The sequence below is a fragment of the Peromyscus leucopus genome, chromosome 22 (genome assembly GCF_004664715.2).
Source record: "Peromyscus leucopus breed LL Stock chromosome 22, UCI_PerLeu_2.1, whole genome shotgun sequence".
Classification (NCBI taxonomy): domain Eukaryota; kingdom Metazoa; phylum Chordata; class Mammalia; order Rodentia; family Cricetidae; genus Peromyscus; species Peromyscus leucopus.
In genome coordinates, this window is record NC_051081.1 from 16,636,166 (window position 1) to 16,738,700 (window position 102,535).

The following is a 102,535-nucleotide window of genomic DNA, read 5'->3' on the forward strand; positions in this document are numbered from 1 at the left end:
CTGTACTCTTCGCCTGCCAACAGGTGACTGACTCTCAGCACACACATCTTGACCTCTTTCTCAAGCGAGACTGAACCAGTCACAGCAAACCATGGAAGTAGGGCGTCTCTTTTCCTGGAAAGACACCAAATCCCAGAATGGAGGCTTGAGTTGGATTGGCTAGGGTGTGTGGGAAGAGGACACTCCAGGCCCTAAGGTGGTTTGGAGTATTTAGGAGAGGTGGGAAATAATGCAATGGAGTGTGAAGCATGATATCATGAAGGTTTTTTTTTTTTTTTTTTTTTTTTTTTTGGTTTTTTTCGAGACAGGGTTTCTCTGTGTAGCTTTGCGCCTTTCCTGGAGCTCACTTGGTAGCCCAGGCTGGCCTCGAACTCACAAAGATCCGCCTGCCTCTGCCTCCCGAGTGCTGGGATTAAAGGCATGCGCCACCACGGCCCGACAAAAAGCAGAGCATTTTGATTCGAATGGATTCCCATCGATTTTTGTATTCCCCAGGATGGACACTCAGTGGGGCACCCAGTGAATCCCTGTGGACTCAGAATGTCAGTCGAAAATACTGGTTTAGTGGTCAGCAAGATGGACTGCCCGGGAAGAGAACTTGTGTATTAGGAGGGATGGTGAACATCTCAACCTGAGTGGTGGGCCGCCAGGTGAGAGGAAGCTGGGAACTCTGGGGGAGCAGCTCCCTGAATTCACACAGCAGTGGGATTCCTCTTAAAACACTTTCCTGACGTAGTCTTTGTGGCCTCGGAACACCTGGTAAAATGGAAAAGATATTCAGGTAGTCACCAGGATCCAGGGAGGGAGCAGATCGCCAGAGAGGACACAGGTGTGTCTGATGCCACATGGTTGGGCACACTGGGGATGCCATTCTCTAGTAAGATTTCTAAGTGTGTTTATACTTAAGAGTATAACACAAACAACAGAAACAAACAGAAGGAGTGCCCCTCACCTCCCCATTTCCCCTCACTACCATCCCAGGAATGGCCAAGATCTGAGGTCTGTTTTGCGTGAGAGCCCAGAGCATAGGGAGTAAAATCCTGGTAACTTTGGCAGACAAGAGCTGGTCCACCTTCTGGTAAGGAGGTGAGGGGAGTGGAGAGCAAGAAGGGCAGAGGAGACGGAGAAAGAAGGGAAGGAAAAAAGGATGCAAAGCCTGGAGTTTGATTGCTAGCACCATGGTGTGTGTGTGTGTGTGTATGTGTGTGTGTGTGTGTGCGTGTGCGTGTGCGTGTGCGTGTGCGTGTTCAAAGAGGCCAGAAAAGGGCATCAGATCCCCTGGAGACAGAGTTACAAGCAGTTATGAGCTTCTCAGCATGGACGCTGGGAACCAAACTCTAGTTCTCTGTCAGAGCAACATAGTGTTCTTAACCATGGAACCATCTCTCTAGTACAGAGCGCCAAATTAGATAAATGATGATAGATAGATAGATAGATAGATAGATGGATGGATGGATGGATGGATGGATGGATGGATGGATGGATAGATAGATAGATAGATAGATAGATAGATAGATAGATAGATAGATAGACAGACAGATAGATAGGTGATAGGTAGATATATAGTGACAGAAGATAGACAGATGATGATGATAGATAGATATGACAGATATAGAGAGACAGATAGATATAGATACACAGATATAGATGATGATAGATACATAGATAGATGATAGATTTTAAAAAGGTAAGTGGCTGAGTTATACCACCCCTGTGCCTTGTGTCTACCACTAGCTTCCAGGGAGGCCAGCCCATCTCAGAAATGCCATAGCTAACCGGAGAAAAGAGGCATACAGAAATCAACACACTTGCAAAAGTCACTACCTCTACAACAGCTTTCTGAGTACACCTTTTCAATTTTTCCATCTCTGAGCTAAGCAGTACGGCCTTGGTTAGTGGGGTATCTCAGCTGGGGAAAGAAATCTCATGGAAACTTTGACCCTTCTGGGGAGCAAACGGGCGGGCGTGTGATTTTCTAGAGACTGCTACAGTTCATTGAGACCTGTTTTATCTTTTAACTAGGGGTGTTCCTCCCCTCCTGAGACTCAGCATTGCTCTGGAGCTTGTCACTTTCATAAACACAGATCTCTTTCCTAACTCCAGCACCATCTCCACAGGAGTCGCTGGCAGGTTTCTTTCTGTATTCAGATCTGGCTGTAAACAGCTTAGCCTCTCCCCAGCGAAGCCACCACAGCCATGTCACCAGCTGGGACCTCGTTTTATTCCAGCTCCTTTCCCCTGCTGCACCGTAAAGAGACCCTCAGAGAACATCATTCTCACTTCTATTCAGAGCTTTCCTTTCCCTGACAGCCTTTTCATGGACCCCTGAAAACTTCCCAGGAGACCCTGAATTCAGACAGCAGTGGGATTCTGTTTTAAACACTTCTGATATTGTCTTTGTGGCCTTGGAAAACATAGTACATGGAAAAGATATTGAAGTAGTCTGTCCAACCACCAGGATTCAAAGAATTCAGGATTCAGTATCACAAGATCTTCAAAAGTTCGGTAGTAGGGCCTGAAGATAACTCAGAAACCTTAGAATTCTTCAAATCCAAGTCAGCGATAGCTATTAGGATCAATATACCTTCAAGAGGAGGATCAGGCTTAGTCTCAAATGGTTTATAAGAACATCATTCCTCTCTCAAACTTTACAACAAACAGTCTCTACTTAGATGACACAAATCATTCAGGACGGTGATAGCTTTGGGGAAATCGTATTAAAGAAGAAAGCACTTGGTACAGACATTTTATATGCATGAAACATTCTGAGCCAACCCAAGCTTGTGCTAAGTGTCCTTTTCTGAGGAAATTCAAATACATCTTGGATGGAGACTTCCTGAGCTAAAAAGCCAACGTTTTCACTGAAAATGCCAACTGAAAGCAACCATATCGATCACAACCAGTCAGTGATGGTCAGTCATGAACGTGCCCCTCCTGGTATGGCTTGGTCTACACTGACTGGTGGCTACAGTTGGTCCATGGCTCAGTGCCTAAGAAGTATCCAATGAGCATTTATTGCCTGCCTTCTATGTACACAATACCCTGCGAGTGTCGGAGGCTAAGGGGTGGTTCCTGCTTCAGGTACCTGCAGGTGTTGAGGTAGATGACATACATTAAAATACAATGCGAAAATTGCCTGTTTAACCCAACTAAAGAGGTGAGCTAAATAGCAAAGACTATGCACTGACGCATGCCTATACCACTCAGGAGACTGAGGAAGGAAGAACATGAATTCAAGGCCTAACAAGAAGGAAGAAATGGAGGGGGAGAGGTGGGTAGGCTAACGGAGAATATTTTTCAGTATTTGAGCAGGATGTGACTGACATTCTGTTGACTGGATTATGCTGTTTCTATTCTTGGGCATCCTGGGCCATCCCCCTGTACTCCCTGGTGTTTAGGAAAGCAGTGGGGTGGAGTTCAGGAATAATTAAAGCCCCTAGTAAAACCAACACTAAGGTTCCAACTGGGGCGTTGCCTTTCGGGGCCCCTCCGCTGGCAGGCTCCACCACGCTTCCTCTGCTGCGTCTTCCTAGTCTTTTCATGGAAAGTTGTTCGAACACTTTCCAGCCTTTTTCTTCCAAAGATTTGGAAGAACAGGACTCTACTCGCCAGCTAGCCTCCTAATTTGGAACTAATTACTAAACTGCTCAGAAATGTAAGGCAGAGGAATTTGCTTGCTGACAGGCTTCCTATTCATCACCACGGTGATATCTGAGAACATGGCTCTCAGCCGAGAACAGGAACTTCCTCTTCAAACGCAGAATAGACAACCCTTGTTGGCGTGGCTTGTAGCTGGAAGTTTTCCTATGTCTCTCCTGGCCCTGAGGTCCCACAGCCGCTTATAGAATAATCACTCAGAGGCTTAATTAATTACCAACTGTATGGCCTATGGCAGGCTTCTTGCTAGCTAGCTCCTTCATCTTAAATTAACCCATTTCTATAATCTATGTATTGGCACATATTCCATGGCTTTTCCTGCGTCCCATTACATGTTGCTCCTTGGACAGCAATTTAGTGTCTCCCCTCACTCTCCTTTCTCCTCTCACTATCTCTCTTAGATTTTCCCACCTGGCTCCATCCTGCCCTGCCATAGGCCAATGTAGCTTTATTTATCAACCAATCAGAACAACACATATTCCCAGGATACAGAAAGACATCCCACAGCATTTCTCCTTTTCTGTCCAATCAAAAGGGAAGGTTTTAATTTTAACATAGTAAAATTACGTATAATAAAACAATTATCAAGCAAGAATTACAGTTATAATATCTATTCTATTTATATTTGGCAAAATTAGAAAATATTCTACCATCTATCCTATTTTTGTGAGTCTAAAATTTTATACCCAATTTATCTTTTATCATGACTAAGGAAGCTATTATTATAACTATCTAGTCTTTAACTACATCAAAGACCACAGAAGGAGATAATATTACCTGAGTAAACAGGAAGTGCATTGTAAGCAACTTCCATAATTCTAGAAATGACAGAGATCTGGCTGCCTAGACAGTCATCCAACATTCCTCTGCAACATTGGGGCATCCATCTTCAGCCTACAGACCTAGAGTTTCTCAGTTGCTTTTCCCTGTGTCCTGTAGAATGTCTGGCAGTGTCCTCTGTGAAGCAGGAACCTGAAGGACCATCTCACCTTGTTTTGGCAAAATTCAGTGGTCATTTTCCTATGGTTCCTGTATGTCTGGTTTATACAACATATTATCAATCAGTCCAGGCAAGAGCAATTTCTTGCCCAAATGGCTATTTTTGCCAATAAAGAAAGTAAATTCCATATGGAGTTTCTTCAATGCCCATCATCCTCTTTGAAGTAATTGGTGCTGCCAGGGGCAGACATGTCTCACTGTCCAGAAAAGTCTAAGTTCTTAAAGTATTTTAAATGCCATATTCTGTAGATCTTTGAAGTGTTTGAAGATTACCTACCTAATTGAAATATATCTATGTATATCTAGAAAACTTAACTAATGTGACTATAAATTTGATTATCATAGATGACTAATTACTAATCTGTATTTCTTAATTATACATTACAATTTTAAATGAATTGCATAAACATAGTACCTTAAACAAGAGCAGAAATATATATATAGTATAACAAAATTAGGTTTAAATTTTTATCAATAAACTAAAAATCTATACAATGTAAAACATTTCAAATAAGTTGTTGCTCTTTAAAAGTAGATTCAATAATCTACCCTTTCATCCTATCATATCTATATCCCCTTTTCTTCTTTAGAAAGAGATTGACTATGACCAATAACAATTTGTAACCAAACCCCTAAACAAAGGCAACCATCCATAATCTATTTTTTGGGAATGTAGGCGTAGTTACCTAGGCTACTTCCTGCTGATTGGGGGCACTGGTCGTCTTATGGGGACACAAAGAAAATTTTAGGATTATGTTCAAGTTCTGACTGGATTGGTCTGTGTGAGGCTGTGTTCTCTGAGCCAGTTACACTGAAGCTGTTCTGGGTGTTGGATCATCTGGAGACCTTTCAGGGGGGTCTTCCTTGATGAAACCATATTAACCTGGAAGGGATCCACAGCTTCTCATCTTCTGTGGAAAGAAAAGCAGAACCTCTTTTCCAAGGTTCACAAATTTTGAAGTCAAGACACCTTTAAAATATACATATTGAGTTAACCGAGTAGCCTTTACAATCAAATGTCTTTCTGCAGGTAAAAATCCCAACGACAATATAATCCAGACTCTCTATGTAATTTTCATCTTTACGTGGCTTTTTTTTTTTTACTTTGTTGCCCTTTCTAAGGACTTTATTTTATTATTTTAAAACTATGTATTTTTTATGACTGTCTATATCTTCTGACCATTGCTTTAAGCTGCAGCATGGCTAAGACCAAAGCGGCAGCAGCACTAGCTGCTGGCCGCACCCCACTAGGTTTTTTAACAAGGTGCAGGTACCAATGAGTCATACTTATCTCCCCAATTCCAGGAAGCAGTGTTAAGTAGTATGCCTGTGTTTTTTAAGCCCAAGGCTGTGCTCCCAAGCAGCTGGGAGAAGCCTCTTTGTATCGAGGCCCAGCCTGTCAGAGACAGTGGGAGTCCACCATGTTGCCCGTGAAGCCCACTACGGCCAGGGGATGCATCTCTGTACTGTGACCCACCATGAGCAACATGAATTCGGAAGCTGCTCTTGGCTCCATTTTAGAACTCTTTTTTTAAAGCTTTCTCAGGTTTTTGGGTGAAAATTCTTGCTACCATGTTGGGCGCCAAAATGTAGCTACAAGTTTTCCTATGTGTCCCACCTGGCCCTGAGGTCCTGCAGTCACTTATAAAATAATCACTCAGAGGCTTAATTAATTACCAGCTGTATGGCCTATGGCAGGTTTCTTGCTAGCTAGCTCCTTCATCTTAAATTAACCCATTTCTATTAATCTATGTATTGTCACGTGTTCTGTGGCTTTTCCTGTGTCCCATTACATGTTGCTCCTTGGACAGCAGTTTGGCATCTCCCCTTACTCTCGCTTCTCCTCTCATTATCTCTCTTGGATTTCTCCACCTGGCTCCATCCTGCCCTGCCATAGGCCAATGTAGCTTTATTTATCAAGCAATCAGAGCAACACATATTCCTAGCATACAGAAAGACATCCCACAGCAGCAGCTCTTGGATGTTTTCTGAGCATCATCTACCATCGTCTATGGTTCCCTTCTTGTTAACGTTATGGAGAAATCGGAGAACTTTTAAGACCAGGAAGGGCTGAGCAGTTAAGAGAACTTGCTGCTCTTGCAGAGGCCCTTGGTTTGGTTCCCAGCATTGATATGCTTACAACCATCTACAACTCCAGTTCCAGGGAATCGGCTCTCTTCTGACCTCCATGAGCATCATGCAAGCATGTGGTACACACACATGCATGCAGACTAACATTCATGCACACAAAATCAAATAAATAATTCTTTAAAATACTATTTCTAAAGACCAGGGCCAACCTCAGAGGATAATGATGCATAAACCAGGTGTATCAATTGCACCTTTTCTGTCTGGGGATTTTTACCATGGAGAAGGCTTTCAGTCAATTGAAGAAAACTTTTGGTTGCAACTCATTCTGTCATTTTAAGCTCGTTGGTTCTGCTTGTTTTAGCTTCTTTGCAGATGCTCCTGAGTTCTTTGGTCCATTTGCTGTTTTTTAATGCAAGGGTTAAGTTACTTCTGTCTTGCAGTGACCAATACCTGGCAGAAAAACCTCAACAGAGGAAAGTTTTATTTTCACCAATGGGTTTGGAGAGATGCCAGTCCATCCCAGAAGGGAAGGCATGGCAGCAGTAATATGTGCCAGGGTTGTTCACTTCTCTGTGATCCAGGAAACAGAAAGAACAGACTGGACTGTGGAGGCCCACCCCAGTGACCCACTTCCACCAGGTAAGCCTCACACCCAAAGACTCTACAGCCTTCAAAATGGTCCACAAGATGGGCACCGAGCATCCAAAGCATGAGCCTATGAGGGACGTTTCAGATATAAACAGTGACAGGAACTTAAAAGCAGTCACGTTAACGGTCCTGTCAGTTTTATCTAACAGTGTCTTACCACCACACCAAAAGCAACAGCTCTGTCTAGAGCATGGGAACTTCCCCTTTGGATACAGAACAAACTGTGGCTCTCACATGCTCCCCCAGACATTATCTGCCAACGATGTTGCTATCTTCATGTTAAACCCCGTTTTCTATGACAATCCAATTTATCAGCACTGCATCTGACAACTTAACGGAGGGTGACGGTGACAGACGCCATGACAAGACACTCACCAATCTCCCAAGCTGCGCCTGAAGGCTCCTCTCCATGCGTCCAGCTGCTTTCAGTGTGCAGTACCTCCAGGGGGTAGGAGCCATGCAATGGACTTCACTTTCCCATTACACATTCTTGTTTCCATTTGCAATTTCTCATCACATAACTTAATTTTTATTAAAACACATATATGTGCATTAAACAAGAGCAAGAATAAGGACATTTCTAAATTATTTCTTTTTCTGCTTGGGGTACATGTGTGTGAGTATATATGAATGAGTATGTTCACAGAAACTGGAAGATGGTGTCAGACCCCCTGAAGCTGAAGCTACACGTGGTGAGCCGCCTCGTGTGGGTGCTGGGGCGAGAAGAGCAGATGCCATCTCTCCAGCCCCATGAATAACTTAAAGTGTTAGAAATTAAATCTGTATTAAGAGATGTGTGTTCTTGATCTATTTCCTAGTTTCCCAAATTTTCAACAATATGCATGTAATATATAATCAAGAAAAGGTAGGAAATGTCATTTTAATAAGTTCTCCAGAGAACAAGTTGTCTTAGTTAGGGTTTCTAATGCTATGAAGAGACACCAAGACCACGGCAACTCTTATAAAAGAAAATATTTAGTTGGGGTGGCTCACTTACAGTTTCAGAGGTTCAGTCCATTATCATCATGGCATCATGCAGGCAGACGTGGTGCTGGAGTAGTAACTGAGAGTCCTATATCTTGCAGGCCACAGGAAGTCAACTGAGACACTGGGCTGTATCCTGAGCATAGGAAACCTCAAAGCCCGCCCCAGACACAGTGACGTACTTCCTCTGACAAGGCCATTCCTGCTCCAACAAAGCCACACCTTTTACTAGTGTCATTCCCTATGAGATTATGGGGGCCAGTTACATTCAAACGACCACACAAGTCTCTATGCTATTGCCGTCTGTGGCTTTCAGTGTGTGTGCACACATCAGACACTGTCTGAGCCTCCACTGCTGAGACTGGAGTCTCATTTCTCACTGCCCCTGCCATGAGGCCTATGCAGTGAAGAGAGCATTTCGGGGAGGAGGCTGAAGTGGTACGTAGAGGGTTGCCATGAGAAGGGCGAGAGACAGTGACTGCCTGGGGTGTTAAGGAGAGACAATCTTGGGAGAACAGTAGATCTGCCAGCCCAGAGAGCACCCAGTGAGTCTGGAGGCTTCAATAGAGACCGTGTCCTTGATATGGAGTCTCATATGCTTCCTAGTCTGGCCTCAAAGGCTCCTCCACATCAGCTCCCCAGTGGTGGGACTCAAGCTCACACCATCACACCTCGCTTGAGATTTCTTGAAGATGAATTAGCTAAACTATGCTCAACTGAATCTGGCTTCACTGAAAGGAGAATTACATACCCGGGGAAAAGTTTAAAAATGAATGGACAGCACCCCAATAATACATTTTGTTAAAGGCCATTATTGGCTCCAGGGAAAACAGACTTAGGTAGGAGAGGAAAAGTCATACATTACGTGACTTGGCTATCAGGTGCATTTGAACAACCACAGGGAAGTTTATATTGAATATCGACATGATCAAAAGGCAAAGTAACCAATTTAAAGAGAAAGTATTTGTGTGGGTGTTAGGGACAGGGAGGACACAAACATCTCCCAAGTGCAAAGCCAGTGCTTAACAAGAAAAGCAACGGCAAGTAGCATGTTCTCTGGGAATACAAATACTAAACTATCAAAATTTTCCCAGGGGTCTGCCCTGAGAAGATTTCTCCCAGAGTCCTGGAGAAGACGCTACAGCCGGCGTGGGGTATCTGAGGGATAAGAATCCAAGTGCACTGGGTTCTTTCGTCCATTTACTTTATTCCTCTGAGATTAAATTCTATCTACACAGCTTTATTTCTATACTTATATATAGCTCCTCTCTGTCCCTTCTCTTTGTGTCCTCTCATAGCCCTAACTAAGCTCTTCTGCTATCGATCTCATCTTCATCCTCCGCTCCTCCATCCCCCATCTTTCCTTCCTCTCCTATTCTCTTGACCCGATTCAAATCCACCTATAATTTGCAAAACCTTCCCTTGCTCTTTCTCCTTGGGCTGAGCCTCTCTAACCCCAACCGGAGTCAGGAATTCTCCCCAGTCTTCACTACACCTGGTTATGCAAAAACCCTTTTGTTCTGAGTCAATAGCTCTGGGATGCCACTAGGTCTGTGAGAGAAAGGGATGGTCCAAGCTTCATTTGCACAAGAAACAAAGCCATGTATCTACAATCCACCTGCCTCCTAGGAGACAGGCGTTGTCTCTGTAGGGGTGCTACCTAGTACAGATCAACAGTAGGGTCTGAGAGGCTTATACTGTTTGCTGTTATGGCCTAAGAGTTATGGGCACACAAGAAATTGATCATAGGAAACAGCTGATACATTAAAAGCTAAATAACATGAAATATTCCTTGATATTTGACTTCTCCTCCAGAAGGATTCCTTGATCCTTCAAGGTATAGCTTTATCATATACAGCTGAATCTCCTCTTCATATTCTTGAGGTCTGCAGCACCACCAGTGAGTGAAAGTGTTTTTCTCTTTACGGAGTGGGAGGAGGAAGGATTAGGGGATTGGTTTTTGTTTGTTTTCCCTCAGTACCACATATGTTAGAATAGTCTGACTCAAACTGAAGCTCGTAGCTTTGATTAAAGTCTAGACAATTTGTAGGCTGGACAGAGATGGCTCATCAGTTAAAAACACATACTGTTCTTGCAGAGCACCCGAGTTCAGTTTCCAGACCCACATCATACAGCTCCTAACCACCTATGACTCCAGCTCCTGGAGACCCAACGCCTCTGGCCTCCTGCACTCATGTGCACCCTATCACGCACACCAGAGACACACATACAATTAAAAATAATAAAAAAACAGTCTTAAAAAGCCAAATACAGAGAAGTTGAGGAAAAATAGCCGCTATGTATTACTTTGTGTTTCTTGATCTGAGACAATCCCAGGACCGGATGAGAGCAAATGACAGTTCACGATTATGTCATTATTATGTCACAACTCAGCTCTCCAGGCAGTGATGTAGCTGTTTGCCCCACACACACACTGTGCAGAACCTGAGCACACACATGTTCCTTGCACTAAATGATCATAGGAATAAGACGGGTTCAGAAACCAGTGCTCACCACACTCGCTGACACTCGTAGAACTAAAGCATTCAGATGAAATAACCCAGTGTCTTAGGCTGGCCTTAAAACACTCCAAGAAAAAAAAAGTGTGTGTGCGCAGTGGGGTTGAGCAAGATTAGCTAAGTGTTTCTAATAACTGAGGGGGACCTGAATGTGTCCTCTTACATCTGGGCACACTCTGCAACTCTCAGTATTATAAGTAAGTGATGGCAGCGAAGTTAACGGCGTACGTACACTAAACTTGTCTGACAGTTGGCGAGGTCTGTATAGGACAAAATACGTATTTAAAAAAAAGTCAGGGGCTGAGAGGCGGCTCAGGGGTTAAGATCACTCGCCACTCTTGCGGAGGACCCAGGCTCAGTTCCCAGCACCCACCTGACAGCTTGCAACAGGCCGTGACTCTCGTTCCAAGTGATCCAATGCCCTCTTTTGACCTTTCCAGGCACCAGGCACACATGCAGTACATGTACATACGCGTAGGCAAAGCAGTCATACACATTAAAAAATAAAATTAAATAATGTCTTTTAAGTCAAAAGAGAAAAAAATTCATGCCACCAGCTCAGGAGACAGCGGCAGTTAAGAGCGTCTGCTGCTCTTGTAGAGGACGGGAATCCGATTCCTATCAATTGGTCTCCATCGGAAGCTCCAGCTCCAGGGAGTACTATGCCCCTGGCCTCTACAGGCACCTGCTCTCATGTGTGCACACACACATACATAATTATTAAAAATAAAACTTTTTAAAAAAGAAAAAAAATTATGTCAAAGGCGAATATTGTATCTGGCCTTTAAATATTGTATCTGGCCTTTAAATGAATCTAAGAAGCTAACTAGAAGCTTTACAGGGTTCTGAATGAAGATGTGAAAGAGGAGACTGGATAAAGTCATGGTGTTACTGAGAAATGTAATAGTTTACCTTTCAGATACACAGCACCTGGAGTGGAATGCCCCGTCCCCTGGGCTCAGGCGTGCACTCGTGACTGTGGCCAGGCTGCCCTGGCCCTCTAAGCCTTAGTTTTCTATCTGCTAGACAGAGACAGGCCGTTAAGCACACAACATCTGCTTGTGGCCCTGGAGTGGGGTGCAGGGACAGGCACTGGGAGTTTGCACTGAAACGGCATGTGTCTCGAAGAGACCAAGGGGTCCCTGCTTGAAAGGCGGTTCCCTTCTAGAGGCTGAGCTGCTGGACCGCTCAGCTAGGCTGAGTCAGGTGACTGGATGCAGTCTCGGTTCCCTTTATCACATGGTCACAGACAGACTGAGAGGTTCATGTGGGTAGGAATTTATTGACATGAATTTCCTTCAGCAATTATTCTAACAGAGAGAGGACTGCAGCGCTGCAGACATGACAGCAGACCCAGGGGCTCGAAGGGATGCGGGCTCGTCACCTCGGGGATGGGGGAGGGGAGGTGGGGGAGGGAGGGGGTGCGGGAGGGAGGGGGAGGGAGAGAATCTTTTAAAAAGAATCTGAGACGTCTTTCAATTTTCAATTATAAGAAGAAATGACAATAGAGGAAGTAATGACATCTGACGATTTAAGCATTTTATCCAGAAACATACATCTATTCCATAGATACCAAATCCATTACCATATAATGGAGTTTGAAAATATACAAAATATTTGTTGTTCTTACATACTGAAATTAAATCCTAATTTCAAAAAGTGCACAGTAAAAACAGCATAAGGAAACCTACAATATCCATGGTTATGTCTATTGTTTTCCACTGACTGTCAACATCCAATTCTGTATTTGCCTTGCTGTTTACAAAGACTTCAAATGTCTCAAGGTCACGGACAACACTGGCTAGTTTACAGGTCCCACAGCACTTCAGCTCCCAGGGGCCACCAGCACTGGCTGTGGAGTCTGGCCCCGAGACTCTGGGCAGCAGCTGCAGCCGGTCTGGAGGGAACAGTCGCGTCCAGCTCCTCGTCAACTATCGACTCCTGTTCTTCTTAGAATTTCCCTGTGCAAAGAAAAACGGCCACCATAGAGCACAAGCTTCAGAAAAGGCGTTCACGGTTTGCAAAGCAGGCTGTCTGGGGCCATGCTGTCCCAGGGACACTCTGCTTCCCATCTGGAGAACAGCTGGCAGATAACCTGCATGTCAGCCTCTATTCAGTAACCACAAAGCTGTTATTACTTCTGACCTGCCCTGCTCCCAACTTCCAGGACCCAAACCCTCTCGGGGGCATGAATAATAAATAAAGCACACAACTACCCCGTGTACCAAAATTCCTTCTCGTATGAGATCTCATGAAGCAAAATAGCTTGGTCCCAATATGGTTTTTGTTTTCTGAATAAACAGGTTTTACAGCAGTAGTGCTGTGGATATCACTCTATATAAATAAAACACTGATGGCCAGTGACCAGGCAGGAAGTATAGGCGGGACAAAGAGAGAGGAGAATTGGGGAAACAAGAAGAAGGAGGGGAGACACTGCCAGCCACCGCCATGACAAGAAGCATGTGAAGACACCGGTAAGCCACGAGCCACATGGCAAGGTATAGATTTATAAAAATGGATTAATTTAAGCTATAAGAACAGTTAGCTAATAGCCAGAACCTGGAAACAACCTAGATGCCCATCAACGGAAGAATGGATGAAAAAAATGTGGTACATATACACAATGGAGTTCTACTCAGCAGAGAAAAACAATGAAAGCATGAAATTTGCAGGCAAATGGATGGAACTAGAAAAAATCATCCTGAGTGAGGTAACCCAAACCCAGAAAGACAGTTATGGTATGTACTCACTCATTGGTGGATTCTAAATATAAAATGAACAATCAGACCACAACCCATAGAACCATAAAGGCTATATATATATAGCATGGAGGTCCCTAGGACGACTGTGGCATATAATAAATTTCAGTTTTACTCAATTATTGAAAAAAAAATAGCCAAATGAATGGAAACACATGAACTATGAACCAAAGGCTGAGGGGCTCCCAGCTGGATCAGGCCTTCTGAATAGGTGAGACAGTTGATTGGCTTGATCAGTTTGGGAGGCATCTAGGCAGTGGGACCAAGTCCTGTGCTCATTGCATGAATTGGCTGTTTGAAACCAGGAACTTATGCAGGGACACTTGGCTTAGTCAGGGAGGAAGGGACTGGACCTGCCTGGACTGAGTCTACCAAGTTGATCACAGTCCTCGGGGGAGGACTTGTCCTGGAGGAGGTGGGAATGGAGGGTGGGCTGGGGGTAAGGGGAGGGCGTGGGAGGGGGGAGAATAGGGGAACCCATGGCTGATATGTAGAACTGAATGGTATTGTAAAATAAAAAATATATATCACAAAAAAAAAAAAAAAAAAAAAAAAAAAAAAAAAAAAAAAAAAAAAAAAAAAAAAAAAAAAAAAAAAAAAAAAAAAAAAAAAAAAAAAAAGAACAGTTAGCAAGAAGCCTGCCATGGCCATACAGTTTGTAAGTGATATAAGTCTCTGTGTTTACTTGGTTGGGTCTGAGCGGCTGTGGGACTGGCTGGTGACAAAGAGTTGTCCTGACTGTGGGCAAGGCAGGAAAACTCTAGCAACACAGTGGTTCTCAACCTTCCTAATGCTGTGACCCTTTAACATGGTTCCTCATGTTGTGGGGACCCCCAACCATAAAATTATTTCATTGCTACTTCATAACTGTAAATTTGCTACTCTTACGTATTGTAATGTAAGTATGTTTTCCCCAAATGACCCCAAAGAGGTGGAGACCCACAGTTGAGAACCACTGAGAGCTTGGAGTAGTGGTACACAACGCTCTTCAACATGGTGGTTTTGCATATTCTCTTCTCTTTGGAGAGGTTCACTTCTTAGGACTACAGTCTAATTAAATGCCTAAATGGCCAGGTGGTGGTGGCGCACGCCTTTAATCCCAGCACTTAGGAGGCAGAGCCAGGCGGATCTCTGTGAGTTCGAGGGCAACCTGGTCTCCAAAGCGAGTTCCAGGAAAGGCGCAAAGCTACACAGAGAAACCCTGTCTTGAAAAACAAAAACAAAAACAAAAAACAAACAAACAAACAAACAAAATGCCTAAATGATGAAGCCCACACACCATTTCTTCCCATAAGTGGGCAACACCTGCAGATTATGGCACACACACGGTGGAGATGTTTACTCTGTATCCAGTGGAGACAAAGCTCCCTCGGTCACAAGAGGACACTAGAGCAATATAAATTACTAATAAATGGAGGAGTGTGCTGAACAGTTTTATGTCAAGTTGACACAGCTAAAGTCATCTGGGAGGAGGGAACATCAATTAAGACAAGGCCTCCATAAGATCAGGGTGCAGGCAAGCCTGTAGAGATTTTTTAAATTAGTGATTGATGGGAGAGGGCCCAGCCCATGGTGGGTGGTACCAACCCTGGGCTGGTGGTCCTGGGTTCTATAAGAAAGCAGGCTGAGCAAGCCAGTGAGCAGCTCCCCTCCATGGCCTCTGCATCAGCTCCTGCCTCCAGGTTCCTGCTCAGCTTGAGTTCCTGTCCTGACTTCCTTCCGTGATAGACAGTGATATGGACGTGTAAGCCAAACAAACTCTTTCCTCCTCAAGCTGTTTTTTGGTCACAGTGTTTCCTCACAGCCATAGTCACCCTGACTAAGACAAGGAGGAAGCCAACCCAGGGCTTGCTTACAAAATGACCGAAGAATGGTTAAGAACACCACTCTGAGCTGAAGGGAGGCCTCGTACTTGGATTTAATAATCCAGGCAATTTCAGGAATAGCCTTTAGTGCAAATTTCAGAATTTCTGAAGTAGCTCTAATCCACCTTGCTCACCTCACACGATGGACGTGCAGCTCGGGGGCTGAAACATTTCTCTGTCACTGCCTCCTGGACACCAGTGCTACAACTAGCTCTCTCGTAAATGAAGTCACAGAAAACCAAAGATGATCTCCTCAGTGCGTGTGCATTCTACTGTGACTAGAACTATAACTGAGTCACGAGAGTAAGGGGAGGTACTCACAGAGAGGACTGTACCTCCTGCCTCTAAGACCACATTTCCTGAAGCACGAGTCACTAGAGTCATAATCAGGAACATCTGGCTGGTCATTAGCACAGAGCTGGCCCAGACAAGCACAGGTAACACCTCCCCACACAGTGAGACGTTAATGAATGTCCTGAACGGTGCTGAGGAGGGTCATGTAACGCAGGCTCCAGTGTAGCCCCCCGGCATGTTCTCCAGGGGAACCTCGCCCAGCGGCGACTTTGACCACTCCGGCGTGCAAGGCTGCAACTGAACCTGTCTACTGCCTCTCCAGCTCAGGTACCGCCTGGCCATCTGAGACGACGCACAGAACGGAATGCCTGCTGCTGTGAAGCTTACATTTGTGGGAAAAAAGCTGCCTACTACCATTCACTAACAGAGACAGGGTATATGGAAATGCATGCCAACCTAAGCACATTACCAGGTATCTACTGACTGGTTTGGACAGAGGCTCTATGAGAAACAAAATCAACAGGAATCCTGGAGATAAAATGGTTAGCATTCCTAGGTCATATGGGCAGTTATGAGAATAAATAAAGGACTCTATTCCATTCTTGGGCATATACCCAAAGAAGGCCGTTTCCTAATGCGGAGATATCTGCACATCCATGTTTACTGCTGCTCTATTCACAACAGCAAGGGAATGGAACCAGCTGAGATGCCCACCAACAGATGAAGAGGTCATGAACATGTGGGAGAGATATAATATGCAATATTATTCAGCTGTCAAGAAAAATGAGATCTGCAGGAAAATGGCTAGGCTTGGGAAGTATAATATTAATAAAGGTGACTGAAAGGGAAAAAGAAAAAAGTGTATGTCCCCCTCACATATTGATCCTAGCCTCTAATGTAAACATGCATGTACGTAAACAGTTAAGTGTGGGTATGGACAACACTTAGGAAGGAAATCCCGAGAGGGTAACATGAGCGCAGGCAAGGGGCACAGGAACCACGAAAGAGGACAGTAGGCTAGTTTTGTTTTGTGGTGGTGGTGGTGGTGGTTATGGCAGTTTCAACGCTGTCTGCTCCTCCTCCTCCTGTGGTGGATAACTGAGAGTATAAACCCTAAGTGAGGCCTCTGGTCTCAGAATGTGCAGTTCACTGACAGTCGGAGCTGGGGACTGGGTAAGCGTCTCAAGGCTTCCTTAAGCTGTGTGAGGCTTTTGCCTGTGAATTAACAAGAATAAGTGACTTTACCGAATGAAACAACTTGCTGAGGGTCTGTGAATTAATAAGAGTAAATGACTTTACTGAATGAAACCAGTTGTTAAGAATTACCCACATACCATTAGGATCTTAAACAGACAGAGCATGATCCCCTCAGGCCATCTGCAAGTCCCCTCACTCTTACACAAAAGTAAAAATGTCAAAAGGCAGCAGCAGATCAGACCTCAGCTTAGACTCAGCTAAGGACATGATTTTTCTTTTAGGACAGGAAAACGAAGTGAAGGAAGCGGATTCACAAGTCCTTACTCCTAATCTTTCCTCTGGAAACACCACAGTGCAGCCTTGTCTTCCAGCTGCACTGACGTCCCCGCGTCCCTCCCCACACACCTTACTGGACATCTTCAGCGTGTCGATCTCTTCCCTCTGTTTGGACAGGGTCTCGTTCATGCTGCACAGGTGGTCGCTCATCATACTCAACTGATCCTCGTAGCTCCTCTTGGTGGTCGTCAGCTCATCCTACAGAGCAGGCGAAAAGAAGAAAGGCCACCCAGAAGCTCCTTTTACTACAAACATCTGGAAGCAGCCTATCATGAGGCCCTAGTTGAACAGTTAACACAAAGTTAAGGCACAGGCTGAATGGAAGGACAAGGTGGAAAAAAATAGGGAAAATTTAGCAGCCTTGAAAGAATGCATTCATAGTAGGGTGGTGGGGCACACGCCTTTAATCCCAGCACTCGGGAGGCAGAGTCAGGCGGATCTCTGTGAGTTCGAGGCCAGCCTGGGCTACAGAGTGAGATCCAGGACAGGCACCAAAACTACACAGAGAAACCCTGTCCCAAAAAAACAAAATGAAACACAACAAAAAGAATGCGTTCATAACTTCTTTATCTCAGTCACTGAAGTGTTTGCAAGCATGAGGCATCCCTAGGACCCACATAAAAAGAAGCTGGGCCTGGAGGTGCCCACTGGAATCGCAGCACTGGGGAGGGAGACAGATGCTGGAACTCACTGGCAAGCCAGCCAGCCTACTCGGCAAGTCTGAGACCCACGCATGCTTACACAACTGTACGATGTACAAAACATTCCCTCCTCGGTGGGTACGGGACTGTCAAAAGCCTGGGGGAACTGTTGCTTCCAAACCACCCTGGTTTTCAAACGCCCTGCACAGGCCTCGGCCTTCTGCACTTTCCCAGGAGGACACCCTGCCTCCTGCCTCATGCTCTCCTCAGCCTCCTGAAAGACTCCCGTCTCTAAGTAATCTGAGGAGCTGATCTGAAACACGGACGCTGTGTTCCTGGGTTTTCCTGTGCCTACCTCATGCTGATATCAACAGGGGCTTCCTGGAAGGCAAGGCTTGAAACTGGAACTGGATTTATTTACTTGTGTATTTAGATATATAATGAAGCAGGGTCTCACTATGTAGCCCTGGCTGTCCTGGAACTCACTCTATAGACCAGGCTGGCCTAGAACTCAGAGACCTGCCTGCCTCTGCCTCTCGAGTGCTGGGATTAAAGGCGTGCGCCACCATGCCCAGCAAAAGCAAACCTTTGAAACCCAGCAGTGAGGAAAGGGGAATGTTTTGCAGCCGCACCCTTAGGTTTATTTAGGTCAGTTTCTGAAACAAGACAGAATAATGTGTATAGAACAAGCCTACAGCCAGTCACAGTGAGTGTTTACAAGGAAGATTACAAAGAAAGATTATGGGTAAGTATAAATAAATAAATGCAGACTACAGAAGAATTTGAAATTAACCTCAAATCAGAAACAAGATGGCCATTCTTCGCCTGGTATAAGTAATAGTTACTTTCAGATGAGTTAGAAATCAAGCGATTTGAAAAAGGTGTGTTTAAAGGCCACAGAGCATCACTGGCCAAGGGAAGGCTGGCCTGGCTGCCCTCAGGTCAGTCATGGAAAAGCCGTTAGTGCTGAGGTCACACTCCGGAACTCACCTGCAGCCTGCTGCTATTCTGACTGGCTAGCTTCATCTCCTCGGTCAGGTTCTCCTTACACTTCTCCGCCAGGGCCAGCCTCTTAGAGAGCGCTCGGCACTGTAGAATCAAAACGTCAAATTTTACCCTGGGAAGGTAAGTGGGTTTAGTCACCAAAGCCAAAGGCCATCATTCATTCACGCACTCACTCACTTATTCATTCATTCCAAAACTCTCTGCTGAATACACAAGGAGGAGAATGGGACAGGACATTAGGTGGAGATAAGGACCCACGCTCTTGTTTACTAAGGTAAAAGAGGCCCACAGCCCAAGCTTATCAGTGTTCTGTTAGCTCCAGTGATCACAAAGCACGTAAGAGCGTTCTCCATTTACACGGGATCCATTTATACTTCTGATGGATAAAGGACACTGGTTGTCTCAAAAGGGATTGCGGGCTGCCAACCACAGGCCCTACCTAAGGTAGATCCCAAATCCCTTGGGGTTTAAGTTCATCGCTAGAGACCCCAGGACAGGAACCACGACATCTTTGTAATCCCACCCAAAGATTTATGCTATGTTTTCTCTAGTTTTCCTAAACCCAGATGATGTAAGACAGAGCAGATAAAAAGGAAAAGAGGAAGTTTTATATCACATTGTTCAGACAAGGAGGATTTGAAGATATTTGAATGTTGTGTGGACATCAGGATCTTCAACTATCCTTTCCGGTAAAGTCATGGGGTGGGGGGCGGGGGCATTACTTCCTGTTTATACATGAGAACTAGGACAATCTAAAAATTCTTGCATCATAACTGTGCTGAAAACATTTACTAAAATAGGCAGAGCTCATGAAATTGAGACAGCCTAAAATTCCCCTAGTTCCTCACTTGTTCTCAAGAAAACTTCAGGACAGCTTGTACAATCAAATCACCCACTTCCCTCTGCTCGGCACTGAACCCACCCGCCCTCGAGAGGGAGAGAGAGAGAGAGAGAGAGAGAGAGCATGCAGGGCACGGGCCATAGGAAGACGACAATCACATCTGGGACACCACCCGGAGAGCGGACAGGGAACCGGAAATGATGGTATCAGCTGCACACACAGTTTAAGAAACAGGAGTTCTACCTCAGCCAGCCTGTTTGCTGTACCCCACTTTCTACACCGTAACAACAGTGACCAACTGATAAAGGACGGGTGCAGCAGCTCCCTATGCCCTGGGAAAGGCCGCTTTATTTTAAAGGAAAAGGCACAAAGTCCTTTTCTACCTCTAACACCTGGCTGCCTGTCCACCTCTTCATCTCTGCAATGTGGAGACAGTCACAGATAACGCTCGGTCCCAACAGAGGGGGCCGTCTCTTCCTCTATGCTTTAACAGCTTAAGTGGTGTAACTCTGCCTGTCTCTAATTAATTCTTACTATAAAGTGTCGAATCAAAGACACACAGACCCTGCGTGCACCCACCAACCTTCTTCTTCCTCGTTCTTTAGTATCTGCACTGGTTTCATTCCCCCTCCATCTCTGTAAAGTCTACAGCGAACAGTGGGGTTTTAATACATGAACTACTGATGACGGAAGAAGAGGAGGCGACAAGGTGAGGCCTTCCAGCTCTTCCGAGTTAAACAGGTTACGGTTTTCACTCGATCCTTTAAACTCAGGCCTATGAACCTCCCACTTAGGAACGGGGGGCATGCAGGCTGGACAGACGGCTCTGTCGGCCAACTGCCGCCTGTGCACGCAGGAGGACCTCGGATCCCGCAGCCATGCAGAAAGGCCTGACACGGCAGCACGCGCCTGTCAGCCCAGAGCTGGGGAGGCAGACGCAAGAGCAGCCTGGGGTCTAGCCGGCCAGCCTATCTGACCAACAGCTCCGGGTCAGCGAGCGGCCGTGTCTGAAAGAGCAAGATGGAGGAAGGTACCCGATGCTGACCTCTGGTTCCCACAGGTGTGTGCACAGGTGTGTGCACAGGCACATCCCTACCCCACCCCCAAACACACAAACACACACATTCACATAAAGACACTGGAGAGAATTTAAAGATGGGCTGGCGAGATGACTCAGGGGATAAAGGTGCCATCGAGCCTAATGACCTGAGTTTGATCCCGGAACCCACAGGGCGGAAGAGAGACGACTCTGGGAAGCTGTTCTCTCCTGTCTACAGGTGCTGGCACTCCCACACATACACAGTAAGTAAATGTAAAACCAAGGAAGGTCTGGTGCGTTTCACTTTTCACTTTGCACATGTACGTGTCCTCTACCACTAACACAAATAATCTCTATTAATCCTTCAAAACTCACAACACGGGCTGCAGAAAGGCTGCCGGAGCGATCCTGTCATCTCTCCTGCAAGAACTTGGAAATGACACACAGTCTCACACTTACTGAAATGAATGTGCTGGAGTGGCATATGGACTAACCACCCTGAGATATGACTGATCCAGACACACGGACGGAACAGAACCGTGACCTGACCTGAAGGGTCAGGGAGAGGGAGTGGCAATCTGATGGACCCCACTCACCTCGGCGTAGAAGTGCACCGACTTACTGTCAGCCAGCTGCAGCTGAGACGTGAGCTCCGCTATCCTTGCCATGTAGTGATTCTTAATCAGGTCTTCCCAGGACTCCACATCTGGGACCTTAGAGGACCACAAAGCAGAGATGTCCGTGAGAGGGGCAATTCTAGCAAAGGAAGCAAAGACCACACTTTACACCTCACCACTAGAACCTCACAGGAGACAGCTCCCCTTCCCCTAAGGACCGCCAGGCACGGCGGGAGGACAGCCCAGGTTTCCATACCTGCCGGCCTGTGTCTCAGAGCTCCCCAGAAGAAAACAACACCACAGTGAAGTACTGGGAAGCCCCACGGGCCACATCCTTCCAGGCAGCATGGTTTTCAATCATCTGTTCATTCATTCTTGTTTTGTTTTTTGAAACAGTGTGGCCAAGCATCCAGGGCTAAACTCAAAGTCATAATCCCCCTGCATCAATCTCCCAAATCCTTCGATTACAGGTGTAAGCGATCACACACAGTTCTGACCAGTTTTTATCAGCCACAAACCTAACTTTCAAAATCTCATCTTTCGGACTAACATGGCTTCTTTAACTGGAAAAGGGCAGAGAACGGGGGAGTATTTACTGGAACCCCTGGTTTTTTAATTAACATACAGTCATTACGTATACAGTACTGGGTTTCAGTTCGTAAGTAGATAAACATTTTGCCGGTCTCTCCTCCCATGAGTCATCATCATTTCTAGATAGTTATATCTATGCTTTTCTGTACCTTTATAAAATCTAGGCCCCACAAGTGGGAGAAAACGTGGTATTTATCTTTCTGAGCCTGACTTGGTCTACTTCAGACCATCATCTCTAGTTATATCCATCTTCTTGCAAACAGTACATCATTCTTTATGGCTTCACCGAACTCCACTATGTAAACACACCACACTTTCTTCACCGTTTCTCTGCTGACGGACACCTAGATGATTGCATGGTTCTGGTACTCGGAACAATGCTGCAATAAACACCGAGTGTAAACGCCTCTGTGCTGTGCTGACTCACGGTCCTGTGGAACCTCTAAATTCAGAACAATTTTTTTTTTAATCCTTAAATTTTCTTCAGGAAAATGTAGTGCTCATAAACATACTAATAAATTAAACAAAATTGAACTGTTTGGGGCCTTTGTTCCGGATTGTTCCAGACTGGTATTTGTCCTGTTATACTTGCAATGACACCTGAGCCAAACTGTAAACTCATGAAGCTCAGTATTACCTTTGAAATAAAGAAGGAAATGACAGACCCTACAAGCCTCCTAGAACCATCACGACCACACTGAGTGACGAGCTCGGCTACTTCAGTTTTCATTTACTGGTCACTTGCAGAACCGTGATCTTCAAGTATTTCAAAATTCAAATGTGTAAGCCCAGGTGACAAGTCCCACCAGATCTGGGCTCACTCACAGCAGCACACACGGAGGCCTGAGGAACCCTGCACTGTCAGAACTGTGGAAGTGGGTCACTGACCATGGCCCCCGCTAACCCAGGCTCTAAGCTGCCCTCTACTGAGGACAGCCTGGAAGGAGTGATAAAAGCACGTGGAAGCACCCATGAGAGGAACCACTTGCCTTCCCTGTAAGAATTACCAGAAACACACACATAGCTCCACAGGACTCGTCCACAAACGTGCGCCACACATGCACTAATAGGCAACACCATGTCGAGTGCACATTACCTCACTGTCTGGAGTCCTGGTTAAAAGCCCAATCTAGAACATAAAGAAAAAACACCGTTAGAACATTTCAGACACAAAAAGTTAACAGTCTATAGCGTGTTCTCTTCTTGGTCTGCGCTGGTCCACAGACCATTGATGACGTAGGCCAGATCGCTCTGGAGGCTGAGCATGGCTTCTGCCACATTTGCCGTTGCCAAATGCTCTATCACAATGCCGATTCACCCAACAGACTATCCAGGAGCAGGAGGGTAATTGATTTTGACCCTATTACATCATTTCCCAAGCAATAACATAGATAGTCCTCTGGAGACCACAATCATTAAACATGCTGAACAGAAAACACTAATAAGCACTTTGTATAAAAACTCAAAAGGAAAAAGCATACTTTACATAATGTTATCAAAACATTAATGTAAGACGAATTGCTAAACGGTCTTATAAGTGAAACAACCAGGAGCCAGATATTGGGGTGAATGCTGAAAGATCAGAGAAGCAGAGCAGGCCGCATCCAACTTCATCTCAACAATGCCTCAGCCAATCCTGTTTCCTCAAACAGAAAGCCTGTATGTCCTCATCCAAATGGATCTCAGCTAACCTGCTGCTAAAAGCCTAAAAACTTCTAGTTCCTGGTTTTCACACCTTAAATACCTTTCTGCTTTCTGCCATCACTTCCTGGGATTAAAGGCATGTGTCACCATGCCTGGCTTTTTCCAGTGTGGCTTTGAACTCACAGAGATCCAGACAGATCTCTGCCTCTGGAATGCTAGGATTAAAGGCGTGTGTGCCACCATTTTCTGGCCTCTATGTCTAATCCAGTGGCTGTTCTGTCCTCTGACCCCAGATAAGTTTATTAAGGTGCACGATATACTGGGGAACACAATACCACCACACATTAATAAACATTGAGACTTAAAACAAATATATATATAATATATATAATTTTAGACAAATTACTGTACAACTCCATTTTTCTAAAGTTTGCTTTTATAGATTAAGACTTAAACACCAGGACTGGGGTGGCTTAGTGGTTAGAGCTCACCTCATATGAACAGGCCCTAGGTTCAACCCTGACCACTACCACCATCCCTTAAAAACAGAACGGGATGTCAAAAACAGGTATGATCGCAGAATTCAAGTTACCATCCAAGGTGGCAGGGTGGGTGGAGGGCGTTAGGACTTAAGAAAACTACCGGAGACTTTTTTCCCAATGGGATCTGCTATTCAGGGATGGGGTCCAGTGGGCAGTGTCCATATACTCTCAACCATCCTCAAGTGTATCATTCTTTTATCCCCCAGCCTCGGCCCACTATCTCTTTGGAGACAGTTTCACTATATAACCACGGCTGGCCACAAACTCATGGCAATCCTCGTGGCTTAGGCAGCCAGGGGCTAGGATCACAAGTGTGCCCTCTGTCCAGCTTCCAAGAGTGCTACTCTGAGGACTGAGAGCTGTGAATTCATGGATGTTCACCTATCTAGCTACAAAAGAGTCTGTGGTAAGAATTTTTGGTTACAGAAGAGCTGCAATTTTCTCCTCAGTGAAGCAAGAGTAGCAATTTTTCTCTTTAAGTTAAAAGCTGCTCATAACAGCCCACTGATCATTTGATTTGGCGTAATCAAATCTAACTATATTTGATGAGATAAAACGCAAAGCTATGTCTATGCCCCTTTACCTCTTCCACTCATTACTCCCAGGTTTGAAAACGGGAACCATACAGAGTCCTTCAAAGGAACAGTCTATAAATGGAAGGAATATTCTGACATGTGTTCTTTTCAATCTCTTCTCGTGTTCTACTAACTAGAGTATGATCCAATGCAATCTTATTAGAACATATTTGGCAATGAAGATCAAAAAACATAATATTCATGTCTTCTGGTTCTGCAGTTCTTTCTTAAGACTTATTTCTCTTAATTATGTATATACATGTATGTCTATGTGTGGGTATGTGCACCATGAGTTCAGTGCCCCCAAAGTTTAGATGAGGGCGTCAGATCCCTTGGAGATGGAGTTACAGGAGGCTGTGAACTACCCGACTTGGGCACAGGGAACCAAATCAGGTCCCCCCAAGATCGGAACCTGCTCTGAGCTGCTGAGCCATGTCTCCAGTTCTACTCAGTAATTCCAACCCTAACCTAAGAGTGTACCCCATGGAAATCACCTAATATGTGGAGAGAATCTTACATAAAAATTGTATGACAGTTACGACAGTGAAACATATAACCTCCGCTCAACCCCAGGGAAGCTAAGATGCGTTAGAGATGGAATTCTGTGGAGTCAGTTTCTACAGTCTGATGAAACAGTGTGCATTAACCTCATACTAAAGTCTAAAATTTTTATCAATCAGACATGAAATTTTGTAGAAAGAAATTTAGTAGTACTATTTAGTCAGGATAATGCCATTGATTTTCTTCTTTTTTAATCTCTGGTTATTTTTAGTTACCTCTAATGTACATGGATAATTTTTATATCTAACATATATTTGAAAAGCCCACTAATTTAAGCAGTGTTTTTAATTAAAACAAAATGTGAACATCTGTATTGCTCTGCATTTTTTCTTTCTTGGATTATTATTATTATTATTATTATTATTATTATTATTATTATTTTTACAATAATGAGCCGGTGGCTACATGGTTGAATTCAGGGCTGGATATTTTAATGAAAATAATTAACATTTGGCCTCTGAAACGCTACAGGGCTTCAAACAGTCAATTTATATCTGGTATTGCCTATTTGGCCTTAAAGTGACCTCTTGGGTTGAAGGCTGTGTCCCTTTCGAATCAATTGACTCTGAACCAGGCAGCTTGCGTCTCTCACCCAAGATAAAGACAGTTCAAGTTGTGCTCGCCACAGCCACAGCTACAGACTCAGTTCACTGTGTTCACCTAGGGGTGGCAGAGAGATTTAAAAAAAAAAAAAAAAAAAAAAAAAAAGGCTAGAAAGCAGAAACTGAAAAGTCAGCAAAATGGTCTCTTCCCCTCGCTGTCCACCACATGGGAGGCGGGGCCAGGCCACCGGGCAGGGATCTGCCGTGCGCAGCGGAGAATGAGAAGTGCATGAGCAGACTTTCTCATCCTCGTCTCCCGCCTTCATAAAATCCACTCACATCACCTCTCCTGTGACATCATCTTCCACCGACAGACTTTCCCTGTGACTTCACAACTCTGTGTGGAAGGCAGGGAAGCTTATACTCTACCAAAAGCAACCAAGGGTGGGCGACTATTCCACTACTGTAGTGGCGTGTGGACGTGAAGAGGAGGCACCCAGCCTTTCTCTAAGTCTGAACAGAAATAGCAGCTCACGGAGTATGCAGCCGCTCAACTCCGTTTAAATTCCAGTTAGATTTAAATCAAGAGTCAGAGAGCGGGAAGAGCAGCTGGTGGGGGAGGGACACCGGGTGACAGAGTCACGAGGAAGCCACACCGGGAAAGAACAGCTGCGAAGACAGACGAGGAAATAAATGCGAAGAAGAGTCCCAGAGAGCAGAATTCAGTTTGGTTTCCCCAAGGGAAATGGGCACAGTCTGGCTAGAAAGACAGGTAGGTATCCAAGGGCGCTGAATGCCAACCAAATGGGACTGAAACCTACAGGTGACAGGAGCCACCGAAGCCCAGGAGCAGGAGAGTGTGTTGATTCCTAACCAGACTCCAGGAAAAGCACAGAGGGCACTTGTAAGGTGGGTGGGGAAAGAGACACTGAAGAGGTGATGGCCGGAACAGAAGACAAGGCCGTGCACACACGCTAACTGAACACCCTACTCAAGCAAGAGCAACTTCCAAGTGCATCAGCCCACAGTACAGTCACCATTTGGGCCCAGTGCTGTTCGGTACTAAGAATCTTCATGTCCCTGGGCATCCTCCTTTACATGTAGGAAAAGTGTCTGCCATTCTAGGGTTTAGGAGAAAACAGGCCTTGGCTTTAGCCCTGACATGGCTGCCGATATATCAGTTTCCAACGCCATCTCCTCAGAAAACCAGGCAGCCACCGCACACAAAGACGGAGGGCGGCCTCGGGTGAGTTGTTTCTGCTTCCCCTCATCAACCAGCAATGGACAGTGCCTCAGTTTCACACCCCTACAATCCACCTGAGCACAGACGGAGAGAATACACTGCCATGTTTCCAGACCCAGGCTGGCAAATGGGCTAGTCTGGAACCATGGATACTTCCTGGCCACCACCAACTCCACAGCCAGCACAAGTGTAAGTGAAAGGAAAGAAGGGATGTAGGGGGTGGAGGAATGTCAGACGGCGGGGAACAGTCAGACGGTGGGGAACAGTCAGACGGTGGGGAACAGCCAGACGGTGGGGAACAGCCAGACGGTGGGGAACAGCCAGACGGTGGGGAACAGCCAGACGGTGGGGAACAGCCAGACGGTGGGGAACAGCCAGACGGTGGGGAACAGTCAGACGGTGGGGAACAGTCAGACGGTGGGGAACAGTCAGACGGTGGGGAACAGTCAGACGGTGGGGAACAGTCAGACGGTGGGGAACAGTCAGACGGTGGGGAACAGTCAGACGGTGGGGAACAGTCTGACGGTGGGGAACAGTCAGACAGTGGGGAACAGTCAGACGGTGGGGAACAGTCAGACGATGGGGAACAGTCAGACGGTGGGGAACAGCCAGACGGTGGGGAACAGTCAGACGGTGGGGAACAGTCGGACAGTGGAGAACAGTCAGACAGAGGGGAACAGCCAGATGGTGGGGAACAGTCGGACAGTGGAGAACAGTCAGACAGAGGGAAACAGACAATGAAGAACAGTCAGTGGATAACAGCCAGAGAGTGGAGAACAGACAGAGAGTAGGGAACAGTCAGACAGTGGAGAACAGTCAGACAGTGGAGAATTGTCAGACGGTGGGGAACAGCCAGACGGTGGAGAACAGCCAGACGGTGGGGAACAGTCAGACGGTGGGGAACAGTCAGACGGTGGGGAACAGTCAGACGGTGGGGAACAGTCAGACGGTGGGGAACAGCTAGACGGTGGGGAACAGCCAGACGGTGGGGAACAGTCAGACAGTGGAGAACAGTCAGACTGGAGAACAGTCAGACAGTGGAGAACAGTCAGACCCACTGATGAGGCTACCTCTAGAAGTGGTTCCTTCAGTAACTCAAGGGTGACTAGGGCTGCTCACAGTCAAACTATCCTTGGACAGATTTTAAACTCTGGTATCTGTTGGGTGTCTCATCCACACATCTACTATTTAATTCAGTAAAAACATGCTGCACTTACTTTACCATTTTATATGAATGTGTTTTTTTCTAAACTATTTAAAAGAAAGCTGCAGGGCCAGCAAGACGGCTCAGTGGGTAAAGGCACTTGGCACCAGGCCTGAGGACCTGACTTTGATTGCCAAGTCCCACATGGTAGAAGGTGGAAACCTCTTGTCTATGACCTCCGCTCCCCTCTTGTAGTGGGTAGCTGTTCCAGCTTTGACCTTGAAGCACTGTCCCTAGTGAAGCAGTCCATAACTGCCACGCCTACCTATGTCCTGCCCCTGGGGCGTGGCCAAGATGGGAGCCTTAAGACCTGAGATCCATACATGCTGGTCCTCTTGGCTCCTCGTGATCCTGGATGCTGGACTGTAGACCAAGTCAGAGTTCTCCAGAGAACCACGCCGGACTGCACCTCACCTCTCCCAGATCCTGTAACCGACCCCTTTACTGGCTGTAAGTTACCCCAAAATAAACCTTTAACTACTAACTATGTGGAGTCTCCTTGCTAAATCCGCACTTTACCCTCCCTCACTCTGAACAACTCCATGTGATAAATAAAATGTAATAAAAACAAACTAAGCCACTGACATTATAACACTTTATCCTAAATACTAACATTTACTAAAAAACACGAAGGTGGTCCTCTAAAGCAGCATATCTCAAACTTTGGGGGTCAGTATCAGATATTTACATTACAATTCATGAGAGTGGTTTAAAAGAACATGGCCCTCACAGACTCATAGAGAGGGGCACTATTAGGAGGTGTGACCTTGCTGGAGTAGGTGTGGCATTGTCGGATCAAGTGTGTCACTAGGGGGTGGGCTTTAAGGTCTCAGAAGAGCAAGTCATGCTGAGTGTGGCATTCTTTTCCTGCTGCCTGCAAATCAAGATGTGGGACTCTCAGCTCCTTCTCCAGCACCGTGTCTACCTGCATGCCGCCATGTTGCACCATGGTGATAATGGACTAAATCTCTGAATAGGTGAGCCACCCCAATTAAAGGTTTTCCTTTATAAGAGTTGCTGTGGTCATGGTGTCTCTTCGCAGCGATAGGAACCCTAACTCAGACAGTAGTAAAATTACAGTTATGAAGTAGCAATGAAATAACTGTCTAACTGGCAGTCACTGCAATGTAAGGAACTGTAGTAAAGGGCTGCAGCATTACGAAGGTTGAGAACCACTGCTCTGGAGTTTATAACCACACCTGTACACCTGTCACCCATAGCCACAGGCTGACACACCTGTCATGCGTGCGCTCCACTGGCTGCAGCTAAGTCTGAGACACACCAGGACAGTGGTGGCATCAGTGAGCCAGCAGCATCAGCGTGCACCTGAGCACTGCATCCTGTGGAGCATCACAGCTCTCTTCGGCTCCACACCCTGCCCGGACTGCTGACTCTGACACCTTCCCTCTCTGATTTCTCCTTTTCTTGACTTTCTATTTTCTTTTTCAATTACAGACAGAGTGTTGTAACTAGAAAACTTGATAAAATATAATCATGAATTCAGTAATGCCAAGAGGGCTGTTTCTTTACCTTCTGAGTCACAACAGTTAAAAAGAAGGCAGGGAACGTGAGGCTGTGAGACGTCTGCCTGGGGACCCCGGACAGAAGAGAGTGTGTCCGAGGGGTTATATGTTACATGCACATTCTGAGCTTTGACTTTCTGGGACACGCTATGGAATTCTTTTAAAGTGGGTTAGTGGTCATTCTAGCAAATTTAGGTACTTGTGGGGCTGGAAACTTAGCTCAGTGATAGAGCACTCACCTAGCAAGTGCAAGGCCCTGGGTTCAGTCCTCAGGGCAGAGAGGATGGGAGTGGGCTAGAAAATTCCAAACGAAGACCGAAAAACAAGGTAACTAGAAGGTTAGGTATTGGTCATTGGCTGGAAACACAACTCCACCTTGGAACTGTTTTTAAAGAGAAGCAGAATCATCCTAGATTTGACTTACCGCATCTTCTCCAGACACACAGCTCTGGCCACGTGGCCATCCAGTAAACTCTTCTGTAATTTAACGGAGTTACTTCCTGAAGGAGACAAGCCACCTCTATTTAAAGTACAGGGAACCTGACATGTGATTCAGATGGGCTTGTTTGCATCTCTCCCAAATTCGCCCGTGATGGAATTAGAAGGCCCTTGGAGATGGCCTACTGGACATTTACAAAACAGACCGGGGAGGCTGGTCCACCCCTTCTACATGGGGCAGCATGATTGGAAAGGCAGCCAGCAGTGAACCAGGAAGACACTGGCTCTTGGACTTCCCAGCCTCCGGCTCTTTCTGCCATTTGGTTATAGGAACAGGAACGGAACAGCCTGGGTCTTATCAGTTAGCACTGAAATAAACCGTGGGCTAGGGCAAGCAGGAAGACACTCACCAGACTGGCACTCTGCACGGGCTCTGACAGGGCCTTCGCTGCAGCCTCCTCCTGGCAGGGAGCAGTGGACACGGTGGCGTTCTCCTGGGCCGGCCCAAGCAGCTGCGCACTGCCTGTACTCCTCAGCCTGTCTGCATGCCGCTGGTTTTCTTTCTCCAGCTTGATTTTGGCTAACTGTGCCTCTAACATCCAATGTTCCTTTTCCTGCTCCAGTTTAGAAATCTTTTCCAAACTCTGCTGAACCTGAAAAAGTAGAAGGATTTTCCACCTTAGAGAATGACAGGGACAGAAGGTAAAAACAATGGAAATTCTTATATTGGACACCAAAGGAACAACCCTAAATTCAGAAACTGAGCCAACTATTTAAAAATCTGTATCCATCAGAGGACTTCATGGGAAGACAGCTCAGTCAGGAAGTGTGGGTCTGGGTTTGTTGCCCAGAACTCATCCTAACAAACAACCCCCACTCTGAGGTGTGGGGCCCCGGAGCTCTCCGGAGCCTACACGGTGAGTTGCCGGCCAGGCTAGCTCTCTCTTGGGGTGGGGGTGGGCAGTGCCTGAGAAACACCAGTAGCTCAAGACTCCTCTGGCCTCCATGGCCCTGCACAGAGAGTGAAAGAGACGTTCAAAGGGTGGAGAAGGTTATGAGGAGCATCCAACACAGACATGCTCCCTGAACACATGAAGGATCCTTCATGGACAGACGTGTTTCTGTGATACTCAAATCGCATACAGAATTCCTGAAATCCAGGAAAAAGACACCAAGGCAGAAAACAGCAAAAGCAGAAACCGAGAGTCAGAGAAACGCTGGACTAAACTATGGTCACAGAGGCTTGTCCCTGGAGCTAAACATTCTTTTACTTTACTAAAATTCAAAAAGCACAAAGCTGGGTGTCTGGGGGACATGGGGGCTTTCCTCATGGGCGATGAGTGCAGGTCAGGCCTGAAAGAGCATATATGCGCTACACGGTATAATTTCACTTATGAAAACTCCGTATCGGCCAACAAAACCAGTCCAGGAAAAATTAATTAGAAAAAGAGAGAAACAAAGCCAATCTGTGGTGTCAGAATGCAGACAAGGGGCAACCACGTTACAGAGGGGCCTTTGGGAAGTAATTGTTGAGGCACACCTGACACAGTGAAGCGCGTGTATACACACACACACACACACACACACACACACACACACACACAGTCTTTAGAACTTTAGGTCCTGGTTACAATAGTGTGTTTACTTGTAAAAGCTGTGGCATGCATTAGGGATCTGTCCACTTTTCTGTATGTTATACTTTTTTGAAAAAGTAGCTGTGTTGGTGGAGAGTGCCCTCATCAGTTAGGAGCACTGGCTGTTCTTGCACAGGACTGAAGTTTGGTTCCCAGCGCCCACATCAATGTCCACGAAGGCCAGAGGAGGACATCGGATCCCCTAGAACTGGAGTTACAGACAGTTGTGAGCTGCTCTGGGAATCGAACCAGGGTCCTCTGGAAAAGCAGCCAGTGTTCTTAACGACTATGCCATTTTTTCTAGTCCTATAAGGAGTGTTCCCCCAAATTAAAAATAAATCAGATGTTAAAGTTAAAGTTATTTAAATAAATCTCTGACAAAACCTAAACTGGATCAGTTTATACCAATTTTTGAAAGAAATAGTACCTTCCACGCAATCTACTTCCCCCACTCAACTGACTGCAGAAGGAAAGGAGGAGTCTCCCTCCGCCCTGTCCTTTACAGCCTCGGTGTTACTCATCATCTATACACCTCAAAACCTTCTACAGCCTCGGTGTTACTCACCGTCTATACACCTCAAAACCTTCTACAGCCTCGGTGTTACTCATCGTCTATACACCTCAAAACCTTCCACAGCCTCGGTGTGACTCATCATCTATACACCTCAAAACCCTTCTACAGCCTCGGTGTTACTCATCGTCTATACACCTCAAACCCTTCCACAGCCTCGGTGTTACTCATCGTCTATATACCTCAAAACCCGTCCACAGCCTCGGTGTTACTCATCGTCTACACACCTCAAAACCTTCTACAGCCTCGGTGTTACTCATCGTCTATACACCTCAAACCCTTCTACAGCCTCGGTGTTACCCATCGTCTATACACCTCAAAACCTTCCACAGCCTCAGTGTTACTCATCGTCTATACACCTCAAAACCTTCTACAGCCTCGGTGTTACTCATCGTCTATACACCTCAAAACCTTCTACAGCCTCGGTGTTACTCATCGTCTATACACCTCAAAACCTGTCCGCAGGGTGGACCACTTGTGCTTTTTACCAAACTCCGTGATGTTTGCGGTGCCATACCTGCTGGGCGAGGCCTTCCCGACTCTCAGTCGAGCTGAGCAGAACCCGGCGGTTCGCCACTGCTTCCCCGTAAGGCACGGACTCTGCGAGGGGCTGGGGGAAAGCGCAGGGTCATGAAAGGGTCCACACACAAAGTAAGAACGCTGAGAAGCGTGCGCCATAGACCACGCCGCTTGCCAACACAGACCGCGTCCTTCCTTACGTGTGAAAAGAAAAACGCATTTGAAAAGGAGAATGGAAACAGGACATCGTCATGGCAACTGTATACACCTCTCCAACTCTAGCTCTGTGCCCGTGTACCAGAACACAGGCGGAGGCAGGACAGGAAACAGGAGCAGATAAAGCACAGACAAACCTCCTGTGACAAACGCTGCTTCCAGCTCAGTGAAGACAGGAAGGCCTGACAGGGCCAGGGACGGTCAGAGAAAGAGCAAGGGGCTTCTTTCACATTTCATCATGACCAGTGTGAGATGAACTACTCAAAGTTAGATGAAAATATATAGCTGCATGTTTCTATAACCTTGGGGGAAGGGGCTTTGGGTGAGAATGACCAGCACAGCAGAAAAAGATCTATTGGGGAGAAAAAAGAAAGAAAATAAAGCAAAGACAAAAACCAACCAACCAAACAACCAACCAGGAAAAAGACCTGTTGAATAACATAGGACCAAAACCCGTAGGGTGGTGAATGGCTCAGCAGGCTAAGACACTTGTTATCAAGGCTGACAACCTGAGTTCGATCCCAGGACCCACGTGGTGAGGGGGAGGACTCCTCCAGGCTGTCCTCAAAGTTCCACACACATGCCACGGCACGTGCACACGGCTCCCACCTCAGCCATTCAAAGTACGGAAAACCTAAAATTCTCTATTCTAAAGAAAAAATACCATACCAAAACGGTAGAAAATATTTTCTATATAAACACGAAACATGATTAAAATTCTTAATGTAGAGTATTCAGGAGAGGTAGGGATGGATATGTCCTTGGCACATTATATATATGTAAGAACTGTCAAGGAATAAATTTAAAATATTCTTTAAAATTCTTAATATATAGGGAACTCTTTCCATTTTAGCTAGGAATTTTTATTTTAAAACAGACTTCAACAGAGAACAGACAGAACAAATGATGACCATGAAAAGCCTCCCTATCTGACTTGTCAACAGAGACATGCACATGAAAACAATACGGAACTGCTCTCTGAGCCAGACGAACACCAAGCTTATGTATAAACAGGTGGCAGTCCTGAGCGTAGTCTGGAACACTGAACTAGTAGAAGTAGAAAAAAAATGAAATATATTTATAATTTTTTCTAACTATAGTAAGAATATGTGGTCACTGAAAAAAATCAGAAAATGAAGCAACACATTATTTTACCCCTAATCTTACCACCCACATGTGACTCTTCCCTTTGTTAGACTATGTCTAAATGCAAAACACTGACTGTAGTACATGTGTACACAGAGACTATGAAATCAAAATGTATCTCCTGTTTGAATGTATTCTTTTAGAAGCTCCTACCCCCCGATGCATTGTATATATTCCATACATATTTTATACACATAATACATATGTATGATATAAACCATTATTAATGATTGTAGCCATGGGCCACTACCCCGAGCTGACGGTCATTATTCTGATGGCTCTCCAGTATTTCATTCCATGAATGTGTAATGGTTTTCACTGTTGTATGCAGTGCTACATATAGTGAGTCTAGTTTGTGTTTTAGCGTTTCTACTACACAACACATATAAACAGTCTTAAAGTAGAACACTCCAGGCAAATCATCCATGATTTCAGATTCATTTCAGGGGTAACCATAATTACCAGCTTGATATGTATGCCTGGGCCCTTTGTACATTTTATAAGCATTTCTATAGATCTATGCACATTGTATAGAATTTCTTGCCATTTTCTTAAATCTAAGTTCCACTCTACAATTTGCTTTTTGCATTCAGAATATTTCAGGGATCTGTCTGTCACTCTGTATGTGGTGCCCACTGTATTCCTGCCTGAATGAAGCATAGAGTTTTATACTACATGAAGAACGCTTCATGGTTCATTGAGGTTTCCTTTGGCCGATGAGCATTGAACGGCCAATCCTGACTTTTCACCATCTATCTACAGCATTAACACTGCTGTAGCCCCTGTAAACACCCTGCAGGCACATGTGTGGACCACTAAGAGTCGGATGTTGGCCTGACTTACAGTTCTCCCACCCCATCTCTTCTCGGGGGCAGCCCTAGCCATGTGTAAGGGTAGCTGGCGCCCTAGAGCTATCTAGCTGGTGTCTTGAGGACTGATTCTGCAGAAGGGAACCACTGACTGAAAGTCTGTGAGTGCTTCCCATGTTCCAAAAGAAACACAGAAAGGACATGCTTGCAATGGTGCACACCCCAACCCACGATCCCAAGCAAGCACACGAGTGACTGTTAGCAGCCGCACACAAACCTGTCTCAAAGCCTTCATGTAGGCAGCAGCCTTCTTCTTGTACCGTAGCATGCATTCAGCTGAAAGGGGACTAATGAATCCACTGGCTGTCTTGGGCCCATAGCTCAGTGAAGCAATGAAGTAGTCCACGTTGTTGCTGAAGAAGGATGCAATCTAAACACAGCATGACAAGAAAGCATTCTGTTTTCCAACAGTGATCTAAATACCTGCCTCACAGTTCTGCAGTGGTTTGAATGAGAATGGCCCCCTAGGTTCTTATGCCTGAATGTTTGGTCCCCAGTTAGCGGAACTATTTGGGAAGGATTAGGAGGTGTGGCCCTGTTGGAGAAGTATGGACTTGTTGGAGGAGGAGTGTCACCAGGGGTGTCTACCTGCAACTTTCAGCTCATACGTAAGCTCTCAGCTATTGCTCCAGTCCCACACCTGCCACCAAGTTCCCCACCAGATGATCATGGACCAGCCCTCTGAAACTGTAAGCTCGCCCACCCCAGTTAAATGCTTCCTAAATTACCATGGTGCTTCATCACAGCAATCCAACAGTGACTAAGACAAAGTCTCAGAGCAGTCTGAATGGAAATGAAATTTCAACACCTGACCCAAAGCCTGCACCTATGTATTTGCAAATACCTTCACAATGTGTGATAGAAATGAGACACCCGGTAAATGAGAAGACTTCAGACACGCCCGCTCTGTTTAGTTTCTGTCCCTCTGTAGGTGACTGACTTTTTCTTTTGAATCAGGATCTCACTATGCAGCTTTGGCTGGCCTAGAACTCACTATGGAGACCAGGCTAGCCTTTATCTCACAGAGATCAGCCTGCCTCTGTCCTCAAAGTGCTTGGATTAAAGGTGTGTACCATGCCCAGCTGTTTCTCATAAACTATAACTTCTGTACTGGTCTCAAACTATCTATGTTTGGGTTTTTTTTTTTATGTTAACTTTGAATATCTCATATCCTAACAGAATAGATACAACATAAGCATCTTAGACATGTACTCTCTACCTAAACTTAGTTCTGTGAAATCTTAACTTGTTAATAGAACAGAAAACAAGACTAAACACGCAGATTCTTGTCATTCATGGATTTAGTATTTGTTCCGTCTATGTAGCAGCTACAAAGACCCTAACATAATTTTGCTGAGCTATGATTTTGAATTCTACAGTGCTGCACGAAGTGGTGATATAAAGAAATGTCTGGCTAAATATCCTTGCTACAAAAAGAAGTCCTGGATACACTAGCAGATGTTCTATCTTGGTTAGTATGAGAAAGTGATTTGTGCAGGTTCTACCTTGACAAACATTGCTCAAAACTAAGCAACCAAACTGTAATCATCTACATGCTTTACATATTTTTTTTTTTTTTTTTTACAGTATCAAGTAAACCTCAGGGTAGGTACTATACGGCCCACGTGAGTGAACATTTAGTCACGGGTGGTGGTGTTTGGAGGCTGTGGAAACGTCAGGGTATGGGGTCTCGCTGGAGGAAGCAGCCCCTGGGGAGGACCTCATGGTAACAGGCTTGCTAGTCCCTGCAGGTCTCCTGCCTCCTGCCTGCAGATGCGATGTCACCAGCTCCACGGGCCTCACTGCCACGGACCCACCACGGCAGATGTATCTCCTCACACCATGAGCCAAATACAGCAAGAGACATTCCAAAGTGGACAGGGGAAAGACCATGAGAACTCAACCCCACACAAAGAACTCCAGGCAACTGAGGAAGGCTCAGAGCGGGAGAAATGGTCCTCCCCAGGGAAGAGCACACCAGTTGGTGACCCGATACCAGTGGTCAGCCCTGAACACACACATGTATAACATTATACAGACTGAGGGCAGCGGTGGGAACCCTCCTGGAGTAAGTACCCTGACACCCAGGAGAGTGGGAGAGACGCGATGTCACCGGGGGACTGGAGCCAGCTCCTGAAGGCCTCAATCCCAGTTTGCACTCTCTTTGTACACTGTCAACACAAGTGGGGCGGTTTCTATAGAGGTATACATGGCCGTCGGCAGGTTGTGAAGGACAACCACCCACGGTTCGGCATTTCTCCAGGCCACTCTGTCCCGGGGAGCAGGTGACGGCATGCTTGGAAAAAAGGCAGTACAAGCAGTGTTTTAAGTAAATCACTAAACAGATCAATAAATCAGGATCTAGTAACTGGTCTTTTCTTCCTTACTCTGCTTCATGAGCAGGTTATACTCAGGGATAGATTCACATGTAACAATAATTAATGAAAAATGAGGCCACGGATGTGGAAGGGAGCAAAGAGTGGTGAGTAAGAGGGCTTGAGGGAGGAAGGGAAGAGAGAAATGAGGTAATTACATTATAATCTTGAAAACAGGGCTGGAGAGATGGCTCAGAGGTTAAGAGCATTGGCTGCTCTTCCAGAGGACCTGAGTTCAATTCCTAGTAACCACATAGTGGCTCACAGCCATCTGTAATGAGATCTGGTGCCCTCTTCTGGTGTGCAGGGACACATGCAGGCAGAATACTTATAAACAATAAATAAATCTTTTAAAAAAACTCAAAAATAAAGCAATGAAAAACTAAACCTCCTCTCCATTTAATTGCTTCCTGCAAGCCATCTGGTCACAGATAAGGAAACTATCTAATCCAGGTAGTGTTCAATAGAATCAGTGCTCAGGGCTGGGGGGGTGGCTCAGGGGTAACGCGGTCTGCTGCCCAGCGTGACGACCCGAGTTCAACAGGGTCCACGGGTGGAAGGAAAGTCTCACTCCCACAGGCCGTCCTCTGACCTTTCCAGCTGTGCCAGAGCATGAACGCTCCCCGGCAAATCGAAAGAAGAAAGAAAGCTTCTCTTTTATAGTGTGTGTGTGTGTGTGTGTGTGTGTGTGTGTGTGTGTGTGTGTGTGTGTGTGTGATGAAAGCCAGAAGAGAACTGTTTAGGGGAGGGAAGACACCAGGGGGAGAGGAAGGCACTGGGGATAAGAGGGAATGTGGGTGAACACTATCAAAGTACAACGACAGATGTGTGAGAAATATCACAATGAAACCACTGCTTTGTATCTAAAGTAAAAATTGAAAACTACTTTGGAAGGTTTAAAAGACAGTGAGTGACCCACTCATTCACCATAATGCTGAACAGCGTTTTAAATATTGCACAAACAGTTCAACTGAAGAAAACTTGGGGAAAGATATTGGGTAATGGTGAAAAAAGTAAATTGTTTTAAAAAAGAAAAAAGGAAAGACCTTAAGGTTTGGGGATGCAGAAGTGGCAGAGTGGCTGCCTACCATGCCCAGGACCCTGGTTCAACCCTAGCCTCCTCCCCGTCCCTGCCACACACACGGACAGACCTTACACCCACAATGCTTGTACAGATCCATTTTCTGGTCACTTTTTCAAAGGAGCACGTTCCAGGGCTGAACTGAGGTTGGGCTAAGCCGGGCACACTGACCTTTCCTGCTCCGTTCGTTAGAGCCATCGCTGACGACAGGACGCAGTCATTAGTGGTTACCAGCTTCTGGGTTGCTGTTGGGAGCTCATGCTCTATGGAGGCCTTCTGACTGTAATGTTTGGAAATGTCTGTAAGAAAACCAGTGAGATGCAAACATTACTATTTACATTCCAGTCACACGCTGCTAGCCAGCCTGCTCCATTCTCACAGCTAGGCTTCCGGGTTTACTAAGTGCATTTGAAAGCAATGATCCCAAGGATCAAGACTGTGCTGTATCAGCTGACCAAAGTGAATAGGAAGAGGGGTGTGTGTGTGTGTGCGCGTGCACGCACATGTGTCTGTCTGAGTACATGCACACATGCGTGTACAGGTGCACAAGGAGGCAGAAGAGGGTATTGGAGCCCATGAAGCTGGAATCACAAGCATTTGTGAGCCACCTGATGTGGGTGCTGGGATTCCACTGGTCCTCATGACGGAGCAGCAAGTGCTCTTAACCACTGAACCACCCCTCCAGCCCCTGTAGGCAGCTCTCAGAGAAAAGTGACAGAGATTCTCTGTATCCCTCAGCCAACTTTCCATCTTATGTAAGTATTTTTGTTTCAGTACGAGGGATCAAAACCAGCCCAGCAAGCTCTACCTCTGATCTCTAAGTATGACCTTTCAGTTGTCACTATGAAGGCACCATCAGATTGGCACATTACTATTACATTCAATATGTTTGAAAATAAATGATTCTCCTCTACATATTCATATGATATCCAAGTATATAAAAATTCAGTCAACATGTGCTATAAAACTTGCCAGCCCCTAAAGCAGACATTTTCTTGCTTCATCGACTGAGAATGTGACTCGACAGTTGGCTGAAACCATGGGTACACGGCCCCTGGCGGGCCGCCTTGGTCGGAAGGCCCTTCCGGTGCTTGTGACACAGATGCCACACGGAGAACTAGGCCACTGCGGCAGGCTGCAATTCTCCCAGGGCTGCTGTCATCTCCTCACTAGATCCAGAGCCTTTCCTTACTCAGGTCTGTCCAGACATCCAATGTAACTCCAAAAAATCCCACAGGAATGACATGATCTAAACCATAGGCTTTTTTCCTAGTATATTCCTCGGTCTCCTATGAGGCTACTTGCATCAGAGCTCCCAAACGAAAAGCAAATAATCCTCTCACACACAACACTATCAAAAGATCAATTCGCTTGCATTTTACCTAACGCTGTGTGTGCGTGCGTCTGTGTGTGCGTCTGTGTGTGCATGTGTGCGCACGCACCTGTGTGTGTGTGTGTGTGTGTGTGTGTGTGTGTGTGTGTGTGTGTGCATACATCCATAGCATGTATGTGGAGATCAAGTGACTGTCTGAAGCAGTAGACAGTTCTCTCCTATTATCATGTGGGTCCTAGGAATCAAATTCAGTTCTGGTGATGAACACTTTTACCCTGATTCTACATAAAAAACACATTTTGATAACTCCTGTGGTGGTTTGAAAGAAAATTAACCACCAGAGGGAGTGGCAGTATTAGGAGGTAAGGCCTTGTTGGAGGAAGTGTGTCGCTGTGGGGGTGGGCTTTGAGGTCTCCTATGCTCAAGCCACACCCAGTGTCTTACTTTACTTCCTATTGCCTACAGATCAAGATGTAAGATTCTCAGCTCCTGCTCCAGCACCATGTCTGCCTGCATGCTGCCATGTCCACCATGAGGACTGATAATGGACTGAACCTCTGGAACTGTAAGCGAGTCCCAATTCAATGTTTTCTTTATACGAGTGCCATGGACATGGTGTCTCTTCACAGCAATAGAGCCCTAAGACAACTCCCATGCTTTTTTTACACTAACAATATACCAACCCAACTACCTGAACTTCCTCCCTGCGTCCAAAGTAGACCAAGCAATTATTATTCCGGAAAAGCAGGAGGGTATAAAGTTGCCACAAAAGTTGTCTTAAAAACCAAGGTTCCGCTGGGTGGCGGTGACGCATGCCTTTAATCCCAGCACTTGGGAGGCAGAGGCAGGCGGATCTCTGTGAGTTCGAGGCCAGCCTGGTCTTCAGAGTTCCAGGACAGGCTCCAAAGCTACACAGAGAAACCCTGTCTCAAAAACAAACAAACAACAACAAACAAAAAACCCAAGGTTCCACCAGGCATTGTGGTGCAGACCTATAATTCCATACTCAGGAGGCTGAGGCAGGATCACAAATTTGAAGCCAACCTAGGCTGCAGGGTGAGATCCTGACCAAAACAAAAAACAAAAACACCTAAACAACAACAGAAAGATGCTTCTGCTAATGCCTGTTAACACGCACTCTGCATTCTCACGACACAGCAGTCTTCCAAGCTAGGGAAGGAGGCAGGTTGAAACTGTAACCCTAGCAACGAGGCCCTATAATCACTTTCCAGCATCCTTCACGTTTCCCATTTTCTTTTTTATGTTCATTTTCAAGAGCAGAAAGAAGTTTGAAAATGTCATACTGAAACTCGTTATTTGGCACACTAAATTAAAAACTAGAAATAAGCCAAAGGAGGAGAAACACGGGGCCCAGGAGGTCCCGACTCTCCCACAATCTCTCACCAAACGGGAAAAAAGACACGCTTTGTCCTGGGCCACTCAGCAGCATCCTGACCTCAGGAAATGTACAAACAAAGCATGCTAATGTTTCTAAATCTTTTCAGGTCCTTAGGATGTAACTGCTGAATCAGAATAGCAATATAAATAAAGACATTATGACATGCCAATCTTGAGGGGGCACTAATTATAATGTATAATACCCTACACATTATACAAAACACTTCCACATTAAAAAACTATTTCCTGTAAAATTAGTCACTAACTCTCAACAGCACAGGGAGCTGTCCAGGCACCTGGGCTGAGACCCTTCCAACAGCTCCTGCACCTTCCCCCTTCCCACGTTTCAGAAGGGAAAGCGGGAGGGGACGGGGCTTCTAGAAGCAACACAGAGCCACAGATCATTTTCAATTCAGAGTGGCTCAAGAAGTGTAAGAAAAGCCTTAAAGGCTTGGGAGGCAGAGGCAGGCGGATCTCTGTGAGTTCAAGGGCAGCCTGGTCTACAAAGTGAGTTCTAGGATGGCTAAGGCTACACCGAGATACCCTGTCTCGAAAAACTAAAAAAAAAAAAGGGGGGGGGGCTTCCTTCCCAACCCTTTAGCCAACTATGTTCTTAAAAGCACAGAACCAAATAAGAACTGAACAAGACCTTAAAACAGAGATTTATTTATTTTTATTTATTTCTTGACACAGGGACTGTCTCTGTAGACCAGGCTGGTCTAGAGCTCAGAGATCTTCCTGCCTCTGCCTCTCAGCGCTAGAATTAAAGGTGTGAGCTACCACTCCTAAAACTTTATTCCTTAAAGTTAGGCTCAACAAGACCAGATTTAAAACAGGCATTTTAAATACCAAAATATGAGCTTGGAAAGTAGCTCAGTGTCAGAACACTTAAATACAATGTACAAGGTCCAGGGTTCGAGCCCCAGCACTGAGCAACAACAAAACAAAACAAAACCACGGACGCTAGGGGAATGCTGGGCAGGAGGTACATGGCTACAGCCCTGGTCTTCCAGAGGCAGAGGCAGGAAGATCACAGGCTAGCTGGAACTACATAGAGTTCCAGGTAGCCAAGACCACACAGTCTCAAAAAGATAAACAAACCAACCAACCTCCACAGGACAACGGTGCACTAGTATACTCTTTCCAGACACACTGGCCTCCGTTCCCTTACTTCCTTCCTGCTGCTGCCCTAACAAGTGTAGCAGGTTTTGCCGAGTGCCCCTGAAGGGCATGTCTGGTGTGGCCCCCGCCGCCCCCACCCGGGGTCAGATCCGGTGAAGCTCTGAGCGAAATGCCGACCTCCCCTCAGCACCGCGTTCACTTTCAGAAGAGAAGCAACTGGAAGAGCAGAAGGCCGCGCTGTGGGCTTCCACGAACACCAAGGGCTGCTCAGCCTTTTCTGGGTCTGTAACCCTTGGCAGGCAGATCTGGAAAATGAAGGTTTCCTCCGACTCGGGTTCTGGTTCAAGGCTCACCTTTCATGACATCATGAAACCCATGCAGAGCAGCGCCGAGGTTGGTTAAGACCGAAGTGTAGTTTGCCCGAAGGAGCCCATCTGGGTCTGTACCTGGAAAAGCCAGACACGAGACATGTGAGCATTTCCCCCAAAGCTCACCGCCCGCCCACCTTCTTCCATGCCCCGGGGACCACAGAGAACCAAGTCTGCTTATCACATGTCAGAAAGAATGGTTCCAAGCCTCTGCACATCCGTTCACCAATGGTGGTAGGGGATGCAGGCTCATCCAACTGATAGGCATCTCTCGGCACACTTTTTAGTGATTAAGAAGCCAAAGGAAGGCCAGTAAAACGGCCCAGCGGGTGAAGGCATTGCCATCGAGCCAGGGAACCTGAGCTTGATCCCAGAATCCCGGAGAGTGGAGAAAACTGATTCCCACAAGTCGTTTTCTGACCTCCACAGTGTGGCAGAAGCATGCCTACACCCTACCCCCTCACACACAAACGCATAGCTACACATATCCTGCACATGTGTGTGCACACACCCCTACACACACCCCTACACACACACACACACACACACACACACACACACACACACACACACACGAGAAAAATCAGTAACAACTCAGAAGAAACAGCACAAGTCTGTGACAAGTCTCACACAGCCCAGCACACAGCCGTCCCTCTCCTGTCTCCCAGCCACGGCAGGATTTCTCCCCTTTCTCCCAGCCAATGGCTGCTGAGGCCAAGTTCTGATCAAGTATGGCCAAGTAGTGGGGAGGGGTTCCTTCCCTCACCTGAGCCCCTACTTCTGAGATGAGACTCTGCCTTGAACAAGGGCTGCTGAGAATGTGTGGTCCTTGTCACCACTGCCGTGGCTCATCACCGGGAGTTCCACTCTGAAAGAGGCGAGCCAAAAGACCCGATGTGGCGGTGACACTACTGTGCCCAACACATGGACGTGGCTCTGAGAGTTAGCTCTAGGGAGGAGCAGCCTTAGGTTCAGGCCTTTTCTCAAAGGAAATGATTTCACTTGCAATACATGAGAAGTTCAAGCTGTGGCTCTCCAGGAGAGAGAGAGAAGAAACGCCAATTCATTAACTAAACTACAGGCTGTGAAAAGGAACAGGCCTCCTGGGGTCAAAATTACAAACACTAACCTCAAAAATGCTATGAGCTAGTTAAATGTTACAACTCGGAAGGCGTCCGTATTTAATGCAATCAGCCTCTGAGTGATGCATGCCCCAAGGCCTTCCGAAAACCCCAGAGCAATTACCCAGCCATGAGAGAAGCTTAAGCCAGGGTCTGAGTAGGAAGGCGAATGTGAAGGAGGGCCCTTCAAACCAAGGCTCTGAAAACTACATTCTTAAAGAAATAACTGCTCGTGGATCAGAGGGCCCAAGATGGCCACGCTCTCTATGTTTCCTGGGCTATTGTAACAAACAAAGTACCATGAATAAGAAATTGACATTGTAGAAACCAACAAGTCAATGCTACAATTCATATAAGGGATCCTGAATAACTGAAAGAATCTTGAAAAAGAAGAAGGGAGAGAATTGTCACTTCCTCATCTCAACTCTCTACAAAGCGACAGTCATCAAGATGGTGGGTGGCTGGCACAGGAGACAGTGATCGGGGACACCCGCTCGAGTCCAGGAGTAAACTCATCACATTCGCCCAGCTGGCTTTCAAGGAGGGTGCAAGCCCATTTAACAGAAAGAACTGTCGGCAAATGGGCTGGGGGCTGGGCAGCCACAGGAGAGGACGGGCCAGCCCTCACCTTCCGCCACACACAAATGAACTCAACATGGATCACAGACCCGAGTGCACAATACAACTGTAAAACTCTTAGAAGAAAACACATCTTCACAACTTCGGAATCGATAAGAAGTTTTTAACATACGAAGGAAAAGCGTGACCCCCCCAACAGAAAGAAAATAACAGGTCAACAGATAATTGGGTCTCATCAAAGTTAGAAACCCCTGTGCTTCAAAGGATGCTGTAGGCAAAGTGAGAACGAAGCGGAAGAAAAGCTGTCAATTAGATATCCAACAAGAGACCTGACTGTGGAACGCAGAGAGAACTGTTATTTCTCAACAACAGAAGACAAACAACCCAACTGAAAGTGAGGAAGACATCCAAACAGATTTTTCACTAAAGTAAATAAACAAACAGGCCAAGGGGCATCTGGCACATTTGGACAGAGGGAAGGGCCAATCAAACGCAGTGAGTCACTTCAGAGCCACTAGGAGGCCGAGGTCAAGTCCTGTGACAGCAGAAGTTAGTGAGGACATGAGGAGTTTAACTCTCAAGCAGCATGGAAGCAAAAGACGGTGCTTTGGAAAAGAGCCAGAGCCTCGGTAACTCCTCCAACAGTTCAGTGTCGTTACCTTATGATCCAGCATGTATACGCCTAGGGACAGATGTGTGCCCCAGGCCCCAAAGAATGAAAAGATAAGTCCGTATAAAAACTTAAACATTGATATCTGTAGCATCCTTATTCCTAATAGTCGAACAATCCAAATTTTTGATAGATATACATATACTATTTGGTAAATCTAAACAATGGAATAATATTCTGCAATAAAAAGAATAGAGTAAGGAAGGATACATGCTATATTTTGCATCAATCTTGTATGCTTTACTGCATGAAAGCAAGAAAACATACGAAACTACATACAATGCTACCATTTATGAATCTGGTAAATCTGGAGACAGGAAACGGAAAAGTAGCTGCTTAGGGCTACAGCCAGGAGAAATGGCAGAATAGGAAGCCATAGCTAAAGAATAAAGGGTTTCGGGCTGGAGAGATGGCTCAGAGGTTAAGAGCACTGCTCCCTCTTCCAAAGGTCCTGAGTTCAATTCCCAGCAACCACATGGTGGCTCACAACCATCTGTAATGAGATCTGGTGCCTGTGGGGATATGTGCAGACAGAATATTGTATACATAATAAATAAATAAATCTTTAAAAAAAAAAAAAAAAGAATAAAGGGTTTCTTCAGGGGATGGGAATGGTTTAAATGGCCTGCCCTGAAGGCCCACATTAGTGAGTGCACAGAAAGCTACTGGCTTGGACTTTCAATGGGGAAGAGGTACAGCAGGTAACTGTGAATAAAAAAGACAAAAACCAAGCACTTTTATGCTATCATTTATATGCTGGAATAGAAGTTTCCTCCTCTCCCCTTCCCTCCCTCCCTTTTACAGCCAAAGCTGGCCTTGAACTTGGGAAACTGCCTCAGCTTCCTGAGTTCTGAGAACACAGATGTGACCCCAAGCCTAACTAAAACCATGGATGTCTTTAAAACATCATTAAACTGAGGTCCATTCAATTTCCTCAGTGTCTTTCTCTAATCAGGTGAAAAGGAAACAATGGGTATCTTTAACAAAGGGTCACAATGGCCCCTGCGGCTTCCGCAGTCAAGTGGCCTCACCAACTGTGATTCACCCTTCTCCACTTAAAAAAAAGAGGAGGGGGGTTTACATTCAATGCCTGGTTAGTGACCTTAACTTCGAAACACAACATTCAACTCCTTTACTCCTTAATTGCGTTACCTCTGCTCACTGAATGCCAGATCTTATACCCTGCTCACTCTCCCAAGCTAAACCATGTCCCTCTTCCAGCTCCTTGTCCTCTTGAGTCCTTCCAACTGAGTCCGAGCAGCAGTCTTACTTACTGGGCAGGGCCAGGAGGGTGATGTATGTCTGCAGCTTCTCAAACACGGCTGTCATCCGCTTCACGTCCTGGGACAGCTCCAGGTTCCTGGCTCTCAGTGCAGGTGTGCAAAGGGAAGATTCACATTCTTCTTCTAAACTAGGAATGGCAAGGGTTTCAAAGTGAGCATCCTGGATGACTTTCTTTTCCTTTTTTTTTTTTTAAAAAATAGAAGATTCATTTTTTTGTGTGTCTAAATGTTTTATATATGTGTTTATATTATATATATATATATTTTTATTTTGTCTAAATGTTTTTCTTGCATATATGTCTGTGTACCACTCGTGTGTCTGGTTCCTGAGGAGGCCAGAAGAGGACAGTGTACCCCTTGGAGCTGGCGTTACAGATGCCGGGGAGCTGCCTTATGGATGCTAAAAATCAAACCCAGGTGCTCTGGAAGAACAGAACGTGCCCTTAACCACTGAGTCACCTCTCCAGCATGAAAGCAGTATATTTTGAAGCATTAAAGTTATTTTTTCAAAAAAGTTATTTGTATGTCTGTGTGCGCATGTGTGTCCGTGTGCCACAGCGCAGATGCGGAAGTCAGAGGACAACCTGCCGGGTCTCGCCTTCCACACTGAGAATCTCCACAGGCCTGGCAGCAGAAGTCTTTACCTACTAAGTCATGACCCTGGACCATATTAAAAATTCTTAAAATAGGGACACTTGTCTCACTCAGTTTCTCACCAAGACTTCTCAGAAGACTTTTAAAGCCCAACAGTTCCAAGACACAAAAGCAGAACTGTCCCGTTTCCCTATGGGTGTGGGTGAAAACTGGTAAGGAAACAACAGGACTCCAAGAAAAGCTGTGAAGACGGAGGGGCTGGCTCTGGAGGGTCCCCGCAGGGCACAGGTGCTGTGCTGAGCCAGGGTCAGCGATAACACAGCACAGGGAGCGGCTGGAGGCTGGGCCTGTGAATGAGTGCTCAAATGAGTTGGTCGGGTAGCTCAGTAATAAACACAGAACCTTTGCTGGGGAAACTCCTTAAACTATTTACAGAAGACAGTCCATTTAACTGAATTCCTAAAGAGAATTAATTAAACAAAAACTGGTATTACTGCTACTATAGGCTCTAATTTAAAAATAAATATTTAATATTGTGATAACAAGGCATATTTTACCGTTTTCAACTTCAAGTGGATATCTTAACTATAAAGTTGCAAGTGGGTACCTTACCTATAAAGTTGCTTTTAAAAAGAGGACTCTTAATAGTGTTTAACAATTGTAGTAATCAAATAAAGCGGTTAATATAAAACTAGAAAAACGCCGAGCACGGTGTGTGCCTGCAATCCCACCATCAAAAGGCTGAGGCAGGATGAGGAGCTTCAGGTGAGCCTGTGCTAGGCAAACCCTGTCCCCACCCCCAAAACAAAACAGAAGAAACCTGGAACAGTTGGCACAGAAACAGGGTTCCATCTGTCCAGTTCCCTCGTCTCCTCTGCTTTAGGACGGCTCCACTCAGCCCTGCTCTCCTTCAGGCCTGCTGCTCACAGTGGCTATTTGAAAAAAGGTGGGCCAGCAAGAGAGCGCAGCAGGTAAGGAAGGGCATTTGCCACCAAGAGAAAGGATTTAGCAAATGCTTTAAAATAAAATGATAAAAAACAGATGTGCACCCCTTTAATCCCAGCTCTCAGGAGGCTGAGGCAGGTCGAGCTCTAAGTTCAAAGCCAGCCTGGGCTACTTAGCAAGCTCTAGGCCAACCAAGACTACACAGTGAGACCTTGTCTCAAAACAAACAAACAGTATTAAAACTTCCAAGCAATTTTATCAAATTCCCAGTACACTTTTATGCCTTTCTAGAAATGTAAGGTAGAATTAAAACTATTAATGCTGAATATTTAAAGTGGAATATTAGAGGTTTTGGAGTGATATATAACCTAGAGATCCAGAGCAGATAAAGATTTTATTTTATAATTTAAATGTCTCCAATAATAAAAATAAAAAGATATCATTCTAAGGATACCTAAGGATTAAGATTCAAATGAAGAAGTTAAATATTCTAACTCCCATCCAGACATTAACAACAATTAAAACAAAACAAAAACAAACAAACAAAAAAACCCAAAACCAAAATGTTTCTTCCAAAAACTGTGCCATTCCCAATTCTTGAAAACACTGATTATGACCTTATGCAGACAAAGGGCTACTGGAATCACAGCTGATTGACATTACTCAACCATAGGACAGAAGGTCCAGACAGATGCAAGACGCCCTGTTACTATTTGATTAACTCCAGAACAGGTCAGGTCCCACCCTCAGCTCCCTCCCCAAGCTCCCTGGCCTCCACGGAATGAATACCTTTTTAACTGATAAGGAAGGATCTTCCTAAGGAAGCGTACGTAGGAAGTTAAGTGGTCTGAAAACATTTTCAATTTCACAGTTGTCTCCTGGATAAAAACATAATTCCACAGTTAAAAGTGCTACCTGGCAATGAGAGCCCGAGTTTCCCACAATAAAACAAGGGGGGAAATTACCAGGACAGTCACAGTATCCTCGGTAATACTCTCGAATACATGCAGCATTCCTTCCTCAAGGGGGCGGACGTAGGACGCGTTTTCATGAAGGTATTGGGAGAACTGAATAGGGAAGAAGCGTTTGAATTAATTCCACGGAAAACAAGCATCAGCACTCAGGAGGGGGACTCACTGACTTCACACTGAAATCCTTTTGAACACACTTCTGGAAAACCCCTCTAAAGCCCCAGATAAAATTCCCCGTCCCCATCCCAATTCAAATCAAGGAAGCAGAGGGGGGTGAGAGTCAAGCAGGCAGCTGAGGAGACTGGGTGACAGTCAGCACAGCACCTGAAGAGCGCAGGGGCCCTGAACACTGGCTGCTCTGCAGGGACCCCAGTGAGGAAAACACAGAAGGTTGGGAGGCCTTTGCACTATGCACCTCAGTTTTCCAAAGCGGCCCACCAGGCAGCTTCTTGTTTACTGCATACACTGTTCAGGGTTAACAAATGCCAGAATGTAAGCAAGGTGAGTTAAAATGTTCATTATCATCACTGATGTCATAGCATGCAAACAGAGTCGGGGACTGCTGCTACAGCCTGGGGCCATAGGGTGTGCTTGGCCTGTGTGGTGGAGGGGATCCCAACATGGGGGGGAGCAAATCCCTCAATATTCTGGACAATCTAGAAGCAAGGGGGTAAGACGCATTTATGCAACGTCCCAGCCAGCTGGGTATTTCCTAATGGCTCAAGTTTGAGCTGCTGCATATAGACATGAACTGTCCTCTACAAGACGCAGGTGACCTTGTGCGATGCACGGTGACACTGTCCTGCACAGCTCAAGCAGCTGGGCTCCACTGCCCGCAGCTCTGAAGTCGGAGTTCCAGCTGCTTTAAGAGTCTAGAAACAGTTTGCCCTTTGGCCATCTTCTGCAAAAGGTTTCCAAACCTTCAATACTGGAGACTTTGTAGAAAAATCAGAGGGACTTTCATAGGCCAAAGTGCTGAAGATGAAATACTGAGAAATACATGAAGTCTTCAAAAGAATGAGGTGTTCTAGACAAATTAAAATTACAACAGTTATTTTGATGAGGCTCAGTAGATTTGTGCAGTCACTGAAGTGGATGAAAACCGAGCCACCGAGGCACAAGAATGGTTATGGGTAACTTCTGCCGAGCGCTCACTACGCGCCAGGCACTCTGGTACTCCTTCCGTTACCTGTGGATATCTGTGACATGGGCAAGCCCCTCTCCCAAGTCAAAGCAGAGGGGTTAAACAAGTCTCCCAAGGGGACACAGCTAGAATGTGTCCTAAGAAGTCCAACTTCAGAGTCCAAGTCTTTGCCACCTACGAGGCACTCTGGGTACCTGTAGACATGAGCATATCCAACTATCCAACCACTAGAACCACAAAGCTAGGCAGAGTCCGATTGTGGTTGGTCACAGGTCACATTATCAAGCCCTCAGGACACATCTGTAACAAGGTCCCTCAGCTTCCCTTGTATGTGAGCTGGCCTCCAAGTTGACCTCAGTGACGCCATGTATTCTTGCCTTTGCCTGCTACCCACTCATATTGTTTCAGGATTAGTCTGTGTGACCAATATCACAACGGGCATATGACAAGTGGGACTAGCCAAGTGTCCCCAGAGACTATGGCTTCCACATCTTTTGAGCCAAGCTCTCTGGGGGATGTTAGGTGTCAAGTCATGAGAACTTAAACAGAAGGGCCCAGGAGAAACAGGCTCCTGGGCACCAGCCAGCACTAACTCACCAGGCCTGTGAATAAACAAATCCGAGCCCCTCAGAAGTCCATCCCTCAGCCAGTGAGGCCTTCAGATGAAAGCAGCCCCAGGGACATCGTGTGTGTAACCCCATGAGAAGTCAGGAGCTGCAACTCCCTAGGTACCTGGTCCCTGAATTCCTAACCACAGAAACCAGGAGATAGCCAGTGTCTACTGTTTCAAACTACTACGTCCCGGGGAGCTTACTGTCCAGTTATACAAAATGAATATACTCATTAGCATTTCACCTTTACAGTAAAATAAACTTTTACACAGGGTGGTGAAGGCACACCTTTGATTCCAGCACTCAGAGGATCTCTGTGAGTTGGAAGCCAATCTGGTCTACAGAGTTCCATGACAGCCAGGACTGTTACACAGAGAAACCCTGTCTCAAAATAACTAAGTAATAATAATAATAATAATAATAATAATAATAATAATAATAATAATAAATTTTGCAGGCGTCCTTAAATCCTTTGTAGAATTCCTTGGGTAAGGAGGCACAGGGATTGAGGAAAGGAACGTGCAAAGCTCTTCTCCCCTCAGCCAAACCCCACAGACCCTGAAAAGCTGCCACACTCAACGGGCTCTGCCCTTTCCCACCAGACGCCTGAGCAGAAGGAAAGAGCAGGCCGACTGCTGGCTATTTGGCCCCATGACAGGTTCACAGCAACTACAGACAAGACAGAAACATGCCAGCGAATTACCCCTCCGGGCAACAAAACAAAACCTCCATTCTGCCAAGCGCTGTCAAAAAGCCGCCCAGGCCAAAAGGAAGGCCTCTGCCTTGGTCGGCCCCAGGGGCCTCTGAAAACAGCCACTTTGCTCTCCTAATTTCCATCCCATTCCTCCCCTCCAGGGACTTCACATTCCAGCCAGAAGTTCACCCAGCACACCCTCTCCACATTCCCCCAAGTTCAGCCCCACCCACCATGCTTTCCTGCTTCACGTTTCTTTCTTTCTTTTCTTTTCTTTCTTTTTTTTTTTTTTTTTTTTTTTTTTTTTTTTTTTTTTTTTTTTTGGTTTTTCGAGACAGGGTTTCTCTGTGTAACTTTGCGCCTTTCCTGGAGCTCGCTCTGTAGCCCAGGCTGGCCTCGAACTCACAGAGATCGGCCTGGCTCTGCCTCCCGAGTGCTGGGATTAAAGGCGTGCGCCGCCACTGCCCCACCCTGCTTCACATTTCTACTCACATAGTTCCTTCTGAGAGTTCAAAAATACCAAGGAGGTGGGGGGAGCCAATCACCATCCCTCTTCCTGTATTCAAATCTTTTCTTTTTTTTTAAGATTTATTTATTATGTATACAGTGTTCTGACTGCATGTATGTCTGCAGGCCAGAAGAGGGCACCAGATCTCATCACAGATGGTTGTGAGCCACCATGTGGTTGCTGGGAATTGAACTCAGGACCTCTGGAAGAACAGCCAGTGCTCTTAACTGCTGAGCCATCTCTCCAGGCCCCTATATTCAATCTTGCTCAGTCTTCAAGGCTCCAAAACCCAGACAGTCTTTGCAGATTCTTCACGGAGCATTGCTCATCCCCAAAAACTCCACACTTCCTGGCCACACTGGTTAGGTGGATGGCCTGCTCACTTGCTCACTCACTCATTCACACACTCATTCAGTCACTTCCTCAACTGCTCACTCCGTGGTCTTCTGATAATTCTTAACACCCTGTATTAGCCATAATCTGTTCTGGTGAAGACCATGACTTGTGATTTCTTCCGTGTTTCCCACCATACTTGGCTCATACAGGAAGTGGTCTGAACGGAATTCCCAATTTGTTCTCCCCTCTGTCCAGGGCAACAAAAGGCATCGTGACTACTTACCTTCTGATTCAGTGGTGATATGGCATCTATGGCTGAATCAACAGGGAAAATTTGAATCCTCTGCTCTGTATAGGTGTGAAAGTTCAGAAGAGCCGGAACGAGATCCTGAACAAAAGCCAGGGCCTGCCCAGCTATATCCCGCATCTTCAGCTTTAAAATGCAAAGTGCACATAGTCAACTATGCGGCGATTGTTTTAAAGCACTTGGACCCAGTGAGATCATTCCTCAGTCCCCATTTGCTCCCACTTGAACATCAGTGTCTTCCCATCCAAGTAAGTCAGGAAGCCATTGGCTTTGGCAAATATACCTTAGCTATTTGAGTACAAAGCCCACCACCCTAAAATAAAAGCCTGCTTCAAACAGTAAGGCATCCCATAATTCAGTTCTAATGTGAAAAAATGAGAAAAACATCAAAAATCAGTGGTACTGCCAGGTAGGGGGGCACACGCCTTTAATCTCAGCACTTGGGAGGTGGAGGCAGGGGGATCTCTGTGAGTTGAGGCCTGGTCTACAGAGTGAGTTCCAAGACCACCAGAGCTACACAATGAGATCCTGTCTAAACAAAATAAACAATCAGTGCTGGGTAAAGGTGCTTGCCACCAATGCCACCAAACCTGATGATCGAAGCCCAGCACACAGGACCCATGTAGTGGGGGGAGGGGATGGATTCCCACTAACTGTCCTCAGGCCCCCCAATAAATAAGTAAATGTAAAAAATACACGAAAACATAAAAACTCAGCAGAGCATGAATTCAATCAAAGCAACTCCTACATCTGAAGAAACGGATGACAGTAACGTGGTGGCCTGGCCCATCACAGACCCAGACAGCTAACTTCACTTGGTAGGACCGTGCCCACGTGGCTGAACTAGGAACACACCCTCGCTGCATCCTTTACCTGATGTCTCCTGTTGTGCGGTGGAACGTTGAGAGGGTTGTACAGATTATACTCTACAAAACAAAAGGGACGCCGTGAGAGCTCATCTCACTCTTCAGAGGAGCACTACCAAACAACTTCCTAGGAGAATTCAAAATGCCGACACGTAATCAAGCACAGGGGGGTGGAATACGCAGGGAATCTGCGGTTTCTAGAGCAGTAATAACTGTTTCTTTGTTTAGCTTCGGGATTACAAGAAACAAACAAACTACTCCTGGATTTCCAAGTCAAAGAAATCCTTTCACACACCTCTTCGCAGCCTCTCACGATTCCTTCCAAAGGCTCTGGATGTTCTCGCTGTCATCAGTCCGTCTACAGTAACCTGCCCGGACTACAATAACCCTCCAAAACACCAGCTCCCTAACAGGACCACGTCCCACTGTCTGGGGCCGCTGCTCCCACGGTCTTCCTCAGCCCTCATGGCCAGGCTGTCCCCCGACGCCCAGGCTGTCCCCCACCGCCCAGGCTGTCCCCCGCCTCGGACGCGGCCTAACACCAGGCAGCACAGTGCTTGTAGCTGTCATGTTAGGCCTTCGTCTCCTGTCACCACCCAGTCACTCACGGCCATTGGGAAAGTCCCTGTGCCTTCTCACCGCGGCTAAGTCTCCACTGCCGTCACTCACTGTGGTCCCAGCTTGCCCTGTCCCTCAGCACCTCTGCCTTCTATCAGTCCTCTTGGGGCCTTGCTTCTTGTCCCCCCAAAGCTGGCCTCTCACCTCAACAATGCTGCTAACCAAGCCAGAGCCAGGTCTGCCGAGATATATTCCATATGACTTCAGTGGAGACTTCTGCTCTACTAGGAAACCAATCTAGGCCTCCACTGCTGTGCCCTCTCCTGCTTTCCAGGACAGGTATTCCAGACTTCTCCATTTCTGTCCCAAAGACCATTCCTCATCTCCTCCCCTGCTGGATACTAGGACCAGGGCCAAAGTGAAAGTGTTCTTTAAAAAAGTCTCTGTGTGCATGTGAGTGTGCATGTGTGTGATACTGTGTGTACCACACATGTGCAGGTGGGCCCACAGATACGATGTGACAAGTAGCTAAAACTGGATGACAAGTAGTATTGGCAAAGGAAGTAGACATGCATAAGATCCAAAAGCTACTAGTCACTAATGGCTACAAAGAGTAACAAGTAACCACCAGGGCTCCACAGGCGCAGCCAGGGTACAGGGACGCCATGCACAGTGTGGAAGCTGCAAACAGGCCCTGCTTTCAAGGCGGGATTTAGGCTGTTGACACAGACGTGGCCTGTGCTGATTTTAACTAGTTGATGTCTTTGTGTGTCTTGCCTGTATAAACAACTCTAGTTAGAAAACAATTACAGGGCACGTCTGTGCACCCCGTGAATGCCCGCAGCATCAGACCCCTGGAACTGGAACTACAGACAGTTACGGGCTCCCATGTGCGAGTGGAAACAGAGACCAGGTCCTCTGGAAAAGCAACCGGTGCTCTCAGCAGCTGAGCCCCACCGATGCTGATTTTAGATGTGATCAAAGTGCTGTTTCTCTTCTCCTCCACCACCCCCAGCTGTTCTAAGAAAAGTTTAAGGGAACTAAAAAATAAATTTCAAATGCAGCTGTAGAAGGAAGTGTGTATTAACTTGGTTGTAGGCTTCAAATTCCAAACACTTTTTTTTAAAAAATTGTTTTCTATTTTTAAAAACTAATTTATTTGCTTGAGCAGGTGGGAGCAGGCACCTGAACGCCACAGCAGATCGAAGTCAAAAGACAACTTCCGGGAGTGAGTTCTGGGGACTAACTCAGGCCGTCAGGCTTGGCAGCAAGCACCTTTCTCCACTTAGCCATTTCACTGGCCTCCCAAATACATGTTCTTTGCTCTCCAGGGTTTCATTTAATTCTTACCTACAGGTTAAACATCTAGTGACATGTGAGTGCTGTTCTAGGGTATTGTTTCAGTTCTTTTTGTTACTCTTGGATATGTGAGCTACCAGGCCATCCCCAGGAGGAAACAAAACTAGCCTTCCCAACACCATCCCGTCACTGGGGATTCCCCAAGGTGCAAAAGCTAACAGGCTGAAAAGACACGTCCCACTGTGGACCCACGCACCCCCAGACCCACTGAAGAGCTTCTCATACAAACATCCTGCCACTTCACAGGAAGGTGGGTTTGTCCTGGGACATGAGAAGCGCAGTTAAAAGAATACATTAGCCATCTTCCGAGAAGACTGGCTTTGGAGCACTTAGGAGATGATTTAAAATGTCCCTAGGAAACAATATGTCCACAGCTGATCAAGGGAGCCAGACAGAGCCCTTCACTGGGTCAATTCGGCTTTTTTGCTGAGATCTGAAATTATCTTACTTAACCAGCTACCACAGAGAGATTCAAAGATGCAAATAACAGAAAACTTACATTTATGTAATACCTACTTGTATCATTAAAAGGTACTTTTTCATTGATGATTGATAAGGATTCTTCTAATCTACCTGACAAATCTTCATGAAGATTCTTTAACTGTAATTGACTGAAAGAAAAAAGAACCCACAAAACCACATTATTACCAATCAGTGAATCGTCAATTGCTTGTTACCCCAACAGCTGGCAGCAGACTTTCAGAGAGCTGTGCCAACATCTGGAACATTCCGCTGAGAGTTGTTCAAAGACGATGTTAAGAGAGGAACCAGCCCCATTCCCAAAGAACTGGAGACTCCCGGGGAATCAACCATAGTCCCAGTTTCTCACACAACCTGCGTTTATTTCCCCAAGATAATCATAAATTTCCTGTTTACTATCTCTAAATGTTTATTCAATTATCACTGTACAGTTTTTTTAAGTATTATATCAGGTTATTTCTTGAGTTCAAAAGCTGATAATTTCTGTTTTGTCTAAATTATTAGCACAGATACCATCTAAGCCACACGTGTATTTCTACCAAAGCAGTGAAACCTAAGTACTATGGTAAATACCAAAAAACAAAACATTAAGACTACGAATAGCTTTGGCACATTGCTATGTAATGCTCTCAATTAGACCTATAACCTCAACCTTATTCAAAATGTACCATAAGAAAGTTGCCATCGCTTAGTCATGTTTCCTGCTAGAGACTATTAGACGGCCCCTGAGCCGGGAGAGTCAGAAGCTCAAAGTCCCAGTCAAGGAGATGAGAGCCGGATCTCCCAGGCCTATGCCGAGGCCCAGCAGAGACCACTCCGTCAAGATGCTGTGGCCTGAGGCTGGCCAAGGGCCCTGGCAGTGACCTACTACAGTCTCCTCAGCTCAGCGTGGACAGAAAAAAAAGGAGCAAAACAGAGGCTTGGGCTTTGATTCTGACCTCAGGACCCTGCTGTGGAATGTCATTCTGTATGCTGTGGATGTGTTGCTCTGATTGGTTGATAATAAAATGCTGATTGGTCAGTAGCCAGGAAGTATAGGTGGGGTAAGCAGACAAGGAGAATTCTGGGAAGAGAAAGGCTGAGTCAAGAGTCACCAGCCAGACACAGAGGAATCAAGATGTCAAGGTAGAACTGAGAAAAGGTACCAAGCCACATGGCTAAACATAAATAAGAATTATGGGTTAATTTAAGTGTAAGAGCTAGTCAGTAATAAGCCTGAGCTAATGGCCAAGCAGTTATAATTAATATAAGCCTCTGTGTGATTATTTTGTAAATGGCTACAGAACTATGGGTGAGAGATTTGTCCCGATCACAGGCCAGGAGGGACACAGGAAATCTTCCAACTATAGGACCCCTTGGCATTCACGTTTCCACATACCATTCTTCTGTTCGAAGTCGACATTCCTTGGCCTCCTTTTCTAGAGTCTGAGATTTTACCTGAATTGGGGGGGGGGGAAGAAAATAAAAGCTGACAGCTCAGCCTGTGGCCGAGTCCCCACACAGCACCCAGAACTTAGAGGAGCCAGACCTAGTTATCAACGTGCCTCCCCGGGCAGCAGCCTTACCTCTAGCCTAGCCTTGTCATTCTGTAGTTTCTCAATGGTCTCCATGTACTTCCGGGTCAGGCCATCAATCACAGCTTGGTGCTGAGCAGCTTCGGTTTCCAGAGTGGCCAGCCGACTCCTCAGCTCTGCTTCCACGTGCTTGTGATGCTCGTCGGCTTCGAAAAACTGAAAGGAAGAGATCCCAATGCAGCAAGGCCAGCAGCAGCCATACACCCTGGGACTACCATGTGGCTGATGGGAGGTGAGCTAAAGACCCCAGAGCACGTAATTCCCACAGGGAACAGAGCTGTACTTCCTTATCCTTCTTTTACAGATGTGGCAAGTTAAATGTGTTACACGGTCCTTGTCTCAGTTAAACACGGCAGAAATGACATTGAAACAGAAAAACCTGCTCCCCAGCCGGCACCAAATCCTTCGGCCCACAAATCTCTCCTCTGAACAACTATCTACAGACAATTCAACTGAGGGGCTTCTCCTAAGACATACGAAACCTTCTCCTTAATAAACCTGATACCAATTAAGAGTTATGAATACTTGGATATAAAGAGCACTGAGATCAAATTTTTCACGATTTTTCTTTTTCTCATTACTCGTGAGATCAAATTTTTCACGATTTTTCTTTTTCTCATTACTCGTGCGTATTTGTGTGTGCATGTACAGAGGTCAGAAGGCACGAGTCGGTTTGTGGTCCCAGGGACTGAACTTGGGTTGTCAGGCTTGCAAAAAGCACCTTTATGCACTGAGCCATCTGTGACCCCTGAAATCTTTCAAAGCTGGGCAGTGATGCATGCCAGTAACGCCAGCACACTTCATAGTTGGAGGCAGGGGGACTACAATTCCAAAAACATCCTCAGCAACATAGGGAGTTCAAGGCTGACACTGAGCTACAAGAAAAGCTGCCTCAAAAATACAAAAAACAAAACACAACAAACAAAATCCTAAACATCATAGATCATGAAACAAACCCTTCTTGTTGATAAGCTCCCACAAAATGACCCATCTCATCAACTCTGGGTAAAGGGACTTGTGCCTAGTATATTTCTAATCTGAAGACTCTGAACAAATGTATATCAAGCAATGTGTGAGATTTAAGAAACGAACAAATCATAGTCACATTACATATTTAAAGGACATAGAAAACATTAAAAATCCATGTAGACAGCAAGGTAACTATTGTATCAACTTTTCCACATCTCAGATTATAAGACCTGAGGAATATTCCTTTACACTGTGTGAATATATGTCGATGTGATTGGTTTAATGAAGAAACTGACTGGCCAATAGCTGAACAGAATAAGGTTAGAGGGAGAGCCAAACTGAGAATGCTGGGTAGAAAAAGGGGTACTGAGAAAAGACACCAAGCCACGTGGCAAAGCATAGATAAGAAACGAGGGTTAATTTAAATGTAAGAGTCAGCTAGTAACAAGCCTGAGCTGTTGGCTGAGCATTTATGATTAATATTAAGCCTCTGTGTCTTTATTTGGGAGCTGCTGGTGGGATAGAAACTTCTGACTACAAAGACACATTTTTTTTTTAATATTTATGTATTTTATATGTATGAGTTTTGTTTTTGTTTGTCTGCATGTTCTATACCTGTACCACACATATACAGTGCCCTCAGGGGCCAGAAAAGGGATCCCCTGGTTCTGGAGTTAGAGGCATTTTTGAGTCATAAAATGGGTGGTGGAACTGAACCTAGGTCACCTAGAAGAGCAGTAAGTGCTCTTCACCACAGAGCCTCCCTCCAGTGTCAAGCTCCATTTCTTTAAACATTTATTTATGTATTTATTGTGTGGGGGCACAAGACAGCATGTTAGTCAGAGGGACAATCTGTAGGAGCTGGCTCTCTCCTTCCACTGTGTGGGGCCCAGGGAGTGAACTCAGGCCTTCGGCTTGGCACGTGCCTTTACCCACTGAGCCATCCTGCCAGCCCCCAGCCCCATCTTCTGTCACCTGTATATGCAGCCGCTCATTCTCCTCGATTTTCTTTTGCAGATCTTCATCGAAGACGCTCTTCTGCTCTTGACTCAACTGAGAAGAAGACTCGCCACTTTTCTGAGGGAAAGAACAAGTTATGTCCACACAAGTCGGATCCTTTAGAGCAACAAGCTGAGGCACACAGCAACCACGACCTCAGTGGCTTGTCTTCTGTGTGCTCACCCCTTCAAACAGCCCCGGAAACGGCACAATTCACCGCTTGACTTCGCCTACGGGATCCAAACTGAAGCCACACAGACTGCAAAGGCAAGACAGCTTGAGAGAGGGGCAGAGAGGAAGATAACCGGGCTCATCAGTTCCTGCACAGGAATTCAGGAGCTGCTGGAACACAGAACAGCAGGACCCCTCGTCTCAACCTGAGCTTTCGGTGTGGGAGAGATTATGTTAGAGTCTGAGTTATTACATTCCTTTACGAAGTTCTATTAAGTCATGTAGCAGCAGTCACAAATACATGTTCATGTGAGAGTCCACATCAATTTCTATCGTAGTAAAAACCTAACCATGTTAAAATAAAGCTATTATGCACACAAGAAAAAAAACCTGAGCTGATGAAAAATTCCTTTCTTGCTAATGTTCACTTTCCCACTAAGAATAGCCCTATTTAGAGATCTAAGAAAGAACGCTTGTTTCTGTGACACAGAACTGTGACTATTGGAGGAGCAGTTTAACAATGACACTGTGTAGACAACAGTCACCGATCTCTGCCTTTTCTGCACCTCACTCATCACTTCAGATGAACTCACCTGCCGACACACTACCCATCGGTGGTGAAAAGATCCTTTGCAAACACAGCTATATCAGAAGCCAAAGACACTAAGCACCCATCACATTTGAACACAAAAACTACATAAGGCACACTATGGAATGACTTACTTGTGGTCCTCGGTGTTCCAAACTTGGAACCTTTAACTAAGACTAGTTCACAAGTCTTAGACATCGCTGCTAGATAATTAATCTGGTACGTGGGCCAGGCGTGGTGGCTCACACCTGTAATCCCAGCACTTAGGAAGCCGAGATAGAAGAACTACTACACATCCAAGGCCAGCCTGGACTATATACCAGGGCAGCCTGGGCTACAGAGTAAGACCCCCCTCCCCACAACTAAAAAAAAAATAGAACAACAAAAACACCTGATAGTCATGTCTGAAGTCTAGACAGCTATCTCCTCCCAGGGATCACCTAGAATTCCCAAAGCATGCACATTTCCTAGTGACTCTAATATGTACATGATAGGTTCTCTTTGTCCCTCTTGACCTGAACACTTTAGAGCACCCTTCTAAACAGATCAACGCATTTGGGAAAGGTATTAATATATCACATGATGATACAGCTTTAGGCACTTCATGTGATCACCTTTAATCCTCATAAGCCTTAAATTCTCGTATCCACGTTACAGATGGATAAATCGAGGCTAAAAGATTCACAGCTTTGCCACAGTCGTGGAGTTATAAATGGCAGGCCGAGAATTCAAACCAAGCTTGACCACAGCCAGTGTCCCTCTAGAGTCTTCTCCGGGGTCCCTTCAGCACAGCCTGTAAACACCCCTGCAGAATGTGGGCCATTACACACGGAAGACTTAACCCTCTACCACTAGCCCAACACGCCTTCTTATGTTCTTAGCACAGAAATCCGCCCCCCAAGTAAACCACAAAGGCAACACTTCATCTCAGAGGCCCCAGCTGCACCGGCTCGAGCAGCTACGGTCCGTCACTCACCACCTCCGAGTTCATTTGCCTTACCTCTGCCTAGCAGGAATTAAGGTAACAGAGATACCAATTTTGAGCAATATGAGCTATTCCATTGATTTTTCTCAGCTACTAACCCAATTACACATACTGGCTGCTAATGAATTTTAAAAACTGACTTTTCTATGGCAATGCCCCTGAAGTGGTCACAGAGGCCCACACCTGTCATCCCAGCACCAGGAGGCTAAGAAGAGAGCATTGTGGATCTGAGGCCAGCCTGAGCTGCAAGAAGAGATCTTGTCCCCAAAACAAAAGGAAATGGGAAAATGGCCCTATGTGGACGTGTGAATGGCAAACACCTCCCCTCTGGACTCGGGTACCAGACACAGCGATGGAGCACTGAGGGCCTGGAGTGGCTCTACTGTCCACACCAGCCTGTGCCTTCCACAGACCGCCCAGGGGCCTCTACTCTACTCACCTTATTCTTCTTGCCTCGGGGCTCACTCAGCGCTAGCTCATCTTGAAGGAGTTCCACCCTCTTGGCAAGTTGCAGATTTCGAAATGTCAAACTGTCCATTTCCTGTTGTAGTTTCCTCAACGACTGATCCTTCATTTTCAGTTGTTCCTACATCAAAGCGAAACAGTTCCTCACACTCTGTTTGGCTTTTTTTTTTAAGTCTTTGTTCCACCAACATAAAATCAAATCCGCTTGCTTCAGGGAATGAATATGTTATATATTTATTGTTTCAGATATGTTTCGGCTATATTGCACAAAAATAGCTTCCAGCCAAACCAGTATATCTATAAATAAATAAAATATAAATGTTGAAATAACAGACTGTCAGCAACTTAAGGCAAAATGCCTGTAACTTGGTTACGTCCGAGAGAGCGGGCAGACAGGCCAGGGCTACACGTTTCTAACCCTGGATGTTAAGGGAAGCGCAGACTTACTGATGACACCCTCAGTGCTTGTGGAGGGCAGGAGTCTGTTTCCGGCCCTTTCTCTGTAAGTCCTCTCTGAATGTGAATGAAGTCTTGTCCCACCTCACCCCCTTTCTTTGCGCCACGCTGGGGACAGAACCTAACCTGGTCTTCAAGGACGCCTACATGAGCGCAGAGCTACATGCCGGCTCCAGGTCTTCTCAGCACGCTGCCTGCCACCTGCCTGCCACCTGCCTGCCACCCGTTAGGTTCTGAGGCCAGCCTTACCACGGCACAGGAGGACCTCAGCACTCTGGGCCACAGAGGCTCACTCTCAAGCCCTTGAAAAGAGACACAAGACCTACGATCTCAATAGCATCCTGTCTGCTGACTATTCTCTACTATTTACAAAGGGAGAAGACATAGGAAGTGAGAGACACAGTTTTCCCCTATTTTAAAAATCCACTATTTTACCTACACTTTACTTACAACTTTGTGCTCACTGATAGGCAACATGAGCAGCCAGAGTCCTTGTCTATTTAAATAATTACTTTGACTAATTTCCCTGAGAGAAAGAATTGTAAGACCAAGCAGTGAGATCAACGAACAGACACTGTACTGTACTGAAGCATCAGCCTGATGGCCGGCCCGCTGCTGGGGGTGCTGGGGGTGCTGGGGGTGCTGGGGAGCGCTTTGCATGACGAAGGCAGTGAGAGAGCCCCAACCATGTGCCCGTTTAGGAGAAAGACACTTTTTCCTTCTTTACAATTTCGTTTATTCAGTATGCCCTTCATTTTTACCTGAAGGTCAAAGGTACACATAGGTCCAGCTCAAGTGTAAATCATCACAAAACCTTAAATTAAAGGAAGTCCAATCCAACTCACTGTGGGGCAAATCCAATTAAATCAGTCAGAGGACACAGTAACAGCCACTGTCCTGTAATTACAATGTACTGTAACACCATACTGTAATTGCAATGGCCTCAGAATGAACAAGATGCGAAGCAATTTCTTTACACTGGTGCAGTGAGTCACCACTAGTGGAATGATGTTCCAAATGTGCTAACCAACCACCAGCTTCGGAAACGGTGTGTGCCAACTGCTAGCTAAGCCCAGCTTCTGCAACAGGGTGATAACACTATCAGTCCTTACAGAGTTGTTGGAAATAAGACAATGGGTGTAGCATGTGCTCAGTACAAAGCCTGGCATGTGGTGAGCGCTCAAAGAGAGAACTAAGTATTTTCAGCGCCACTGCCGTGCCCATCCACACATTCCTACCGCCACAGAGTTATCCACAAGACCAGCACCAGGAGCGGCCAAACAGAGCAGGCTATTTGGAGGACACTTCTCAGTACTAGGTTTTCACTAGGACAGTCACTGATCAATTCCTCAAGGGTTTCAGGAAAGTAATCCATAACCTACAATTCATCTCTCCAGTCAAGCCACCATCTATTACAGGCCAGATAGAATGGCAGAGGCAAATCCTTCCTCAGCCCATTATGCTTCAGTTAAGAGAGGTGCTGGGGGACAAACGGACTGCTCAAGCAGTGTGCACACGGACACGGGTTATCACTACCAAGTGGCAAACTAACAGCAAGAATAAATGGACCACGGGATCCATAGCCACACTCATTTCTTAGGGCCCATCTGCTGAACACTGGAGATACAAATACAAGCATGCCCAGTCCCCTCAGAGTGCTGCCTGGAGACGGCAGAGACAAGGCTGCGTTCATCCAGATGGATCTGACTCTGCAAAGGCCTTGAACTACAGAAGAAATGCAATAGATAAAGTCACTATTGGTCTACATTTTTAGCTAAGGAGACACAAAAGACACATACCTACGGAGGAAAGTCAGACGCGGCAAACACTCTTACCATCCCTACCCCTAGTAAATCAGTGGCAGAGCTGGGGAACTTTATCCCCCAAACCATCTGCTTTCCCAACATGAAACAACCTTTGCTACTCCAGGTTCCCATTGCATACCTTTAGAACAGCAGAGCTGGCCTGCTCATCCACAACGCCTTTCTTCAGGACCTGATTCTGAGCTCGAAGCTGGAAACAGAAAGTTTTAATATAAAACAACCACTTACAGCAAGGCAATCACAATTACTTCATAATGAAAATTTCCCACTGAATAACTAATACCCTCTCATATTATATGTACATCTGTGTGTGCATGAGTGTGTGTGAATGAGTGTGTGTTTGTGTGACAACAAACACTATTTGCCCCAAAGGAAATACATATAATAACTTGCCAAACGGAACACAGAAGACAAGTTCTCTAGTGACAGAAACCTAGTCACTGGCACATCCGTGTCCCCCGGGCTGGGGCGGTAGCTCTGTGGCAGGGTGCTTGCCTAGTGGGAGTCTCGGGGCTCATTAAAAAGATAAATAAGTAAAATAAAAATAAAACCCAGGTCTCCGGCCTTTATATAGACTTATGTTCTTTACAAGTCATGGTCCTGAATTTAAAATGATACAATAAAAGAAAATGTGGGGCTGGAGAGATGGCTCCGCAGTTAAGAGCACTGACTGCTCTTCCAGAGGACCTAAGTTCAATTCCCAGCACCCACTTTGTGGATCCCAGTCCCAGGGCATCCAGTGACCTCTTCGGGCCTCCAAGGCTACTATACACATGAGTCTGCATGCCACAGACACATACATGCAGGCAAACACTCATACCCATAAAATCAAAATCAAACTGGAAAATAGAGAGGAAACGCCGTTTTCTTGAAACTCTGGAACACTGTTGATTTGTAAGACACCAGGGAGTGAGTGACAGGTTAAGAAGAGAACAGAGTGGAGGGCGCCAACGGACTCCAGGGACCTGGTGCTCAGTACCAGACACGCAGCTGGCGCCACCACAGGAATGCCTCCAGAAGAGCAGGCTGCGGTCAGCCATCGGCCGAGGCAGGCTCAGTTTTTAAAATCACGGTACCTCCAAACCCCGTCTACACACACACAGTCAGTAAAGTGCTCGCCTTGCAAACAAAGGACATGAATTCAACTTCATGAACCCAGGTTTTGGTTTTTGTTTAAAAAGAAATTAAAAAGGCGGCGTGGTGAACTGGGGAGTTGAAGACCGGTCCATCTCTGGGGCTTGGTGACCAGTTAGCCTCGCCTGCTGGTAAGTGTGGGCCAGTGAGAGACCCTGTCTCCACAGCACCTGAGGAGTAATGCTGAGCTTGTTCTCTGGCCTTCACACACACACACACATCCCCTTGCATTACATCCCAAGTGCCTTCCATGTGTGACATCACACGGTGGTGACCTCATCTCCACTTGAGAGATAAGGACACCAAGTCACAGAAGAGCAAGATGGCCTCCTGAGATGAGGAGCCCGGCAGTTCTGACTCCACTGTTACCATGCCAACTCTGTTCCACAGAGCTGAGAGAGAAAGGTAGGCTGGTACGATGGACCTTCTCCTTGGGTAACAAGGTACAACTTGAGCTTTTCCCCCCACAGTTACCTTTTAAAATGTGTCACTGTATCACAGTTATTTACTCTGTGGTGTGTGTGTGTGTGTGTGTGTGTGTGTGTGTGTGTGTGTATGGGTGAGTTTGTGTGTGTGTGTATATGGGTGAGTATGTGTGTGTGTGTGTGTGTGTGTGTGTATGGGTGAGTGTGTGTGTGTGTGTGTGTGTGTGTGTGTGTGTATGGGTGAGTATGTGTGTGTGTGTGTGTATATGGGTGAGTGTGTGTGTGTGTGTGTGTGTGTGTGTGTGTGTATGGGTGAGTGTGTGTGTGTGTGTGTGTATGGGTGAGTATGTGTGTGTGTGTGTGTATCGAGCTTGTCAGCAAGCCCACCTGCCATGACTTGCTGGGCCATCCCTGGCCCTGTCATGTTATTTATCAAATAAAGTAAAGCAGCAGGTAATTTTCCACTTGTGCCTACAGCTGTGTGACCACCACAGGCCGGCTCTGGAGGGTCAAACCCTCTCCACAGTAAGAGGAAGTGTTCTCAGCAAAGGACACAGCACAGTGGGTGTAAACACGAACCCAGTGTGGCCGGAGCTCAACACAGACCCCGAACAGCCGTTTCCTCTGAGAAACTGAAATGGGATCATTTATCTATGAGCTTAAAAAAATCTATTTCACCAGGTATTGCTGGCTCCCAGATCCCACAACCTTAGTGGCTGGGGATCGAGGGTCACAAGATCAAGGGCAGCCTGGGCTGCAGAGCAAGCTTGAGGCTGGACTAGTTTGCAGGAAGACCCTGCCTCAAGTTTAATGAATGAATTAATTAAAATTCTATCCCTGCCCAGCTCAGATCTGTCTCCTGAGAAAAAACAGAGGTGACTCTGTTCTGTGCCCAGAAAATGGGAATACTGAATGCTAAATCTTCTTGGGGGATTTAAAACAAAACGGGAAGTTTAAGATTAGAAAGAAAAGACAAGCATCTTTCCCAAAGGGACGTGAAGAGGCACAGCTCACAGCTACAGCGGGAGCACATCGGAACCCAGGTCCCACTGCTTACTAGGCAATATAAACGGGGTCCGCACTTAGACGGCCGAGCTCCAGCCACACAGCTGCACTAGGAGCGAACACATCCACCCTACTCCCTTCTTTCCTAGGACACGGTGAGACCGGAGAGGAAACTACACGAGAGCTCCTTGGACAGTGTTCTGCAGAGGGAAGCGGCGATCTCATGACGAAAACGGACTCACAGAGACTGTTCTTTAAGGTGTGTTTGCCCATCTATGACATTCTGCTAAAGGATATGAGAGAGGGAAGGAATACAAGATAGAGCTGCTGTTTGCAAAGAATTTACTGTTTGCCCGGGTGGTGGCTCACACCAGTACTCCCAAGCCACAGGCGGCTGAGGCAGGAAGAGTGTCTTGAGTATGAGACCAGCCTGTTGTACAACAGTGAGTTCCAGGGCGGCCTAAGTGGGCTATAGGGTCAGACCATGTCTCAAAAACAAAACTCTAGGACTGCAAGGATGCTGTACAATTGCAAGGACCAGCGTTCGGATCCCAACATGCACATAACAAGCCAGGCACCCCCACTCACTGTACCCTCAATTCTGAGGGAGGGCAGAGAAGGAGGGTGGCTGGGGTCTGCTGGCCTCTGGTCAGCTAAGGAGATGCAAGCGCGAGACTGTCTCAAAGGCACACGGAGAGTGCCACAGGACACCTGACGTCCTCTTCCGGCCTCCACATCTGCACCTGCTCACACATGTGTACAAATAGACTGATACATATGTCTCTCTAAAATGTATCTAATTTAAAAGGAATGCTAAAACATTTTAAGATAATTAGCAATATTGTATTGTATTTTGTCACTTTTTTCAAAAGTGTAGGCATAAAATTTTTAAGATGTAACTCTGCAGTTAAGAGCTCTTGCTACTCTTCCAGAGGACCCAGGTTCCTGGTTCCCAGGGCCCAGGTCAGGTGAGTCATAGCCCCTGATAACTCCACTTTCCAAAGGATCCAATGCCCTCTGGCCTCCAAGGGTACCCAAACACATACAGCATATGCCACATAGACAAATACACAAAATTTCCAGAAATAAAATTATAAAAAATCTAATTCTTTTTTGTTGTTGTTTTGGTTTTGTTGTCATTATTGTTGATAATAATGTTTTTGGAGACAAGGTTTCTCTGTGTAGCCCTGGCTGTCCTGGAACTCACTCTGTAGAACAGACTGGCCTCGAACTCACAGAATTCCGCCTGCCTCTGCCTCCTGAGGGCTGGGATTAAAGGTGTGCGCCACCATCGCCCAGGTAATTCTTTCTTTTTTCTAAAGGACTTGGCAAACTAAGGTCTGAGATCCAGATGCCTGCCACCTCATTTGAGCTTTTCTTGGCATGCAGCCATACTTACTCCTTTATTTATGTACCACACACAGTGGAAGCGATGGGCAACTGCATCAGAGGTCACAGCATCTCGGGACTAAATTATTTACTATTTAGCTCTTTACAGAAAAAGTCTGGTAACCTCTGCTCTAAAAGTCCAAGAAGGGAAGCACTGCTTTAATATTGACTTCCATTATGTAGCTTTCTACTTCCTAAGTGATAGACACCTCTGCGGACAATGAACTACCCGCCTAGCAGGGTGAAAACTTTCAAATCACACTGCCAGAAAATAGCAATAGAGTATCGTGTAGTCCAGGCTGGCGTGGAACTTGCCTATAACTGAAGATGGCCTTGAACCCCTGCTCCTCCGACCTCCACCTCCAAACACTGGGATTACCACACCCACTTCGGTCTCTAGGTGTCATTTCCGACTAACTGTGGGTTAGCATATCTTCTCTGTGTGGTATTTATAAGTTCCTAGTGACTGCTTGACCTCATCACTTCCTGTTCCATCAGAACGGCAGAAAAAACTTAAAACATAATAAAATCTTATTGTTCATTTCTAAGATATAGTGAAGACTATTTGGAACAAACTGAACAGACCAATTCGTTAAACTGTTAAAGGGGGAGTTTTCAAGTGACCGTGTGGCATCCAGTCTCACCGATTACAACAAAAAGGATCTGCATTTTCCCTTGGGAAACACTGCTTGCTAAACTGGCAACTCAAAGTGTGGCTTCTGTGAAACTAATAACAAAATTCCCATTAGAAATACTTGTCTAGAACAGTGAAGACCAGAGGCACTACGGTTAGTAGCCCTGGACGCTCTCTGCACGCCAGTACTACTGAGTAGTGCTAGTCACTAGTGCAGCTAGTAAACCCTGAAAGCCACGCCCAGTCGGGTCCTTCCGACTCCTGCTCCGTCCAGCCCACATTCTCCACCTGTTTCTGTTTTAGATCGTCACATGACTGCACCCAGACACCAACACTTGTCGGAGACAGGTACGGAGGCTGATTCACATTGATGCGATCGAGAAGCAACTGCCCTGCCGTCTCCGTCACACAGGAAACGGCCCTAAAGACAGCACAGCCTGGTGCCCAGCCGCGGCAGCTCTTGGGTGAGGTCGGGTGGAGGAGCAGTATCCCTCAGTGCCCCTCCGCAGTCTTTTAAAAACCTCTTCTCACTGCCCACCCAGATCCTGATTGGGTTCATCTCAACGCTGAGAGCCTGGCTCTCCTTCACTGTGGCCAAGCAAACCCTAACGGTTCTGCGAGGCCACTTATCACTTCTGGCTCTATTCCTGCCGTAATCTTTTCTTACCCACCTTCTGGGACCCACAGTGAGCTTGCTCCTCGGTTCCTTTGGTAACTAGTAAACGGTTTTGTCTGTGTTTTGTCTTAACTTTACTTTTTAAACCTGGAAAGTTTACAGTTACTAGTTTCTGTATGTTTCTGTCTGCATCTCTAACATACCAATGTAAACCTCTTCATGGGAGAAATCATAGTATACACTTCTGTATAAATCCTGCTCACAACGAAAGATCAATGCCGTGGATAAAGAACTCAATAAATATTTAGCTAATTATTCAAATAAACTCCTGTAGGGGTGCTAAATGTAGCGGCAGTAAGACGACGCCATCGCTTGCAGTCCCTTCCCAAGGCACTTCCCCGCGTCCTGCTGGGCATTAAGCCGAGAGTGGCCATAAGCCAGCTATGACCCCACATGTCATCTGACAACCTCTGTTAGGACCACAGGCCCGAGAGAGGGCTGGGTGACTTCACAACCACAATGACCAGAAGGCTCTGAGGAGAAGAAATGAGTCACGCACGTGGCTCTTCCCATGTAAGCCCCAGCCGTGGTCTATGGCAGAACCGTTCTTCCGCGGCTACTTTGATGCAGGAGACATTCTGACATTTACAAATGGTTTACAGCCCTATAAAATGAACTTTAAATATACAGCTTTTCTTCATCACAAAACAATGTGCGTAGAAGACAACCCTAAACCTCATCACAACCCCGACGGACAGTTTGTAAATACTAAAGCTTTGTGCAGGTCCCAGGAACAGTGTCTGGCCAGGATCCCAAAACTCAATCCAGTCCTTACATCTGACACAGTCTAACCTACTCCCAACAATGCTGGTCTCTCTCTGACTTACTGAGTCTTCCTACCTCAGAAGTACAAAACTGGGGCAGGTACAGACTGTGGACCACTGGGGAGCAGGGCTTATTTTGTCTGGTAAAGGAAACGCCTCCTCTCAGGCACGCCTTCAGGTGGAACCCTTTCTTCTGGCCCCATCTTCATGAAAGAAAATGGGCTAAGACAAAACTCCCACGAGCAAGCCCTGCCAGTTAGCGGCCCCTCAGCTCAGGCAGAGGAGAAGAGTGAGCCAGACCTTGTCTTTTCTAGAACATTTGGTCTTTGGATAGCTACGACGGCAGCTTGGGAGCGAATTTCAGGCCTCATCCTGGCCGGACTGGGCCAGAACTTGTCTTGGGCGGGGAGGTTGTGGAGAGGAGTGTTCCACTGACTAAGACACATGTGAGGTGCAAAGCCAGGGTTTCAACGATCGATGTCCAACAGGGTAGCTACGAGCCATGTGCGCAGCTTTTATAATTAGTTAAGATTAAATGAAATCTAAAGTTCAATGCCTCAGCCTTGCTAGCTTTGTCTTTGAGTGCTAAGCTTCTAGACATGGGACTGGTGAGATGCTTCAGTCAGTAAGGGTTCTTGCTACCAAATCTGACGACCCCAACTCCATCTCAGGAACCCACATGGTAGGAAAGAACTGAAAGCTATACGCCATCCTCTGACCTCCACACATCCACTGTGGCACATGCATGCGTGTGTACCCATGTACACACATACTCTCTCTCTCTCTCTCTCTCTCTCTCTCTCTCTCTCTCTCTCTCTCTCTTTCTGTCTCTCTCTCTCTCACACACACACACAAATAAATAAATAAATAAATAAATAAATAAATAAATAAATAAATAAGTAAGAGTTGATTTCCACACATCTGCTGTGGTACATGCATGTGTACCCATGCACACACATACACTGACGCACGCACACACAACAAATAAATAAATAAATAAATGTAAATTAATTTCCACACAGGCCGCCCTACTGGACAGCAAGGAAAAAGAGCACTCCCTCCTCATGCAAAGCTCTTCCCACAGCACCAAACACAGAGCTGTCCCACTTTGGCCACTGAAACCTACACATCAAGATTATAAAGAAATGGGCCGGGCGTGGTGGCACACACCTTTAATCCCAGCACTCGGGAGGCAGAGGCCGGCGGATCTCTGTGAGTTCGAGGCCAGCCTGGTCTACAGAGTGAGCTCCAGGACTGCCAAGGGTACTACACAGGGAAACCCTGTCTCGAAAACAACAACAAAGAGCAGGGAAAACTGGTACTGGATTTTCATGCAATCCAGACCAAGGCTATTTCTCTTAGAGCTGGTGATTCATCAGGTTCCACCAAGCCTCATCATCCCAGAGCAAACTGGACCCAACCTGGCCCTTCCCCAAGTAGCTCTGTACCAGGAAACACGGCTGAAAGGTTCCCAAAGGCCATCCCTCTTCATAAGCAGGCGCATCAGTTGCAAAATAAACTGCTAGGAAAATAGTGTTTGGCTTCCCTGCTGGTTCTGAAGACTGCAAAGAGCTTTGAAAAGGTAACTTATCAGAACAAAGGCTATTTTACTGATAACATTCTTTGAAAGATGATCCTCAAAGTTTATCATGTGTTCAGGTTTAGAGATTAAATGTCCCCTAAAGGTCATACGTAAAAGCTGGTGTCTAGGGTAGGCCGGTTTTGTTGTTGTTGCTGTTGTTTTTTGGGGGTGCTATGGACATTAAGAAGTGGGTCTGGCAAGAGGTTCCCAGGTCATGAGGCCTCAAAGGAATGCAAACCTGGTTTTTCCTCTGCTCCTCTAAAGACCCTGCCGCTGCGTTCACCACGTGCCGAGCAGGTGCTCACACTGAGTCTGTACTACTCCATCTGGACTCTGACCCTCCAAAGCAGGGAGCTAACTAAGCCTTATCCAGGTCACCTGCTTCCTGGGGAACGCTGCTGTGGCAACAGTTTACTAATACAGTGTGCATTCAAACCACGGAGGTTTGCCACCACACAGACTGCTGGGTCCCGCTGCTGGGTCCCGCTGCTGGGTCCCACTGCTGGTTTCAGATTCCGCAGGTCCAGGGGAGATTCAGGAGTCTGTATTTCTACCCCATCCTCAAATGGTGTAGAACTGAGGCTTAGACTCAGCATCAGTACTGGGAAGATCCCGAACCCTGTTCAAGCACATACCATGGTGCCAGGCAAAAGTGCTCTTTCAAGGAAAGCAGGCTGGAATAAAACAACAGGAATAGCATTCTTCACCTCTTTTCTTCATCAGATACACCAGAGAATCACGAGAGCAACAATGGCAAAGGAAAGGGTGAGCACCGTATGGTCTTTTATTTATAATATATAATGTGGGAGCTGGGCCTTCATTAGCTTTCCCTCACATCTCAGAGAAGTGGCTTGCATTTTTACCTGCCCACTTCAAAAACCCTCTGAAAACCAACCTAGACAGATCTTTTCCTTCCCCAGAACTACTGAAGCTGTGGTCAGCCTCCCATGATTTCAACTGTCCACTGGGGTCTTCATCTCCATTTACACTGATCCTTCTGGAACCCTTTGTTTTAGCAACATGCTCTCCTTACAACTTTCCACTGCCCTGGTCTCCACCACTGCTCTGGTCTAACAATATTCTCAGTCTCCCTCCACAGTTATTTAAGAAGCTTAAGGGAGGGACTCCCAAAGCCTCAACCCCAGCTGAGAAGTTACTGGCAACTGATGGCTGAGGGGGAAGGCCATCAAGGGAGTCAATTTTCTTTGGGGCAATGGATCCTATTAGGATGCTTGGGCTCCAATGAATGGTCCAGCACCTTGTGCGTGCAGGCAGCTCTAACTGGACTCAGTGAGGACTCAAAAGACAAGAAGATACAAGGGGGACGTGTTTGGGGACCAGAAGGAGAGGAAGAAGGGAGTGGGGACAGATATGATCTAGATACACTGCATACGTATATGAAATCGTCAAAGAATGAAAAAGTATTTTTTAAAAAAATCTGCTGTAATCCTCTGTATTTCTGTCATTGAGAACTTTACCTTACCCCAGTCTCTCTGAATACTCCCATAGTTTACTTCTGCATGTGTTTCATTGCGATGTTATTCCAAAACTAACATCACTCTTGAAAAAAAAAATTCTCAAGGGAAAATATCTGCCCATGCTATTGAGTAAGGAAAGAACCCCCCTCCCCCAGCACAGGCTGAGATCTGCTCAGAGGGGATGGGGAGGAATGCAAATGTCCTGGTTCCGGAATCCTGCCTGCTTCTCTCCTTTTCCATAGTAACAGGAGATCTTTTTCCTTAGCATCCTAAATAAGGTAGAAGAACAATGCAAGTAGATTTCAGTATCAGCCCACAATCTGTGTACCCAGGAAGGCAGTAAAAAGGTAAAATACCTTTTCAGTGGGCACAAGGCCGTCAAGGGTAGAGACTAATCCAGAAATTGCTTTGCACTAGAATTGAGACAGGAAAGAAGTCTTTGACCAGTATCTGCCTACGTGTGAACATTGTGTGTGTGTGTGTGTGTGTGTGTGTGTGTGTGTGTGTGTGTGTAGTGTGCATGTGTGTGTGTGTGGTGTGTTTGAGACAAGGTCTTACGTTGTAGCACAGGCTAGCTAGCCTGGAATTCTCTATGTAGGCCAAGGCTGGTCTATATAGAGAACTCACAGCAATCCCCCTGCCTCAGGTTTGAGCCACCTCACCCAGCCTCTATATTTCTATGTTCAGAAATGTCCATGACAGTGCAAACAAAAGAATGAGATGATCTGGCCCAGCAGGAGAAATGACCCCCAAGTCCAGCCTTAGTGGCTCCTCTTCCTGGCACATCATTCCTACAGGTGTTCCCCATACCCACTTCATAGGAATATTTAAAAGAACTAGTTTTTGCCTCCATTTTTAGCGAGTTCATCTCCATTAAAAATTTTTCAGCAATTATCTTCAACATCTCCTCAAACTAACATATGAAACATGCAACTTTTAACATGTCCTGCATCCCTAAATTCTAAGTCTACATTTTAAAACGCCCCTTTGCTCCCACCTGACCCTCCTTGGGTAGTACGGTCAATCCTTGACAACCCTTCACCTCAGAACTCTACCGACACCAAGTCCTGAAGGAAGACCCAAGGAGGAATGGCATATGCTCTCTTCATGTCTTTGCTGAGTCTGGTGCTATAAACAAAGCAGGCCCTCAAAAAAGAGTAAGCTAAAAGTTATTTTTAAATCAAAACTCCTCTCCATTCCAGTCACTAGCTTTACTTAATCCTACATTTTCTTCCCAGTGTGGTCCAACAACCTAAATCCCTATTTCAACCTATCTACCATATAGTTACCAGCTTCCTTCCCAAACATACTACCACTCCCTCTGGAAGATGGCAAGATGACTCAGTCATTAATGGCACTTGTTACCAACCCTGATGATCTAAGTTCAAATCCTGGAACCTACAAGATGGAGAAGAAAATCAACTCCCAAAAGCTATCTCCTGACCACCACACACACGCATACACACACTAGTAAGTACAGATAGATGGATGGACCTTATTCCCACTGCACACATCTTACCTGACAAAATCCACAACCTTCATGATCTGACCCACCCCCTTTCATCACGTTCCGCCATGGATCTTAAGGGGCTCTCAGGACAGCAAACCCAGGCTGATTTCTTTACATGGGGAGCTACCACCTTCTCCAACACCCTTCCCTGCTCCCCTTATCTAAGTAACTTCCACGCTTACCCAGTGACCTCTCCTCTGTGCTGCATTGAACATCACTTGTCATACAATATCGTAATTATATACCATATCTGAAGAGTCTATTAAAAGTGATTCTGCAGCTGGAACTCTGGATCACTCAACTGACCCCGGCACACTGTTTGCAGGGTGCACCTAGGAACATGAGTTTGTTATGCTTACATACCCAAAGAATAAAATCTTTCAACTTCTTTTATTACTTCAGGAGCTGATAGAATTATTTCAGCAACGCGGCCACTGCTCTGTGCATTTCTGGAACTACTCACTGGCCATTTGGAAACCCGCCTTTCAAGCTTGTTTACCCTCCAGAGATGGAAATCGGTCCCCTTACTTTATATGCAAGAAACATTTTCAACCAAAAATAGTAGTGGCAAACTTGGGCACTGCCATCCTCCACCCACCCTCCTTCATCATGTGGAATTGTTCCAAACTTCTGGCTCTTTCAAACAAGGAAGTCCCCCCTCAAAAGACAATTCACTATCTCTGACAGTGATTTCAAAGGGAAATACAAAGGGAGGTTGCCCATGGCAGCAGGACTGGGATAAGCAGAGCATCACCAAAGGCTCCCCTCTGATGCTGAAGACTTGAGAGTTCATGTTTAGGTGCAGGTTTCATTTTTCTTAAATGTTTCCTTGCTTAATAAAATCATAAAGGGGTGGGGTTTTTTGGGTTTTCCAAATTATAAGAGGGGCTAAACCTTTTCATTAATTATATGAATACCAAGATAATTGAGAATTAAATACGACCACTGAATCACTTCCAAAGGCATGAGATTCTGCTTTAATAACTTCACTAGAATATTCTTAAGGCAGAAAACCCTACCCAGAAACTGCACCACCCTTATCCAAGAAAAAGGTTTAACCATCTGAAAGACTAACACGACGGAGAACCAGGTCCCTATTTTGCATAATTCTGTACATAAGGAGAGCCTGCTGAGCGCACTGCCCCATTCCAGTAAGGAAGATACAAGAAAAGGGGCACGGCCCCACCACCCGAGCTGTCAAAATTACAGGAGACAACATCTGTATTCTTGAAGCACCTGTCCCAGTAAACATCTGTATTCCACAGCACCCGTCCCAGGAAAGCAGTTTACACGGATGACACCCACTATTACCCTCCCCAAGTGATATGGAAGCAGGTAAGTATCTTTATCCTTAGACCATCCCCTCGGGAAGGGAGAATGGTGCTCTTCCCCATCACTGGGCTGGGCAAACTGAGGAAGCAGCGAGCAAAGGGGTGGTCCCACATTCCTCCCTTCCTCTCACGCCACCACCAAAGACTGAGCCCCGGATTTCTGTCATCCCACTTCCAAGCCGGCTGGTCCAGCGAGAAGAATCAAACTCCAGCTCCTTTCTGCAGAGACGCACACGGACCCAGACACCGCCCGGCCCTATCTCCCTGGAGCTGCAGGTGGAGGCACCGTAATGGTGGAAGCAAGGAGGTGGAGAGGCGAGGAGGAGCCCTCAGCATCCCCCACCGTCCCGAATTGCTGCCAAGGCTAGCCGAGGCCGCAGGGCCAGGGGACCCCTGACTCCCCCACCCACGATGGGTACCTTCGAGTACTCCTGAGCCAGCTTCTGGTACTTCCCCTGCAACTCTGCGGAGGCCATGGCCTCCCCCGCCCCGTCCAGGCCGGGCTGCCCGGGCTGCTGAGCCCCGCCCCCCGCCCCCGCCCCCGACCCCACACTTGCTCCTGGGCAGGGCTCAGCCAGCTTCTGCGGCTCGGCCGCCGCGCCTCCTCCTCCTCCTCCTCCTCCTCCTCCACTTCCGGGTTTCGGGGCGGGAGGAAGGCGGAGCGGGCCCGGGGGCGGGGCGGCCGCGGGGGCGGGGCGACGGCGTCTTGACGTCACCGCCCCGCCCCCCGCGCCCCAGTTCACGCCTGGGCGGCCCGGCCGACGGGGCTGTGCTGGGCCGGGCGTTCGGCCCGTGGTCCGAGGCGCCATCTTGGGCCGGGCGTCAAGATGGCGGCCCGGCGCGGGGCGGGCGGGAGTCCCGAGGTAGAGAGAATGGGGGCCGGCGGAACGGACGGACGGAACGTTCACGGGGAGCGACAGGGAGTGTGGGGAACTGAGAACCGGAAGGAGAGGCATTCTAAGAGCCGCAAGGGTTCTGGCTACCCTGTCCCGTGGTTCCCATGGCAACCGCCCAGCGTCAGCCGGCGGCCTCTTGGAAGAGCCTGCCTGACCGCTGGTGCTCTGCTGCCTCCTCCGTCATCTGGACTTACAAGGCTTGCTCTACACTGTCCAGTGCCAAGCCTACCGCCGGTTTATAACGTCGTGGGTGTTTTGACATTGAAATCCGCGTCCATGCGCTCCTCACAGGCCACGTGATCCCTCCTGACCCCCTTCTCCGCACATCAGAACCATTGTCCGTGGCCAAGAGGCCATCGGGAAACTTCCTAGAATGCCTGCCACGCCTTGAGACGTAAAGAACGTTAATGGTTTAAAAACGACTAAAATTAGATAGCTTGAGATACCTGATGGTGGAAAACTGCCGCCCATCCTTCCTTTAAAATTTTTTTTTACAGTTCTGTTAGGGATTAATGTAACCCTGTCATATCTCTTGATAGAATAATATGAATGAATGAATTAAAACAAAATATGTTTGCTGAGTTATAAAATGGCAGTTGAAGCTAATGGACTAAATTTGTACATATTTGCATATATATTCAAACATCAACATGTTAAAACACCGAGTTAAATGTAACAAGTAAACTGCACTGGATGTGGCTGTGTAAGCCTTTAATCCTAGTACTTAGAAGGCAGAGGCAGGTAGATCTAGTAAATTCCAGGCCAGCCTGGGCTACACGGACTTCCTTTTAAAAAAAAAAGTGTAAATTGCCATATAATATAAATATATTTTTAAAATATGAAGTAGAAATAACCAGACATATTTGGCCATGCTTGCAGTTGTAGCACTCGGGAGGCTGAGGCAGGAAGACTTCAAGTTTGAGGGCAGTCTGGGCTACACAGTGAGATCCAGTCCAACCTGGGCTATACAGCAAGATTCTATTTAAAAATTGTGTGTGTGTGTGTGTGTGTGTGTGTGTGTGTGTTGCCTGCATGAAGCAACATTTTGTATTAACATTTTGTATTCTGTCTTTTTTTTTTTTTTTTTTGCCCACATCCTTTTGTATTATTCTTAAACACAAAACATGTAAGAATACAGAGACAGGAACTGGACAGCTGCACAGAAAGCTGGTTAGTGCTTGCCTCTAGTGAGAAAAGAAGGAGGTGAACCGTCGGGAGGGAGGACCGTCAGCTCTATTTCTTTAGGTCTTTTAGAATAAATATTATTACATTTATTATGGAGGAAATACGTCTAGGACTGCTAGGTCAGCCCTTTAGACTATTTAGATTATATCTAAAATGAAAGCTTCACTAGCCTAATTTCCCTTTTTATCTGTGAGCAAACCAGGAATCGGACAGCAGAGCTCAGCCTGTACCCATTCTCTGTAGGAAAACTAGAAGAGGTGTGTATTTTTGGTTTGCTAATAAACAAATACTGCCCTCCAAACTGTGAGAATAGTAAGAGTCGTGTTAGTTTTCTGTGGCGCCACCAAGTGGCAGAATTAAATATTGTGATATATTTCCATGCTTTGTCAAGGAATGGAATTTTTTTTTATTGTTTTAAAAATGTCATTCTAGAAATAACATTCCAAAGAAAGAATGTGCAACTTTAGCCAGAGAGCCTGTGTAAATTCATGTTACTGACTTTAGAAATGTATTTTCACTGGCTGGCTTTGGTCAGACACAGTTTTAAAGCTCTAGTTGGTAAATATGAATAAATTAAGGCTCTCATTCTCAACTGATATTAAAGAAAAAGGCAAGCCACAAAGGGGAGGAAGTTAACTGTAGCATATGTACCCAACAGCAGACTCTTGTCCAAATATATAGAGAGGTCCTGCAAATCAATTTTTTTAAAAAGCCATATCTGCTTGTTTTACTATTTCAAAGGATGTCTGAGGCATGGGGAATAATCAGTGGCCAAGTGGACTTTAAGAACCTATGATGTGGGGAGAATCTCTAGATCACGGTGGAGATTGAAGAGTGGCTGGAGAATGCTCCTCTTTAAAATGCAGTGTCAGCCTGTCAGATGGCCCAGAGTGCTTGCCGTAAAGCCGGGTGACTGGTTGGAATCCCGGGACACACGTGGTAGGAGAGAGGGCTGACTCCTGAAAGTTGTCCTTGGACTTCCAGGAGAGCCAGGACTACATAGAGAGACCCTGTCTCAAAAAAAAAAAAAAAAAAAACCAGAGTTCTGTTGATAGCTGGTTTGATATTAATGAAGCAAAAATACATATCAAATAATGTGTCTTTAAAACAAAGCACACTTGCCGGGCGGTGGTGGCGCACACCTTTAATCCCAGCACTCGGGAGGCAGAGGCAGGTGGATCTCTGTGAGTTCGAGGCCAGCCTGGGCTACAGAGCGAGATCCAGGAAAGGCGCAAAGCTACACAGAGAAACCCTGTCTTGAAAAACCAAAAAAAAAAAAAAAAAAAAAAAAAAACAAAAAAGCACACTTGAAATGTGGTTATGTGTGGAATGGTTGAGGAAAATGTGACCAGACACTCTAAAGATCCTCCATATTTTCCACAGAAGTAATGCTATTTGCTAACTAATGTTTACAGAAATTTATAGAATGTATCTATTGTATGTACTGAGATTCAACTGAGTATAGTTTGAAGATGTTGTAGAACATCCCTTGACCATATGGACAAGCAATTATACCATTGGTTTGCTGACAATATGAGAAACACTGTGAGCCTCTGGCAGAATGTTATTTCGTGGGAGACTAGAAACCACCTGTGTTGTCTTAGCTGTGGGAAGATTCCATTGTTTGCCCAGGTCTGAAAAGCAAGAGCTTCATTCAGACTTCTCCCCTCGCCCTCCAGAGCAGACATTCAGAACTGAGCAGGGAAAGACTGAGGAACAGCTGGTGGGCCTTTTGTTGTATAGCACATTCTCCTTGCCTAGTGTTTGTTTCTGAGACAGTGTCTCACTATGTAGCCCAGGTTAACCTTGAGCTCAGAATGTTCCTGCCTCAGCTTCTCAATGCCCTATGTTCAAACCCTAGTACTGCAACATAAAATAAATGATATACATATACAATCCATTCATCCATTAATGAGGATCTGGCTTGTTTCCACTTAGGGATGTTATAAATGATTCTCCTGTGAACACAGATGCACAAATATCGGTTCAAATCCCTGTTTCCACTCTGTTGAGGGCATACCCAGAAATGGAGTTTCTGGATCATCTGGTAACTGTATGTTTCAGCTTTTATGAACCCACCCTCCTGTTTGCCACAGTATTTTCCCGTGGGTCACACAAAGCTTTTATTCTACGTTTCTTGTCCAATTTGTCCTAATTATTAAAAAGCAGTGTCTCATTCTGGCCTTTTTTTTTTTTCCCCCAGTTTTTCAAGATAGGGTTTCTCTGTGTAGTTGTGTGCCTTTCCTGGAACTCACTGTGTAGCCTAGGCTGGCCTCGAACTCACGGAGATCTGTCTGCCTCTGCCTCCCAAGTGCTGGGATTAAAGGCGGGCGCCACCACCGCTGGCTTCATTCTGGCCTTAATTTGCCTTTCTCCAATGGTTCATCCCTAAGCGCCTTTTCCTGTGCTTGCTGCTGTCTTTGGTTTGTTGTTTCCTCGACTCCCCGCGAACTGCTTTTGCTTCTTGCTTTCTGCCTGTGCAGCAGGACTCAGGTCTTTGTCTCTGTTCAGCCCCCTGAAGTCAGGCTTGTCTGGCCTTCCCGCACAGCTCCATCATGAGAACCGACCCTGAGGTCCCATTGGAGGCCACCGTCGCACAGCAGGCCTCTGTCTCTGCGTCTGTCCTGCCTCACTCCAGGCTGCCCCCTTCTCCTTGTAGCTGCATGGAGTAAAAGTGGATTCCTATTCCCATAAGAAAAACCCCTAACTCCTGAGCCCCTCGGCACTCTCCTGCACTGGGCCTCAGTAGTTCTGGGTTCAGTCTGCTCCCCTGGCACCTCTGCGTCCTGGTGAGCATCCTTCCTCCTTCTGGCCATACCTTCCCTGGTCCCCACCACCTCCACATCAGTCCATCCTAACATGCCGTGTTCAGTCCTGTGCCGCAGGGAAACAGCAAAGATCCCTCCCATGGAAACCTCATCTTCTCAGCCCTTTATCCTGGGTGCTGCCTGGTGAGATGCAGATATACCCACAGCACCTGGAGGGGGTGCGGGGCGGTCCATCCTCAGAACGATCTCAGCTGCATCACATGCCTGCAAACCCAAGGGGTTCCTTCCCTCTCCCACTGCACATCCGCCCACACAGAGGTCACCACAAATGGCTCCCTTCTGTCCTCTCTTCCGCTTATGTCCTTCCTCTGTGGCTCCTCGCTTCCCCCTTGGCACTGGGTTCTTTCTGGAAAATTCTGACTATTGGGGCACTGGTGATTTCATGAGTGCGGTGAAGATTTTTACACAGAAAATTCTTCAGAGTGACCTGGCAGTTTATTTATTGACTCATTCACTTTTGTGAATGTTGATTGTCTCTCAAAACATAACTTCACTGTGGGTCAAATCTTGAGCTCTTCACGTTCAGTTATGAAGAACCAACCACATTCCCCTCTTATAAGAGGAGAAAAGATAACCACACAGAATAGAGAAAATTGTGGCTGGAGTGATGGGCCCCGGGCGTGAAAGCCACCGAGTGGGTGTTCTCCTCTGTCACCCTCACCTCTGAGTCCTCCTGACAGGGTGTCTCTGAGAACCCAGGGCTTTGCGTTTTCTCTGCTAGGCTGGAAGCCAGAAAGCGCCAGAAGTCTTCCTGTTTCTGCCTCCCTCGCAGCTGGGGTGACAGACACGCGCAGGACATCCAGCTTACTTTGTGGGTCTCACTCTCACACAGCAGCACTCCCAACCCCTACGCCACCTCTCTGACCGGATGGCACTTGTGTCTCAGTTAGGGTGACCATTGCTGTGATGAACACCATGGCCAAAGCAACTCGGGGAGGAAAGGGCTTGTTCCGCTCGCACTTCCACATCAAGATCGTCATCAAAGGAAGTCAGGACAGGAGCTCAAGCAGGGCAGGAACCTGGAGGCAGGAGCTGCCGGTGTTCGGTGCTGTGCAGGATGGTCAAAGATAGGTCATTCCAAGATGCAGTTCAGGCTTGTGGCCACAGGGAGGAGTAGTTTCGAAGAACTGAACCTCTAACATCAGTACAAAGGCGTCTTTATTGATTGTTACACAAAAGTTGGTTTAGGGCCAGGCGGTGGTGGCGCACGCCTTTAATCCCAGCACTCGGGAGGCAGAGCCAGGCGGATCTCTGTGAGTTCGAGGCCAGCCTGGAATACAGAGTGAGTTCCAGGAAAGGCGCAAAGCTACACAGAGAAACCCTGTCTCGAAAAACAAAACAAAACAAAGTTGGTTTGGGGTAAAACAAGCTCCTATCTATGTTTTCTGAAGGAAAACGTCACAGCCCTGCAACGTTAGTCCTTACTGTGCACTGTGTGCGGCACCCAATAGTGCAAGACACTCCAGGAGTGCCAGGGCCGCCTTGTGACCAAAGTCATACGAAGGCTGTAAAACTCCTTCAGAAAAAAAAAACAACTCTGGAGATAACAGAAAACAATCACTGTTTCCTACAACGATTTCTTCAAGGTCAAGGTACTTCTAGAAAACAACTGTTCACTCTGATGTTTACCCCAGATACAGTGAAAACAACTATTTCATTCCAGTGTTTACCCTAGCTACAGTGATGCTACTCATCTTTCCTCTACAGGGAGCCGATGCAGAGGCTATGGAGGGGAGCTGCTTACTGGCTTGCTCCTCGTGGCTTTCCCAGTCTTTCCTATAGAATTCAGGACCATCAGCCCAGAGATGGCCCCACCCACAATGGGCTGGGCCCTCCCCCATCAGTCACTAATTAAGATGTTCTACAGGATCAGAAGACACATTTTTGAGAGTTAGTTTCCTCGGTCTACAATGTGGGTCCCAGGGATCAAACTCAGGTCACTAACCTGGGTAGCAAGTTCCCTTTCCACTGAACCATCTGGTCAGCCACAGAACGATCTTTTAAAGCATCACTCTTTCCTAAAAGCATGATGACTCCCCAGGGCACTTAAAATACAGCCCCATCGAACGGAGGCATTTCCTCACTGACGCTCCCTCCTCTCTGATGGCTCTAGCTGTGTCAGGCTGGCATGAAACCAGCCAGTGGACCGTCCTTCCACTGCTGACTACCCCAGGCAGACCAGCAGGTCCCCTGGATCCTCCTTGCATCTTAACTCCCAGCTCTGAGCATCTTCCCCAAAAGGCCCCTTAAGGCAACCTATGCAGGTGAGAAAAATACCTCCCACAGTTATCCACGCTCCATCCCTGCCACCTGTGACTAAGTCAGATGTAGATGGTGCTATAAACCATGGGATCGAGGCTTCAGGTTACCCCCAAATCCCATGTTCCAATGTAGAAGCGTTTTCATGAAGTATTTATAACAACGAACAAAGAAAGTCATAGTGTAAGTCAATTTGAAAACACGTTGGTGGGTACAACTCAGGGCAGTTACGGTAAGATGGGAGCATCCCACAGGCCTCAGATGGTATCCGATGGCATTCTCAGCTTTGGACTGGTGGAATCTAGTAGTATGCTAAGTTAATAGATGACACAAGGTTTCTTATTTTTGTCACAGTGTAGAGGGGCCCCCAAACAGCTTGACCACACAGCTGCCATGACAGGCTTAGAGGCCCAGACACAGCTTCTGTGACAGGCTTACTGGCAGGCAACACCCAGACCCAGGAAAAGCCATAAGCTGACCCCACCCAAGGAGGGTCTGCATCTAAGGGGAAGGACCTGACATCCCAAACATCCCAACCATCAGACAAGGTGGCCAGATGTCCCTGAGTCTAGCACATACCTATTTTTGTTTTACAGATACCTGAAGACAAATGTCAGCCAGTCGGGGTCCGGAACCCTGGAAATTCCCTCCTCCCAACCTTTGCTATGATAAAAACCCCACCCTACCCAGGCTCAGGGCTCTCTGCTCTCACCACTGCGTCAGAGAGAGCAAGCCCCGGATCTTGAAAATAATAAAGGCTCTTTGCTTCTACATACAGGATTCGGTCTCCATGGTGGTCTTTTGGGGGTCCCCAAGATCTGGGCATAACAACAGGATGTTAGTACCAACACAGAAGTAGGCAAGGAATGGCTATGCAGTAGCCCAAGACAAGGTAATTAGCCTCTGGACCTGCAACATCCCAACCTCTCCATATCCCTGTAGTTCTAATGGGTCAATTAGTCTCTAATGATTCTACAGCTTCTTTCCAAGAATTTTCATTCACAATGCAAAGGGAGATTAAGATTACAGAGGGAGTTACAGTAGCTCATCAGCTTTCAAACAGAGAACAAAAGAGATGGCAGTGTGAAGATCACTTGGCCCAACACAGCTAACTTTGTAGACAGAGGAAGGAGGCCACAAGCCAAGGAATGTGGGTGACCTCTAGCAGCTGGTGGAAATGAGGAAGAGGATCTTTCCTACTGCTTGCAGAAGGCACACAGCCGCTGACACGGTCCTTTTAGCCTAGTGAGGGCCTTCCCTGACTTCTGACCCACAGAACCTCAAGATAATAAATGTGCATGGTGTTAAACTAGCAGATTGGGGGGCAATTTGTTACACCAGTGAAAACAAACTATCTGCCATAATTGAGGTAAGAGAATAACTTATCATGTTATTATTATCAAGCTCCTCCCTTCTCCTGGGTCCTGGGGCCATCCACAGCTCCTGGCTCAGTGGGTCATCCCAGCAACGTTCCCCATGACACCAACTTCATCCTGGAACTGGTATAAACTGTGGTGTGCTTATGAGCTTATGAGCACTGTTACATTTTCAAGAATTGCACAAGTCAATTGCTCAACACAGCCACTATTAAAAATTGGAGTCCACAGACTTAACCAAGAGCTAGGATTTTCTACACAGACATTGTTGCGTAGCCATTTCCTCCCGGATAAACCTTGGAGGGAAGTTTCTTGTCCTAAGGGGCATTGAAACATTACATCTTACAGGGAAGCTTGGTTAAGCTCAGGAAGTAAACAACACGAAGGCTTCAGGAAGTCCCTGAAACTGACCAGATAGACTAGGCTCCTCCCCCCTCAAGCATATAAAAACAGAAGAGAGACTCCTGGGAGACAACTCCAAGCCCGCAGAACTGCTTGAAAAGACACTCCTCACTATGGGACTGCCTGCAGGTTGTGATTGAACCCCAGGGTTCCAGGTTCCACCTGATGCAGCTGTCTTTGAACCATTTCTGCTCCTGGAAGTAACCCCTCATCCACTGTCCTATAAATAACGCAAATAAAACACAGGGCTGGAAGGTCGCTCTCCTCCCTCCCTGTGGTGGAACTCAGGGTGGCAGACTTGACAAGCTAGAGACTGAAGACAGAGAGAGAGAGGGAGGGAGGGAGGAAGGAGAGGAAGCAAGAGAGCACAGAGAGGAGAGAGAGAGAGAGAGAGAGAGAGAGAGAGAGAGAGAGAGAGAGAGAGAGAACTAAGAGACATAGTGTGTGAACTTCCAGGATCCACAAACAACTGAAAAATGTTTTTGAAGAAAATCTCAAGGTGAACAGCCTGCACCGGCCTCTGGACCACACTAAGGAATTGTAAACACTAGATGTGATGATGGCGGTTAACTCTAAGAAACTGCCCGCCATTCCAAGAAATGCACACCATAGCTTTAAGGTAAAGCAGCGTAATGTGTGGATTACACTACTTGGGCAGGACATAAATTAAGAAGGAAGAGGGGGAGGTCAAGGGGGCCAAAATCAGGATGCGCTGAACCCAGGGTTCTGACACATGGGCCTTAACAGCTCTTTTGGCTCTGCTTCGGTATACTCAGAAAATTTCACAGCAAGAAACAGTCTTGGGAACCTAGGAGAGAGCTCAGTGCCAGTGACGTCACCACACCGGAGACCTTCTCTATACTACTACTTTAGCATTCATTATTAGACACTCACCAGGAAGCGGTAGCCCACGCCTATCATCCCAGCACTCAGGAGGCAGAGACAGGCAGATCTCTGAGTTCGAAGCCAGCCTGGCCTACAGAGGGAGTTTCAGGCCAGCCAGGGCTACACAGAGAAACCCTGTCTCGAAAACAACAACAAAAGTCACATACTCAGTGGATTTATTTCTTGTTTGGCTGATTGGTTTTGAGTTAGTGTCTCATGTAGCCCAGGCTGGCCTGGAATTTGCTGTGGAAGTCAAGACTAGCCTTGAATCCGCCTGACTCCACCACCCAAGAGCTGGGGTGGTCGACGTGAGCCACCCATCGGACCACTAACCAGCAGATACTTACGGAGAAATAACCACAAACGCCCACCGGGACGCTTCTTAACACCCCCATGGATTTCCAGTTCTCAGTTGCATCGGCTCCCTCGAACTGCTTTCTCCTCGCTATAACCTCATATTGCCACCAGGGGGCGCGCGGTCACCGAATTTGCTCTGCAGCCACTGGTGACTGGTTACCAGTCCTGGGGCACGCCCACGGCCACTGGTAGCAATTATTTAGGCACTTCTAGTGACTCCATCCCACTAACCGTGAGTGTTTTTCAGAAAGGAAACAATTAGCCTGTTTGAACAGAACAGGTTAGGCAAATTAGTAACAGGAAAATCACTGAGTCCTTCTGCAGGACGTGTTGGGACATCTTGCAGTCCCCTGCACTCTCTTGCGGCTGAGTTAGGGTGTGGACCCTTTGTCCTCACGTGATGTCTGGGAAAGGAGACGAGTCACGCTCCTCTGCAGGCCACAACCCCTTTGTCCTGGACCGCCCTGGGCTGGCAGGATGGGGTGGGGTGGGGGATGGTATACACCTGTGGCAGGGGTGGACAGATCCAAAGCAGTAAGGGGTCACCTGGAACCACAGGCCTGGAGCTGCTTCTCCAGGGCCACCCCTAGACCTGGGTGCCCGCTGCGTTCCAGGCCACCTTCAGACCCCCACAGTTCAGTCAATGTGGCTTCTCAACCCCACCTCTACCCCCACTACCCTGTGCTCCCTATGAAGCAGCGGCAACCAACACTCTTCTCCCTCACATCCAGTGCATTCTGGTCAAGAGTGCTTGGTGGACTCCAAGCAATCCTTGTCGAGTTTTTACCACAGCCATAAACTCCTGAGCTCCTGACTCTCTTGCTAGACTCTAAGTGACATAAAGGCTTGTTGTTTGCGTTTTGATCCGGTCTCATGAAGCTCAGCCAGCCAGGATCTTTGTACACATCCAAGGGTGACCTTGAACTCCTGCCTGTTCCTCCTCCTGGGTGCTGGGAAAGCAAGAGTTTACCACTGTGCCAGGCAGGCACTTAACAACTGAGCGGCACCCCTGGCCCCCATAAAGCCATCTGAAAATTGAAAAATACCTCCCACACTCATTATTATCTTAGCTGAGACTTTGCAAAAAGACCCCAAAGAAAGTAGCTCTGGGATGAAGAAGGTACTTGAGAACAAGAAACTTTCCAGAAGCCCCTCACCTCATCCATCTCATTACCTCCGTGTACAAAGCAGGCCTGGGGATCAAAGGAAGGGGGCTTCCGGAAGGCCAGATGATTGATGGCTGAGGAGAGAAAGTGGGAGGAGCCAGACAGTCAAAAGAATACTCGGAGCCGGGTGGTGGTGGCGCACGCCTTTAATCCCAGCACTCGGGAGGCAGAGGCAGGCGGATCTCTGTGAGTTCCAGGCCAGCCCTGTGGAAAGAAAGGAAGGAAGGAAGGTGGGAGGGAGAGGGAGGGAGGGAGGAAGAACCTCGCATGCTCAAAGCTGAGGGCACAGACTGCCACCATCCCTTGTCCCACACCCATCGGGCTGTTCCTTCTACAGCGCTCCTGATCCCTGCCTCCCTCGGGCCAGCCTAACAGTGCCATCACGAGGGGGCTTCTGCGGAGGAAAAGAATCAATGTGATCATTAAATTCTGGCTGTCACTGCTGGGCCCTGAGGTGGGTGACAGGGTCTGATTCGCGCTACTGGGTCACAAAGGCTGCTGTGCTGAGGGCAGACAGGGTCTGTCGGGACTAAGGGAGAGGATGGGGGTAGAAGCCCGGTTCGTTTAGGGATCTCTGGCTGTGACGTCAGTGGAACAGGACAGTCTCGGAGATGAGCGGTAGCTCAGGCCGCAAGTAGCTGGCAGGTTCGGATCACGCTGGCTGAATCCACCTGGACTTCTTGGCAGACGCGCACACGGAGCACAAGAGGAGAGCTATTCAGGGAGGCTCCAAGGTTAAGGGAAAGTTTGGGGGAGAGTGGGAAGAAAGGCATTCTGGGAAGAGGAAGCTGTCTGGGAAGCCATGCTTGTAAGCACACCCCCGGGGGATAAGGAACAAAGGTATGTGGCTGTCAAGCCAGCACTAGACAAACCAACAGAGAGACAAGGATCTAGGACAAGTGTGCCACAGAGAGCGGTCACTTGGGCCTGAGTCGCGGAGAGCCACTAATGGAGTGTTAAGGGAGAGGCACCTGATCAGAATCGATCCCGCTGGAGAAGCAGGGGCCAGGGGGGCCAGCGGTTGTGTGCCGGGGAGGCTGCAGAGAAGAGAGGTGGGAGGCTGAAGGGCAAGGTTCTGGGTCCAGAGCTGACCTTGTGCCCGCATCCTTCATACAGAGTTGCTCAATAAATTCCACATCGGGTGACTGAGATCTTACCCTGAGAACCCTCCTCCCATCCTCCCGCATCCCAAACGTCTTTTCTAGAGCACAAATAAAGCTACTGTGTGGAAACACGGTTCTGAGGCCCATGGCCCTCACTCCTCATCTAGGAGGATTTGCGCTTCAGCCCATTTGGAAAGACTCTCCAAGCTGTGCAGGTCAGACCTGCAGGCCGTAATCAACACGTTCTCCTCTTCCCCTGGAGGAGAGGTAATGCGCACCCTGGCAGGAATGCCTCACTTTGCCAGGTAAACGACAGAAGGCAGATCCCCCTTCCTCAGGCTGTGCTCTCACTTCCAAGAGGAAATGGGCCAACGCTGAACTTCAGCCTCTTCCTGCTGGGGACTCAGTGGCTGGAGTTTCCAGTAACATCCAAAACTTCTGACGGAAAGTGTGTCAAGACTTGATGGCTGACCACAAGACACGCAGAGTCAAGTGTGCCCCCAACCCATGCCATTCAGGACGAGCCCCAGATGTCGCTTTCAAGCACAACGGTGGTCATGCACCTTCCCAGGAAGGCTGTTGTGTCCGGCCTTTCAGGCCACTTCCCACTCATGAATGTCTTCTCTCACCCTCCAGCCCCAGGAGGAAGAAGGACGTCTTCTATAGTCCCTCTGCATAGCATTTGCAGCCGCTGACTTCCAGATTCTTCTGGGGGGATCATGAAGCGTGTCTACACCGCAGTACACAGATATGACCCAATCAAGTGGAGCTCTGTGTTGTCTAAGGCTGGATCCTCGGGGACATTACTGTATTAGGATGACCCATACCAAAAACAAAACAAAACAAAACAAAAGCATTCGAATGCATCCAACTTCTATCCTCAGACTCTGAAGTGGGTATCCGTCCTTCTCTACCACAAATGGACTCAGAAATGGGTCTGGGGGGGAGGGGGCAGAGAGAGAGAGAGAGAGAGAGAGAGAGAGAGAGAGAGAGAGAAGGCACATTAGTGTGTCTTTGAAAATATGCCTGTTTCTGGAAGTATAAATTTGTTTATAGTGATTTTCATTTATTAGATGCCTGCTGGGTTCCAAGAAGTTGCTATTCTTATTGAAATCATACAACAGCCCAGTGAATTATTTTTTTTCCCCTGAGGAAATATTTAATGATTTTTTTACACCTTATTTACTTGCAGAATAAATGTTACAAATTCATTCCACTTAGCTTTTATGAGATGACAGTTTCTGTAATTTAGACTGAGCTATATACAATAAACAAGCTTTAAAAGGGAAAATATAAATGTCTACCCGCGATGAAAGCATTTGGGATGGATGATAATGTTACTGGATGGACAGATCCCGGCCAGAGGGCTTGGCTAACAGCAAATGACCATTTAAGCAACTGCTAGAGCATGGTAAAGGAAACTTGAGTTGAAAGCAACAGAATAACCATAATAGCAATGTAAGTTACAAATGTGTGTTCCGGGTGCTCTGGCAATTCCTCCGTGTTTTCCTCTAAGAACGTCATTACAAAATGCCTCCACTGCTATGCTGATGAACAGGGGGGCAAAGCTTTGCCAGTCATGCGGCTCCGTCCCTTGCCCTTGTCCCTTTACCATACTGGTAAAGTCTTGCAGCAAGTCCAGCTGCCTGGCTTCTGCCCGTCCCAGACCCAAGGCCAGGGCTCTCGGCAGGTCAGGAGGAAATCCTCCACAAACGGCTCCATCAGCACACTTCTGTCGTCCTAGCGCTGTAGAGACTGAAGCAAGATGATCAGATGTTCCAGATGTTCCAGACCAGTCAGAGCTATACAGGAAGACCTCGTCTCAAAAAACAGAGGAGGAAAGGTACTTGACCAGCTTGATTCAAGCTCCAGGACCCACATGGTAGAAGGAGAAAATCAACTCCCATAAACTGTCCTCTGTTGGGAGCATAGTGTGAAAAGACCGTGTGCCCAAAGCTGTCCAGAGAAACCAGGAATGTTAAACACACAGGATTCTTTCCAGTGGAAAATATGAAAAAGCTGCTCTTCCATCAAGAAAGATGAAAATTGGAAATGAATAGTAGTCCAGTGATCTGCATCATCTCTTCGGCCAGGCTATATCCAGCTCCCACAACCAGGACCTGAGATGGCTAATAATCTAAATGACTCTTATAGCCAGGGACTCCCCAAGCTCCCACAACCAGGACCAGAGACACCCAATAGTCTAAATGACCCTCACAGCCAGAGGCTCCCCCAACCAGGACCAGAGGTGGCTAAGAGCTCAAATGACCTCTAAGCTGTCTTTACAACTGAGACCAGTCCAGGGCCTTCCCTAGGACCTTAAGCTAGCACAGGTAGCCTGTCTCTAGAACCCAACCTCGTGGAAGAAATGACCTGTCTCCTGAGTTGAGTTTCAATGTAATTATGCTTCCTTGTGCACCGGGGACTGCATTGCACCAGGAAACGTTGTTTCCAAATTATACTGGGCTTACATGTGTTGGGAATAAACAGCCTGGCATCAGACTCTTTAGAAGTGATGAAGTCCATCTACACCGAGTTTTCAGTCTCATCTCCCACGGTTTGCTTCTCTGTCTGACACCCACAGAGACCCCCTCAGTCCTGTGACTGACACACACATGCTGTGGTATGCATGTCACACACACACACACACACACACACACACACACACACACACACACTGGGGGTATAAGTAAATTTCAATTTAAAATTTAAAAAAAAAAATCTGGGAATGGTGGCCCATGCCTTTAATCCCAGCACTCAGGAGTCAGGGGCAGGTGGATCTCTGAGTTCGAGAACAGCCTGGTCTATAAAGCAAGTTCTAGGACAGCCAGGGCTATACATAGAAAACCTGTCTGGAATTTTTTTTTAAAAAATGAATAAAAATAAATAGAAATGACCAAACAAAGCAACAAACACATCTAAGCTAGAAATGAATGAAGATGACGCCTCACAAAGGGGATGCTGGGGTTGGGGATTCACCTCGGTGGTAAAGTGCTTGCCTAGCAAGCAGAAGGCCCTGGGGTTGTTTCCCAGTGCCAGAAAAAAAGAAGAAAGAAAAATGGAAATGTGACTTCAGAGTGTGCACACACACCTGCATTGTGCGTGCATACGTGTGTGTGTGTATGTGTGTGTGTGTGTGTGTGTGTGTGTGTGTGTGTGTACAGGCACACAATGGGGAGCAGCCATCACTGCGTTTTACTTCCTTTCTGCATTTGAACACAGTTCACAACAAAGGGTTTTCCAAGAATGCAAAAAAGAAGCCGTGACTGTGCCTCTGTCAGTCACGGGGTTGGCCATCAGGCACACATCCCTTACCGCATCCTCAGAAAGGGACATCTCTCCTGGTGTCGGGTTTCGGTTGCCTCAGCAACCGCTATCTCCGCACAGCCCCTGTCTAGCTCCTCTGAAGAAGTTGGGCAAAGGGCCGGGCCCTCTGGCCCTGTGTCCCAACCTGAGCAGAAAGTGTCGGTGATTTACAGACGTGGGAGGTTTGCCAAGCCCTGCAAGCATGGGTCCTTGTTTGCTTGCTCCTTTGACCCTCCTCTTCTGGATTCGGAAATGGTCTGTAGGCACAGACCCTGGCAGAGGTGTGTGCCTGCCATCCAAGCCACATTTGTGGACTGGACGAAAGAGTGTGGCACCATTTTAACATGCGTGGGGATTTTGTTCCCTCCATTACTTTAGATGAAGCAGCAGCCACCAAGAGGTTAACTGGTGTGCTCAAGGCAAGGAAGCGACTTCAGCCCAGCGTCTGCCCCTGTGGCTCCTGGCCATCGCCTGCCTAGCCATCACCCCGCTTCTGTACGCTGAGGCTCCTGAAGGGAACAAGACCCCACGAGCTTACAGCTCTTTCTAGCCCCATGCTGTGCTGGGGCCAGGCTGCTCGAGAGACACTGCCTCTTTGTGGGGCCCTCCTTGGCACAAGATGAAATCAGGTGGTCCTCACTCTTCCTGCTGTCCTATGCCAAGTCCATCTGAACACATTTCCTGTGCACAGAGCCAGCTCACCAATTATATCTGCTCCAATTAAGGAGAGCGAGGATACCATTAATTCATCCGTTCCAGTGGGTTGACCGAGGCGGAAGGCGAGGCTGATGATTTTGGCTTGCAGGTCTCACAGTGGCCCTAGGCATGCTTCTTGCCCTGGTACTCCTTTCCTGCCCCAGAGGACCAAAGAGGCTTTTCCCCCACCCCCTTCCCTTTCAGAGTCCTTGGTCTCCGTCTTCCTGCCTTCCCACATGGATAAAGTTCTGTCCTTCTCTGTCTGTGTCCATGGATCCACTGAGGTGTGGGAGATATTGGAGGAGGACCATGAGAGAATTAGCTCTCACATGACCTCGCCTAGGAGGTATCTTCTGTGCCAAAGCCCCAATCTACGCTTGCCACAGATGGATGGAAAAATTAGGTCTGTTTTTGGCTCTGTGGTACAGATCCTAGATTCGCAGCTCTCAACTGTCAGGCCTTTCTATCTGCTAGTCCCACGAGGCAGGCAAGGGCAGTGGGTGCCTTCTCTGAGCAGTCAGGACCACAGGCATCGTCAAGACCAAAGCGCTGTCCCCTACCTAAATTCACAGAGCAGGTGACCCTGGGATGGAAGGCACAGACAAATACAACCTACCCACATGTCCCCTCTCAGAATCGGAAAATCCTCGCTGAAGCGACCAAAGGGCAAATGAAAGCCGTGGCAATTCAGTAAAATGTCTCGCTTGTGCGCTACACTAAAAGATATGATAAAGGATTTGACCACTTACCCTGAATGGGCAACTCCAAAGAGAGATGAATATAAGTGTGTTCTATGGGAACTAATTAGCAATGCCAATGGAGACGTCACATTGTGGGTGGCAAACAAATCCTAATTAAGTTTCCAAAAAGAAAATCCAAGATTTCTTTGTGGGTGAACAAGCCTCTATTAGGAGGAACCTGGCAACCTTCACCAGACAAGTCTTTATATCTCATTGGTCACCCCCATACTCAAACTCAGCCTGAAAAGGTGGTATTCCAGTTAAGGCATTACCATCTTTAACAACATTGGGTTCTGCAGCAAGAATGAGGGGATACTGGATTGGCAGCTTGGGATAGTTTGTTTGTGCTCTAACAAATAAAGGTTGCCTGAAGACCAGAGGGTGGAGCTAGCTATTAGTTAACCACAGAGGTCTGGAGGTCTGTATAGACAGGAGACAGGAAGTGATATGGTTGGGCGGAGATAAAACAAGGCAGGCAGAGACAGGAGCTCAGCTCCTTTTCGGTCTGAGGAGTCATGGAGGTCAGAGGTAACTTCTCTGATCTTTCAGCATTTACCCTGATATCTGACTCCAGGTTTCTATTATTAAGACCAAGTCTGGTGGTGGTGGCACATGCTTTAATCCAGTACACGGGAGGCAGAGGCAGGCGGATCTCTGTGAGTTCGAGGCCAGCCTGGTCTATAGATCGAGTTCCAGACCAGAACTTTGTCTCAAAAAAACAACAACGAAAGACCAGTTAGAATTCGCACTGCAGCAGCTGGTCCCTTCTGACATTGCCCACAATGCCTGTGAACAGCAACAACCACAAATGTTGATCCCACACACGGGACTGGAGAGATGGCCCAGCAGTGAGAGCACTGGCTGCTCTTCCAGAGGACCTGGGTTCAAGTCCCAGCACCTACTTGGCAGCTCACAACTATGTTACTCCAGTTCCAGGTATCCAATGGCCACTTCTGGCTTCTAGAGGCACCGCGCGCGCGCACACACACACACACACACACACACACACACACTACACAATTGTACATGGAGAGAGGCAAAATATTCACATGCATAAACAAAATCATAATTTTTTTAGAGAGTGGTGAGCAGTCTTCTAGATGGCTTAGCCCCAGGGTATGTGAACTGCCATTTCTTGGCTGCTCATTACAATGACCTGTTCTGACCAGATCCTGATTCTGAGCAAATCTGGGGATGGCAAACCCAGCCGAAGATCCGTGGCTCAGCCCGGACCCCTACCCCTACCCTCCCAGCCCCATGAAAAGAAACATGACTGTCTCAAGTGAAAAGAATCAAGATGGCAATGGTCTAGCGCCTCACAGGGACACCAGTCATTCAAAGGAGTGGATATGGATTTATGTCAACTCCTAGGGGAGGGACATGCCATGACACCCAGTGCCAGAATCTGGACCATTGCCCTAACAGGTGCTCTGGGGTGAGGAGAGACATGCCATGACACCCAGTGCCCAGAGTGTTAGTTATTTACCCTGCAAGGAAATGTCACAAAACACGACAGAATCCGCTTATAGAGTTTATTAGAGTTAAAGGGACAGAGTGCGCAGGCCTGTGGGAGAGACACGTGCGTGGAGAAGAAGGGGGACTGGGAATCATGGAGCTCCGCTTTAAATCCGGCTAGGGGCGTGGCCAGGTCACGTCACTACTCCACGTGTGTGCGTAGGTCACATGGTCACGTTTTGCGCTTATGTGGCCATGTAACATCACGGATCCTGGTTACGCGAGATGCCTTGGCCCGGAAATGGCTATCTTGACCTGGAACTGGCTAGGCGGAGGTGTCCAGGTCCACCGGGTATCCTGGTTATGAGAGACGCCCTGACCCGGAAATGCCTATCCTGACTGGAATTGGCTAGGCAGAAGTGTCCGCCTGGTATATGCGACCTTGGGGGCGTGTTGTGAACCCTTCACAGAGTCTGGACCATTGCCCTAACATGTGCCCTGGGGTGAGAGGGACATGTCATGACACCCAGTGCAGCACCTTATGTGGCAGACACTTAACACACAGTTGCACTCTGCCCTGGGACTCTTCCCGGGGACACTGGGAAGAGTCTGTTCCCTTCAGCAGAGTTTCCTAAGCTGAGGAGTTAGTTCCCCAGCGACTTCTATTGCCCGGTGATCTGGGTTCCATTTCATCCAGTCACCTTTGCCCTAGAAAAAGTTCCCGAACTATGAAATGCATGTTTATTTTTAACCTCACAGAAATCCTACTTGGACTGAAACTACAGCAAATTCTTAGAGCTTAGAAATATTTGGAACGATGAAAAGATAATAAACATCATTTCTATGTTTAGAAAATTATTGGCTTTTTTTTCTTTAGTCTTAAAATCCCTCCAGAGCACAGTTGGACAATAATTTTCAAAGGTGTTTGTTTTCTTGGGTTTTTTTTGAGACAGAGTTTTGCTGTGTCGCCCAGCCTGGAACTTGCTGCTCTCCTCCTTTCTCAGGCTCCTGAGCCAGGGTGACTCATGTGAGCCACCGACGTTTTAATAAAACATTCAGAACCTTCAGAACAGCCAATTCTCTTCTATGACTTTATACTAAGAAAATAAAGACATACAGTATACAAAAATATGTTTAAAAAAAATGTAAAAAATAGCCAGGCATGGTGGTGGTAGTTAGTGCACGCCTTTAATCCCAGCACGTGGGAGACAGAAGCAGGCGGATCTCTGGATTCGAGGGTAGCCTGGTCTACAGAGCGAGTTCCAGGACAGTTAGGACTACACAGAAAAAGCCTGAAAAACGAAAAACAAACAAAAACTGTCAAAATAAGAATAGTGTTAGAACTGGTTTATAATAGAAGGAGGATTGGAAGCCACCTAGATGTGATGTTCCCGGTGTGCCCTAATCAGTGAGTGTGTGGTACATTCCATAGCAGGATCCATTGTCTCTGCTGCCGATCAGCTGCCTGTGGGCAGTAAACAAAAGGCTATATCAGCAAATCAAACCATGAGACCTCACATTCCATGCTTACACCATGCCTCATTGACAGGAGAATAAACGAGGTACAGTGTGGGAAACACCTGTAATTGACACACCTGTAATCGCCACACTGAGGAGGCAGAGGCGGGAGGAATTTCAGGCTAGCCAGGGCTACCTAAGAGACCTTGACTCAACAACAACAAAACAGAACAATAAAAAAAAAATTAAAAAAAAATACAAAAGGAAAAAAAAAATAGGTTAAAGACAATTCGCTAAGAGAAACAAAGCAAGCCAGATCACAACCGGCCAGCAGCAGAAACAATGGCAACAGCTGACATTCAAAGCATGCGGTTATATGGGTGACACCATGCTGGGAGCTTTACCTAGATAAGAAAAGGACCCCTGTGTTTAGTCTTGCTTCCACAGTGGCACAAGCTTAACTTCTTCCAGCTGAGAGGAATGCTCCGCCAGCCTGATGTCGGTGTGCCACCTCGAAGACGTGGGGCCTCTCCCTCCTCAGCTCCACCTCTTTCTTACATCAGTCTCTGAGTTCTCAAGGTTGGGTGCTTGAGAATGGGGACAGAGAAGGGCAGTCCGTCCTGCAGGCACAGTCCTGAGACACCACTGGCTGGGGACAGAGAAGGGCAGTCCGTCCTGCAGGCACAGTCCTGAGACACCACTGGCTCCAGTAGTGGCCCTGCGGGACTCTGGCCCGTGTTTTATGAGTTGCTCTTGTGAAGGCCATACAGACCCCATCTTAGGGTAGGGCCACCATCCTAGACCACCTGCTGGGCTCAGTTCCAGGTAGGACCTCAGGAATGTGCAACTTGAACGGATACAGAGCAGTGTCCTCCTGCAGACATTCTGTCAGCAGTTTATGGCCCTTGAAGATATCTAGATAATCCTGCTGAGCAGCCTAGATAATCCTGCTCAGCAAGTTGTGGTTCCCCTCCAAAAAGTCTAATCCAATGGTTTCAAAATGTGGTTTCTCGACCAAAGTCTAGATCAATAGTTAAAAAAAATCACCTTGCCCCACATCCCTTCTACCTAATCCCAAGCCTGTAATTCCCAGCTTGTGGTTTTTCCCTATAAAAACTCTCAACACCTGGGCTCGGGGATGCCGCCACATTTCCTTCCATCTGCCGCACGGTGGCCCAGGTTGACCTGACAATAAAGGACCCTCATGTGCTTGCATTGGAAACCGGCTCCTTGGTGGTCTCTGGGGGTTTCTCGAAACGGGTACAACACTCTTAGATCCTTGCTTCTGGATGTGTAGTAGTGACTTCCCTTGTTGCTTATCACTGTAACCAGAGTCCTGACAGAGGAATTTAAGGAATGGTTTGTTTGGACTCACAATTTGAGGGTAGGGTCCACCATCCCTGGAAAGGCATGGACAGACGAATGAATTCGAGGCAGCTGGTCACGTGGCATCTGTAGTCAGGAAATAGAGAGAGAGATGCATGCTGGTGCTCAGCCCACTTTTTCCATTTTCTGCAGTCTGGAACCCTAGCCCTTCTCCTCTTTTCCTCCTCCTCCTCCCTTTTCCCCTTCCTCTTCTTGCTGAGATATAACATAGTCCTATCCAGTCTTCCTTCACCTGCAGGTTTCTTTTGGTAAAATGCAGAGTCCACTCCCTGAACTCCAGGTCTCTGGGTGCCATTGTGAGAGCCAAAGTTACACTTTAAGTTTTCATTACTACGCCTTAGAGATCCATAAAACAAAAATGCCTCTGATCTGTAAGCCCCTTGCCCAAGGACAGACAGTTCCTGAAATGCTGGAGGCTATGGTTTATGGGAGATAAGAAGCCACATTTTCATTCCCCTAAACAAGTTTGTTTGACTCATCTGCACTGGATGTGCTTGATCACATGTGGGCAGGAGGTTCACGGGTTGGCGGTAAGCCAGGGTTTTTGCTTGCCCCTGATTGGACCTGATGGGAAATGCAATGAATTATGGGGGTCCCTTCTTAAGTCGTTACAAACTGTGATTCTGAACCATTTCCCTGGATCCTGGGTGTGGACCAGGCCAGAGCTCATCCACCTGGCCAGTATTTAATTAAAGCTCGCTTCAAATTTGGCTTTAATCTGGGGTAGCGGTCTTATTCTCGATCAGTGGGATTAACACTGGGGGCCATCTTGGGAATCCCCCACCGCCCTAACTGGGATAAGGGTGTTTCCTTGCCCACCTGTTTCCTCTGCAGGAGGATGAGACCCAGGCCACCAATCAGAATCTCTATGCGCTCTCTAGCGCTTCAGCCCTCGCTGTTTGTAACCTGGACAGGTGAAGGTCTAATACCTGCAAAACGTCTTTCCAAATCTCAGTCTTCTCTGTATAGTTGGCAAGGGAGCCATAACCCTTCAGCTACAATCAGAAGTCGAGAAAGGGCCGAGCCAGACTTAAACCAAGTCTGCTGTGTTTTTTTCTGGAGGCTCTAGGGGGAGAACCCGGTTCCAGGCCTTCTTAGCTTCTAGAGGCTGCCATATTCCTTGGTGCATGAGCCCTGTATCTTCAAATCAGCACTGATGGATTGAGTCTTTTATGTTGTTACTCTAACATTCTCCTTCCTGCCTCCCTTGCCCACACCTAAGAACACAGTGATTACATTCTACCTAACCCCAGTGTTATGAATGATTATGCGTACCCCCCCCCCACACACGTGAGTATCCCACTGGCATCCCATGCTGGCATGCTGCCGTGGGCTGGGCAGATGCACGCCATGCGGGCAGTGGGGGCAGTGGGGGCAGTAGGGGTGGCTGCGGTCAGTAATTCACAACCCAGATGCTGCATCCTATCATAGAGAGATGACGAGAAAGATAAGAGAGAGACAGAGGTCGAGGGTGCGTACCTTGGGGTGGATCAGAATATTAACACCCAGATCATCTACACTCTCTCTAAGGTAGGCTGACGAGAAAACTTAGTTCCATGTGGTACCTTCGCTTCCTTTGCCATTGATGGTAGTAGACTCACAAGTTCCAGGAACAAGAAAGAATACAGCCACCTGGAGGGACACTGCTTTGCTTGGCACAGCTGTTCCCTGACATACTCACACACATCTCGGAATCACCAGCCCAGCCCTTCCGATTGTCTCTAAGAAAAACCAGCTGAGGGGCTGGAGAGATGGCTCAGTGGTTAAGAGCACGGACTGCTCTTCCAGAGGTCCTGAGTTCAATTCCCAGCAAACGCATGGTGGCTCACAACCATCTGTAATGAGATCTGGTGCTGTCTTCTGGCCTGCAAGAACACATGTAGGCAGAACACTGTATACATAATAAATAAATCTATAAAAAGAAAAACCAACTGAGGAATTCCTCAATAGAAAGCATGTGGATTTGAGTTAGTATTTCCATCAGTTCAACGCATATACCGCCTATCGGTATCTCGTGACTGGTAATCTGAGCAGGTAATCAGATCTTTCCAATTATTTCTATTTATTTATTTATTTATGGTTTTTTTTTGAGACAGGGTTTCTCTGTGTAGCTCTAGAGCCTGTCCTAAAGGTTGCTCTGTAGACCAGGCTGGCCTCGAACTCACAGAGATCCACCTGCCTCTGCCTCCCGAGTGCTGGAATTAAAGGCGTGCACCACCACTGCCCAGGTAATCATTCCAATTATTTATTTATTTATTTATTTATTTATAATCTTTCCAATTTTTAAACACAACTTTTAGTTTTAGAAAATTCCTTCTCAGCTCAGGGGGAGAGAGGGGGAGGAAAGAAAAAAGAAAATTCCAAATAAAGTAACATAATCAATGTTCTTTTACTGACTGACATAATATTGTCTTAAAAATATCTGCAAATAAGCCAAGTTTGTAACCCATTATTTTTGTTGTGGATATTAATAACTCTCTGGATTTCCCAAGGTTTTGTTATAAGAAATGGGATCTATTTTAATTAGATTAAACAAAAGTCACTGGGGAAGAAAGAAATCCATAGAGAACTCTGAGGGCTGTGACTTAGAAATGGAACATCAAATGAACTCTTCCTCTTCCTTCCTGTGTTCCTAAGAAAGAGCCAAGAAAGGGGAGAGAGAAGGCCAGTAGCCTGGCTTGATGATAGTAATAGGGAAAAATAGCAAGAAGGAACCCTGGGCAGCGTTCATTAGTCACCTATCTAGGTGTCCATTTAGTTTTATAAAGGCTACCCATCCATTTGCCTGCCTGCCTGCCTGCCTGCCTACCTATCTACTTACCTACCTATCTACCTACCTATCTGCCTGCCTACCTACTTACCTACCTACCTATTTACTTACCTACCTACTTATATGCCTGCCTACCCACTTACCTACCTACCTACCTACCTGCCTACCTACCTACCAACCAACTTACCTACCTACAGTGTCTCTTTTTGATGTTTCCGGTTCTCAGATTCTAAATGGCTCTGCTGTGTATTTCTGACCTGGTTATGAATTTCAGTTTTCAAAACATTAGGACAGATTTAATGACCCTAGATGAGATCAGGAGCAAGGTTAGAGGAACTGGTCTCTGAACTCCACAGGATTGTCCTCTAAATCAGCCTCCACACCAGGTGATTACAGAGAAACTTGCCTACTCCTCTTAATGAACTGGGGACTTATTTGGGTCTCAGCTTCCTAGCTGCAAAATGGGTGGTGTACTAGACAACCTGTAAGTTTTCTGACAAGGTTTTTGGTGTTGAATTTTGTGACGGGACCTCACACTACAGCCCAGGGTGACTTCCGACACATGACGATGCTCCTGACTCCTCTTTCCCTAGCGCTGGAATTGTGGGCATGAACCACACTCCTAGCTAGGCTGCTGACGATTTTAAGATGTTACCTACCTGTCTCTCATTAGATCTCCCTGGATGGAACATCGCGAGTGAGTTAGTCAGCTGACTGACTCATTCATGAACACAGGTCTATGCGTTTCCTGTGCAGCAGGCAGTGTCACAGAAAACAGGATCAGCCCTGCCCTCTAGGAGTCTGCTTCACAGTGTCACTCACTGGTCAGTTTATGATCACGACAAAAACCAAAGAGGTGTCGTCTTAAGAAAGTCACCATGCTATGTAACTGCTAATGGGAAGAAAATAAAGTTAGAGTGAGAGTCGCCAATGAACAACAACAGAACCTAGTGACCCCTGGAATTTCTGGGTTTTTTTTGTTTTTGTTTTGTTTTTGTTTTTGTTTTTCCGAGACACCATTTCTCTGTGTAGCTTTGGTGCCTGCCCTGGATCTCGCTCTGTAGACCAGGCTGGCCTTGAACTCACAAAGATCCACCTTGCTCTGCCTCCCAGTGCCCACCTTGCTCTGCCTCCCAGTGCTGGGACTAAAGGTGTGCGCCACCACCGCCCTGCGGCCTTTGGAATTTGTAACCCTAACCGAAAGCATCTGAATAAGTGATTCTGGAACCCCGGTTTGGAAACAAGACCATTAGTCTACTCTGGGCCTGTCTAGGCCTCTGCTAAATTCAACAGCAGAAGGGGAAGGAGGGACAATTTTGAAGAGTTTTTGTTTAGTTGGAATAAAAGAAAGAGAGAGAAAAAGAAAGAAAGAAAGAAAGAAAGAAAGAAAGAAAGAAAGAAAGAAAGAAAGAAAGAAAGAAAGAGAGGAAGAAAGAAAGGAAGGAAGGAAGGAAGGAAGGAAGGAAGAAAGAAAGAAAGAAAGAAAGAAAGAAAGAAAGAAAGAAAGAAAGAAAGAAAGAAAGAAAGAAAGCTAGCTTTCTTGTGATGTCTTGACCCTCAAGCCCATGCAGCAATTTTGTGCACGTGATGAAAAAGTACCTGCTCTGGGCAGACAAACTCCTCAAGGTGCCAGGAAGGCAGTGCACTGGACAGACCCCCCTGTCCACACTACCCTATCCACAGTGTATCCTGGTGAGGGAATGCCGGCCGATTTCAGTGACACTCCCTTTTGTGACACGCGCTAGTGCGGCCCTGGTGCAGCCTACTTATGCAGACCAACTGGCGGCTTTACACTGCTACTTTTGAGAAAAGAGAGAGAGAAAGAAGGAAGAAAGGAAGGAAGGAAGGAAGGAAGGAAGGAAGGAAGGAAGGAAGGAAGGAAGGAAGGAAGGAAGGAAGGAAGGAAGAAGGGTTTTGAGAAATTTCTACTTTCCCCAACCATTTCAGACCGAGACGGCACTTTCCCACGTTGCACAGCTGGAGAGACAAACGGTATTTTCCTCTCTGGCTTTTGTCCCGAGATTCCCACCAGTTCAGCGTCAAGAAGCCAGCCTGTGCAAGGGTTAAACTCTTTAAAATTCGCATCCACTGAAGGCTGGCTCTTGTTGCCTAGTGACTGCCGCGTGGCTTCCTGCTGTCACTCACCTTGTCTCCAGAGCGCTCCTCTGCTCTCAGAAGGAAGGTTATGATTGGACAAAGGTGACATCATAGCAGGAGAAGGAATCACTTTGCTTTGTCAAGACAGCCACCAAGAAGATGACCCAAGAGTTGGTGGCATTTTTCTCTGTTTTAGTG

The 102,535-nt window shown here is 46.7% G+C and overlaps 1 protein-coding gene across 1 annotated transcript; it reads right to left on the reverse strand.

Moving 5' to 3' along the window:
* Positions 1 to 12,159: 12,159 nt before the first annotated feature.
* Ppp1r21 (protein phosphatase 1 regulatory subunit 21) lies at positions 12,160 to 76,628 on the reverse strand. The gene is made up of 22 exons (XM_028893063.2): positions 76,392 to 76,628; positions 64,166 to 64,234; positions 61,740 to 61,886; positions 59,532 to 59,633; positions 57,579 to 57,743; positions 57,392 to 57,450; positions 56,050 to 56,144; positions 53,624 to 53,676; positions 52,727 to 52,876; positions 49,145 to 49,246; positions 48,969 to 49,057; positions 46,632 to 46,768; positions 42,973 to 43,065; positions 38,938 to 39,065; positions 35,528 to 35,680; positions 33,078 to 33,170; positions 30,766 to 31,008; positions 23,180 to 23,212; positions 21,472 to 21,588; positions 18,981 to 19,079; positions 17,419 to 17,547; positions 12,160 to 12,859 (listed from the first exon to the last, which is right to left on the reverse strand). The coding sequence occupies exons 1-22, from the start codon at positions 76,446 to 76,448 to the stop codon at positions 12,830 to 12,832; spliced, it is 2,343 nt and encodes a 780-aa protein (XP_028748896.1). The 5' UTR covers positions 76,449 to 76,628; the 3' UTR covers positions 12,160 to 12,829.
* Positions 76,629 to 102,535: the final 25,907 nt, after the last annotated feature.

Excerpts from the sequence above, each read along its gene's own strand:
- Ppp1r21 (XM_028893063.2), bottom strand. The coding sequence starts at position 76,448 with ATGGCCTCCGCAGAGTTGCAGGGGAAGTACCAGAAGCTGGCTCAGGAG. Across the intron at positions 35,681-38,937 it reads TAACGAACGGAGCAGGAAAG|ATTGCATCCTTCTTCAGCAA; the intron begins GTCAGTGTGCCC and ends TGCTGTGTTTAG. Across the intron at positions 23,213-30,765 it reads CCGTGCAGAGTGCCAGTCTG|ATTGGGCTTTTAACCAGGAC; the intron begins GTGAGTGTCTTC and ends TTTATGTTCTAG.